General features: G+C 54.2%; 36 protein-coding genes across 36 annotated transcripts; 14 read left to right on the plus strand and 22 right to left on the minus strand.

The window, feature by feature from the left end:
- Positions 1-2,706: 2,706 nt before the first annotated feature.
- On the plus strand, positions 2,707-8,566 carry MIMI_R883 (Uncharacterized protein; the record flags this gene model as incomplete). The annotated part of the gene is made up of 9 exons (XM_037326033.1): positions 2,707-3,384; positions 3,435-3,467; positions 3,551-4,020; positions 4,071-4,117; positions 4,172-4,365; positions 4,450-6,293; positions 6,344-7,120; positions 7,170-7,417; positions 7,473-8,566. 9 exons carry the CDS (start codon positions 2,707-2,709, stop codon positions 8,564-8,566), a joined length of 5,385 nt encoding a protein of 1,794 aa, XP_037174861.1.
- A 583-nt stretch (positions 8,567-9,149) lies between these two features.
- Positions 9,150-10,596, minus strand: ESC2 (the record flags this gene model as incomplete). The annotated part of the gene is made up of 2 exons (XM_037326034.1): positions 9,150-10,227; positions 10,289-10,596. The coding sequence occupies 2 exons, from the start codon at positions 10,594-10,596 to the stop codon at positions 9,150-9,152; spliced, it is 1,386 nt and encodes a 461-aa protein (XP_037174860.1).
- Positions 10,597-11,250: 654 nt separating this feature from the next.
- LSM6 (U6 snRNA-associated Sm-like protein LSm6) lies at positions 11,251-11,641 on the plus strand (the record flags this gene model as incomplete). The annotated part of the gene is made up of 3 exons (XM_037326035.1): positions 11,251-11,362; positions 11,445-11,558; positions 11,616-11,641. 3 exons carry the CDS (start codon positions 11,251-11,253, stop codon positions 11,639-11,641), a joined length of 252 nt encoding a protein of 83 aa, XP_037175088.1.
- Positions 11,642-11,796: 155 nt separating this feature from the next.
- CGCA056_v010789 (putative methyltransferase) lies at positions 11,797-12,870 on the minus strand (the record flags this gene model as incomplete). Its single annotated transcript, XM_037326036.1, has 4 exons — positions 11,797-12,227; positions 12,296-12,381; positions 12,430-12,440; positions 12,523-12,870. 4 exons carry the CDS (start codon positions 12,868-12,870, stop codon positions 11,797-11,799), a joined length of 876 nt encoding a protein of 291 aa, XP_037175082.1.
- Positions 12,871-13,875: 1,005 nt separating this feature from the next.
- On the minus strand, positions 13,876-14,925 carry CGCA056_v010790 (uncharacterized protein; the record flags this gene model as incomplete). Its single annotated transcript, XM_037326037.1, has 2 exons — positions 13,876-14,814; positions 14,875-14,925. The coding sequence occupies 2 exons, from the start codon at positions 14,923-14,925 to the stop codon at positions 13,876-13,878; spliced, it is 990 nt and encodes a 329-aa protein (XP_037175219.1).
- Positions 14,926-18,182: 3,257 nt separating this feature from the next.
- Positions 18,183-19,057, minus strand: CGCA056_v010791 (uncharacterized protein; the record flags this gene model as incomplete). The annotated part of the gene is made up of 4 exons (XM_037326038.1): positions 18,183-18,264; positions 18,317-18,355; positions 18,418-18,464; positions 18,845-19,057. 4 exons carry the CDS (start codon positions 19,055-19,057, stop codon positions 18,183-18,185), a joined length of 381 nt encoding a protein of 126 aa, XP_037175220.1.
- A 1,980-nt stretch (positions 19,058-21,037) lies between these two features.
- CGCA056_v010792 (uncharacterized protein) lies at positions 21,038-21,894 on the plus strand (the record flags this gene model as incomplete). Its single annotated transcript, XM_037326039.1, has 3 exons — positions 21,038-21,262; positions 21,320-21,463; positions 21,523-21,894. The coding sequence occupies 3 exons, from the start codon at positions 21,038-21,040 to the stop codon at positions 21,892-21,894; spliced, it is 741 nt and encodes a 246-aa protein (XP_037175491.1).
- An 873-nt stretch (positions 21,895-22,767) lies between these two features.
- CGCA056_v010793 (putative trans-sulfuration enzyme) lies at positions 22,768-24,050 on the plus strand (the record flags this gene model as incomplete). Its single annotated transcript, XM_037326040.1, has 2 exons — positions 22,768-22,965; positions 23,019-24,050. 2 exons carry the CDS (start codon positions 22,768-22,770, stop codon positions 24,048-24,050), a joined length of 1,230 nt encoding a protein of 409 aa, XP_037175492.1.
- Positions 24,051-24,216: 166 nt separating this feature from the next.
- Positions 24,217-26,040, minus strand: BOT2-0 (Presilphiperfolan-8-beta-ol synthase; the record flags this gene model as incomplete). Its single annotated transcript, XM_037326041.1, has 7 exons — positions 24,217-24,286; positions 24,341-24,576; positions 25,025-25,058; positions 25,125-25,371; positions 25,425-25,696; positions 25,757-25,822; positions 25,883-26,040. 7 exons carry the CDS (start codon positions 26,038-26,040, stop codon positions 24,217-24,219), a joined length of 1,083 nt encoding a protein of 360 aa, XP_037175494.1.
- Positions 26,041-30,770: 4,730 nt separating this feature from the next.
- On the plus strand, positions 30,771-31,052 carry CGCA056_v010795 (uncharacterized protein; the record flags this gene model as incomplete). The annotated part of the gene is made up of 2 exons (XM_037326042.1): positions 30,771-30,952; positions 31,001-31,052. The coding sequence occupies 2 exons, from the start codon at positions 30,771-30,773 to the stop codon at positions 31,050-31,052; spliced, it is 234 nt and encodes a 77-aa protein (XP_037175495.1).
- A 2,887-nt stretch (positions 31,053-33,939) lies between these two features.
- CGCA056_v010796 (uncharacterized protein) lies at positions 33,940-34,866 on the minus strand (the record flags this gene model as incomplete). The annotated part of the gene is made up of 1 exon (XM_037326043.1): positions 33,940-34,866. The coding sequence occupies one exon, from the start codon at positions 34,864-34,866 to the stop codon at positions 33,940-33,942; it is 927 nt and encodes a 308-aa protein (XP_037175221.1).
- A 4,067-nt stretch (positions 34,867-38,933) lies between these two features.
- Positions 38,934-40,597, minus strand: CGCA056_v010797 (putative WD repeat-containing protein; the record flags this gene model as incomplete). The annotated part of the gene is made up of 2 exons (XM_037326044.1): positions 38,934-40,326; positions 40,389-40,597. The coding sequence occupies 2 exons, from the start codon at positions 40,595-40,597 to the stop codon at positions 38,934-38,936; spliced, it is 1,602 nt and encodes a 533-aa protein (XP_037175493.1).
- Positions 40,598-41,312: 715 nt separating this feature from the next.
- prp16 (Pre-mRNA-splicing factor ATP-dependent RNA helicase prp16) lies at positions 41,313-44,267 on the plus strand (the record flags this gene model as incomplete). The annotated part of the gene is made up of 1 exon (XM_037326045.1): positions 41,313-44,267. The coding sequence occupies one exon, from the start codon at positions 41,313-41,315 to the stop codon at positions 44,265-44,267; it is 2,955 nt and encodes a 984-aa protein (XP_037175555.1).
- Positions 44,268-44,667: 400 nt separating this feature from the next.
- Positions 44,668-45,332, minus strand: acyP (Acylphosphatase; the record flags this gene model as incomplete). Its single annotated transcript, XM_037326046.1, has 3 exons — positions 44,668-44,817; positions 44,919-44,975; positions 45,321-45,332. The coding sequence occupies 3 exons, from the start codon at positions 45,330-45,332 to the stop codon at positions 44,668-44,670; spliced, it is 219 nt and encodes a 72-aa protein (XP_037175557.1).
- A 366-nt stretch (positions 45,333-45,698) lies between these two features.
- CGCA056_v010800 (uncharacterized protein) lies at positions 45,699-46,930 on the plus strand (the record flags this gene model as incomplete). The annotated part of the gene is made up of 3 exons (XM_037326047.1): positions 45,699-46,144; positions 46,214-46,599; positions 46,659-46,930. 3 exons carry the CDS (start codon positions 45,699-45,701, stop codon positions 46,928-46,930), a joined length of 1,104 nt encoding a protein of 367 aa, XP_037175506.1.
- A 586-nt stretch (positions 46,931-47,516) lies between these two features.
- Positions 47,517-49,189, minus strand: CGCA056_v010801 (uncharacterized protein; the record flags this gene model as incomplete). Its single annotated transcript, XM_037326048.1, has 5 exons — positions 47,517-47,954; positions 48,004-48,089; positions 48,235-48,373; positions 48,533-48,904; positions 49,076-49,189. 5 exons carry the CDS (start codon positions 49,187-49,189, stop codon positions 47,517-47,519), a joined length of 1,149 nt encoding a protein of 382 aa, XP_037175507.1.
- A 10,410-nt stretch (positions 49,190-59,599) lies between these two features.
- CGCA056_v010802 (uncharacterized protein) lies at positions 59,600-60,946 on the plus strand (the record flags this gene model as incomplete). The annotated part of the gene is made up of 1 exon (XM_037326049.1): positions 59,600-60,946. One exon carries the CDS (start codon positions 59,600-59,602, stop codon positions 60,944-60,946), a length of 1,347 nt encoding a protein of 448 aa, XP_037175504.1.
- Positions 60,947-62,601: 1,655 nt separating this feature from the next.
- On the minus strand, positions 62,602-63,712 carry Pdcd6 (Programmed cell death protein 6; the record flags this gene model as incomplete). The annotated part of the gene is made up of 4 exons (XM_037326050.1): positions 62,602-63,065; positions 63,117-63,444; positions 63,572-63,590; positions 63,672-63,712. 4 exons carry the CDS (start codon positions 63,710-63,712, stop codon positions 62,602-62,604), a joined length of 852 nt encoding a protein of 283 aa, XP_037175505.1.
- Positions 63,713-67,238: 3,526 nt separating this feature from the next.
- On the plus strand, positions 67,239-68,470 carry CGCA056_v010804 (Glutathione-specific gamma-glutamylcyclotransferase; the record flags this gene model as incomplete). The annotated part of the gene is made up of 2 exons (XM_037326051.1): positions 67,239-67,297; positions 67,906-68,470. 2 exons carry the CDS (start codon positions 67,239-67,241, stop codon positions 68,468-68,470), a joined length of 624 nt encoding a protein of 207 aa, XP_037175510.1.
- Positions 68,471-69,099: 629 nt separating this feature from the next.
- CIRBP (Cold-inducible RNA-binding protein) lies at positions 69,100-69,999 on the minus strand (the record flags this gene model as incomplete). The annotated part of the gene is made up of 5 exons (XM_037326052.1): positions 69,100-69,179; positions 69,237-69,466; positions 69,565-69,671; positions 69,836-69,908; positions 69,980-69,999. 5 exons carry the CDS (start codon positions 69,997-69,999, stop codon positions 69,100-69,102), a joined length of 510 nt encoding a protein of 169 aa, XP_037175511.1.
- Positions 70,000-78,037: 8,038 nt separating this feature from the next.
- On the plus strand, positions 78,038-78,532 carry CGCA056_v010806 (uncharacterized protein; the record flags this gene model as incomplete). Its single annotated transcript, XM_037326053.1, has 4 exons — positions 78,038-78,082; positions 78,133-78,193; positions 78,241-78,419; positions 78,494-78,532. The coding sequence occupies 4 exons, from the start codon at positions 78,038-78,040 to the stop codon at positions 78,530-78,532; spliced, it is 324 nt and encodes a 107-aa protein (XP_037175508.1).
- Positions 78,533-80,126: 1,594 nt separating this feature from the next.
- citE-1 (Citrate lyase subunit beta) lies at positions 80,127-81,140 on the minus strand (the record flags this gene model as incomplete). Its single annotated transcript, XM_037326054.1, has 2 exons — positions 80,127-81,043; positions 81,095-81,140. The coding sequence occupies 2 exons, from the start codon at positions 81,138-81,140 to the stop codon at positions 80,127-80,129; spliced, it is 963 nt and encodes a 320-aa protein (XP_037175509.1).
- Positions 81,141-81,819: 679 nt separating this feature from the next.
- TVP23 (Golgi apparatus membrane protein TVP23) lies at positions 81,820-82,769 on the plus strand (the record flags this gene model as incomplete). Its single annotated transcript, XM_037326055.1, has 4 exons — positions 81,820-81,925; positions 81,997-82,042; positions 82,225-82,508; positions 82,612-82,769. The coding sequence occupies 4 exons, from the start codon at positions 81,820-81,822 to the stop codon at positions 82,767-82,769; spliced, it is 594 nt and encodes a 197-aa protein (XP_037175502.1).
- A 737-nt stretch (positions 82,770-83,506) lies between these two features.
- CGCA056_v010809 (uncharacterized protein) lies at positions 83,507-84,955 on the minus strand (the record flags this gene model as incomplete). The annotated part of the gene is made up of 2 exons (XM_037326056.1): positions 83,507-84,480; positions 84,556-84,955. The coding sequence occupies 2 exons, from the start codon at positions 84,953-84,955 to the stop codon at positions 83,507-83,509; spliced, it is 1,374 nt and encodes a 457-aa protein (XP_037175503.1).
- A 3,355-nt stretch (positions 84,956-88,310) lies between these two features.
- On the minus strand, positions 88,311-92,144 carry CGCA056_v010810 (uncharacterized protein; the record flags this gene model as incomplete). Its single annotated transcript, XM_037326057.1, has 2 exons — positions 88,311-89,663; positions 89,718-92,144. 2 exons carry the CDS (start codon positions 92,142-92,144, stop codon positions 88,311-88,313), a joined length of 3,780 nt encoding a protein of 1,259 aa, XP_037174873.1.
- Positions 92,145-93,465: 1,321 nt separating this feature from the next.
- Positions 93,466-94,416, minus strand: utp23 (rRNA-processing protein utp23; the record flags this gene model as incomplete). The annotated part of the gene is made up of 2 exons (XM_037326058.1): positions 93,466-94,181; positions 94,239-94,416. 2 exons carry the CDS (start codon positions 94,414-94,416, stop codon positions 93,466-93,468), a joined length of 894 nt encoding a protein of 297 aa, XP_037174872.1.
- Positions 94,417-94,902: 486 nt separating this feature from the next.
- On the minus strand, positions 94,903-96,196 carry CGCA056_v010812 (putative protein phosphatase 2C 80; the record flags this gene model as incomplete). The annotated part of the gene is made up of 3 exons (XM_037326059.1): positions 94,903-94,958; positions 95,014-95,693; positions 95,742-96,196. 3 exons carry the CDS (start codon positions 96,194-96,196, stop codon positions 94,903-94,905), a joined length of 1,191 nt encoding a protein of 396 aa, XP_037174875.1.
- Positions 96,197-105,536: 9,340 nt separating this feature from the next.
- Positions 105,537-109,786, plus strand: SKG3 (the record flags this gene model as incomplete). Its single annotated transcript, XM_037326060.1, has 3 exons — positions 105,537-105,654; positions 105,825-105,982; positions 106,103-109,786. 3 exons carry the CDS (start codon positions 105,537-105,539, stop codon positions 109,784-109,786), a joined length of 3,960 nt encoding a protein of 1,319 aa, XP_037174874.1.
- A 1,742-nt stretch (positions 109,787-111,528) lies between these two features.
- On the plus strand, positions 111,529-115,329 carry RAD53 (Serine/threonine-protein kinase RAD53; the record flags this gene model as incomplete). The annotated part of the gene is made up of 3 exons (XM_037326061.1): positions 111,529-111,559; positions 111,642-112,639; positions 112,696-115,329. The coding sequence occupies 3 exons, from the start codon at positions 111,529-111,531 to the stop codon at positions 115,327-115,329; spliced, it is 3,663 nt and encodes a 1,220-aa protein (XP_037174870.1).
- Positions 115,330-116,574: 1,245 nt separating this feature from the next.
- CGCA056_v010815 (uncharacterized protein) lies at positions 116,575-118,445 on the minus strand (the record flags this gene model as incomplete). Its single annotated transcript, XM_037326062.1, has 2 exons — positions 116,575-118,344; positions 118,392-118,445. 2 exons carry the CDS (start codon positions 118,443-118,445, stop codon positions 116,575-116,577), a joined length of 1,824 nt encoding a protein of 607 aa, XP_037174869.1.
- A 1,874-nt stretch (positions 118,446-120,319) lies between these two features.
- Positions 120,320-122,842, minus strand: stt3 (Dolichyl-diphosphooligosaccharide--protein glycosyltransferase subunit stt3; the record flags this gene model as incomplete). The annotated part of the gene is made up of 5 exons (XM_037326063.1): positions 120,320-120,590; positions 120,642-121,791; positions 121,845-122,519; positions 122,575-122,598; positions 122,716-122,842. 5 exons carry the CDS (start codon positions 122,840-122,842, stop codon positions 120,320-120,322), a joined length of 2,247 nt encoding a protein of 748 aa, XP_037175165.1.
- A 1,035-nt stretch (positions 122,843-123,877) lies between these two features.
- Positions 123,878-124,447, minus strand: CGCA056_v010817 (ATP synthase subunit e; the record flags this gene model as incomplete). Its single annotated transcript, XM_037326064.1, has 3 exons — positions 123,878-123,951; positions 124,060-124,243; positions 124,427-124,447. 3 exons carry the CDS (start codon positions 124,445-124,447, stop codon positions 123,878-123,880), a joined length of 279 nt encoding a protein of 92 aa, XP_037174871.1.
- Positions 124,448-125,254: 807 nt separating this feature from the next.
- DYNC1I2 (Cytoplasmic dynein 1 intermediate chain 2) lies at positions 125,255-127,389 on the plus strand (the record flags this gene model as incomplete). The annotated part of the gene is made up of 2 exons (XM_037326065.1): positions 125,255-125,377; positions 125,428-127,389. 2 exons carry the CDS (start codon positions 125,255-125,257, stop codon positions 127,387-127,389), a joined length of 2,085 nt encoding a protein of 694 aa, XP_037175164.1.
- A 609-nt stretch (positions 127,390-127,998) lies between these two features.
- Positions 127,999-128,994, minus strand: plr1-0 (Pyridoxal reductase; the record flags this gene model as incomplete). The annotated part of the gene is made up of 1 exon (XM_037326066.1): positions 127,999-128,994. The coding sequence occupies one exon, from the start codon at positions 128,992-128,994 to the stop codon at positions 127,999-128,001; it is 996 nt and encodes a 331-aa protein (XP_037174868.1).
- An 855-nt stretch (positions 128,995-129,849) lies between these two features.
- CGCA056_v010820 (uncharacterized protein) lies at positions 129,850-131,218 on the minus strand (the record flags this gene model as incomplete). The annotated part of the gene is made up of 2 exons (XM_037326067.1): positions 129,850-130,801; positions 130,857-131,218. The coding sequence occupies 2 exons, from the start codon at positions 131,216-131,218 to the stop codon at positions 129,850-129,852; spliced, it is 1,314 nt and encodes a 437-aa protein (XP_037175465.1).
- A 342-nt stretch (positions 131,219-131,560) lies between these two features.
- Positions 131,561-133,401, minus strand: TBCE (Tubulin-specific chaperone E; the record flags this gene model as incomplete). The annotated part of the gene is made up of 3 exons (XM_037326068.1): positions 131,561-132,728; positions 132,780-133,173; positions 133,230-133,401. 3 exons carry the CDS (start codon positions 133,399-133,401, stop codon positions 131,561-131,563), a joined length of 1,734 nt encoding a protein of 577 aa, XP_037175017.1.
- Positions 133,402-133,452: the final 51 nt, after the last annotated feature.

Consider the following 133,452-nt stretch of genomic DNA (forward strand, 5'->3'; position numbering starts at 1 on the left):
CCTGGGACGGACCTGACCCGAGCGTGTCCGTGGAGTTCACGGGGGCAGAGGTGCTGCGGCGCTGACGCTGGAGATGATGGCAATCGCCGTTTGAGATGTGCAATATTCTTCTTGCTGGGGTGCTCTCTTGTCGCAAGTTTAGGCTCAGACTTACGGAGGTGGCAGCGGACCCCGATGTTGGCCCGTTTGTCGTTTGGGGGCCAAACGACGATAACAAAATGGGCAGAACAGAATCCATGATCGCCGTATCTTTCCCTCGCTCCCTTTGCCTCCCTTGCACCGGTCTACAATCTACAGTCTACACCGTCTAGCTTGGCTGGCGCTGCGAGTACTGCCAGGCGAACCGGACATTCAACCCACCTCAGTCCGGCATCCTTGTTGGGGGGCTCGCAGCAAATCCAATCCAGTCCAACGCCGTTCAGCTGACCATGCAGTTGAGCCGTGTAAGAACCGGGTCCGAGTCTCCCTCTTGCATCCCAGCGGCTCTCATTCGTGCAAGCATCCGAGTCTAATCCACGCATCCATCCGTCTCGATACGCCTTTTACGAATGCCATACTTTGGGGGGCTCAACAGTTGCTGATGCGTGGTAGGCAGCATCCTCCCGTCTGTTACATTACAATTGGCTGGTCATCGACAACGTGCTGGCGTTCCACCCATCGTCACCCGTCTCTGTGCCAAGTTTGCCGGTACTCGTCGGCGCCCTCTTTCGCCAATTTCTTTCTGGCTGGCGTCTTGGAGATGGGATGACGAGTGGCCAGAGCTCCCGCCAGCTTGCTTTTGGCAAACACACCGTTCCATGCTTGCAGGCGGTTCCCGGGCAGCGCACCACTCGGAGACCGCACAATGTAACCCTGCTACTGCGTAGTTTACGCAGTACATCGTACGAAGCCACGAAAGGCTCCTGCAAGGTAAAGCAGACAACAGAGCATTTTGTCACTCCAGAGCTGAAAAGGCGAGACTGTGGCCCTTCAACCATAGTCACGGGAGGCCTGCGGAGGTACGGGAACAACAGTTCAAATGCCTTGAAGCCCGCAGCTGCCGCGGCAAGCTGCTGATTGCTTGAATGGGCATCCGTAAATTGTCGATACGCGCTGCGAGGCCTGCCCGATGTGGCCTGGTCGGGGGTGAAATTGGTCAACTACGTCAGGACTTGTGGCTCTTGGAAATGAAACAGGAATGCCCCCACAAGGCCAAGGCTTAAGGTGCCTTAAATGACCCGCCGAGGATCCACCCTTGTTGTCCATCACCCTGGTCACCCGCTGTGACTGTTGAGCTGTCGCCCCCCGGCCCCGGCCCTGCCACATCCCGTATGTGAAATCGTATCGCGGCTGCCGGCGGGTCACTTGGCGTCCCGGTCCTCTTCTCCGGGCGCATCCACTCAGTGCCGGGTCCATCCCGCTTGCCGCCGATTTTGTCGTGTCAAGCCATTTCTTCGATTCGGAGCACCGTGCCTGAGCCGAACGGTATCCCTCGGAAAAATCGCCGGTACCTGGCAATTGCATTCGGCCGACAATCGTGGGCTTGGATTGACAGGACGGAAGATCGCCATACGGGCGTCAACGATAGCACGCGTCCTAGTTGTGTTTAAATAAGTTACCTTATCATCGAATCCTCGGAGGGAAAAGTCACCACTGGGTTCACATCAAGGGACTACAATCTCGACCCTCATTCTGCCTAAAGTAGGGCAAGAAGAGGACCGTACTTGAGTCGGGCGATCACCATAGCTCGAAACATCTACAAAGGCCTGGAGCAGGCGTGACCGCATCTGCTGCAAAGCCCGTGAATTTGCAGCATTTCCCATCAGATTCCAGGCTGCAGCGGCCTCTGGGTGCGCTTCGTGAGGCTCGAGCTGGCGAGAATTCTGGGGTTGATTCAACCAGGACCGTGCTGGGCAGGCAACAGCGGGCTTTAGCGGCTCTCGGCAGCGGCACATCAGCGGGGTCCCCTGCAGGTCACTGGACTTCGTGTCAAAAGCTCCCCGCGATCCAGGCAGCATACCCCCCTGTCTCGCGTCTTCCTTTCTCTTTTCCCTGACCGCCGCGTCTCGTGCCTGGCGTGGCAAGCATGTTGGCCAGTGTACTGGCGACAGCTTCAGGGAAAATGTGAATGCAGCCCGGCAAACAGACCTGTCACGGGCTAGCGTTGTGGCGCCAAAGCCATTGGAGGAGCTGAGGTGCTTCCTATGCTGCGGCGTTTGCAATAAGGTACCTCCGAGGAGGGCATCCGTCAGCTTATTGATGGTGTTTTACCCCAAAGAGCTGACATACCAACGAGTAGACCTCCGTTTTCCAATACGTACCTGCCCAAATCGTGTCGTTGAGCTAGACTCTGCCTAGACGATCCTTTATTCATGTCCCCTCTTTTTGACAACCAACGGTGAAGTCTCGATGTGAATAAGCGAGGTGTAAACCAGTATAAAACAACTTCATTGTTTCCTTCATCTCTGATCAAATACCTTCCCATTCACCTCAGCTGCATTCCGTCTATCCTCCAGCCCGCTTGTCAACTGTTTCAAACCATTTTGTCACTTCGAGGCTCGATTGCTCTTTCTTCTCCACCCCGTCCACTAGCAGTCAGTCACCTTCTTCTCTACACTACCTTAGTTATTTAGGTAGGCTTCTCAATTCACTTGCCAAGTTCAATCTCTGCTCGCGGGCTCCTCCGTCAAACCTACGCGGGAAGTCAAACCCATTGCCCCTGTCACCATGTCTCTCCCTCACCTTCAGGAGTTGCCAGCTACTCATGTGGAGCTGGTCAATTATATCCACGACCACCCGGAAAAGACGATGATTGATATCATTGAACCCTATCGCAAGTATGAGAGCCAGCTTCGTTCTGTCTTCGCCCAGGACCGCAAGAACCCGGCTCTTGACGACCCTCACATCAATCTTGTGCCATTGTTCAACGAAAACACCAAGAACATCAAGGTTCGAGCGCGTTCTCTGGACTCTGAAACTCAAGAGGAGAAGGACCGCTACATAATGGCCCTTCCAGATGACAAGCGACGACCCAATGGCTCTCCTGCCGTGGTCTCGTCCCTCAAGGAATTCCAGAAGAACTTCAACGTCTTCTCCGAATCCTCCCTCGTTGATATGAACTGGGATAACGTCGTTGCCGCTGGATCCTCCGTCATCAATACCCTTCTGCCAGTCCCCGCTGAGTTCAACACTTCCAAGCGCAAACTTCGGGAATACTACCACGAGAAGTTCTGTCCGGCATCTGACGTTGATCTCTTCCTCTACGGACTGACCCACGACGAGGCCATTGAGAAAATCAAGGAGATTGAGACTGCGGTTCGAGACGCCATTTTGACTGAGGTCACTGTCGTTCGCACCAAATATGCCATCACGATTGCCTCTCAATACCCCACTCGACACATCCAGGTAGGCATCAAGCGAGTATGATAAGCAAACTTGACTAACAAACCACTCAGATTGTCTTGCGCGTGTATAAATCCATTGGAGAGGTATGTGGCATAATTTCACTTTTCTATCACAAACTAGCCAATGCAGGCCAGACGACGGCAAACAAACAGCTAACGGCGTCAAGATTCTCACTGGTTTCGATATCGACGCGGCTGGTGGAGCCTACAACGGAAAGCAAGTTTGGGTGACTCCGCGAGCTTTGGGCAGTTTCATCACTCAGATCAACCATATCGACCTCACTCGTCGAAGCCCTTCCTATGAGAACCGTCTGTCCAAGTACAGTCATCGCAACTTCGAAGTCTACTGGCCTGATCTCGATCGCAGCCGCATCGATCCAACCATTTTCGAGCGCAGTTTTCAGAGAACCCTCGGCCTGGCTCGACTGTTGATCCTGGAACGACTCCCCACATCATCCGTTCGTGACGAATACCTCAACAAACGGAGGCAGGAGAGAGGTCGTCCAGCAGCAAATCGCTACAACCCCCACCAGCTATTTGGCAACATCAAAGACAGCCACGAGGATGAAGTTGCAGACTGGGTTGATGAGACCGACGTGTCCAACTACCATACATTCACAGTTCCCTACGGCCAGCAGTATGTTGAAAAACAAACGCAGATGCAGTGACTCCTGCTGACTAGTGCAGTTTCCATGCGAAGAAGATTGAGAAGCTTTGTTACACTCGAGATTTGCGTAAGCTTTTCCAGCCTTATGCAGACATCATTCCCCGACTGACTCAATTCCTAGTCCTCAACGCCGAGTGGAACCAACCCAAGGAGAGGGAAGTCCACCTTCACCGACATCCTGCCTTCTTTGGTCGCGTCGAGGACGTCATCGAAGATTGCTGTGGCTCCTGTCCCAAACCATCAACCCCGGAGGAGGTAGAGGCGGCCGAGAAGGAGGCTGAAATTTACATCTCTGGCAAGGTCTCATTCCTGATCGTAAGTGCTGAGCCATTTCCTCGGTCAATCGACTTACGGGGTTTATCATTATGCATAACAAATTGACTAACATGTCGGCAATAGGACGATCCCGGACGACAGCAAATCGGTTCCTTCAACCCTCTCAACGAGGATGACTGGACAGACATGGCCTACGTCGGAAACACAGCGCGTCTCTCCCAGAGTATTGTGGACGGCGATATCAACGAAGTTTTGGACTGGTTATCCCAGGAAGGGGCCGACCCAAACAAGAGGTCACACACTGGGTTTTCAGCATTGCATCTGGCTGTGATGGGCTCGACGCCTGAGATTGTTCGTTGTCTTGTCGAGCACGGAGCTAGGTTGACTGCTCGTCTCGCTGATGGCCGGACCGCTCTTCATCTTGCTGCCGAGCGAGGCAATGTAGACATGATCAAGATTCTCATGGAGAAGAGCATTGCGAACGAGGAAGAAGAGGATGAGAAGCAGGATCGCCGCCGCAAAGACATGCGTACCAAGTTGCAAGACGGTTCCTCCCGGAGCGTCCCCAAAGATGACGCGTCAATGAACGGGAGCACCAACAACGAGGGCGACGACGAGGACTCTGACATTGACATGGTCGATGCCGGCAACACCGAAGCTGATTCTATGGCTACAGGATCCTTCGTCAAGGTCAAAGATGGAGATAAGAGCAAGGAGGATCTCGTGCTGGAGGAATCCACCGACGAGCCCGACTTCTACAAGATTGACGTCTTGGCTTGGGATATCCCCTGCTCCCCCCTTCACCTAGCAATCTCGGAAGGACACGAAGAGGCCGTCAAGGCCCTCTGTGAGTTCGGAAGCGACGCTCTTCTCCCAGTCAAATTCCTCGACTCTGAGAAGCAACCCACAGCCGCAATTCTTACCCTTGCGCTTGCCCTATCGCTACCTGTCGAGAAGGCTAAGTCTATGGCTTTGTTGTTATTGAAGCTGGGCGCTACTTCATCTCAAGCGGATCTCAACGGGTGCACCGCCTTCCACCGCTACGTTGAGAACGGTAGCCAGGAGATGATTGATGCGCTGTGGGAGCATGATAAGGCCGGTCTGAAGACTGCTCTAAACCACATGGTGTTTGGCAGCCGCTACTGGGACCCCCAGGCAATTGCTCCTCTTCATACAGCCATCGAGAATGGAGACTCAATCTTGGTGCTCAAGCTACTCGAAGCTGGCGCTAATCCTCAGATCGACTTCAACACCTGGCTGAAGGCAGTCAAATTCTCCAAGGCATCCAACCGACTCAGTACCTATGAGGAAAATAAGAAGCTATTCCAGCGGTCAGTGACACAGCCCCTGATCGTTGCCATCGGGGGATGTTCCGACCCGGAAATAGCCCTCAAACTCCTCGAGAACGGCGCAGACCCCAACACTTTGACCAACGAATCACACCAGGTCATCTCGGACGAATGGCAACGACGATACAATAAGGGCCAGTCTATTCTGGATCTCGTCCGAAACCAGCTGAAGCACCTGCACGAGTACAAGGGCGAGAAGACATCTCTCAAGAAGCCTTCTTTACCCGGCGGCATCGACGGCTTCCTCCGAACGTACGAAGAGGGGACTTATCAGCATTGGATGTTCTCTCAGAACATTGAATACCGCAAGGCAAGCTATGAAAGAAAACTCGAACGGTACGAAGAAGAGAAGAAGAAGCACGCAGAGACCAAGGGTGCGTCTGAGAAGATGGAAGCCATTAAGGATGTCATCGCAACGCTCGAGAAGGTGGAGAAGACCATCATTGACAAGGGCGGCAAGACGTTCGAGGAGCTGTACCCCGATATCAAAGCTCCCGAAGGCAACTCGAGCAATCGTGCTTCTTCGCCTGAGGAGAGACTCAACCTATACGACTACAACATTTCTTTCAGCGGTGTGACTGACGTCACTGAAACGAGGAGGGCTGCCTACCTGGAGATGTAAGTCACCGAATCAAGAGCGTCACGTAATGAAGCTAACAAAGTCACAGGTTTGAGGCTGCATGGGCCGGAAATGTGGACAAGATCAAGAGTCTTACTTTGCAAGCTTGGGGCAAGGATCAAGATGAGCCACCACTGAAAATCTCTGTCAACGACGATAGACAGAACACGCCTTTTTCATTGGCATTTCTTCGCGGTCATCACGACGTAGCATCGGCAATTTTGGAGATTGTCATGGCTCAGTATGCCCCAGAAGAAGAGGAGGCAACCCGGTACAAGCTGGACAACGGCAATTCCGACGACGAGGACGAGGAGTCCTACGAAAGCGACGCAGATTCCAAGGACGAACCCAAGATCATTTCAGAGATCGTCGATAAGAAGTTCACAATTGAGAACATTGGTCAGGTGTCAATGCAAGTCAAGTCGACTGTCAAGCCCATCGAGTCCTTGACTGAAAGCGTGGAAACCTTTGCGATGGCGAACGGCAAGCCGTGGAACACTTGTAGACAATCCCTGTTCATGTTTGTCGTGCAACAAGACGACCAAGCCGGATTGAAGGTACTTCTCGACATGGCCACCCACTTCGCTGGTCAGAAGCTCATCGACGGCCGACGCGGCGAGGAAGAAGAGGATGTCGGAGGGCGCTTCTCATTCCCGGAAGATGCCTTCCTTCGGGCTGTCCAAGAAGGCAGAACCACAGTTTTGGCCGAGATCATCAGCCGAACCGGCGCGGGCATTCCGCTGGACGACCTTGTCAAGAAGAGTGGCATCGAGATGAAGAGGAAGCCGAGATATTACCAGGGATTGACGGTCTACGGAAAGAAGAGGTAAGTAGCTATCATTGTGATGATCGCGGCTGTACTGACAACATTACAGGAAGGATTGGGCAACAGCAGGGCGCAACATGGTTGTCAGGTCGACCGGGATGAAGACGCCGCCCCTCCTCCATGCTGCCCTCAATGGCAACATTGCCAGTGTGGAATGGTTCCTCAGCGATGCCCCGCATCGCCATTACACCGACTTTGGAAAGTCCAAGACAGCCCGGGAAGATCCCAGACTGAAGCACCTCAGCCAGTCGCCTGGAGGTTTCGACCGCGCCATTTCCAAGTGGCTAGGAATTCAGAGTAAGTACGCCGCAATTCGTTCCATGGTACACTCCTTGCTGATATGGCCATCCAGATGAGCTCGTCTTGCACTGCGCCGTGATGGGACCGTCGAACGAGGCCACCGATAGGACGGTCAAGTACCTCATCCAGGCGTGTCCCAACTCCTTGGAATACAAGTCGACCTCTGGCGAAACGCCCCTCTGGCTCGCCTTCTTCTTTGGCAAACTCGAGATCGCCAAGATGCTCATCAAGGCCGGCGCGAACCAGATGGTCCGTAACAACGCGGGTGACAACATCATCCATGCTGCCTTGGACTGCTCTCCCAAGGCCTGCAGGCTCCGTCCCATGCTGGAAGTCGTCGACTCGAGCATCGTCACCCATTTGTTCCAGCAGCGCAACAACCTTCACGAAAGCGGCACAACCCCTCTGCACTCGTGGATCAGCAGTGTCTGTCGAGGATACCATTACACCTACAGGAAGTCGTACGACAATGACGACCAGATCCTCGAGGTTCTCGGCTTGATTCTGGAGTACTCCAAGGGCTCCGAGCTGGAGGTGCTCTCAGGTTCCGGCGACACTCCTCTGCACACGGCCGTCATGTCCCGGGACAAGCTCCTCACCAAAGCTCTGATCGAATACAAGCCCAAGCTGTTGTACCGCGAGAACGCCGTCGGCCGCACCCCCGCAGAAATCGCCCGCGAGGAAGTGACCGGCGAGAAACTCACCGCGCCGGACACCATCTCCTTCCACTTCAAGAGCTACAACAACGACAAGGAACCGCGGGCGCTGGTCAACCGCAATGCCGACACCTTTGTCGATTACAAGAACCGCAGTGCCAGGACAACCACGTCCTTGACGGACAAGCAACGGGTCTGGGAGATTGTCCGCTCTGTCCTCGAGCAGTACCCCGGCAAGCGCCGTCTCGTCTCCCTCAACGAAGCAAACGACGTCGCCAAGCGTCTGGGGGAGAAGTACAACAGCACTCGCTACTTCAACATCCGGGCGCGCAACGACGAGTACGCCGACGCCGAAGAGAACGAAGCCAAGGAGGAGAACAAGGAGGATTTCGCGGCTCACTCTCGGCGGGCAAGAAGTACTCAGGCTTGGTGCTTCCCCGAAGACGATGCACAGCCCAAGTGTGCGGGCTGCGGGGAGAAACACGCCTGACGCCAGGACGTTTGTCAATGTCGAGTGCCGCCGAGGAAGAAGCTGAGACAAAAACTGAGACAAAGACAGACGGCTCGATGATTTGTATGATTGAATTGTTTGTTCATTTGTACGCCCTATGTGGAAGGATGGACGTTAATTATCACGGGTCTTCGTGGCCTTTGCTCCAGATAGCTACCAGATTGAAAATCTCGTTACCCTCATCTCCCCCGCTCTCATCGTTCCAGTGCGAATTCTATTGGCTATACCGGCTTAAGGAGAGAATTACGAAAACGGTGGCCTTGGTCTAAACCTCTTCTGCGATGCTAACTCAAGAGATCGTAGAAATTCATGATTGAAGTCACCCGCAGTAGATATCATTGGATCAGTTGCTATTAGATTCACGCAGAGATGGATATGGAAATGACTTTTCCCAACGCCTCTCCAGCTCTGCCAAGCACGTCCACAGAGCCATCCTGTGACACTCGCTCAAACTCCCTGGGTATCTCGAACAAAATCCACTGCTCGTCACCGGCAACCGTGGCCCTAGTCTCACCATCTGCACGTTTCACGTTAGTGGTAGACGGGCATTAGAGGGAGGCCCTCATCTTATGTAGACCTCGATCGTCTCCATGTCGCCTATGTCAGCATCCGCGACGGTAACATCCTCTTCAAGCTCATCACCGTCGAACATGAGCGTGATGGGAGCGTCAGGCGCCAAACCACGCATCTTGCGAAACAGCTCCATAATGGTTCCAATCTTTGTGGATGGTCGCACCGATGTCTTGAGGGGCTCGTCCGTCTTGGTCTTGAGGAGAACCTTGATCTTCTGCTCCTCGGGCTCGGCCTCTACGACCTCGTCACCCCCGTCTCCGCCGCCTTCGTCCTCGGAGTACTCCCCGCGGTCATGCCTGCGTTGCCTCGCCACTTGCCTCTCATGTTCCTCCCACAGCGCCGGTGTCCACATCTCCATGTGCACCTTTGTCCAGTCGTCCTTGAAACCGTCTTGCCCACCAGCTGTCTTGCGGTACTCCCCCTGTAGATCGAGACTATAGAGAGTTGTTAAATCGTAGAGCCTGTGCCCGCGCCAGGTGAGGAAAACCTCATTTATCTCTGACTGAGGAAGGTCCAGTCGTCCGCTGTGCACGTCTATCCATGCGTTGCGGAGAACCTTGATCGGTTTGGACAGGGTGAACTTGAACTGCTTGCTGACGACGCCGGGTATGTCAGAGGTGACGAAGATGACCACTACCTGTTTCGCGTCCTCGCTCTGTTCCCTCGCCAGCCTCTCCTGAGCTTCTTTCCGCTCCTTTGCCGCTCGAATATACTCCGCCATCTCATCGTCGTCGTCTTCCGTGGCAGCGGGATTCTTTTCTTCGAATGGATCATCGTCGTCGTCGTCTATCACCAAAGGAGAGGGATCACGGTCCTCAGGAACGGTTTTGCGGATGGGAGACGCATCGTAAATGTCATCCTCGTCGTCGTCGCTATCGTCGATCGAAATAACAGGCTTCGATGGCAAAGGTTCCTGTTTGCGCGGCGTTCGGGAAGCAGCGGCGCGTGTCATTCGCTTGGATGGTGTCTCGGTGCCAGCTCGTTTGGAAGGCGACGGCTTTATTCTCGACTCTGGGGACTCGTCGCTTGTACGGGAACGTTTTGACGGCGGTGTGTCTGGGCCTCTGCTACGGTGGACAGATCAGCATCATGGAGGGGTGGTGCGAGGCTTGAGAGGGATGGTGGTACCTGAGATCCTCATGCTGGTGGTTGGTTTCGTGGAACGGATCTTCGCTTGCTCGTCTTGGTGAGGAGCCCCTTTTCGCGGGAGAAGGGGCTTGCGAGCTCTTTTCCCGCTCAGCCTGTTTGCGCTTGCGCTGTCGTTCCTGCTCCAGTCGCTCTTGCTCGAAGACGCTGGCGCCACGGTTGAAGAGGCTAATCCCGTCATCGTTGTCCTCATCGTCGCTATTATTGACTACTGGTTTCGGTGCAGCTTTCTGGCGCAACGCAGTCGGCTTGAAAGGCAAGCGCTTTTTCGGCTTCGCTGCGTCTGCCATCGTGGCGCGGCTGGTTTTCGATTTTGTTGGAGGAAAAAAAAATGGTGATGCGATGCGATCAAAGTTGCGTTGCAGGGGCCAGCAGGAGGGTCGATGGAAAGCCGACGGGCGAAAAGATACAGTAGCCAACGGCTGGGTTTTTTTTGGAAGGGCAGTTTTCGACAACGTAGAAAGAAACGGAAAGCTCGGGGGCTATGCCGGAAGAAAAGAGGCGGCAGGAGAGAGCATCACGGCCATGCGCCCCGAGAATGAATTGGAAGGCGCGCGCATTATGTTGGGGGGCGGCGGTCGCTGCAGTGTGGTGTGGTGTGTTTCCGTGGTGAGAGCGCAAGAATTGATTGCTGGACCCCACCTGCAGTTGCCTGCTGCACACTTCAGACCGTGGGGTGTGCGCTGCCCAGGTAGCCTTACAGTGCGAACCATCCTGGGACCTGGTATCTTTTGGTGCGACCAGTGCAGTGTGCCTTCCGCCAGCCCCGCTTTGGCCGTCAACCGCATCGGCGCCAGCTGTTTCCCAGCCAGCAATCTTCGAAACATCGTCAACGCATCCAGTGCCAGCCTCACTCACTCACTCACTCATCACTGCCGACTGCACCTTATACCCACCGATCGCCTCCATCAAGATTACCTTATTCAGGAGCAAAGAGCTTCACAATGGAGAACGGAAACATCAGCCAGGGCGAGGGTAAGGACCCCTCCAGCTTCCTCAGCGACATCATCGGCAACCCCGTCACTGTGAAGCTCAACTCGGGCGTCGTCTACAAGGGTGAGTGATTGGTCATGTTGAGGCTGAAAATACTCGGCATCTGCGTGTATGACTTGGTTTGGGGAACTAACACGCTCGACAGGTGAGCTGCAGTCTGTTGACGGCTACATGAACATCGCGCTGGAAAAGACTGAGGAGTACGTCAACGGCGTCAAGAGGCGGGCGTACGGCGATGCGTTTGTGAGAGGAAACAACGGTGAGTCAAAAGTGTCCCAGCAGCTTTGGAATTATCATGCTGATGAATGTTGTACAGTCATGTACATCTCCGCGGACTCGTGAGGGAAAGGAGGATGAGAATTTGATGATGGCTACGCGGGGGGCTGAAGCTGGGCACTGCGTCTGCAGATGATACTCGTCGAAGACGCTCATAACACAAAAACAAAAATCTACAAAGTATGAAATATACCCTCAGTTCCCAGCTCATCGGTCACCAATCACAACCTCGAAGTCCACGCGAAATATGTGACGCCATGCAGCGCAACCTCCCCCTTCTCATTCTTCTCGACCGTCTCTCCCGCCAGAATCTCATCAAACCTGTCCTTGAAACCCTTGGCTGCCGCGCCCTCCAGCACAGCGATCTGGCTCAGCGTACGGATACGGTTCCACACCGCCTCGGGCGTAAGCCAGACGGTGAAGGGCACCTTTTCCTCGCCAACAGGAACGCTGAAGAGGGGCATCTTCCGCCCACCCTCGAGCACAACGTCCTTGACGGCCTTGAGCGGGTTCGAGTCGAGCTGCCGGTCAAAGACGTCTTTCCAGACGAAATCGCGGAAGCGGGGCTGGCCGTCGGTGCCAAGGCTAAAGACCAGCTCGTTTAGTGACTGCTCCCATGGCGTGCTGGCTTGCCAATGCTTTGGCTTGTTGTCTATCGCCATTGTCAGCTGGGAAAATCCTTTAATTCGTGAGCGGATATCGTAATGGAGAAGGTCTTACAGTCTTCAATATTCCAGATCAAACCCAGCACAGCTGTAGGTCTCAAGACGCGGTGGATCTCCTTGAGAGCATCCTCGTTTGCGAACCTGTCGGTGTCAGTATCTTGCCAACGGCAACTCCTCAAGCTCCCTTACCAGTGAAAAGCCTGTTCATAAGGTCATGTCAGCGGTGAATCATTTGAAGCCAAAGTGTCTCAAGTCGAGCCTGAGAGGGAACGGGAGACTGACCTGTCCAACAACACACGCATCGCCCCACTCCTCCTCCAATGGCACCTTGGCCGCAAACCCATCCCTCACCACCGTGCCCTTCAACGCCTTCCTCTCCAGCTCTGCGCGCATCTCCGCATGAGGCTCCACAGCCACGACATTGAAGCTCTCGTGCCTAGCGGCCAGAACCTCTGTCAATTTGCCCGTGCCCGCCGCCAGGTCGAGAACATTGGCATGTGCAAATTCGGCAATCTTCAGATGCGACAGGAACCGCTGCGTCGCCTCGGGCGGGTACGAGGGCCGGTACGCGTCATATGAGGCCGCGTCCGAGAAACCCTTGGTACCGGGGTGAAGTTCCGTGGGAGACATGTCGGTTTGTTCGCCTTTCTATATCTCCAAGTAAAAGGCTAGATCCGAATGTTTAACGCTAGACAGTCGACAGTCTAGGCGATGGCCAGCATGTAATGACTCCAAAAGCCGAGATTCTATGTGCACAGACGGAATAGATAGATACTCTCGGAAGGGAAAAGTAGTCGCGGGAAAGCTCAGATGTCCACGTTGATATCCCTCAAGGCCAAGGATCCTTCATCGGCGGCGCACGTCATGTCCGTTGAGCCACTCATGCCAGCGTGGGGTGGGTAGGGAGGGAGGGGCCAAGCGAAGGAGGGGACCCATGGGAGGCGTGGAGTTGGGCATATCCGGCGGCTGGTGCCGAAATCGCGGAGGTTGCGCCGAAGAACGGAGCAAAGAGAAAGGCACCTCATGCAATGGTGGGAGCCGAAGATGCGCTTGCCAGGTGCAAGGATACATACCTACATGACGTTACAGGCTTACTATTGGGCTTACTTTATGCTGCTTGAACCCCCCCAGCCTTGACACCACGCTTTCTTCTCACAAGTCCCAGCAGTCAGCGCATCCGAGAGCGAAAATAGACTGATCAAAGAATCACTGAACCTGCAAGGCAATTGTTCTTGACTCTTCTGTTTATTCTTTCTATGTGATTGATGTTGTTAAGGATAGTCGGTGCCCCTTTCATTTCAGAGGCCTGACGATGGATTCCATCGCATTTCCGATCGTCTGCTGTTCCCCTCCTTCCCCCGCTGCCTCTCCTGCTTGTAACCCCGCCCGTAGATATTTTTACAATCCTCAAACGCCTTTGGGGAGCCTCCTTTTTTGTTAGGCGCCAAGATTCCTTGTCCTTTTCCATCTACCCTGCCCAGCATTGGCAGTTCTACTAATGATACATTGTTATTAGAATTCCAAGTTGAAGAAAAGAAAATGCCTCAAGACATTGAAAAAGTAACTCGCTGTGCCAACCAATGCTGTTCATCATGTACTGTCCTCAGCCTGAATCTTCCTGAACAGCGTGGTGCTTTAGCTCCGGCTGCTGCTGCTGCTTCCACTGCTGCCGTCGCTGGGGTGGCGGTGATGGTCGTGATGGGCGGTAATGTACTCATCGGGCGCGAACGTAACGTGGTGCCCCTGGTGAGAAGGCAAAAGGGCGTGGTCGGCACCGGGAGTGGTGACCGGCGAGCGGCTTGGGCTCGCAAAGGGGTCGGAAAACTCGCCACCAGGGGAACCCTGGGGGACAGTAGAGTAACCCTTCTTGCCGTTGTTGGGGATTTGAAGGCTTCCGGAAAATGAACGAACGCCAGTGACCTTGGGCTGAGGAGGGCTGCCACCTCCGCGAGCGTTGTTCAGGTGGCGGTTGACAGGAGGTGGGCGAATAGGGACTCTGACATCGACGCCATAGTCCCCGGAAATACGATCGGTTGGGCCATACTCGTCGTCGTGCATGGCCGCGGCTCCGGCTCCGCGAGGCTGGTATGTCTGGTATGTCACATTGGCACTGGGCTCACCCTCCAGACGTCTCAAAGCATCGGCTTGACTTGTGACGCGACCCTGAGAAGACATGGACTTGGGGCGATAGGTCTGGGGGCCATAGTTATTGCCGCCACGAGAAGACGATGCCGGAGAGTTGAAAGGATCGGAGTTCGTGGGAGAGGAAGGCGAGACGGGAGCTTGAGCGACGTACTTGCCCTTGCCTTTGGCCGAGTTCGGGGGAGAGTCGGTAGCGGGGGTGCCAGGACGAGAAATCCAGATGCCATCGACCTCGATACCAGACTGGATAGCTCGGACGCCGAAGGGGATGTCGGACTGCTTTCGCGGGGGAGGAAGACCGGTTGATTCCATCTCAGAGGCGTGAGCTCGCTTTTCGGCATCGATAATCTCAAGTTTCGCCATGTAACGATTCGTCCACCATAGCTTGACAAAGCCAATGGCGAAGACGACCGCGATGGCACATGCAAGGACCTAGAAGCAACCGTTAGATATGTTGCAGATCATGAAGGACAACTCAGCTGGGAAACATACGAAGGTCATCTGCTGCCACAGCTCCCAATCCACGAAAAATCTTCCGCCCATCTTGATGGTGTTTTCTTATGACTGAAATCGGGATAGAACGGTGAGGGTGGTGATGATCGATGAGATACGCTCAGTGGCCGAGCAGGGGGCAGGGGGTGGTGATTGAGATCAGATGAAAAGTGGTGATGGTGAATGATCGGAGCGCTGCGCCGATCTACTTGAGGCGATGAAAGAAGTGAAGAAAAAAAGTCTTTTCGGACTGAGGTTGGTTGTTGTGACGTCCGCCTCTTCTGCTTTCGGCCAGACCTTTTTTCGAATGCGGCAGGTAGCACTTCGGATGAACGGTGTAAGTGGCACGCAATTAGCCCAACCGGTGTTGCTGGTAGTGAATACAGCCGGGACAGGCACCGTGTCTTTCAAAGGAAGGACAGAAAATCAACCCCAACACCTTAAACAATATTATGGCGGATTGTCGTGTTCGGCGGCTCGAGGCGATGATGTCGGAACAAGGTGACGAAGGGTTGGTATTCAAACCAGACCAAAACGACTGCAACTCCGTTGAGTATTAGTCAAGACGAGCAGCACACAAAAGCAACCTCGTATTCAGAAGGCAACGGCAGATATTAAACCCTCGGCGGTGAAGAGGAAACAAAACCCATGTGGGAAGCAGTGTCCAGGGTGTGAATGGTCGGAAGGGTGGCAGCAGGTTTTGTATGAAACAGGGTACACGGCTAGCAGCAGCAAACACAACTCATCACATCGCTTGCACCGTCTACGATGGGGAGAACATACGCAAGGCCCAGACCTGAACCTCGAAAGCGCTGGACTGGGACTAGACTGACGGCAACCGTGGACCATCGTCCGTCTCGGGCAGAGTGTGTCGACAGTGGCTGGGCGACGTCTGTTGCCCAAGTGGAGATGGGAGGATGACTGAGGGTACGGAGGAAGAGACCACCGGCCGAGGACGTGCGAGGTTGAGCATGTACAACCATAAACGTCCACGTCCTCCTCCATCACGGGGCACTGAAGGTCTGGTGTGGTGGTATCGAGGCCGCGGGCGATTCCTGAGCGCTGTTCTCGTACTCATGGTCCGCTGCAGAGAGGAAGTCTGGATCATCCCTGCTCCTCCATCTAGATCCCATGTCGTGGATCGCGACAAGACACTATGCCCGTTTGCGTTGGGCCGATGGCGTCTTGAAGAGGCTCACACTCGGCCAACAGCACTGAGCCGGGTCGCCGCCATGTCGGAATGCTCTGATCTGGGTTGACAAGTTGGGCACGGCGAACGCTCGCTGAGTTGAGGTGCGAATGCGTAATTGGCGCCACTGAAAGCTGCGGGGGGATTCGCCAGACTCTGCGAGAGAAGCATTCGCAGTGTGCCACGACAGAAAGAGGTCTCAAATGGCCGTTTGCGGAATGTAAGGTACGGGACGGGTAGCCTTAGCTGCTGATTTAGCGCCGAAGGAAGCGCGGCAGGCAAGCCACACCTGATTTCCAGACCGGGACCCACGAGAAGCTGCTCGCTCCCACTCAGTATCTTGGCTTAGGGTGGGTGCTGTGTGTTTGTCATGCATGTTTGCGGCGAGAGTGAAGCCACCCTCTGCCACGTTCTCGTGATATTGAGTATTGTTCGCTGGCTGCCACGGCTCTGTGCGCTTTTGTCTTGACGTGAACGTGCTTGATTCTAGAGTTTCCGTGTCACTTTGCATTCCCAGGCCGCTGGAATTTTGGGGCCTGACATGCGACTCAACTGGCCACGCTTTCCGGCCGGCTGCTGGCGTACCTCATCTGGTGTGCTGCCTTCTCGCAATGCTGCAAAGGAACCTTAGACTTGAATGCGGCCCACGCCAGTTGAGAAGCGGGCGGTTTTACGCAGGAACCGGCAGCAACGCGATGCACAGCCTCGGGGGCCGCTTCGGTCGCGGTACCCCTGGAGATCTCACTTTCGGGTTGATCTCCAGTCTGACTCCCGCATGTTGCAGTATGCGGCAGTGTGTGTGCTCTACATAGCATCGCATTGCGTGTGGAGCACAGAGGGCTTCGACCTGAAAACAACGATTGGCCTTGGCGAGCGACGTGCAGGGTACGATCGAGTGCGACTCTAGCGGCGAGGAGGAGTGTTTGAGCATCTCTGCTTGTGACGACCGTTAGCAGTCCATCGCAAGTCGTCTGCTCTGCTCGGACACTCGACGGTCGATCAAATCATATGCTTCTTTTCTTAGCTGCTTGGATACCATGGCGCCGGCCTAGCGCGCCACCATGTGGCTCCATAGTGAAGACTGAGGAGAACAGACGTCGTCCCGTTACCACAGTGAGATGGCACGATGCCCAAGTTGAAGGCCTCCCGGGCCAGGTGGGTTGCTTGAGTTGATTTGACTCGGCGCTTGATGTCAATGCGGTTCGTAGGCGCCACTGGCTCGTCCTTCCCACGGACGCTTGGAAATTACCTGCGTCTCAGCGCCATGCAATCCGAGTAGGCCATCGGAGCACGTCGACGGCAACCAAGTGGTCCAAACCAAGTTTGAAATTGACAAATTGATATGCCATGAGGCGTGTTGTTTGTCAAGCTCCCAGAACCACGGCCACGGGGTTATCACAAACTGTGGAGGCAGCCATCGTAAGGTCCTGACATGACATGCCAGGACATTTCCACGAGAATCACCGGGAACCAAAACGATGCACTATATTTCATGATCTGCTTCGGCTCCAGATTTTTAGTCGAGGCGTCTGTGATGCCAGGTCGACATTCGGGGCAGTTCAAGGTTCTCGGGAGAATGGCAGGCCCATTTCTTTGTCTGCGTAGATATTCGGTGAATTTTCCAAATTTTCCACGCAGGTCCGTCCAAGCTGCAGCCTGGGTAAACGACGGAAACACGGGTTGACTATGCCAGTAAAACGCAGGCGACCGTCAGATTGTGAGCCGCTGACGGCAACACCGATGATCACGGCAGCCAGGTGGTTACGATCAGAGGGTAACAAAGACGACGATTAGTCGCGTCGCCGATGGCAGGCCTTGTCGCGCTTGAGACTCGACGTTGAGAAGCGACTGCCAACCAACCAACGTAGCCTCGCCGAAAGTTTTTGTGATCGTCTCACGACAAAGAAGTGTTCCACAGCAAGCCCAGTAGATCAGTCCCAATGCGGCTTTTGCTGAGCGGTACCACTCTTGGTTGGCAAGGACAGGAACAAGAAGGTCATGAACAGATTGTTCGCCAGAGTTTTCTAACTGTCCGTTCCAGCGTCGCGTCAATCCGACTCGTTACTTGCAATATATGGCACCATCCGCCTATTGAGCCGACATCCTGGCACCGTATCTTTCAAGCCAAGGGAGCTGCCGCCGTCGGCTGTCGAAACGCAAGTATGTAGCTACGCCATGTCTGCAACGATGGGTTGGGGCGCCTGCGCACTCGATCAGCCGGACAGGAACCATAACGCGGGGCTGCCTTCTCACGATAACTCAATCCGGAGGGTACTAGCAAGCCATTTTTTGCTGCCGCTGCTAAGAAACTGCCATGCGTCGGCGAAAATAGGGTGTGGTCTTCGGCAGCTTACTCAAGCTTTTTCGAAGATTGAAGCGCCGCCGCTACGACAAACACAGCCTTGAGGTCAAGTGAGTGAGGCCATCGTCGGCGTCAACGAGAATAGTCGCGCGGCGGCGGAGGGGGAAGTAGATATGATCTCGAGTCAATTCGGTACGGTGTTGGAAGGTGTTACTTCCGCTTGCGTCCGATGTTGCATGGAATCGTCGATGACGGTAAAGTTCTCATTTCGCTGTTTTTTCAGGTCCGGCTTTCTGGTTAAGAAGGCGTGAGACTCCCCTCAATTGGCGGAAAGTCGGTCCTTCCGACCAGACCTTCGTCGGTGCAATTCGTTCATAAGCTGGCCTTCCTCCGGTGTAGTATATGACGACTCCTTCCCGTTCAATTTTCGGATTGGACGATACTCTCTCTGTATGCCAGGGGTGTTCCGACCGGCTGACTTGGTGTGCGACACCGGCATCCCCGTTGACCGGCGTGCTGATCACGTGCTGGACAGCATTCCAGGATTCCAAAATTTCGTCGATACCGTCGAGCTGGCGCCGGAAAGCGAGAATATGGCTCCCGGCGACTGACCGAAGAGGTTCCCCGTCCGGGAAAGTGGTGAGCGGGCGAGTTGGGTGAAGGAAGTGGATGCCGATGAAAGCGTCATCCATCTGATAGGCGCGGGATGCGCATCAGACTCCGACGCGGTCAATCAGGAACGGCTGGACGGACATGATGCAGGTCCGCGGTGGCATTGGGTGCAGAATGGAAAACCGGCGTGCCGATCGCGCAGACTTCCTTCAAACCCGGTGCCGAGGCATCCGGGGGCGCACCGTTTGTACGATGTGGAACGCGGGACCTCGTACTGTAGGGCACTGCGATGCTTGTGAGTGACTGCTCCGTGCAGATAGGACTGAAGAAAGGCAGCGATGGCGGCCTTGGAAAAAGCGAGTCTGGACCCGTGACTTGGTCTCGGCCTCTCAGCAACTCCACGATGGATGGTCGTTCTTGGGTGGGACCATTTTAACCACTGGAGCCAGGATAATCAGGGCAGTGAGGGCAGAGAGGGCATGCCGTAGCGGGGATAGCGCTGGACGGACGTGGTGGATGACGGCAAGCGTCACCCCATCTTTGCGGACGGGAGGGCAGGGTCTCTGCAAGGCAAGGCGGGCTGGGCTTACATAGTATACCTACCCAAGGGCGAGGTACCTTGCGTCTGATGCAATCAGCGTGGTCTCCAACGTACCGCTGCGTAGCGATCCGACGAACCTTGGGCCTTTTAGGATGGGTTGGCGGCTGACGGCCAGGGAAAACATGGGACAAACACATGTCATTGTGCCTTGCCGACCCAGGTGCCCTTGCCATCCACAAGTATCCGTACCCTATTCGTACCTACCCAGCTACCTACCTTACCTTACAAAAAGCTTTTGCAGCAGGCTCGGTGCGTCCGAGTGCCCGGGCCGTCCATAATAGTAGAGATCGATGTCTTCTCGCCGGTGCAGTTGCGCTACCTTCCAAGTTTCCCGTCTCCCCGCGGCAGGAATACATCATTCCCGTCCGTCGCTCTACGTGAGATATTCGACGACGGGTCGACAGCATGAAGACAGGAGGGTGCTCAGGCCAAACCAGGTCCCCTAAAGATTGGAACCTTTTACTTACTGCGTAGTACCTTACTAAGTAAGGACCCCGTTAAGGCGAGGTCCGGAGTGGTGCCGTTACCTCATGATCCAATAGATGCAGCTGCAAGAAGGTCATTCGTCACCTTCAAGTCTGCAAAAACTGCCCCTTCCCTAGTCCCTGAGGGGCAGTAGTGCGTACCGCTTCCTGCAAGTGAATGGGGTGCAGTCCCATTGCCGTAACAGGCGGGGAGAGAGGAACAGACGGGAAGGGCAAAAAAAGAAGCAAGACCGGAGACATGCCAAAGACAAGGGATGAGGGAAGCCACTGCCCAAAACCTGCAGGTTCCCGCCCGATGATATGGTTCCTGCCTTCCGGGTCTCTTCACTTTTCCAACTTCCGTGCCTCCTACCTACCGTACTACCTTGTCGTCTAATCATCTCGTCATCGTCTGAGGTCCTCATCAACTACACCCTCTGCACCCTCTGCTTACAGCCACCCTCGGAACCCGCACCTCCTGCTTCTGCTTCGCCTTGCGCCTCAACTCTCCTCCACAAACCAAATCCATCTCCCCGCTCCAGACCAATCCAAGTTCGAGTCGTGCAACCAAGCCACCGCCTTACTGTACACCAAGACGAGAGACCCTTGGAACGGGCAACTTGCAATACACTACTAGACACCAAAACCAAGACACACCCGTCAACCTCGACCAACCATACACAAGGCCTAGCAGCCCGGACGGTTAAGACTTCCCATATAGTTCATCACCGTCCCGTCTATCCACGTCCTTGCTACCACCCCGCCCTTCCGGCTCCACTGCTTTATTCCTTTGCAAAACACAAAGCTGCCAGCATCACCCTCGAATGTCGGACACAGCTTAAACATCCGCTCTGACTTTTCTCGCACAACGCTCTCCGACTTATAACCCGCCCCGGCACGATTACCCGTCTTCGAATCACCATCTCATCGCCTTATAACGAGCATTACCCATTCGAAAAGCACTTTCCGACGTTCCCGCCACCCCTCCATCCACCATGCCTACTATCCGCAACCCATTCGCCCGTCGCCCGGGTCCAGCAACCTTTACTCCAGACGACACCGCTCGCACAGATGGCGAGAACCCGTCGCATCCCGGCTTCGAGAAGCAGGACACCGTGGGCTCCAAGGCCTCGTCTTCGTTGAGCGTGAGAACATCCAAGAGCCAGGACAACGGCGAATACAAAATGAGCGTTGTCAACGATAGCGGTGTCTACCTCCCTGTTTGTTTGCACTTAATCTTCAGGCGTGCTTGAGACATCGCTAATGCACCTATGCAGCCATCTCCAACTGAGGAAAAGGGACTCTGGCCGCGCAAGTACCTCGGCTCGGGTCGCAACTCTACAGACACTCGCACCGACAGCGGCGAGATTGAGCACTTCTCCATCTCGAGAGAGTCTTTCGATTCCTACAGACGGTCTTTCGTGCGTTGCATCTATGCGAGGTTATCGTGACACTACCGCTGACCGCAACTTACCTGCAGGACATCTCAGCACGCTCCCCAATCCCCCAGACCGATCTCCCCCAACGCCAGAGCCTCGACTCCGCACGATTCCCGCGCCTGCCTCGATCCGCGATTGACAGAAGGTCCGACAGGGACCTTCCCACTGCCGACGAGGGCTTTGAGGATGTCGGCCTGGACGACCACAAGCAACAGCCCAGCCGTAAGCGCGGCCTGTTCTCGCGCTTCGGTGACTCTGATCACAAGGAGCAGAGCGCTAATTCCCCAAACGCAAGTGTGACCCGCTTCCTGACCGGACGAAAGCGCGGACAGAGCGGAGGTCAGGAACTTGGCACAATCGACATTGAGCGACCAAAGTCAGCGGCCTCTGTCAGAACCACCGAAGTACGCTAATCCTGTGCGGCATTGTTTATTCGATTTGTACATACGATATCCTGTGCGAGATTTTGAACGGCGCAGGATCTTGGCGTTACTGGCTGGGTTGGGCCCTGGAAATGGGACGCATTCGCTATGACATGATTAGAGTTGGGCCAGCCTACGATCCGGTCGGGCTGGGCCGCATTATGCATATACGAGCGGCAAGAATCAGGCCCGGCAAAATGAGCTCGCCGTCTTCGAGGCTGGTTGTCTCGTGAATGAGCTCTTGATGATAATGATAACAGATACAACTTCACAGACTTGCGCGGACTTGCAACATGTGCGTGAAAGAGAATGAGGATGAGATCGAGTGACGATAGGTGTGCGGCCGGGATAACCCCCTACGAATCACAGCATCAGAAACTTTACGCCACGGAAGCTCAAGGGCGCAGATTGACAAACGATCCGAATACCGGAGGCCCAGCGGAGTCGGACCGGCCAACGTTTCCCAATCGCTGCTTCGTTGTTTGACGTGATATCGCAAAGATTGCATCCCACCATGCACTTGTCGCACCAGGACCCATTTTCTCGGGATTTGTTCACCTTCGTGAGACCCCACCTTCTGATACGTAATGGAGGGGCAGAGGAAATGCGCGCGAGGGAGAGAGAGAACCCCTCTGTCGCCGGTGACTGTTGTCATTGCATCCTTGTCAAACTTTCAGCTGTTCTTCTATGGGGAATAAAAGTACTGCGGCTCCCAACACCTGTTCATCGTCGTAGATCATTGCCACCCCATGATCGAGTGAAACCTCACGCCCGGTCAACCGCCCATTCACCCCGCGACAATTTCCTCCAAGCCAGTGACAAAACTTGCCCCGCCATCCCATCCCATCCCGGACCAACATTACAATGGCTGGTGACATTCCCGCCAACGGCACAGGCTTCGGCCCGGAGGACGGCATCCGCAACCTGTCACTCGCTACCCGCACCGTCCACGCCGACGATGGCATCAGCTCCCATCGTGCGGTTGCCCCGGCCATTCACGTATCGACGACCTTCAAGTACAGCGCCAACCCCGATGACCTCCGTCCAGGGGACAATACCGACGTGAGAGCCCTTCACTTTCTCATTTGAGTCTGTCCAGACTAACAAGTAGCCAGCCCAATGCGCCCGCCGACTCTCACGTCTACTCCCGCTACTCCACCCCGAACACAACCCGCTTCGAGGCCGTTCTCTCCTCCGTCCTCGGCGGGCCCTCTCTGACCTACTCCTCCGGCCTTTCCGCCTTCCACGCCATGCTCGTCTACCTCAACCCGAAGCGCGTAGCCATCGGCGGCGGTTACCACGGCTGCCACGGTGTCATTCGCATTCTCACCAAACTCAACGGCCTGAAGCAGCTCGAGCTCGACGAGGCGTCCCTTGACCAGCTCGAAGCCGGTGATGTGTTGCACGTCGAGACCCCGTTGAACCCCACCGGCGAGGCGCGTAATTTGGCGTACTATGCCGAAAGGGCGCACAAGGTTGGGGCTTATATGACTGTCGATGCGACGTTTGCGCCGCCGCCACTGCAAAACCCCTTTGACTTTGGTGCGGATATCGTGATGCACTCTGGAACCAAATACTTTGGTGGGCACTCGGATATGTTGTGCGGCGTGCTGGCTGTTAACCCGTCCCGCGCGGACAAGTGGCTTCGCGGCATGATTGAGGAGCGTTGCTACATCGGAAGCGTCATGGGAGGCTTGGAGGGCTGGCTCGGTGTCCGGTCAATTCGGACGCTTGAGCTGCGTGTGGAGAGGCAGAGCAAGTCTGCCACCAGCCTCGTTCGCTGGATTGACGACGAGATCAGGAACAACCCCACCGGTGTCGTCGGCAGTGTCGTTGACAAGGTTGTCCATGCTAGTTTGCAGAAGGACGAATGGTTGAAGAAGCAGATGCCTGGCGGCTTTGGTCCCGTTTTTGCCATCTGGTTAAAGGATGCCGAGGACGCGAAGAGGCTTCCGAGCAAGATGGAGCTTTTCCACCACGCTACTTCGCTAGGAGGTGTTGAGAGCTTGATTGAGTGGCGGGCAATGAGCGATCCTGGCTGTGACAAGCAACTTCTCCGTGTTAGCATCGGCGTGGAGGCGTGGGAGGACTTGCGGGACGATTTGGTCCAGGGCTTTAAGAAGTTGGCCGAGGAGAAGAAGGTTTAGAGTAGATGGCCAGACACAGAACAGAATAGAGCTTTATACGAGGGGAAGGGGCACAGCAATCGTACTCTTACTCCAATAGTATTCCTACACCTTGTACTCAACCCTTCTGCTTGTCGTCTTCTTCGCTATCGTTCCCCGTCGTCGTCCGTCGTTGTCTCCGCACTCTTTACAGCGGGATGTCCAACGATCCGTCCGCGTTCATGCATCCCGTCAGCTTGTACCTCGTGGACTCAAAGCTATAAGTATGTCAGCCATGTCTTAAAGAAAAGTAAAGTGGAGGGGGGACTAACGTAAACTGGATGCTTCCGGTGACCATGCACCGGCAAGCATCGCAGTACCTGAGCACCGCCTGCCGTCCCTCTCCCGCCGCCTCCGCAAGAGTGTTTGCGGCGCCTTCGAAGGTGGCGACGGAGACGGCGAGATCGGCTAGGAGGGCGTCAACCGCTTGCTGCGGCGACTTTCCCTCCTCCACCATGAGGATGGGGACGGCATTGACGATGCTCTCGTCAGCTCTGTCGTCCTTAGGCTATTGTATTTGTTAGCGAGGTATTCACATAGACAGTGATCGCTTCGGCAAGTAGGTGGTGAGATGCGGGAGAGGGTATAGGGGTCGAGGGTAGATAGGCACGTAGGTAGTGAAGGCGCACACACAAGCCAGAAGGATAGGCAATATCGCACAAGGTCTTCGAACTTGATGCCTTAGTTCGTTTGATCGTATGGTCCGATGCTTCTGGCAGTTGTAGGAAGATGAATAGGAGGACGGGTAGTGCATGGCGTCAGAGGCTTCGAGGCGGCAAGTGGCCGTTGGTTGTGTAGAAGGGTGGACAATTCGATGGACGGGAAGAAAGGGGACGGCGAAAGCTGATGAAAACGAGTCCCAGGAAGATGTGATCAGGGAAATTCCCAACTAGGGGAAGGGTTTGCAAATAGTGGAGCGGAGGGATAGCCTACGAATTGGCAGGAGCGAAACTTACAATCTCCTTCTTGAGGGAGAGGATGTCGTTGGTTCTGTACTGATGTCAACGCTTTGCTCCCCTGTCCTTCTTCTCTGCATGGGTATTAGGACCTACTTACATCCAAATACCTCTGCTCGTCTCTGCCCAGAGGGTCTGCAGTTCATTCATGCAGCGAATGTTCTCTGGGAAGCTCTCTCCCAGGCCGTACTCAATGAGGGCGCAGAGGGTCCAGACTGCCGCCGTTCCATGGCGCAACTCTTTGTAGGCCTCCATGCCGGGGAGAGTACCGCGCAGACGAAGACTTTGCTCTTCGTCGCAGTTCTCGATGTAGCGGCGCATCTGGTGCATGAAAGTCTGCCTTTGTTCTGTGTCTCGTTCAGCATAGAGTGTCCCCTACAAAGAGGATGAATTCTCCCACCAAAGTTGTAGGCCTTGCACAGCTCTGCTCCAATAGTAATCAACTCAGCATTCACATGATCGCACATGGTATTGTGAGTATTAGTGCTGGTGGTGCTGAGACCCAAGGCTTCGTTGAGTACACGGATGGTGTCGTTGCGATGTGTCTTTGCTCTCGCCAGATTGGCACTCAGGTCGCCACCCTGCTGATCAATGGCATCATCCCAACAGAAGAGCCAGACGATGTAGAGCGCAAGAGTTTGAATTTGGTTCTGGTCTGGATGTGGGTAATATCTTTGAAAGTAAGCCTCAGTCAGCAGCTGCAGAGGCTTTGAGAGGGATGGTGATACTCACAGGCTCACAAATCTGGCGTAATTGGCCTTTCGGTATTTCTCTCGAAGTCCTGGGTTCCGGACCAAGCTATTTAAACAATGTTTTAGTTTTTTTGTTTTTTGTTCTCTTCGTAGACAGGCAACCAACCGATCGAATGCGCTTTCGACAACAGGTATGATTTCCTTGTAGTTGGTGTTTGCGTCCACTGGCCAATCCTTGAAAATTTCCCGCAGGTCAGGGACGTGAAGAATCTCTCCGCGAAGTGCTTCGAGGATTTCCTGGGCTTCTGAAATCAGTGGCCCCATCCTCTCCTTGCTGGAAAGGTAAGATCTTTGCAAGTCCAAAAAAAAAAAAAAAAAAAAAAAAGATGGAAAAGGGGTGAAGCCCAGGTGCGGTGACTAGACTGGAATCCGCTCTTTTTTGGATGTTTGCTTCCCACTGTTGAATGGGATAATTACCGAGACACCCTTGTGAGAAAGCCCAAACAAATCTCAAGGCCTGTTTTCTTCGGCTGTCGAAATGGGAACTGGGCTGATGTTTGCTTGTCAAGAAGCCTGGTGCATTGGGGGGGAGAGCTATTTGACCTCGCCTTGGTCTCGAGGTGGTGGGCTAGGTGAAGTGTCTGGGGAAGATCATTACTTGGGTATCGGGAAGGTGAAAGACTTGGACGGAACGCGAAAAGTAACAATTCACCATAGTCACTGTCTTCTCCTGCAGGACTGCGATGGGCCTATATACCCAACTCTAATCCCGTTGCCGTCACCCAAGCCCGGTGAAGGACCAAGTGGTCTAGAGGTATAACGCTCTGTATCGTTAGTTTGAACTTGGGATGAAATCTGAATATCAGGTTTCGTAGGGTCGCTGTTCAATTCCGCTCCCGAGCTTTTTGCTCATCGACTTTTTCGAGCTTCTAGCCACTCCCCTGCCAGGAGGAGGAGCAAGGAGGAAACATTTTGCGGTCAGCTGAGAGCTCGCTCTCTCCAGAAAACCAAATACAAGGAGTTGACTGTCAGGAGGATTTCCGTACGCGAGATGGAAAGGGGCTATGTCTCCTTGACTGATGTTGATGCGCGCCACCTGCCTTTGGTGCCCGTCATTCCCGATGTCCTGGGTTCTGGTTTTCGTACCCCCTGTCTACTTCGGGCGTACTGAGAAGGAAGCGAGACAATGACATATACAGCACTTGTATACGGTATGGAAAGTACATGAATGCTGTGATAGACCTGTCAACTCGTGTTGGCAGAGGTTCACTTGCATCTCCGGATTTCATCCTTAGAGGTGGGAGTCGGTCGACCTTGGAATGTTACAGGCGACAAGGCATCCATCGCTTGAAGCTGGCTTCGACTAACAAAGGACTGGCTCGCTGCATGTCCGACACGGTAGGAGCATGTGGCTCGACATTCTGCAGAATCTGCGGAGGCAGATACCCGAGGAATCGCCACGACCTCTAAGTTCTAGAGGCCAGCAGAGCGAACTTTTAACATGACAGCCGCCGGCACTTTGTCTTCCAAGGATTTGCGGCTACTTACATCGTCTCACTGACATGGGTCTGCAAAAGCCAAGGTCCGAGACCATCATTGCATCCGCAAACCGGGTCTGCTCCCGGTATATTCATGTCTTGCATCTTACAAATTTACTAGTCCTTTCGTGGCATACTATCGTACAAGATCTACCTTGCCCCCGTCGTGACCTTGTAAACTATCGTTGACCTGCATGAGGCACCATGAACCACCCATTTCGAGCTTGCTCGGGGTTTCACCAAGCGACGTTGTATTCGGGCGCGCAATTTTATGGTTGGCACCTCTGAAACAACGATATCTGAACCATGCCTCATCAATCCTTGGGAGGCGGTATGTAACCATCGATCATGCCGCAACCCGCGACCTAATGCGGACTCAATGGGCCTTGTACTGCTCGTCCGCGTGTTTCTACACGCAACGTGGCTTTGCATTGTATTGTCAAGAATAACGGTGAAGGCACTCACATGGGCCGCACATCGGCGGCTCGGCGTGCTGCCGTCGAGACCAGCTCAGACATCAGACTCATCGGCCCTTTGAAGCCAGCGTCTAGACCGACGGAGACCCGGGGACGCACCAACTCCGTCAATGCTTGGGCGCCTGTGAGCTTGCGGGCTGAAGATGGACCCCGCGCATCTATGTCGTGATATTTGTATCTTCGCTGATGGTCTCATCTGTCGGTGTCAACCTCCTTCAACAACTCTGTCAAATTCATGATACGGTAGCCTCGTCGTTTCAACTCCGGCAGCACCTTCCGCAGCATTGGAATTGTCCAACTTCTCCTGTCGTGGCAGATTATGATGGCGCCTGGCCGTGCCATGCTTAAGATGTGTTTGGCGTTGAGCTTCCAATTGCTGATCTGAGCGTCATGGGGGTAAACGCTGCCTAGAACCATCCTGTAACCCAGCTTGTCGATCAGCTTCCGCATCCTGTCACTGAAGAAGCCAGAGCCTGGTCTGAAGTAGTTGGCCGGCATGGGTACATCCTCGTAGTCGTAAAGGTTCTTGATCTTCCGGCGTACTTCGAGTATCTCGGCCTCGAGCTGGCCAACCGGTAGCGACCGCGAGGCCTCGTCGTGCATGGCGTGGTTCCCTAGCTCGCTGCCAGCCTTGATTATGTCTCCCATATCATCCTCGTGACCGTTCATCTGCGAGCCGATGAGGAAGAAGGTCGCGTGTGCATCGTTCTCATTCAAGATCTTGAGGATCTCGGGTGTGTGCTGTGAGGGCGCGTCATCGATGGTGAGGCCGATGATCTTATCCTTGGTCTGGACCTGCCACAGCACGTCAGGCCATTTCCGTGCGAAATGGTTGATGACGAAAGCCGGGGGCTTGTAGACGATGTAGGCGGGGAGGACGAGAAGGAGGGCGAGGGCGAGGAGGAAGAGAAGGGTGGCCATTCGGTTGCGGCGCGCACGCCTCCGGAACTTGTTGGGAAATCTCAAGAGCGATATTCGTGCCATTGGCCTATGCGTTCACCTTCCAAGATGTTGTTGGAAGGAGACGAGGTTGGCATTGTCGGGGACAGGTCGATATATCGAGGGGGTGAAACGAAACGAAACGAAGCAGAGGCCGGCCGCACAGCTAGCTCTCTTAACCTCGACTTGGAGAAGGTGCAGGGGGTCGCGTTCCAGAGCTGCGCTGTGCGTGGTCATCTGTGGCTGACGTACGCAGAACCTACCTCAGTGTCCTCACCGCGGTACATGGCGCAGTAGGGTGTCGTGGCTGGAGCCAACCATTGCACATGGCTTTGGCATGCTTAGACCCACCTCGGCCTCAACTAAGGTTCAACTCAATTAAGCACTTCCCAACTTTCGACCGTTTATTCCAACCTCGAAGCTGCTATTCAACCAAAGTCCTTTTTCTGCTCTGCCGCGCCACGTCTTTGCCTGCACGAAATCAAGTTCGGTCAGTCACTAGCTGACCTTAACGGCTAGCTTCACTCCTGTGCCTCACCTTTTTTTGGCCGCCACAACCCCTCACTGCCTCCCCTCCCGCTCTAGGCTGCGACTGATACCACCAGCACGAGCAACTTCAACCCAGGATGTGAGAACCAGGGACGGAACAGGAAGCAGCATACAGAAACAGTTTAGGCCATACCAGAATTGCTGAGGCCTGTCGATGGGGCCGCTCTGAATACTCTCCTCCAGAACACGCGGCAAACGACAGCCACTGTCTTCCATGCACGCACAGCCTGCGGCAAAGCCGATCGGCACTAATCAGCCGTTGAGAGCATCGATGTGGAAGAATCCTGCCAAGTGGCAAGTATAAGCATCTTATTGGCAGCTTCGAGCTTTCCTAGGCCTCCAATTTTCTCGAAAATGGGTCGAAGCCGACCCATCGGAAAATATACGATCGAGGTTATCATGGACTGTCCGGTAGACCGGCAAATGTGGTTGCCTAGACATGTTTGCTACATCGCAAGACATCCAATGAGGGACACGGCACATTTTAGGGCACATGTATGCTCTGCTAGGTACTCGTCGTCACCGGTTTCTGATGGAATGTGATCCCAGTCTTGCTCATTGAAAACCAAAAAGCTGGCACGCTGATCGGCCACACGGTACACCCGTCAACCCACAAAGTCTCCATTGTGAGCTATTCTCGGTGCGCTAATCGCGCTTACCTTTCCCTTCTTATTCGACCTACGCAACTCAACTGTCCGCGCCACAGACAGCGGCAGACCTGCATAGACTGCTTTAGCCCTCAGAGTACGGCTTGCCCGGCGTGCGTAACACTTGCCTCTTTCCTCGCAATCTTCGTTTGGTGATCGCCAATCTTCTCATCGAGAGAGTCATAGCCAGACGAAAGGTCTAACGGAATAGCCGGGAGGGCTGACGACCGTGGTGAGGGCCATCCTCGTGGATCCTTCCCACACTCTCAACCATGTATCCGGAGACAGGTTAAGGTTGTGGCAACCGAGCCACTCGCGCAGTTCAGCCTCGCTCAGGCCTTGCTCTAACTCATCTGAGATGAAGCAGCTCTTGTGGGTCTCGACCAGGCTTCCAATCACCACTGCGCATGAGATCTGGTTTTAATGACCGCCCATGATGTAACTCCTGAGCTGCTTTAAAGATTAAGCCGTGGCCCTTGTTGTGGAACTCTTAAATGAGTCTTCCATTGTCAATGAATCCATTCTTCGAAGTCAAAGCTCGCGTTTTTATCAATGTGACGATTATCATTAGGAGCAATCAGGATTTCTCTATGGGCGGCTGTGCGGCTGCTGCATTAAGCAATCGGCAGAAAAGAAACAGAGACAATACCAACAATATCCCACCCTACGAACTTGGAGAAAAGAGGCCAAAGTTACTTGGCATCACGATCAATACCAGCGATGACGAATTGGACCTACTTTCCTATGACAAGAAGTCACCCGAGGACCGTATTTTGGACGACGCGGATATTGCGTGTTGGCTGGAACAGCAGAGTCGCAAATCAGCTACAGCAGGCGTCCTTAGAGCTATTAATGAATTGGCCAAAGGACTTGAAGCTACGCCTGGGTCGAAGACAACGTTGCCCATGCGAACCGAAACTCCTATGGCCACCAGCGAGACTTTATCGGGTAAAGCGACACTACAGCCTGATTCGGCGCAAGCATCCAACCTGCCATGTATTCTCCGAGGAGTTGGGGCCTTTGCAGACGATGCCTCTGTTATACCCGCGGATTCAACTACAACGGGCAGGAAGACGCGGAGGCCATGGTGGGTTTGAATTCGCTTGCTGCCTCATGCTCAACTAACAAACGTCAGGATGAGGAAGAACCGCAGACCAATCGTAGGCTGGGACCAGTTATGGCTGTGACGACTGCGCAGGCGTACTCGGATCGGTGGTCACTCAAATGAATGATCTATGACAAAAGGCGCAAGTAAAGGCGATTGTGAAGATACCCTTGGGTTCTGGTCTCAAGTACATTCGACACGGAAAAATGGTGCATAGGGCGTTCGTATTCAGCATCCGAGTTTATTAGATTTTCTTTCACATTAGACGTTTTTCCTACTTTTGCTGTGTATTGATCGCCCCTACTAGGTAGCACGTAGGTCCAATTGAGCCGGCCCCGAGGTTTCCGAGTCCTAGTGGCCGGCGCGCCGTTGTGTGCCCCGAAACGCCGGGTCTGAACTCTGATCGCCCCGGGACGCCGGGTCTCCCGTGCGTGGAACTGCCATCCAGAATAACTGGGGGGTTGCCGACAGAGTTTGCCACGGAAGGGAGACCCCCGTGGCAGGAGCTTCACTTGGCTGACATCCCAAGTGCGCACACACAAGTTGTGGAAGATGCGACGAACAGGGCCTGGACATCAAACCTCTGTTGGGTGTATCATCGAGCTGTCTCCCTTGTGGCGGATCCCACCACTGCCTCATGCCAATGTGATCATTGAAAACCAGGTGCTGTCAGCTCCACTTCGGAGCGTCCTGGCTCTCCGACAGCCTCGATGTCAACGAAGACTTCACCAGTAACCCGTACCACCTTTGGTCTAGACCACGAAGTCACGAGAGCTACGACGGAAGACGTCCGGGAGCGTCCTACGGGATGCTAACTTCTGCAGCATAATGATTCCCCCTTTATCCATCTGTCAAGCTCAAAAAAAAAAGACGACATCCCAACCTCTGATCAAACACCCGCTTCGGGGATCGACAGTTCTCCCTCTCGCTTGTCGCCTGCATCGTCATGCGGACTGTGGAGAGGGGTGGTGGAGGGGTCACCCTGGCCGAAGATCAAACAAACACTGTGGACACCACCACCGCTTGTTTGCTTGGGATGTCGGCCCTCCCTTGCGTCTCCCCCATTCAGCCAGCCAGCCCTCTCTTTCATGAACAACGATGGGGGCAGGGGTTCTATTTCATGTCTGTGCTGGCGGAGAAGAGAGGAAAAAAGGCGAGATCCGATTGAACGTCACCTCTGAATCAACCACGATATCCACTTTCTCATGTTAATGAACCAAATGACGTCCCCTATTCAACGAAGTTACTCAAGACTCTTCACTCGTTGCTTTTTTTGTGCAGTCGTCATGGCTACCTAATATGCCATCTTTCCAACCGGTCCGTATTCCGACACAACCTCCAGCAGCTTGTCTTGCAAATGTGAGCCCTGACCAGATTGTCTGATACCCAGCCTCTCTCTACGATGTGTTTGCGTCTTGGTGGTGAGATTCATGGGATGAATGTCCGAGAAGCCAATGAATGGCTGGCGCTCCTTCGTCGTAGTCTGCTTTGAACCCAAAGGTCTGTCACATGGCACTATTTCGATGTTGCAATCGACAATCGCGGGACCAAGGGCCCCGGCAGATGCATTCAGCCAGAAAACCCCCAAAAGCTCCGGTGATCAGCCCTTTGCCGTCCACGCAAACGGGACTTATGCCCCCGCGCGCCCCCCGGACCCCTCTTCTTCCCTTTCGACGGCTCCAATCGTTGCAAACCACCAAAAGGCGGCCTTCACAAGTCTGATGACATGTGGCGCGTCATGCTGTCGATGGCGTCTGCATTGAATCGGCTCACTCAATAGGCACAAAATAGGCGAAAAAGTGAAATGCATGAGAGAAAGAGAGACAATCAACCCCCAACCTGCCGATCCTGCCGCCTTTGAGACGGAACCCGGCACCACTTGACACAAGTCATCTTCAACCTCCCCCGCCGCCGACAATCACCACCAATTACACTACGGATACATTGGCTGTCGTTCGCATCGGCCCCGGCAACCACTTTCACTTTATTCTTTCGCCTCCAACTGCCGTAGCATCGTCATCCCCCACGCATGGAATATTATGCGTCGCAGTCTAGAACAAGGGAGCAAAAAAAAAAACACAGGCGGAAGGAAGCCGAGGCGAACGTGCGTGGTCGTAGTAGCTAGCAGGGCAAGGGGAAAAAAATCAACAGAGAAGGAGAGCAAGAGTGCTAAAGTTGGCCCGTCACCGGATGGCGCGTCGGCACTAACGCAGAGCCTCGGCGGCGCTGTCTCCGATAGCTTGGCCCAGGTCGTGAAGCTACCGCTCAATAAGCTTAGTAGGCCGAGCAAGGTCCCTCGTCAGTGTCCGTCCTCACAGTAACGTCTTTGCGTCTCCTCGTTCTCCCCTGGGCCTACTGGCTGTGCGTCAATACACACCGTTCTCGCCAGTCTGTGTTGGGCTCTGCATATTGTGATACTAGAGATGGCTTCATGTCTGCCCTGCTTTGGCGTCAGTGCTTGTTTATCGGATGAACCGTGTTCAATCAGAAGATAGGATGGCTGCTGCAACGCACGGATGAGCTGTGAGCTTGACACACAACAGAGACAAACTCTGAAAATCAAAACACAACATCACCGAGATGGCTGAAGAATCACAACATGTGCGTTGGGGAGACAAATGAGATTTTGCTAGTTATCAATAAGCAATAATGTTTGAGCCGCCGTTCAAGGCGCTCGGGGGAATATCCGCACGTCATTCAAAGGTATATACACAGAAACGCCAATTAGCCCAATATGTAGTGGGCGTTAGGTTACCAAACAGAGCATTTCCCTCCATCCCGATATTCGTCCGCTCCAAGTGAAGGTTTCCTCTCTCTGCTACAAAAGAAAAGTCCGTTTTTGTCTTTCATCATCGCCCTTAGGGTGTCCCGTAGTGTGTAAGAAAATAACCGAGGTCGTGGTCCGGTTTGCTTATTTCAATCATGTACAATGAACAAAGCAGGTCAAATCGCTTCGATTTGCGAGTGAATCAGATCCACGCGGCAGCCATTGCTCGTTGGGGCGCGTGGCTGTGGCTGGCGGGCTTGTCGTGGAAAAAGCTGTTGAAAAGGCTCTGGACTTCGGAAAGGTAGTCCTCGGCGGCGAACTTGCAGAGACCTTGAGCCTTGAGGACGCGCTCCTCCTCATCCATGACGCGGTCCTTGATGCCAAACTCCTCCGCAATCTCCGTAACCTGGGCCAGCTCACGGCCAAAGGGATGCGACTCGACCGGCTTTTCTTGTCTGGGCTGCTGCTGCTGCTGGTGGAATGCGGGGCTCGGCATGGGCGGTACGGGAGTCTTGGGAGTCTTGGGAGCGGCGACGACCGAGTTGTGAGACATGGTAGATGCTGCGCTTGAGCCTGATGACGCGCGAGATGAGAACGTCATGCTCGCCTTTGTCGAGACAGTCTTGTCAGAGGCCTTGGACAGGCTGGACATGGAGCGCTGGCGTGCCATGGCGTCGAAAGAGGCCTGTTTCGTGTGCGAAGGCGCACGCCTGGGGATCTTGGGGACCTCAGGAATCGTGGCGGGAATGACGGCATGGTTCGGGGCGACAAAGTAGCAGGACAAGTGGTTCGGCTCGGGAGACGAGGAGCGTTCGTGAGGCGCAACGTCGGGGCTGGTCGGGGGCGACGAGGCAGCAGTGTGAGCACCCTCAGAGTCCTCCTCTGACGACTTGGTTGACGAGTTGCTTGACGAAGTGGTTCGGGGACGGATATCAGGAGCGTTGTAGGAAAGCATGTTGGTAGTGTGGACAAGCTCCATGGGAGCAGAGATCTTTGCTCTGGAAGGCGCCTTGGTGGTCTTGCTTCGCGAGATGAAGTTGTTGCTGCGCTCCTTCCCGCGAGCGGCGTCAGAGAGATCGATGCTCTGCTTCACCCGGCGGGTCGTGAAAGCTCTTGAGAGTGACGACATTTTGGTCTTGTGTGTAAGATCTCACCCGGCGAGGTGTTGATAAGAGCAGAAGAGTGGGCGGAGTTGGGGGAGAAGTAGGTAAGCTTGAGTTGAATTGTCGCGGGACGCAAGCGCCTGATCCGGTAACAAGGGCCTTGGGGTGCAGTGATGGACTGCGAAAGACGGCAGGTGGGTGGTGACGAAGTGGTGGTGACAGGACTTGTGATTGGGCCTGAGACCTTTATTGGCAGGTGCGGTGGATCTACTGCTGCACGACAGTTGCAGTCAGGCGGGTAGCAGAAGAAGGGTGCCGAATAGAGACGAAGGGCAGGCTGTCAATCGGTGAGAGGGTCTGCCGACTTAAAGAGTGAATGTGAGGGTGTGAGGTTGAGTCTGGTGTGTCGGTGATGCGAGACAGATGATTAGATGACGGCCGGGCCGTGACGGATTATCCTGCGCAGGTTGCGTTGTGTTGTGTTGATATCTGTGCGAGAGACAACAGCACGGGTGAGGAGTCCAGTCCTGGAGGTACTTTTTAGGAAGTACGAGAGTTCGGCGTCGATCCGGTTGAGAGTCGTTTAGGGTTGGGTGTTTGAGTGCAGAAGAGAACGTGTGTCTTGTGACTCGGTCTGTGAGTCGGTGTAATGACTGTGAGTGGTACAGGTACTGATCGACCTGTGTGATGAAATGATGAGGTCTCTCTCTCTCTCTCTCTTTTTTTCTCGTGTGGGTGCAATGTAAGGACGGTCGGTTTAGTTGTATATCCAGCCGAAAAAGAACGTTCAACGTGTCGAGCAACAAGCGGTGGGTGGTGGAGATATTTCCTGGTGATTTTCGGCGTTTGTTTGTTTGGGGAAAATGTTCGAGCCCGCGACAAGTCGTTTTAATATCTCGAGTATCTGTGCTCCGGGGGTTGGAGGTGCAGACGATAAAACGCACAAGAATAGAAAGACACACCGCAAAGGGAGCGATGGGGTGTGGGTGTGGGCGTATGTGTTAGAAGAGAACGACGAAAGGGAGAGATGGTGAATCTTCTTCCTCGAACCAGAACCAGAACCAAGAGGGTGGGAGAGGTTGAAGAAGGGAAGAGAGACGAGCGGAGCGGGCGTGTAGAGGGAACACCCAGAGTAATAATCGAATATTGCGGGTGCACCACGAGGCAAAGGGCAATCAATATCGGGGACGAGGACTGGCCCTGCAGACCACGCACTGGTCGGTGGTCTTTCTCCTCCTTCTCCTCTCGCCTGGTCTGGTCCAAATGGAGCTGTGTTCCCAGTTCCTAGTTCCCGACCTAGCCTACCTAGCACCGCGACCCAGGTCGAGTGGTCCTGGCCATGGATGAATGAGTGTGGTCCACGCCTCCCACCTGGGGGATGTCGCTCTTTGATTGCCCTACGACCCATTTTGGTTGGCCATCGTCGAGGTCCCTCGCAGGCGGGGGGAGGGGAGCCCACTGGGGCCAACCACTGAAGACGTGCGCTTCCAGGTTGCGAACTGGCGCCATCCTTGCCGTCCACCCGTCCTTCCTTTTCTCGCGCACCCCCTGTCCTAGGTAAGGTAGCCTGGTAGGTAGAGTCACGGTGCAGAGCAGGGGTACAGTGGGACTTGGCAATCAAAACGGGTAAAGGTTCCTGATGATTCACAGTGTGAACGCTGGCCGCCCCACTGACGCCTCGCCTCTTTTATAACGCCAGGACCCCTTTCGAGCCGTCGCTGCACCAATGACAGCTCGCGTTTGGACCGACCCCTGGCTCCTTCCCTTTTTCTCTCCTGCAAGCCCTTTTGGGTGTGGCCGGGCATCGTCGGTCTCGCTCCTCTTCGTCCCGTCCACGGTCGTGGGATGTGACATCGACACCCGACGGCGACAGCGAGCGGCAGCGGCAGCGGCAGCGGTAGAGACGACAGCAGAACCTTCACCACTCCACTCCGCCAAGAAACATTTTTCAACGCGGCACGACTCACAAGAACTTGGTGGTGGGATGGATCGACCAAACGACACCCACCACCCTATCCGTACGAATACCCCAAACTCCCCAAACCGCCGTCGACCAGTCGAACCGCCACCAAGGGGCATGCCGTGATCGCCTTCTGGAAGAATGCCCGGCACCGTCAGACCAGCCCAGCCGAGACCAGTCCGGCGCATCACCCGCTCCCTTTTGACAAGTCATCGCGCTTTTCCAACTTGAACCGTGTCTGCCTCCTCCATTGGATCCTCCATCCGCGACATCATCGTCAGGCCGACGTGTCCGGATACACCACATCAGAGATACAGCACAATCGCCCTCTGCAGATGCTCGTGTACTTCGACGGACGCACGTACTTGCTACGTCGTCGGGCTGCGACCGCCATGTGTTTCCAGCCGTGACATGTCGTTTGCAGTACAACGAAACACGCGCTGAGCTCCTGCTTTTCGCACAATAGAATCTCGCAGAGAAACGGCGCTCAATGAGCACATGTTGTCGACGCTTCCCTGGGGAAACCTTGCCTCTTCGTCAGACTATCGCAAATTCATGTCCGAATTGCCCACCGATCCCACCATCAAGGCAACATTCGAAGAGGGACCGGTACTCCTCCGGCCTCACACCGTCGACCGTCCACCGGCATCTTGGCCAACAGTTCATGACCCATGGGCCCCGACGGTCCCGACCCGTCTAGCGACTCGTGCGATTCAAGATGGGCGAGCCGCGGGCCCGCGGCGAATCGTCAGCTTGCCAGGTTTCTCCGGGAGGGCCCATCCATGCACAGTGTGATATGATCCGCCAGGACGGACCTTTGGGCTCTGGGTTGTGTGGGCTTCTTGCCTGTTGGACCAGTGATTGGGGTCGACGCCTCCAAGTCAGAAGGGCGTCAAGCAAAAACGCCAAAAAGCCGAAAAAGAGATCGTGGCCGGCCGTTCCCAATAACTCGCCGACCGGACGAAGACTGAGGCGTCATTGGCTGAGTGTTCCATCCGCCATCCTCGCCCGTTGGCAGGCCCCCCTGAAGTTTCAGCGTTTCACACTGCGCCATCCCACCCCGGTGGCGCTGTGCCTTGCGTGCCTGCGCAAGCGGCGCAGGGATCCTTGTCGACGAACCCAGCCAGCACCCGAGGTTCCAGCGACGAGACTGGCTCACCAACCCCATAATGCTCCGTTTCCCTTGCGCATCTCCCAGGGGGTTTCGCCGGTGGTGGTGTGGAAACCAGGCGATCAGGAATCGATTTTTCACCTTGTTTCTTGGAGGAGGCAATGGCCCAGATGCCGCTAGAAATCCCTCAACGACGATATCGTCGGTTGTGGGCTGGCAGTCGAGTCTTGACATTGGGTTATCACAACTCCAACTCATAAGTGTGTGGTCTGGTTCGAGACTCGAGCGAATGAACACATCGCGAACAGACCACTGCGAACGCGAGCAAAGGGCAATGTCCGGCCCTGGCTCATATGCCAGATCGATTAATGGCCCACAGTCTCCTCCTTCATCAAGAGCGCATGAATATGTCAGGTTGCTGCCGCTCCCCCCTCCAGAGCTTTTCAATGCTTAATTAGGCCCGTCCTTCGTTCACGATTCACGAACGATGCATCTCACATCAAACCGGCCGCATCACCTTCAATGCTAGTGAGGGCCGCGCAGTCGCGGTTTCATCCAACAGCTTACCAGCGCACATGTATCATCCTCTGACGAGCCGTTCCTCACCAACTGTTTCCCCGGTTTGAGCCCATCGTTTGGCAGCCTTGGCTTTCTCTCTTGACGAAACTCATGTGGTCTATGCTTACTACTGTTCAGACGACGGCATTAAACTTCAGACGATTTCAGATCAACTCCCGCACTTGAAATGGTCTTCTCCACCGCAAAAACGTCTTGGCTGCCAAACTCCTCCACTATCCTAAACGACGCCGTTCTGAAGTCGTCATCATCGGAATACTGTTTTCGGCTACCACTGATTAAAGTGGCGCCGGGGAGATGCTCGGCGTGCCATTTTGACCCATCCAGCCGAGCCGCCAGAAAATTCTCCTGGCGATCTTCCGCTGTACTTGCATATGGAAACTGCTAACGAAGCAACATGTGAAGGTTAGGCTCAGTCATTATTTGTTTTTTTTTTTGTTTTGGCCCTAATCCTCATCCTCATCCATTGAATCGCCATCCTTCTCACCCTCCTCATCATCTCCCTCGTCCTCGCTGTCACTGCTGTCGTCTTCTGCGACACCCACCAGCCTGTCCTCTTCGGCGCCCTCTGGCTTCTGGGGAACACGCTCGGCGAAGGCATGGCGCACGCCAGCGTTGGTGCTGGTGTCCCAGACATGCATGGTACCGCGGCTGCCAGCAACGGCAAGTCTGAACGCCACCTCGGGATCCGGAGCAAACTGTGTCGAGAACACCTTGCCAACATCCAGATTGCGGGATACCACCATGGACGGTCCCGAGGGCTGAATGTTCCACAGCTTCACGGTCTTGTCGGTTGATCCGGTGGCCATGAAACCAGGCACCACAGGGTTGATGTCGAAGGAAGAGACCGACTCATCGTGTGCCTGCAGGGTCCAGATGGCCTTAGTTGCCTCGGGGGTTGCTGGCGCATTACGGACGTCGTGGTAGTGAATGATACCGTTCTCCGTAGAGACGTAGAAGTAGTTTGCGTCATGGGGGTCCCACTTGATGTTCTCGACATCGCTTTCGACACCCCATCTGGGCACCTTGGCGTCAGGAGCTCTCATATCGGCGGCGACGACCGTTCTGTCGTAGCTACCGCTCAGCAGAACGGTAGACTCGACGGAGTGCCATGCCAGAGAGCAGACCTTGTCAGTGTGGTAGGCGTACGACTTGGCGCACTTAGCCGTGTGCAAATCCCAAAGCTTGACCGTCTTGTCGGCCGAGGCGGACGCCAGGAGGTTTCTGTGCTTCCTGTTGGCAGCGAGGGCCAGGACGGCATCCACGTGGTACTCATCGTTGGCCTTGGCCTTCTTCTTCTTTTTCTTCTTCTTCTCCTCGGAACCCTCTCCGGCCTGTCCCAGGATGGCGTTGGGGTACATGCAGTCCACCGTATCAAGATCCCAGACCTCAATGTCGGGGTCCATGGTTCCGACGGCGACAAAGTTGGCGGTCGAGTCCTTGTCGACGCCAGCTTTTTGCACGGGAATATCGAGCCACTCGACGCAGAGGGGTATCGCGGGGAGCATGATGTCGTGGTGAACGTAGAGGTTGTCGGCGGCGTCCTCGTAGACGTAGACCTCGAGGTGCGCCATCTCGTCCTCGACCTTGGCCGCGAGCAGCAGGTTGTCGGTCGCGAGGATCTGGAGGTCCTCACGGTCCTCGTCATCGTCGTCGCCGCCATCGTTCAGGGTGATGTACGGGTCCTCCTTGTTGGATTCGTAGTAGGCAAGCGACTTGACGTTGCCGAACATGGCCATGCCCTCACCCTGGCCGACCTTCTCCTCGTCGTCATCCTCGTCGGTGTCGTCGTAGTTTTCAAGATTGTACTCCTTCAGGTCCTCGTCGTTGATGTCGATCCTACAACTCGAAGTCAGCGGCACAGCCCCTCATGCAGAGACCTGGAGCGCGAGGGAACCAACGTTTCCTTGTCTGCCGGAGCAGCGTCCTTCGCAGATGCTGCAGCGTTCTCCTCCTCTTGTGCTTCCTTAAGGTCCTCCTCGGCATCGTCCAGCTGCAACTTGGCGAGTTCTGCTATGCGCTCGAACTCTGCCTCGTCGAATGTGTATTTGGCGGGGAAGGGTGCCGCGAAGCCACGGGGCACCCAGGTAGACGTTGTGATCATGGACATCTTGGAGGAATGTCCGACAATCGGGTATCTAGTGCGCGATTAGAATGCGCAACGGAGACTGTACAAATGCAAGTCGGTGGTATACCTAATTGTGGAAGAAAGAAAAAAACTGTCGAGACTGGTCTGCAAGTTAATGCCTGCGACCCAACTGCGAGCGCAGGAAAAAAAAAATTCGGTCGTTGGTGGGGTTTATCTTATCGTGTTATCGATAAATGACATCGCATCTGAACCTCACATAACGGTATGCCTGATACCAAGACAAATCCCAACTACGCAGTCTGTCCGCATTCCAATGGCAATCATGCTAATCCCCCAAGGCACTATCTTGTGTATTGCTTATTCTGAGTTTGACTTGCCGCTGAAGATGGAATGACAAAACACTCTGCAAGAACTCTGTTGAAAGATGCAACCATTGCTGGACGAATCTGCACAAGACAGGCCTGTTCATAGCTTGCTAGCTTCGCGACATCTGTAGCGTCTTGAAACCATTACTTTCCTTATTTATTTTCTCTTTTGTAGTACGGGGTAATATGTTCAAGCTTCAAGTACATCCGGAAGACAGACCGATGGCAGCCGCTTAGGAGGGTATGTACCGGATAGTTGCATATTTGAGACCCACCTCTGAGCTTTGTTTACTTCGTGACATGGTTACCAACCTTGCTGTCTTCGTCTTCGCATCATCCATCCTTCCCGCGACGACACCGACAACGACGAGATGTACGATAATAGAGATGGATCGGCGGCGCCAAGCTTCAAGCGCCGAAGGCTTGATGGAGGCAGGTTCCAGGATTCAGGACGTTCAACACCTCGCGACTCGCGCTCGGCCGCTGCGTCGACTCCTTCCAGGGACGTGAACGACGTACCACCGCCGACCGACGAAGACTCCAAGGCGCTGGATCGCGACTGGTACATGGGCGATGAATTTGGCGGTCATGTGTTCGGCGACGACACACACAATCCGTTCGCGGACTATTCGGCATGGGAGGCGCAGAAGCAAGAGGAGATCAAGGCAGAGAAGATGACGAGCAGATTCGACGCTCGGAGGGAGCAGAGGAATAGGGAGAATGACGCTTGGGAGACGAACCGGATGCTGGTGTCAGGAGTTGCCCAGCGAAGAGACATGGGAGCCGACTTCGATGATGAGGAAACCACGCGAGTTCATCTTCTGGTCCACGACCTTAGGCCGCCGTTCCTCGATGGCAGGACAATCTTCACAAAGCAGCTGGAGCCTGTGCCCGCAGTGCGCGATTATCAGAGCGACATGGCGGTATTTAGTCGCAAGGGAAGCAAGGTGGTCAAGGAGGCTCGGCAACAGCGCGAACGACAGCGGCAAGCGCAAGAGGCGACAAGCATGGCTGGCACGGCGTTGGGGAACTTGATGGGTGTCAAGGAAGACGACGGCGACAGTGCTCTCCCAGTTGCGTCAGAGGAAGATGCCAAGAAGGGCGGCGACGGCAAGGGTGATGACGGCGGCAACAGCAGCAGCAACAAGTTCAGCGACCACATGAAAAAGGACGAGAACGGCGGAAGCAGCGACTTCAGCCGAAGCAAAACGTTGCGCGAGCAGAGGCAATATCTTCCCGCATTCGCTGTTCGAGAAGACTTGATGCGCGTCATTCGAGAAAACCAAGTCATTATCGTGGTTGGCGAAACGGGTTCTGGCAAGACGACGCAGTTGACGCAATTCCTGCATGAAGACGGCTTCGGCAAGTCGGGCATGATCGGCTGCACGCAGCCAAGACGTGTCGCTGCGATGAGTGTTGCAAAACGTGTCTCCGAAGAGATGGAGGTCAAACTAGGCAGCACCGTGGGCTATGCGATTCGTTTCGAAGATTGCACTAGCAAAGACACCGTCATCAAGTACATGACTGACGGAGTTCTGCTTCGAGAGTCACTCAACGAGCCTGATCTTGACAGATACTCCTGCGTCATCATGGACGAAGCCCACGAACGCGCTCTGAATACGGACATCCTGATGGGTCTGTTCAAGAAAATTCTCCAGAGACGGAGAGATCTGAAACTCATCGTCACCTCTGCAACGATGAATGCCAAACGCTTCTCGGACTTTTACGGCGGAGCTCCAGAGTTCATTATCCCTGGAAGAACATTCCCAGTCGATGTCATGTTCCACAGATCACCGGTTGAAGATTACGTCGACCAGGCAGTTCAGCAGGTTCTTGCGATTCATGTATCGATGGATCAAGGAGATATTCTCGTTTTCATGACAGGTCAAGAAGATATCGAGGTCACCTGCGAGCTTATTCAACGACGACTGGACGCACTCAACGATCCTCCCAAGCTCAGTATTTTGCCGATTTACAGTCAAATGCCTGCAGATCTGCAAGCCAAGATCTTTGACAGAGCAGCGCCTGGGGTGCGCAAGTGTATCGTGGCTACCAATATTGCCGAGACGAGTTTGACTGTCGATGGTATCAAGTATGTGGTTGATGCAGGTTACAGCAAGATGAAGGTGTACAACCCGAAGATGGGCATGGACACCCTTCAAATCACCCCGATCTCGCAGGCAAACGCATCGCAAAGATCAGGTCGTGCAGGCAGAACAGGCCCCGGCAAAGCGTTTCGTCTCTTCACAGAGAAGGCATTCAAGGAAGAGCTTTACCTGCAAACTATTCCTGAGATCCAGCGTACGAATCTGAGCAATACCGTGCTCATGCTAAAGTCGCTTGGTGTCAAGGATCTCCTAGACTTTGACTTCATGGATCCGCCGCCTCAGGACACTATCACGACGTCAATGTTCGACCTCTGGGCCCTTGGCGCGTTGGACAACCTGGGCGAGCTCACTCCACTGGGCCGCAAGATGAGCGCGTTTCCAATGGATCCTTCTCTTTCAAAGCTTCTCATCACGGCTGAGGAATACGGTTGCAGCGAGGAGATGATCACCATCGTATCCATGCTGTCTGTTCCCAATGTCTTCTACCGCCCGAAGGAACGTCAAGAAGAAGCAGACACACAGCGAGAAAAATTCTGGGTTCACGAGTCTGATCACTTGACATACTTGCAGGTGTACTCGGCGTGGAAGTCGAACGGATGCTCAGACGGATGGTGTATCAAGCACTTCCTTCACCCCAAATCGCTCCGTCGCGCCAAGGAGATTCGGGACCAGCTCCTCGACATTATGAAGATGCAAAAGATGGAAATGATCAGCTGCGGTATGGATTGGGACATCATCCGCAAGTGCATCTGCAGCGGCTACTATCATCAGGCGGCCAAGTACAAGGGCTCTGGCGAGTACATCAACCTCCGCACCAACCTCGGCGTTCAGTTGCATCCAACCTCGGCGCTGTACGCCGGTCATCCACCAGACTACATCATCTACCACGAGCTCATCCTGACGTCGAAGGTGTATGTGTCGACCGTCACCGCGGTCGACCCCCACTGGTTGGCTGATTTGGGCGGTGTGTTCTACTCAGTCAAGGAAAAGGGGTACTCGGTGCGGGACAAGCGGATAACGGAGACTGAATTCAATCGCAAGATGGAAATCGAGGCAAAGATGGCCGAGGACAAGAAGAGGGAGGAGCAGAGGTTGGAAGCTGAAGCAGAGAGGTCAACGAAGAAGAAGGTAACGAGTACGTCGACCAACGGGAAGAAGATTGTCACACATGGGGCCGTGAGAAAGCCCGTTATCAAGCGTAGAGGCAGAGGCGTTTAGAGCGTTAGTTGGATAAGGCATCTATACTTTTGGGCGAAAATACCAGCAATAGAAATGGAGTTTGACGACCAATATTTTGCGGAGCTCTTCTGAACTTTCCTTGCTTTGATTGATAGGTATCAGTGAATATCCAGTTGGTCGTTGGATTTGCTTTTTCATGCTGAATGTAGGGAACATATCCAAACTGTCAAACTGAGTTATGACTGACGATTCTTTGCACAATTGAGTCACTATCTCGAGCGAATCGCATAGCCGGGCTTAGTGGCTTTTTGATTCAAGATTGTATGCTTAACTATATTCGTTACTTCTGTTTTTTCCTAGGAATGTTATGAGAATCCCGTGCTGCAGGTTTCGTCCAGCCTGTTTTCTGAGGGGCTACCGGCTCTCAGGGATGAGTACCTCACCGCCGAACCAGAAAGCCCTCTTCTCCGTCGACCAAGTCACGGTCCTCGTGGTCAAGCTTGACGACCCTGGCCGACCTTGGACCGTCGTCAATGTCCTTCAACAGCTTCTTCAGCGCGTCTTCTTCGCCTTGCGCCTCGCCCTCGACCTGCGGGCAGCATGGTTAGTCTCTTCAAACTTGAACATCATGTTCCCGTTTACAAGGGAAGATTGGTGCTCGTCGGCATATTGATGCAAATTTCGACTTACCTTATTGTTATCCGTGTTGCGACACCATCCCGTCAATCCATACTCGCTTGCACGCTTCTGCGTAAAATACCTGGTTTCATGTATGCACAGTCAGTCTCGCCATTCAAGCATTCTTTGTCATCGGTGTCGATTTCGCCAAAATTGGGAATACGTTAAATATTGGGGGGTTTTTCATCACGAACCGAAACCCGACACCTGCGTGTGACGTCAGTGACGATAGAGCTTCGACGATGCTCGCTTCCTCCTTATCCAGGAACCGCGATAATAGCTCGGAGCTCATGTGGAGGAAGGGGGAGGGGTCAAGACGTACCTTGTACCACGCCGCCGTGTGCACGAAAATATATCTGAAGAGAAGGAGAAATGTCAAAATAAGATTGAGCCTGACACCGACGGTTGACTCACTCTTTTAGCCATGATGCTCTTCTATTCAAATATTGGAGTGTTTCTTGACATAGAAAATTTCGAATGAAATGGTTGTAGGCAGGTAGGTCAAAAGTAGCTCGGAGCTCTCTCAAGCTCGACATTCCTGTGGGGTCTGTATCACGTACCGATGACATGCATTCCTGCCTGAGCCTGCCCATTCCCCATGTGTTATCGATAGTGGGCGGCTAAAGTCCGGAGCCAATCACCCCCGGCGAATTTGTGAACCCTCTTGCGCCTCGTTTCTCTCCGCCAATGTCTCTTTGCCTCGTCCACGCATCAACAATCACAACAAAGCTCGCCTCATTCTCAGATTTCACATCCAAAGACCTCATCCGGCTCCCTCGAATCGCTCGGAAAATGGCCTCCCCCATGGAGTCCTCAGCAGCCGACCCTCCAACAGTCCTCTTCCGCGCAGGCAAGAAGCGCAAAGCCGGCTTGCGCCAACGCGCCGCATCCCCCGAAGAAACAGGAAACACCGCCGCCGCTCAATCGAAGCCGACGACAACCGACCCGACTCTGCAGCCGACAGATACGGCATCCTCAAGGACGGAACTCGATGCCTCGGATAAGGAAGCGACCGAAGCCCTCCCGTCAACATTGCGTCACCGCGCGCGCAAACGTCTCAACGGCGTCGGGTTCTCGGCCCGCGCGACGTCCGGCCCTTCAGAAGACTCGCCCGCAGCAGACCTCTCATCATCCCGCGCTCTTGTGCCCGCAACATCACAACCTGACGATGATCCCCTGATCGCAAAACGCTTTGCCCCGCAGACGGGTCTGGCGACCACCATTGTAAACAAACACATGTATGTATTCCCACCAAGCAACCCGCTGCAATTCATTCAGGCCCTTTGCCCAGAGACTGATCAAGCAAGGATGGAATACATAGAATCCCACCTCTCTAACCGCAACCCCTCCCCCTCCGTGGAGACAACAACACATACCTCATCGTCGCTTTCCTCCACCGCCCCGGCACCCGTCGCGGGGAACGACAAAAAGGCACATCCCATCATGCAAGGGAAGCTAATGGAGGTCGATCTAGGCGACGAGGTCCGCGCCCGCAACCAGGCCATGACCGAAAAGGCCGCCCGACGTCTGTTGGGCGAGTCTGTACCTGACGAGGAGCCCGAAGGCGGACCGCGCAAGGCAAAGAAGCCGAGGCTTGGCCGAGACGGCAAGCCCTGGCGACCCAGGAACCGTCGCGGGAGCGACGACGTCAAGCGTGATCAGCTCGTGGAAGAGATCCTGCGCGAGAACAAACGTGAGTAGTTCCTTGTCCAGTCTTTTCCAGGTATGCAGCAGCAAAAGCTAACAATCCAGTCGATGTCTATGATGTGCCTGCTACGCAACAACCTCAGTATGAGGGTGATGGCGACGCAGACGATCGCATCGCCGAGGAATTCCGGCGCGAGTTCATGGATGCCATGGTGCAGCGACAGCAGAAAAAGAAGGCGGCCGCGCCGCCAGCTCGGGCAGGTGCTCGGAAGGCGGATGAGGATGTGCTCAAAGGCCCCAAGCTGGGCGGCAGTCGTAATTCCAGAGCTGCTATGCGTGACTTACTACTCAAAAAAGAGAAGGAGGGCAAGCGATGATGCACAGCTAAATTGTACCAACATACTACACTATACGATACCCACACGACAATGAAACATGATTAGCTGGAATGATTGTATTTTGTGATTGGCATCTATAAACCAAATCAGAGTACTTGGAAGTCAGATTTCCCGTACCAACTAAGAAAACAACAAACCCTATAACAAAAAGAAGAAAAAAAAAGAAAAGATCATGACGACGTGCAAGCCAACCCAAGAACCTATAAGGCAGCCATTTTGATATCCCTGACAAGACCCAGAAGGAAAAGCAAGTTGTGATAAATCATGCCAGATCATAAACAGACGCCTTCGACCCACACACACCCACATGACTGTCGTAAGTAGCTAGGCCCTATAAGAATGTAAAGAATGTTTGAAGCCGGCTCGTCAAAAGCTCTCTGGTCTTTCTAAGCTCTCGCGACTTTGCAACGCCGGGGTATTAATGCGGTTCATCCTCATGCCTCAATGCCGTGTATGCATGCCACTTATTTCCCATGACGCCGTTGTGATATCAGATGCAGAACGTAGATCCCCAAGTGCAAATTCATGTGATGGTGTGGACTTGGCCACCGACGGGGCCACGATATCACCGGATGTCAAGCTGGAACGGCTTGAACCGTCCGCCGATTGTTGCGCAGCGAGGGCACTTGCGCCGAGCTCCTTGCTCTGCCATCAGGACATCGACGCAAGCCTGACACAGGCCGCAAATGCATTCTGTGCAGGCATACGAGTCCTTCAGCAGTGAGACGCTCTGACAGGCTGCGCAGTAGATCTGAGTGTTTTGCGAGGAATAACTCGGGGATGAGTCTGATAGGCCTCTCGACTCAATGTGGAAGTTCTCCCCGCTTTCACCGCTTTCAACCGACGGGAATGGGTCAATCGTGTCCTGGTTGTAGGATGGTGGGGTTAAGGCCTGTTGGAGCGGCGAAGCTTGGTAGCTTTGTGCTGCGTGTGCCGCCTGGAAATTATGGTGCTGGAAGGGGGGGAGTGAAGCTCTGTGGATAGAGACTGGTGATTGGGGTACCTGAGGGATGGTCAGCTAGCGTCGAATGAATAAACATCAGACATCTTACAGGAGTTCGATCCTCATCGATGTCACCAGCAGCAGAAGCAGCTTGGTCGGCAGCATCGATGAGATCTTCCCATCTTTTTCCATAGTCTGCAGAAGGTTCAGCCGATAACGCCTTACGGTCATTATTACCTGGTCTAAGCCGTTCGTCGTTTTGGATGCGTCGTAACCAGTCCGCTGCGGATCCGCGAGATTTTTGTTTCTTGTGGTGTGCTTCTCTACCTCTCTTGGTGACTGACTGTTTCCTGGGTCGAGTAGGTCCAGGAGGGCGCTGAATTGGCGGTAGGGTTGACGAGCGTCCAGGGGGCGAATTTGCAAGAATCGATGGCAATATGTCCCTTGGCCTGCTCGAGTTCATGGCTGGAAATGGTTCGCTGGTGATGTCGCTATTAGATAGATGGATTGGTGGCAGTTCAATTGATGTCCTGGGTATCCGCCGCCCCTCGGTGTCGGAATGCCAATCCTGATGAGAGAATGTCGTTTAGCGCTCTGTTGGCGCTTGTAAGTGGCAGTGGGTAGATTTCTCGACTTACTACTTCGGACTCCCACTCAGGTTCGACCTTGTGACCGTGCAATTGCGCCAGTGCCGCCGCGGCACTAGCAGCAGGGAGCAGCGAGCCCACGGCATGATCATCCAGCGTTCGGGGCGTGCCCGGGTTGCTGTTGTCGTACATGTGCCGGTCATGGTTGAAGCCTTGAAGATGGTCAATCTTTGGGGGGAAGCCCTGGATTGAGAGGGACGAACCCTGAGGCACTGAGGTCGCATTTGGCTGGATGGGAGGGCGTTCGGACGGCGGGGTGTTGATCATGAGCAGGAAGCTCTCCTCGGTCGCTGGAAGCTTCGAGATGTAGTGTTCGGGATGTGCTCTTCGAATGTGCTCTTGCATGGATCGGTATCGTTTTTCCTGTGGTGCGCCGACTGTGTCAGAAGAGCTCCCTCTTTTCTCTCGGTCGGGTGGGTTTTGGGGGGCGTAATCAAAGCTCTGCACTGTCGTCGCAGTTGGGGATGGAATCCAGGGCGCAACGGTCGACGGCGCCGTTGGAGGAGGGATTCATTCCTATGGGGCCAGACTTACACCGATGCAGCGCTTTCTGCAGCTGGAGCCATCTTGGTTTCTCAGAGGACACACGACTTCATTGTTGGAGTCGGTGATTGAGAAAGAAGACGTTAGAGAAGATCTGGGCGGCATCTTGACCCCACCATGCGCGCGAGGGCTGGTATCGATACTGAGCGGGGTGAGGTGCGATAAGTGCGTGCGTAGTGTGTCGCGAAGCGAGGCCAATTGACTGGAACTGGATCTGGTGAGGCTCTAGCATTTGGCGATGCAAAAGAAGCTGCGAAGTTCAAGTTAACAAGTGTTGGAGCTTTGGAAGCTCTCCTCTCCGTCTCTGTCTGGTGTGTTACAAAGAGTGTTTCGAAGGATAAGGTGTAATGGAGGGGAGGGAAAGGACGGGGAGGTCGAGGATGGAAGAGAGGAAGAGAACCTGCTTTTGGGGGATAGAAGGGAAGTTGACCGAAAGCAGTAAGTAGCGGTAATGGGGGGGAGGGGAGGGGGGAGGATACCTAAAGAGAGGTACGCAGTACGGGACAGGCTAGGGGCGTGGCTCGGTCTGGTGGGTATGAGCACGCAGTATCCGTCAGGTACCTTACCTGAGGTGCTGTAGAGTAACCAGGCCCAGGGCCAATTACCTTACCTTTTACCTTGCTCTGCGCCCTTCTCCGTAGCCCAGCCCAGCAGTATGGATGGATACCCAGCACAGAGGTACGGATATGGGAGTCCAGTGTGGGAAGCAAGGTGTGAGAGCAAGGAGGGAGCTTGGATCCAGCAAGCCCTTGCCTTGCCGGTCGGTCGCTTGGTTGGTTGCCTTGGACCTTAAAACAGCAGGGCGACGAGCCGATCAACAGAAGAGGAGCAACAGCCGGCGCAGCTGTGGCATACGCGGTAGGTTGGTAGGTAAGGTATTCGAGGTTGGATTGTGCAAAGAACGAGCTCTTTGGCTGCTCAACCATTGGGCCTGTTCCCAATCTTCTTTGCCTGTGCTGCTCCTGCAGCTGCGGGCTGCGGTTGCGGCTACGGCTGCTTGTTATTGCACTTGGCTTCGGGGAGATGGGGTGGGTAAGGAAAAAGGCCAATATCGGCTGGGACTAAGCAGACGGGGACGAGGGGTGCCGGGAACAGGTACAACGAGGGAAGCAAGGACGCGCTTGGTTGTGGGAGCGATTTGAACAGCTGACAAGCTGATGAGGTAACTAGGTAGTTTCTGTCGTCGCAAGGTTCGGTGTGTGAGGTCAGTCAGGCAGACCACGAATAGGAGGGTGGTTTTGAGTCGGCCTGTGGAAGGCGGCGTCAATGTCACTGGCAAGTGGAAGAGCACAAGTGGATAGCACCAGAAGGGAGGCTTCCCTGAGGTTAGGTAGGCATGTAAGTGAAAGCAACGGTGACGCAGCGGTGTAAGTGGCGGGCCAAGCAGCGTGCTACTCTGAAGCTTGACTATCTATTGCATCGCTATCGTCAATAAAGAGCCTTCCTTCGCTTGCCACTTTCTCGCACAACACCGCGATGCGATACAATGCTCGGCCAGTCGCCGAGTGGTTGGCCAGACTGTTTCCTCCAGGAGACCAGGCGAAAGGCGAGACTGATTGACCGAGAGACGGGTTGCAACTTGTTTCCATCGAGTCAGTCGTGCCGCCTCCCTTCTTTGTTTGGAAAATTATGACACGACGAGGTGCCTGACTTGGCCAAGAATGGCGGCAACCGAGTGACGGGGCCATGGGAACAGTTGGTTATCCTGCTAGCATGGAAAAGCAAAGCATTGCAGCCATCAATCGTCGCAGTGGTGCTTCGATGCTTCGGTGCCCGTACCTCCACCAGCTACCTACCTAGAATGAGAGCTTCCCTGCCCGGTTGCTTGGTGCTTACCTTCCATGTAATTGCCTACCTAGGTACCTCGCGGGGGTACGAACACACAAGGGCCGCATCGTTAAGTCCCCCAATAGCTCTGCCAATGGCAATTAAGCAATCCGCAAGCTCTGGAGGTTGGTACTCTTGCGGTGCTATTCGTACGGTCGGTACCTCTTGGAGGAGAGTGCGGTAGCTGGAGGAGGAGCTGCCAGCAGGAGGAGAAGAAAAAGCTGGTCGGCAAATTGACCCGCCAAGGAGACAAAATGCTGGTCATTGGTCCAAGACGATTGGCAACGTGAATGACTCGATCGAGGCCGGAGCACGTCTGGTGGGTTGGGTTGGTTGATTCAAGGGTTGAAGGCAGCAGAAGACAGTGGGAGAGGATGATGAAGAGCCCAGGTACCTCATGAGAAAGGGGGGCGTGGCTGCAAAAGCAAGATTCAAGTCAAGACGAGTGGGGAGAGGCAGTTGAAGTGAGGAGGATCGGAAGGAGCACGACAGGGAAGCACGAGGGCGGAGGAGGGGGAAGGAGGGGAGGGGTGTGGTAGTAAAGTGGGCCTTTTTCCTTTTTCCTTTTCCTTTTTTTTTTTTTTTTTTTTTTCTCTCTCTCTCTCTCTCTCTCGCTCTTCTTTTCGGAGCTTGCGAGTGGTTGAGAGAGAGACCGCACCAAAGAGTGAGCTGGTGCATGGGAGCTCTTGACTTGGGTCTTCGACGGATACTTACCTAAGTCCTGCAGCCTTCTCGACCTGTCCGTGTTCAATCTGCAACACATTCAATCCATCTGAATGAGTCGGTATGTGCAAGTATCTTTCTAGAAGCTTGATTCAAGACTCAAAGCCTTTGCTTCTCATGCCATGCTGCTGCTGTTGACTTGCTGTGTTGCTTCCAAGCTCTGTGCAAGTGTAAAAGTACGTACGGCGTAGCATACCTAGCTCGCCTTCTGCGGAACTGGAACCGCGTCAATGTGACAAGGCCTGTTAGCGATGGCCCTGGCCTCAGCCAGATGGGTCTGCTACTGGATCCCCGCTATTCGTCACGTTGACATCCCAGCTGACGGGTAAGGTATGTACATGCGTAGCAGATTCGCAGTGGAAGCAGGTCGGGTCGTGTCGCGGTACCGCTGTAGATACGGGCGGTTGCTTGAGAGGTTTGCTTGTCAAGCTTAGGTTACCTGGGCAAGCTATTCTTGGCTGGCAGACGTAAGTCGCACCTCCTGATGACAGCATTGACGCAGTCCAAATGAAGCGGTCCAGACCAAATCTCCGGTGTAAAAGCGATGAACATGCTCCGGCAAGGAACAGCATGGCTGCGAAAGGCGTTGGGCACTGAGGACGAGACGAAGGACGAGGAGGAGGTTGGCAACGTCGGGTCGGCATCGGGCACAGAGAGTCACCAAGACCACGACATGCAGGGCCCAGGGAAGCTTCTTCAACAAGGTGTGAACCTGGGAGCTGTTGCCTCTACTGCTGCTGCTGCACTGCGCTGCTGCACGTCGGTCTGCGGTGTGTGGTATGTCTCTAGCTGCAGCGCCTGCAGCGCCTCTGAGGCGTGTTGCTGCAGTGGGGAATGGGTCCCCCCCCCCCCCCCCCGACGTTGGCGCCGAATCGTCTGTTCCACAGCGGGGAGGAAGACGGTGCGGCGTGGGCGGGGGCTTGATGGGGTGGGGAGAGGGTGTGAGTGTGCTTTGCCTGGATTGAGTGGGCTACCACAGACAGCTGCTTCAAGGGTTTTTTTTTTTTTGGTCGTCCCTTTTTTTTCTGTGTCTCTCTTGCTCGAAGGCATGCAGGGCTCCATGTCCAACAAGGCTCTTCAGCACGTCAACCTGCCTTCTTCTGGCCCCGGTCTGTCCAGCTAAGATGCCCACAATCACTTTTTTTTTCTTCCTGCCCCCTGTGGAAGACCTAGACCGGGGAGAGGAGGTATGTACCTGCCTATCAAGTACAGCTGCATCACCTTCCTCCTCCTTCCTTGCCCTGTCGCAACCTCAGGTAAGGTAAGGTACCCGGGGGTCCTAGCGGCACAGGCTAACGTTAAAGACCCCTACTCACATAAGGGGGGGGGGGGGGGGGGGGGGGAAGCCCCTTGCCACCTAAAATACTAAAAGTGGTTAATTTAATGCCTCACTCTTATAATCACTAACTATATATATTGATTAACTACTTATAACTACGTTATATAATTATAAAAGTATAATAGTTATAATTATCTTAATATATATAATCTAATAGTATATTTAAAATAACTATATAGCTATTTATAACTTTATAATTATTATATTTTCGTTTATAAGCTTATTTTAAATATAATTACTCTAAGTTTGACTTTAAGGTGCTATAGGCGTTATTTCTGCTTATAACTATACTTCTTGAGCCTTCTAAATGTTAACCCTCTCTATAATAATATGATACTTTAACTTATATCTTGTTGCTAGTATAGGCAAAGTTAGCGCTAGTAGTAGAGGTAGATCAGGTAGTTTAAGCTTATTAATAACGTTATTATTAACCTTATTATTAATATTAAAATTAACTTTTAATTCTGATGCTGCATTATTAATAGTGTTTTTAATAGGATTATTAGCTTTAATAAAAACGTGTAAGTTAAATATAAGGTTAGCAGATGCTTCTGCTATATCTAGTAGTAGTTAGTTAATATCTAATTAACTTAAAAGTTTTATTGTATACTTTATATAATTAAGTATATTTTTTAGTAGTAGCTTAAAGTTAAAGTTAATTATATTAACTATAAATATAAGCTGAAGCTTATTAAACTAATAAGGGTTTTTTATATTAAACATAACAAAATTAGTATCTCTTTTAGTATAGTAGAGCTACTGCTTAAATATTAATATCTTTACTCTATTATTAATAAACTCCTTCTTAGTCTTTAAGTACTTTATGCGCACCTCTAGGTACTACCTCTTAGCCTCTCTTTTTATATAGATATATTAATATTTAATCTCTGTTTATATAGCCTTAATAAACTGCCTCTCTTACTATTTAATAATATCTAAGAAGGTTATATTAGTAATAAATTAATAGTTTAGCTTTACTACCTACGTCGCTTAAGTTTTCATATATAGTGTTAAAAAGTATATATTCCTATTCTATATAAACTCCTTATTTTAGTTAACTATAACTTAGCTTTCTTTAAGATATTTAGTTATATAGTGATATTATTAATAAGTTAGTAAACTTAAAAGTAGTATATACTTCTTAGCAATATAATTAGTTAGAAGGTTTATTTTAGTAAAGTAGTCTATATATAGTAAGAAGGTGAGAAGATACATTAATATAATAATATTAGCCTCTTATATCTTTCTTATAAAGCGTTTTAATATAACTTTAGGTTATATAAGCTAAGTATTTAACTTTTTAAAGCTTTTTATAATATTTACTAGTATAAATATAATATCTATTTTGCTACTAAAGGCTCTAATAAAGTCACCCCTTATAAATATAAAGGCACCTTTATAAAGTTAATATTATATAGCTTCTTATTAATGCTTTTTAAACAGCTAGAAGACTCTTATATCTATTAGCCATAGTAGATATATAATATAAAGTGGGGAAAAGCTGACAATAATATTATAGTTTTAATAATATTTTATAAGAGGGATATTAATATAGCTAGAGAAGCTATCTAAAAGCAGTAATTAATATAGTCTCTTAGTATAAGTATATTAAGCTATCTCTATATACTTAACGTAGTGACTTAGCTTTATGCTAAAGATAAATAATTTATTAAAATAGTAGCTATAAGTGTTAACTTTAAAGGACTTCTCTATAGTAAAACTAAGGTGTTAATATTTAGCTAAGCTTTTATATAACTAGTTATTAAAGTGCTTAATGAAATCTAATATGATCTCTTAGTTAGAGAAAGTAGTAGGTAACTAAGCGAAATATACCCCCTCTTAAATATTATAGTTAGCTTAAGCTGTAATAAGCTACATTTTAAATATAATATAAGCTAATATAATGCTACTAATAGTATTACTATATCTTATAAAAATATATAACTTATAATTCACTAAATCAATAACCTCTAAAGCTATATTTTACTTCTATTTACCTTATAGTATAATAATATACTTTTAGCTAGTAAAGCAGCTAATATAGTAGCTAGATTTATTAGCATTCTAAATCTCTAAAAGCTTAAGTTTATATTAGCTAAAAGTAAACTTATAGTAGTTAAACTAAGCTTTAATTAGCGCTAAGTTATACTTAATACCTTTCTAATAGAGCTCTACTAGCTTAATTAACCTAGAGATTTAAAGCATAAAGTAGTTAGCCCCTTAGCTAGCAAATTACTGCTTAAATATTAGAAGCTAGCCTCTATTAGCCTCAAAAGCGTTTACTATTTCTTAGATTATAGCTAGAGAGGCTAGAAACCTTACCTTATATAGCTATATAGTAAAAGCAGTAAGGGTAGTATTCTTACCTAAAGTAATGGCTCTTAGCTAGCCTTTTAGCCTAGGGAAGCTCCTAGAGCTCTTAAGATACTTTAGAGCGTTACTAATAGCAGTATAGCTAACTTTATAAGCTTTAGCTACTTACTAAATAGAGAGAGGACGTAAAGTAGGCTAATAGTTACGTTAAAAGCTTTAGTTAGCGTATATATAGTGCATATAAATAACTTAGGCTACTTTTTAAGCTAAACTAAAGCTGAGTTTATATTAGTGAGGTATCCTAGTTACTTATACGAAAGTATAAGGTGAAAAAAGTAGTATAATTAGTCTATATCTAGTCGAAAAAACAGGTAATTTTAGTGAGAAAATAATAATTTTAGTGACAGGGGGTCGACTTAGGTGGCAAGGGGTTTTTTCAGTGGCAAGAGGTTTTTTCCCCTCCTACGTGAGTAGGGGGCGTTTTGCGCTAACGCAGGCTGACTAACGCCCCCGGGTAAAAAGTGCTTTCCTCGTGCTCCACGATCCACCCTCCACGCCCCGAGGTGCACCGGCCCAGGATAGCATGGTGAAGGTAAGGGAGGTACGTCTCTTTTCTGTCAGGGAAGGTCCCCACTTTCGGCGCGAGGACCCTCCAGTTCCTCGCCTCCAACCTTCACCTCGGCCTATCAGCAGTCGGCAGATTGTATTCCTACGCGGCCGAAGGAGACAAGATGGAAAAAAAACTTGTCTGCACCCTTCAAAGGCGCCGGACTCCAGAGCATGGACGGGTACCAGATCGAAGGGGAAAAAAATAGGCACGCCTTCGCCCGCTCCACTTTCCTCCTTCTCCTTCAAGCCAACCTCTTTTGAAATTAACCCAGAGGCTAACTTGTCAACGACAATCCGAAACCACGGCTATTCACCGAGGCGACTGTTGAAAGAACGAAAAACACAAAAAGTGTGCTCCCGTAAGCTCAGTCCACTGTCCGAGCCACGCAGCCTTGTTCAGATGTCGGTACCTTGTCTCTATCATTGACTTCGAGTCAACAAGCCTTGTCTCAGCGTCTCAGCTCACTCCTGAGCCGCTCGCATGTCGGTCACCTCGAGCAACAAAAACACAGAAGCTGCTCCGAGGACCTTTTCCAGCCAATTGCATGTTGCGATTTTCGCCTTCCTCGCCACCAATGCCCCTGGACCCCTGGCTGACTGGCAAAGGGCACACAACACTCTCAGATAAAGCGGGTATCTATTGCCTCTCGGAGCACCAGGTACAAGAAGAACTGACATCACCCTATCTGGGTATGCATTACATGCTACTACCTCTATGTTTTTCCTTATTGTTTTTATTCACGTCTTATTTGTCTACAGGAAGACCGGAGACGGTGTGGTGTGTCTTTGAGCGCAGTCGGACCCGACTTGACGACTCGTCCAGGAGACTTGGATCATGGATTAATGCATAAACACCGGTATAATGCAGACGTCCTCGTCCACTCTCAGCTTCGGGCCAAATCGGGGGATCCATCTCGTGACGGCCCACGGAACGTTACACCAACGCCTCCCCCACCGGAGCTGGCAGCTGGCAACGAAGCTTAGTACCTGGATCGAGCGCCTCGCCGTCGGTCTCTCACATACCGAAGGGGTCCAGGGAACCTCAAGGTCTCTTTGCAGGAAAAGTGTCGACACAGTGACCGCACCTCGATCGGGGCGAGGCAAGACGAGGCGGTGACGGCTACCAATTTCCTGGCGTCTGTCAGCTTCCTTTTCACCGTCCGCCCTGAGCTTCCGGCGCTATCCTCATGAGCACATCGCGATACGGCTATGTGTTCCAGCTGCCCGCTGAACGGGAGGGTGTGGGGGATAAGCTCCCAGGACATGAGCTCCAATGCTGATAAGCAGGCCACCAACCAGAAGCCAGGGCAGCTTTGACGATAAAGCTCCCCCAAGGGTTCTAGCGCATCTTTACCACGAACAACCGAGCCTACCTTAGCTCCAATGGGGAGGTACCTTCACAAAGCTTTTCGGTACTTGAAGAACTCCCACGCCTGGTGCCTTTCCTCCATCTCAACTGCACGCTGATCCCGCAAGTGAGGGCGAATGAGGAAACTGCTCCGGTCAGAAGGGGGAACGGCACTTCGTTTGGGAATGGAGGCAGTCAGAAACACCTTGCAGCAGCAATCTAATGAAAGGAAAATCGAGGCTTCATAACACGGCTTGGCCCCCTTCATTGAACGAGTCTTCAACGCACTAATACTCGCACTTCGATTCAATCACCCGCGCTACGCTTCTAACCCGGAAAAAAACCGAGCCTGTGCCAATTCTTTCTTGACATCGGCACACTCGGCGGCAGCCCACTCAGCAACCGGCCGCAGGTCTGTGCCTCTCTGCAGTGCCGTTCCTCCATCCATCTGCTTTATTACCAAGAGCACACGAGAAAAAACACACTGAGCAACGCAGGATAAGCTGAGGCCGGGGGACGCTCCGTACCCAAAGCTCTGTCACATGCACGCGTCGTTTTCTGAATACACCCAGTACTTTCGTACGACTGGGCCTATCGAAGCGGCAAACGCCCGAAGGCCGCTTGAACTCGCTCCTGGCTCCCTGCCTTCCGAGACATGGCGGCCAACCAGTTCTGTCTCGTCGGTGACTCCGACTGCCACTGCCACTGTTGTCAGAGCCTCTCCATCTCCATCCCCATCCCGTCACCGTCCACTCGGCGAAGCTCCAGGGATATCAGCGCTGAGATCCCAAGTCGGAGCGTCCACCTTCAAGCCATTAGCGATCACGGCCCTCTATCTCCGCGCAACTCACAGCGCCGGTGCGCTGACGGCTTGCACGTACGCGTAGCCTCCTGAGCCCCTTTCCCCCCTATCTCTGTGCAAGTTGAGGCATGACAGGATATCCTCGACTTGACTGGAATGAATCCCAGTGGCTCTACCTTAGTCTGTTCTCACTGAAGCACCAGTGCTCCGTCATGTTGACGACAGTCGATCACTCGCTGTCAGCAAACAATCTCTTGACCTAGTGAATTAAGATTCAATTGCACGAAAGCGGATCAAGCTCTGCTTTCGGAGATTTCCTCAGCCTCAGCATCACCAACCTTCTTTGCCGCAGACACGCAGCAAAAACCACTTGTTTTTACTGATTTGGCTTCTCGAAGGAGTGGGCAGTCTTTTCCATCCGCTGTCAGAGACAGTCTTTGCCTTCAGTTCAGATGGTTCGCTGGATATATGCTACAATGGGTCATCCCTTCCAGCGTCAGGGGGGAACTCCGGAACCGTCTTGAGCCGCTGCAGCCGGCTGTCAATCTTGCATGAGGTGCACAACGACAGCATCACTCCGAAGAGCTGTGTCGTCAGCCTTCAGTTTGACTTCATGGGCCTTACTGGAGAACAGCTGCCATCCTGATGTCTGGCAAGTCGAATCGATGGGAGGGCGACCTCGGATCTTATGTGGCCAGCGGTATCCGAAGCTCCTTCTCCAATCAAGGCGACGCATCCGCAGGATTCCAAACAAACTTGTCACAGCTCCTCGTTGATCAACCCCCTCGAGGTACGCCGCACAGACGTCCGAGATGGACCTGCGCCGCCAAGATCACGAAGGAAAGGTCGTCTTCTTCTATGGCATTCAGAGCACGGCAATCCCGCTCAGCATAAGATGCAGAAGGTAAAAGCAACCAGGGCGAGCCCCGCCTGACTGGTCCGGAGTCATCAGATTGTCTTTTCAGAATCTGCAAGGGACGGCACTCCATGTTTCCAGACCCAAAAGGACTGGACGTATTGCGCAGTTGAGGCTCAGCCACCAAGGTTTCAGCCTCCGACCAATACCGAACTTGGCACCCTCCTTGTGCATATTTTGCCGGTCGATTTCACTGATCCGTCGTCATATTCTCCAACCGGCGGACTCTCGGAAGTCTGAGCACCTCGCGTTTACTTGCCGCGGCGCTGATGATCTGGTGAAGTCCAACCACAATGCTCTGACCTCGTCGTCAGTTCGCCAACTTCCACCGTAAATTGGCGTTACAGGGTTGCCGTTTCTAATGTGGCCAAGGAAAAGTTTCCTAAACTCGCCTCACGTTTCCCTGCAATGTTTCCCCACGTCCGATCATTCACGGCAAGACATCCCAAAAGTTGCGTCCCGACGCGCTCCTTGCCCAGATTACATCCCGTCATCATGGCACATATCTAAGTGCCTTGTCGGCATTTCTCTGCTCCTGTGGCTCTTTTCATGAGCAAACGGTTGCTCTGCAGCCTTCTACGGATCCCTTACGCATATCTCCTGCCGTCGTTTCTTACACTCATTAATCTATATACAACATGGCGTTAACAGTCAAGCAGCTGAATGCTGACGCCTCATTTCTTCTCACCTTCGAACCCATCGTGCCCGAGTCGACACCGGGCATTTCTCCCCGGCCGTTCAGGATATTAATGGATCCATGGATCACAGGACCGTCCACCATCTTTCACTCTATTCTTTCAACAACAACTCACAAGGAGTCTCCATGCGTGTGCTCGCTGGAACATCTCCCGGAACCCGATCTCGTCATTATCAGCCAACACAAAAGCGACCATTGCAACGAGGCCACGCTTCGGCAACTACCACCCAGCGGGACGAGAACCCTAATCCTGGCGGAACCGGCCGCGGCCAAGGTGATTCGGAGCTGGAAGTACTTTGACAAGAACAAGGTCCATACGATTCCACGGTGGGAGGATCCTCAAACCACGGGGAAGCAGGCCGTCATCCGCGTCAAGGTGCCGCCATTCACACCAGGTGGGGAGTCCGGCGAGGTATCAGTCGCGTTCATTCCTCAACGGAGGGATTTCAAGGGCCTTCATGCCGCCATCGGCATCACGTACCGACCACCTCCAACATGGCCAAGGTTCACACATCTTCTTACACCACCGAGGACCCCCGTATCTCAGCCACAAGGCACACAACTCTCTCAGTCTCCCATTGCCGGGGCAGCCCGCTCCAAAGCTGAGCCGGCATACATCAGCCTGCCGACTCCCCCGGAGACTCCCAGCAGCACCCAATCCCTCCACTCCATCAACTCCGCTACGTCGACCCCGCCGCCAACGGACGCCCGAGACCGAGCAGTATCAGTTATCTTCTCTCCCCACGGCATCTCATACCGCTGCCTACACCAGTACGCCGCCTCCCACCTGGCCGCCGAGGCGGCTCTGCCTCTCACTGCTCTCCTGCACTGCTTCGACACTGTTTCGAATCCGTGGTGGCTCGGCGGTAACATCTCCGCGGGCATGCCGGCCGGACAGGAGACGGCATCAGCCCTAGGCGCAAAGGCCTGGGTTAGCACGCACGACGGCGACAAAGACGTCAGGGGCTTGGTCACGAGGATGCTGAAGACGAGAAAGTACGCCCGGAAGGAGATCGCCGACGTTGTCAGCCCCTTTTCGAACACCAGCCACCGCGACAAGAGGTTCGATCGGGAGGGGTCAGGCAATGAGGGTAGCGGCGGTGGGGGTAAGAGTACTGAAGTGCTTGTTCTTGGTGTTGGCGAGGAAGTTGCGATGACCCGAGAGGGTGTCTGGAACGTTGAGCCGCGCGCTCGAGTATTTCCGCCTCGCAAACTCCCCGTGGCGGAGAAGACACTGCAAGGTCGGGCGCGAGGACGAAATCTGTCGCCGATTGTCACGCGTGTATGAACGGGGACTATGCGATGATACCCAGTGGTAATTTGGTTTTGCGTGCTTGTCTTTTTCATCAGAATTTTGGATACCCTCCTGTACAGATGGAGCACGTTCAAAGGGCACCGAGGGCAGAATATACCCCCCTACGGAGACTTCGGAACCACACGAAAATGCGACACGGAACACGGACCACGGAAGACGGGTGACTGGGCACTGGGAGCATTGAGTTTCTTACTTTATTTTCGTTACGGGAATGGCATTGCCTGCCCAGGATGGCGGCGTGTCTTGGGGAAGGGGTTGATACCACAGAAGGAAGGATTAACAACTTGAAAACGAGGATGGTACAAGACTTGACCTTCTCCTCGCGTAGCTTATGAGCTCTTAATATACAAGCATAATCAATCACAATTATCAGGGCACACGATTGTAGCGTCAAACCACGTGATATCCTTGAAAACATATCCCGGCTTCGGAGACTCGAAGCAAAGCAGTATTCGAAGGCACAGTCTGTTGACAGATCAGCCAGATGCTCTATTAAGACGGGGGGGAAGCATCTGCTCCTCCCTAATCACCAATGTTCGTCCGGATCCTTCTTTTGTTCTGTCGTGTTCCTGGCAGAACCCAGGGAAAATTCACTGCCCATGTCAAAAGCGTGTCCTTTTCACCTGATCATGATAAAGAAGCTATCCATATAGTGACTGCTTGTCAATGGATGGCAGGTGTTCCCGGAGTAGACAAATATTAAAGTCAAAGTCCTTACTTGTCAAGTGCTTTAACGGCCAACTCGCCTCAAGGTCGGAAAGAAATGACCGCGGACCCTTGCAATCAGTTGACGCGGGTTAGACCCTGTCTCTTTCTCCTCTCCGATGCGGTTTTTCGGAAACATAGGTGCTTTGGATAATCTCGTTGAGTAACAAGCAGTCTTCGTAGGCGTGGTTGCAAGGACCGTCAGCTTGTGATGTAACCCATTTCTCTACACGTAGATTGTGTCAACCCTGTTTGCTGGTTGTATTTATCTCTGAGTTTCTAGAGGCCGCCAGTCTGCCAGGTCTGGACCTAGAAACCCCGTGAACAGGGCAAGTATCCATGACAAAGTGGTTCGAACGGTAGTATGTCGTCTTAAGACATACGACTTAGAAGGGCGCCTACTGAGACCCGTAAGTGGTGGTATATCTGATCGTCTGCGTCTTTGTATGACCTCGAAAACGACGAGTTTCAAAGTAAGCAAAGTATGAATTAGCTAAATGTGAGTTTCCAACTACAAAGCTACCGTTCACAATCATACCGGCTTCATATAAAATGTCTCGAATGCCAGCGTTTGATGCTCCCTTAAAATGCGATTTGAATACTATGAGACCGCCGGTTACGGGTGGTCGTCACCACATGGAACCCACCCTCCCTCCATTACCTGCACTCACCCAGCCAGGGTATCTAGTTTTCTCATGCAACGAGAAATCATCTCTCTTCTTCGAGATGCACGCTTCCACATATCCATCCTCTCCTCAATCCTTCTCAACACACAGCCGCCCGTGAGCTATGCAGATCCTGCCTCCCAGTGCATGCACGAAACTAGGTCCCAGCCAAACACGCTGACGTGAAAATGAAAAACAAAGAAAGCTGGTGGGGAAAACGAATCCTATCTTCCCCTCTCAGGACCACACCAGACCCGCTTACTTGAGCTGCTTCAGAATCTCCGTCAAAAAGTCCTCAAAGCTGAGGGTGATGTAGCCGTCGCGGTCGTCGTCGTACTTCTTGAACACGTCCGTCATGCGCTTGAGAGAGATGCAGGCCTGAACGAAGAGGTCGAAAGACATGGAGTTTTCGTTGCGCTTATCGTAGGTGCGGAAGAGAAGCTCGACAAAGCCGGGGCTCAGGCGGTATCGGAAGGCGACGAGGGCGTTGCTGAACTCCTGGAGCGAGATGTTGCCCGAGCGGTCGGCGTCGAAGCGGTCGAAGAGAGTGCGCCAGGAGGCGAGGAAGGACCACAGTCCGCAGAACTCGGCGAAGCCAATGGTGCCGCTGCGGTCGGAGTCGAACATGCGGATCATCATGCGCACAGTCTGGGGGTCGAATGCTGTCCAGTCACCATTGACGAGGGCGGTGGAGAGCTCGCGTTCGGAAAGCTGGCCAGTACCTGCGTCTTGTTAGATTTTGAATTCTCGAGGTCTCTCACGAAGTCGCGTACCATCCTTATCGACAGCGCGAAACAGAGGCAGCAGGGTCGGGTCGGCACCGTCAGCCATTTCGGCGGGCGCGGGAGACGGGGGCGGTCTTGAGCTGGGAGGAGGGCGATTGTGCATCTGAGTCGGGCGCGGGCCGCCGGTGGGAGGAGGAGAGGTGGCGCCGTAGATGTTGGGGCTCGGGCTAGGACGACGGTCGTCGCGAGGGTCGCGGTGGTCGACGGGACGGCGCTGGTAGCTATCGTGGGGGACGGGCGGAGGCGGCTTGCTCTCGTAGCGCGGTTGAGGAGAAGGTCTTTGGGCCGGGGCCGGGGCTGGGGCAGCGCCGCCCTTCTGGAACGGGACAGTCAGTCTTTCTCCGGTTGAGCGATCCATGAGCTGACGATGGTGAGGGCATTCGCGATGGTGAATCGCAAAGGAAAGGCCAGATTGCGTGGAAAGGACGACGAGTCGAACGTACCTGCTCGGGCTCTGCGAACCTGGTAGGGTGTTAGCATGGCGGGGTAAAATAGATTGCGATGAGGGGCTGTTGCGAGTCGTTGATGGCTCTAGTTACGCACCTGGGGAGTTCGTCGGGGTTGTAGGGTCTGTTGTAGGCCATTGCGACTGTGAAGATGGGTGAACTGGCGATGGAGGGCCGGGAGAGAGAGCAAAGGAAACGGTCCTTTGGGAGTCGAGTCGAGTTCGTCGGCTCCTGGGATTATATGAAGTTGCAGAGGTGGGGGGCGTCTATTGGTTTGCGGTGGACAACCAACCCAAAGGAAGGGCCAAGAGCAAGGAGGGGAGGAGCCGCAGCAACTATGTACCTCAGGTTCTGTAGGTGACTTGGGTCCAACAAATGGAACTTGGGGTAGGGGTCTCAACGTCAGGCGGCAGTCGGCACGCCTACCTAGGTAGGACGGGACAGGGCAGGAAAGGACAGGTAGGGCTGCTTCGTTAGGCTGCGCTGCAGGCATGGAGAGGCTGTGAACGTGCCAATCGGGCCCTGAGCTTTGCGCAATCGTCAGATTGGTTTCAGCCGCACCATGTAATATGAAAGAGTGAGGCTTGGGCTGAGGCCTTGTTTAGAGACTACGTGCTGCTGTAATTTCGGTCGCGCATGGTCGCGTTATTAGGCTTTCTCTCTCTGTCCCTCTTCTGTTATCTCCCAGGCAGTATGTACGGACTGGCAGACCCTCGAGGGAATGTACGACGAATAGAGCAAGGGAACACGAAGCCGTAGGGCTTATCTGTCCTCCAGCAGGGGACCTACGCCGGGGACCGGGCAATTTGGGGAGCAGCGGCGCCCGCGCGCAGGTTGGGGATGGCACGGGCACGGGCGGTGGACTGGGATGCAGGGCAATCAGTGCTGAGGAAGCTTTGGTGTATGATTCGGTCGTCTGTGTCGAGACGATGAATAATACCACGAAGGGGACTGGACATGGTGCATGGTGGTGCTCGGTGTGCGACGGCGATTTGCTTGCTCGGCTCGGCTGTAGCTGCGCTGTGCTGCGCTGCGCTGCGGATGGGCTTTGCGACGGGAACGACACGGCACGACTGCCACAAGACACGACACGACACGGACGGTTGACGCAAATCAGACGGGATGAACAGGCGATGGATCACGGTTTGCAGTCTGCCCGTCGAGTGGGTTCTGCGAAATTGTTTCTGGGAGGGGGCAACAACTAAAAACAGAAAATGCTCCAGCCAAGGCAGACGTAGGGTAGATCAGGACAGAAAAGAGGACATTAATTCCATCCCACGCGGCCTTGGGTTGGCTTGGATCCTGAATTCTTGCTTCTGCAGCGAAATCATCATGTCACACACAGACACGGACACGTCTTTCCGATTGCTGGTGCCTGGCCCCAAGCCCACCTCACCTCACACTCAAGCGTAACTTAATTGCAGGCTTTGTTCTTTCTGTCTTCTGGAAGATCACCAGGACGGGAAGTGGAAGGGTCATGCCGACGGGATGGGGGCATTTCTGTGCCGTCAATGGCCTTTCGCTTTCGCAACCCCGCCACGCCGTCCCGCTGTGGACTGAATTGCGGTGGGTTGCGGATGCTCTCCAGGCGATGGAACGCGACGCCGAACAACCGTGGATTGTCATAGGGCAGGCCCGTAACAAGTGGCAAACAGGGAGGATACCTGCTGCGACGGCGAGTCCGGCTTAGAGGATGCGATGCGGCGACCGGATGCCATGCCATGCCATGCCGATCCCTTGCCTTGCGCTGCGCTGCGGATTACTCGCGATTGCGTATTCGGCCGCCAGTGTCCCGGTCCGGCCCATTGCGTTGTGGCCGTCCGTCGTTATACGCGGCAATGAAATTCGTATCTGGACGCGGGAATCCCCATTGACTTCGCGTTACGGGCCTCAAGAAATGTGCCTTATCCACAAACAGGACACGGCGACCCCTGGGTAGGGGGACGGAACTCCAGCTCCAGCGTCTCTGGACTCTTTCCGTCTCGGGACCGGGTATTGATACGATGGAGATACAGATCGCGAGGTGGAAAGGGGTCCCGAGCACTTTATTTCAGCCTGGAGCCCAGCGGTCCGGCGGAGCTTCCTTTTTTTTTTTTTTTTTTTTTTTTCCCCCCGGCCTCCCTCCTCCAGTGTCTTTCCTCATCAGGTCCTCCCTCCTCCACCAGCACCACCACCGCCATCATAGCCATCACCACTTACCACTCATCACCCATCGTCAGACGCCGATGAGGGACGATACGGGGTAACCTGTGTTAGAGCGATACGTAATGCAGACACATTCGGTTTCCAACAACTCCCTCACATACAATCACTTCACACACGCACATAAGAAAACATGCAGCGGCCATTGGTTCCCTGGGCCGGACGGAGGACGTGGCAACGACATTTGAGGTGGTCGTCGTATCCCCGTTTAAGCTTAATTTAGTCAGGCAATCGTCAACACCTGAGACGATCTGTCCAGTTGAATGTTGCCGTGTCTCAATCTCGTCCAAAACTCAACTTGGATGGGGACAGACCACTTGTGCCGACGTCTTCGCATCGTGACAAGTGTAGTTTGACCCAGCGAGCACCGTGACTATGCATTGGTCAACGCCGCAGCATGAAGAGGAAAAAAAAAAAAAAAAAAAAAAAAAAAAAAAAAAACCTCGACGGGCCATCGTGTAAGCGTGGCCACCAACCAGTGGCCCCAGAGCATCATCGTCCGTACCACCCTAACAGCAAGTGATCCATCCATTCCTTCTTTTGCTTCCCTTCCACCTTCCATTCCACCCCAACCCGCCCCACCATGGCCCCGGCCCACGCCCCTCCCCAGAGCGCCGAGCCTCTCGCACGGGACGCCGGCAAGCGGGATTGCGTATGCTTTCCCAGCTTTGCAGCTTCCATTCGCACCACTCAACTCGCCTTACCCAACTTTCTAGAACACATCGAACCTTTTTTCCCCCTTCCTTCTTCCCTTAATTTCAGGCCCCCTCCTCTTTCCGCCCCGTCTGCCACGTACGTACCCTGATTCCTTCTCGTCGTTCTTGCTTTCCACGCTGTTCCGGGAACTCTTAGTCTAGCCCTTGCCCTTTTGCCTTTTGCCTTTTCCCGCTCCGCTCCGTCCTAAACATGCTTCATCCCCCTCCTCCCCCCGCCCTCATTCTTCACACTCAATCTCCCCCTCTTCTTCTCCTTTTTCTTCTGCCTCTTCTTTTGATACCCGTGTGTGCGTGTTTGTGTTTGTGTGTGTATTTGTGTGTCGTATATGTGTGTACGCGCGGCTTCCCCGCGGGGCTCGCACCATTCCGCCCGCTCCGCCGTTGCGGCTTGCCGCTTTCGGGTGCCACCAACGGCTCATACAGTTTGGTGGCTAGGAAAGCGCCAAAAAGAGATCCAAGATGGACTACCGAGTGGCTTTTACCTGTCCAGATGTTCGTGTGTGTTGTGCAGAACGTCGCAAACGACACCGGCACGGGACTGATTTGCTTGGAATTACTTCAGATACCGTGGAATTACCGGGCCATAGTGCCGTCTCCTTCGCCTCTCTACCCTCCAGGAACGGTAGGTAGATAGGAAGCCCTCGCTTACTTGGGGCTGTCACATTTCATAATTTTTCCATCTCGTCCCGCTCGCAGAGACAAATCTACCACTTGCACGGATACCGTGGGACACAGCAACATTCGAGATGGCCGCCGACAACGACCTTTCCACCAACGGCTCCGAGTTTTGGCTTTACGGGTACGGGTACGTCGAGTCCAGAGATAGATCTCTCCCCCCTTCCGCCCCCTACCCTACCCCGGTGACCTTTCGGAGGTTCTTGTCTTTCAGCTCCTCCCGCCCTCCCGCATATATATCCCTGCCGACCAAGCTCTCCGTACTCTGTACCTCACGTCCCTAACGTCGCAAACCCGCTTCTCCAGGAGTCTGATATGGAAACCTCCGCCGCACTTCGGTTAGCCTCCCTCTCCCTCCCCCCTCCTCACCCGGGCTACTCTAGCCGCCTATCCGAGCCTCCGGCTGATCTGTGTCGTTCAACCCCACAGACAGAAGGATCCCTGGTTGGGTGACGGGATATGTCCGACGCTTCTGGCAAGTAAGTCTCCTCCCTTTCTTTCCTCTTTTCCCCTAACGCAGCCGTCTCACCCGGCCCCACGGCACACAAGGCCACCTCGCGTCAAGGCTGCCCGCTCACACCAATGCTTATTTACACTACACGTCTTGATTTCCCCCTGCCCGTGCTCAAAGTCACTTATACTAACCTCTCACACAGGCAAGGTAATCACCCACACTACCTGAGGCCCTCCTTGGGAATGACCCTTCGTGTTGTGAGATGTCGTCCTGACCGTCACTAGCCAGGACCACAGGGGTACACCGGAAGCCCCGGGTCGCGTCGCGACACTGATCGAGCGTTCCTACTGGGAAAAGCTGACTGACCATCACGACTCGGCCCCGGATCGTGTATGGGGCGTCGCCTACCGCATCAAGGCTGACAAGGTCGCCGAAGTCAAGGACTACCTTGACATCCGGGAGATCAACGGCTACAGCATTCACTATGCCCCCTTCTACCCGGCCGACGGCACCGAACCCATCCGCACCCTCGTCTACATCGGCACGCCGGACAACGACCAATTCGTCGGACCCCAGGATCCCCAGAAGCTGGCCGAGCATATCTACAAGAGCCGCGGCCCGAGTGGTCTCAACATTGACTACCTCCTCGGCCTCGAGAAGGCGCTCGACGAGCTGAGTCCGGAAAGCGGCGACGTCCACATCACCGACCTCTCCAACAGAGTCCGCGCCATTCAGGCCACCGCAACTCTGCCCCCGGGTACCGGCCCGGACCCAGTAGATGCCGCCGACGGCGAGTTCAAGCAAGGAAGCAGTGTCAAGGAGCAGGAGGAGACCGAGAAGACATGCTGAGGAGATGACCGCACAAAAACTTTTCTTTTGCATACTTGCCCCGCCCCTCGGGAAGCCAACCGCCCTACACCCCCGTTGCGCAAATCCTTCGTACCATGTCGACTCAAACCCTCCTCCTTTTTTATTCTAAAGCAGATCATAGACAACCATGCAGGCCAGGTAGAGTTAGACCACACAAATCCGCTGGGTGCCATCCCAACGACGATTCCGATAACCACCTTTCCTCCTCCCCAATATTGCCAACCCCTCCCAGGTCACCAAAATGAAAGATCATCACCACGTGCGAAAAGACCGAAAGTTGGGACCGCTCTTGGAGACAGAGGTAAAGTGTGGAAGAAAGAAAGAAGCAGAAAACCATTCCATTTGAGAGAGAAGACTAGGCCGTTACCAACCCTTGACCGACCCGGGTTGGGGTTTTGTTTTCCAGAGATCCATTGCAACAGAAGAACCGGGTATTGTGTTGCAGCGAAGGATATCATCACCAATGCTCGATCGAACCAACGGGCGCGCGCACGAACGTCTGTCAGACTCGGAGGAGGTAATCGTCGGCAACAACTCTTGGCCGCGTGCTCCCGAGTTGCGCAAAGTCGACAACCAGCAGGCAACGAATCTCCGAACTCTAACGTGCATTAGTAGCCTCGGCCGCCCTGGGACTGCTGGGACGGGTCCGGGTAGCCATAGCCCGCGGGAGGAGCCGCGTAACCGCCGTCTACGGAGCTTTTAGCACGGAGGTCGGGGATGATGGGGTTTGACGAGCATTACTGACCCTGAGGGGGAGCGCCGTATTGCTGCTGGGGGGGATATCCGCGTCCGTACGCCGGTTGCTGATACATGTTGGGAACGCCGACGGGGTATCCGCCGGGAGCGCCGCCGTAGGGCATGGGGGGCGCGCCGTAACCGCCACGGCCACCACCACCGCCGAAACCGCCGCGGAAGCCACCGCCGCGGGGGCCGTTGTCAGAAGCCTTGTCAACACGGATAGTGCGTCCGTCAAACCTAAAATTTACCCTGTCAGATACGGTCGGCTCCTCCGAGACTCATTGCGCCGGGACAAGCAAGCAATGGAAAAATGCAAATTCGCAAAGGCAGCGTACTCGACGTTGTTCATGGCGGCAATGGCCTTCTGAGCATCTCCCTCCTGAGTGTATCGCACGAAGCCGAACCCACGGCTGCGGCCAGTGTCGCGGTCCTTGACAACCACCTTCAAAATGGCAAAAAAAACTCGTGTCAGATTCTCTCTCTCTCTCTTTCTTTCCTCTTTGCTAATGGACGAGTGTGGATAGACACAAGGTGTCTGTTCCGCGGTCCATGGCGGCGCCACTCCAAGAAAGTTTCTTTGCGGCGGACAGGACTGTTAGTACTTACAGCTTCTTCGACAGCACCGAACTCCTCGAATTTCTGTCTGAGGGTGTTTTCCTCAGTGTGCCATGCAAGGCCGCTGTGAGACGCCAGATCAGCAGGGGTAGTTCTTGAATGGTTCTGGTGGGCAACCACGTGGGGATAACATACCCGATGAAGAGCTTAGACATGATGATGGATGTTGTATCTTTGCGTGAGCTTGATGGTCTGTTGATTGCAGATTAGAATGAGTCCGGAAGGGATATTGCGGTGCATAAATGGAAGTGGTCGTGGTGGCGCCAAGGCGGGGGTCAGGATACAGGGGAAAGCAATAGAAGCAAGCGCTCTCTCAGAGACTTCCCAAACAAGAGTCAAGCAGGCTCCAGAAAGCTGGCAGTGCTCAGCAAGTCGCCAAAGAGATGTGGCAGTGTTGTCGGCAGAGCTTTGTCACTTTTGACGACGGCGCGCGGGCAAAACGATGGAGTTGGTTAGGGACGACAAAGCGAACGGTACAAGTCAGGCCAAGAGGAGCGATGTTGCGGGAAAGGGGGACTTGGGAAACGGGCAAGATGCAGGCTGTGTCAGGCCCTGGGACAAAGAGAATTTTACCTGCAGGTGTGTCGCCACTAGATGGATGACGACGATGTGGATGTGTGTTGTGGTAGAGAGACAGAGGTTGGAATAAGGTGGGCTGTTGTTGGCGGGAAGGAGATGGTTGACGGAGGTCAGGTCTGAATTCCGGGCTTGATGGATTTTCCTCAGAAAAAGGAAAGAGGGGTGGGAGAAGGAGAAAGTGAAAGGCCACCTTGGAGAAGAGGAGAAAGGAAAAGCTGCTAGCGGGAATTTTTTTTTGTGAATGGCTCGGAGGGAAAGGGCGTTGAGGCAGTGAGGCAGTGCAAAAAAATAGGCCCCCTCCAAAGGTACCGTAAGGTTTGGTGTGTGAGTGGGAGTGGGAGTGGGAGTGGGAGGAGCGACTGGCCGGGACGCGGTCAGGAAGGCGGGGTGGATTGAGCGAGAGTGTGCGGTGCGGGAAGCAGCGAGAGAGGGAGACGGGAGCGACACACGGAGAGGAGGACATGGAAGGCGAGGTGTGGAAAGCATGGAAAGGTGCAAGGTAGGAGCGGAACGGAAGCACTTGCCGCAACAGCAACAGAAAGCAAAAGCAGCAGTAGCAGCTCCCCAGTACCGGCAGCAAGGAAACAACAGCAACATTTGCTTGCACTTGCATTCGCATTTGCATTTGCTTTCTCAATTGCACTTGCATTCGCGTGTTGTTGCTGCAAAGCAAAGCAGTGCAAAGCATGGCTGGCTATTGCTGCTGCTTGCTTGCCTCCCGATGCCAGCGGTAGCTGACTGACTGCCGCTACCGGGTCGCCGCCGTGCGATGGAAGCTTGAGAGCTGGAGCCGGCGAGACCTCGTGGCGGAGGGGCAGGTGGAGGGGTTCGATTGAGGTACGGAGACCGGCCATGTCCATGAGTGTGGAAGGTACCTTTTACCTCATCTCACTGACGGCTCAGAGGCGACACACGGCCGCGGCCGTAACGACGACGGACTGTCTGCCTGGTCTGCGCTGGACCGCGAATTGAAAGTTGACGCCTTGCAGTCAAGCGAAAAGCAAGCAAAATTCAAGGTACGAGTACGACGGAGGGTAAAGAAAATGTACACCGAGAAGTGCAGTGTAAGGCACCTCGAGGTACCTTACCTCGCAGCATTGCGGGAAAGCGGCGATAGTGTGATAGGTAGACAGCGCGTAGGAAACTGGGGGCGGGTCTGGGTGCACCAACCTCGGGCTTCTGTTCTTTGTCTCCGTCGAATTTTCCTGCCTTTGTTGCTTGACTGGGGAAAGTCGCGGCCGGATGGGAAATTTCCAGAGATGTGGAAAAGGCGAGGGGGGAAAGGTACGATGCGCGAGAAAAGTCGATTTGCTTCTGACAGGGTACAGAGACGACCAAGTACCGATCCCGGACGATAACCAAGGTGAGGTAAGGTAGTTAGGTAGGTAAAGTAGTGCGTAGGTAGGTGGGCGGGCAGAGAAAAAAAAAAAAGACGACGTTTTCTTCAGCCGACAAGGACAGACGCAGGTGAACGAGATTGAATAATAATCACGCGTCTGCTGTCCGTTGGTCTTATCCTCTTTTTATGTATCATTCCCACTCTCCTTTCCCTCTTACCCCGTCCCTGTCCCTCATCTTATATGTGATGGACACAGGGTCCGCAGCGGCGGCGAAAAAGCGCAAAAGGAATAGAAGCAGGGCGAACAACTTGCTGCAGCGGCAGTCTGATACCTGCAATACCAGATGAAAATAGGTAGGGTATGAGGAAAAAAGAAATTGACTTGTTGCGGTAAGGCATCTGAAGTACCCATCTCACCTGTTCTTCACCTGCAGAGTACACGGGACTGCTTGTCGCTCCTTGCCGTGTCCCGCCTCTTTGCGATGTCTCCATACGGCGTGCCAAGGTACCTACCTACCTTACCTCGCCTCAACCTCACTGCTGCTGGTCTTGTTGCCGCCGCCGCTGCTCCGCTGCCACCGCAATTGCTGCGACTAACCACCGCGTCCTGCTGCTGGTCAGGCACACGAGGCAAGGGCCAAGGCATCTGGGAGATCTGCCCGGGAAGAGGGACCCATGGAAAACCCATCCATCCGTGGTTTGTAGACATGGGACATGGACGTGGACATCCAGTTGTCATGGGTGCCAGCGTAAAGAGGGGACCGCCCACATCCCAAATTCGGCTTTTCTGTGCAAGGGGATGGGGGGCGCCAGGAGGGAAAAGACCCAGCGCCCATCAATGTTTCGACCAAAGCATGAGTGTGGCAGCAGGGTTAGCTTCCCCTCCCAAACAAGCATCAAACAGACGAAGAAGCTCAGATGTACCCATGATACTTCTCTCTGGATTGGCTTACCCGTTCTCCGCGACCATCTTCGACTGCAGGGTACAGTCCAGACATGGAAGACGGCGCATGCGAAAGACCAATGTCGTCGAGTCGATTCACTCCTCCGTTTGCTGTATCAATGCCCGATCAGAGTTGCTGGCGACTTCGATATTGATGCGATCTACTCGTTCAGGCCGCGGCCGCGGGGTATCATTGCTGCGTGCTGCGTGCCGCTGATGTCGCGGCCGTCGTCGTCGACAATGTCGTGTACTTAGTGGCACTTCAAGTCAAGACAACGCACGACGCGACGCACGCACTTACGCATATTGCCTTCAGGCAATTATCTCTCCGAAGCGTTCTCTCGCTACCACACAATCCAGTCCGGTCCAAAGTCGTCATCAACATCATCAACCTCAGCCGCAGAAGCAAGACACAGCTCGCTTGTATGCTCTCGCGTACATAATATCTGACCCAGCAGCCTAGTGAGAGCTCGTCAATCCGTACGGATCCTGGTGCGCAGTGTGCTCACACTCGCAGTCAGACTGACTAACCGGAGGCATGCAAGTGTGGTGGGATAAAATGCAGAGACCAGGACCACGGAAAGCTTCTTGTAAACCATGAACCTGGCCGTTGCAGGGTTGGTGGCAGGCGAAACGGCTCAACGGGCGGCTGTTAAAGAGAAAATGAAAAAAATTGCGCGGTGAAATACATTGGTATGCAGACTCAATTCTGCCAGTACCTACCTAAGTGTAGTTGCAATCAGGTCGAGACTTCACTTGCAAACGCAAAGCACTACCGCCGGCCAGGCTCCTGAGGGGAGCCAAGCCCATGGCCCTGATCATTGCCAGTAGCAGAGGTGATAATATGAGCTTCTGGTGGGAGTAGACGAGAGCCGTGGTAGTGAGGGGGAGAGATAGAGAGTGAGAGAAGGCGGGAAAGACAGGAAGAAGATAAGACAGAAGGGTGGGATCCCTACACCAGAAACAGATTGGAATCAGTGTAATCCGCTGTGGCTTCAGGAAACACTGCGCGGGACAGCAGGCTTGGCCTGGTCATCCGCGGACGGACTGGATCATGAGTGACATTCCCATTCGACCCCACACTTTGCACAGCCTCCTTCCACCATGCCCTGTTTGAAGCAAGATGAACATCTTGGAGCTGCGACATGATTCTCCAACGCCCACCTTCTCCTGAAAGTGGAGTATGCTAACGTAGTGTAGTGTAGGTGCAGAGCCTGCAGAACCGGTTCTCGACTCGGCTTGCCTCCCAGAGTCGCGATGCGTGCGAGCTGTGCCTGTCTGTGCCTGCTTGACATGACATGTAGTTGATTGCGCGAAGGCACTTTAGGCCCTCTGGCCAGCGGCAAATGGCGACATTGGAGGCAGGCACCCTTGCCTCGCCCCCGTTCGGTTGTATTCATTCTAGCGCAGCCGTCCATTCGTTTTGTCGAGATGCCATGGTCACCGCGGGCTTCATCCCACGCAGGCGTCATACGGCAAGGTCAGCTCCATGCTGCTCATTCGCCTTGTGGCCGCAGTCCCGGTATACAGTCCGTCTCTAGACTTCTTCGTCCAATTCGCTTCCTAGGATCAGTCTGTTTGGGCTGTGACACGTCTTTGGGCGACCTCGGCTTAGCTATCCGCAACCCTGGGCTGTCTCCCTCATGCGCGCAAAAGATGCGACCATGAAAGAAGAATCTTGGGATGAGACCACTTTGCCGGCATTGATTTCTCATGCGAGGCGACGCGCGAGGCACTCCGAGTTGGGAGGAAGAGCTCCAGAGCCAAGCAGAAGCATTATCGAGGAGGTCGGTAAGCAGTCTTCTTTGGCGCGCAAAACGCTCAATGCCGTCGGCAGGAAGCTCCACTCCCATCTTGGCACTGACCAGCAAGAGGTCCAGGAGCCGGGTGAGGTCCTGCGATGTGGGTGAAGTCGAGTGGAAGAGATGTGGGTGTGGACGTGGTGTCCTTGTCGTCTGGCAGTGGATATTGGTCGATCCAGTGGAGTCGAGAAAGGCCACAACCCAACCCCTCTGTCGTATCGTAAATTCGGTTTTGGCCCCTCCCCCAAGTGCACGGCGCACAAACCACACACGACCCCTCATGGCGAGAAAATCGGTATGTTGGTCGTGTCTTTCCCCCGACGATTGCCCGCGGCCTTGTGCAACCTGACATCGTCCAGCCAATCCCACGAGACGCAGTCGCAGTTGGCACAGGGGGCGAGTCCCAAAATACCTCGACTACTGACAGTTTCTGCTCGCTTTCGTTGCGCTCTGGTCACCGGCCATGGCCTCGCCTCGGCCAGAAACGACGAGCGCGTCGAATCGTCGAAATCGAAGTAAACTGTGAAATGTGACGCAACACATTGTTGTGGACAGCTGGGGCAGCCATCGTCAGGCCCAGGGACTAAGGTAGTGGAACCTTTAAACTCCGTACCCTAGGCATGAGTGGTGTATAGCCGCCGTCATATTGTGGCATGGACCAACAGCCTATGGAATTCCAATCGAGCCATGGATACGGAGGGGGAGGGCAGCCTGGATGTGGAGGGGCGGTTTGGGTCTCTGGAATGCCACCAGCAGGAACCCTAATGCACTTGGCCGCGATCCAGCCGGGAAATACCAAGGTTTGGAAATGGCTCCATGTTCCCGGCTTCGTCTTCACATCACACCGCTTGGTCATTTCACCTCTCGCCATTTCTTGGCTCTCTCGCCTCGGTGGTCATCAAATGCATGGATGGATGGATGCAGCTCTTGCGCCTGTTCGCTGCAGGGCTGGCGGTAGGCAGGAGCACGGAGTCGTTGCCTTCAAGATCCCAGTGGCATTCGAAACTGCCAGGGACCATCTATAATTAATTAGTCGTGACCGGACGAAGGTGAAACCTGCTGCGCCTTCTTCACGGGCCCGCTGCCTTATCCACAGCCAAGGTTTTGTCTGCAAAAGCAAAGAGCTTGGGCAACGTCGTTGGGTTTGGCGACACATGTCCTAATGTGCTTCGATATCACTGCCCGTGCAAATGGTCTGCCTGGGGTAGCTCCTGCAGCCACGTGCGTCGTCACGGACGATGCGACCCTGCAAAAGGTACGCTGGGCTGATCTCGAGTGCCAATGGCCCTTAGCCGTCGCTTGAACCGAATGTTTGGAATCTCGAGATCACGACCGGAGCTGAGCTGAGCTGAGCCATACCGCAGGCCCAGATGTTGCAACTGAAATTCTCGTACGCGTACTTGGCAGACGTTCTTCATAAGATGATATCAGAACAAGTACTCGCGCCCGCATTCTCCCCAAGTCATGCGATTGCCATGTAGTTCTTGTCAACCAAGCTGCCATCATGAAGTGAAGTTGGTGACAGAGACAGATGGCCAGATTTGCCAGCCAATGTCGACTAGCTGTCGCGCACGGCTTTGAAACAGTTCGCGGCCAACGGCAAGCAACCCGCATTCGGGTGCGAGGTCAGCTGTCAAGCATCTGTCACGGCGGGACAAATCCGGTGTTCACTATATCGAAGCCAAGTCGATGCTATCAATAGAAATCGGCCGGGTATTCGACGCAAGACGTGTTCCGTCCCTACCGGGGCTTGTCTTGGCATTCTGAGACAGCCGCAACTTGGGTGTGTTCGACGACATATCAAGTGAACCTCCCGATGGATGCCCTCTCGAATCAGGGCCTTAGGTAACGCGTCATATCGGCTAGGACCGCTGTGAGTCTTGTGGTTCTGCGCGGCAATTTCGGCGATACGTCCTCAGAAGCCGCGTCTTCGAGGTTGCGTCGACGAAACGCTCGGCAGCCTGGAGGCGCCCTATGTTCCTGGAGGGAGCGACGAATTTGCGGAGCCAGGAATGAGCATTATGTCGTGCAAAGAATTGACGCAATCGAGACAGGCTTCTGGAGCGCAACGCTTTGCTTTGGTCGTAAGGGACAATGGTAAGAGTAGATTGACCAACAGTCTTGAGAACTTCGCTAGTATTAAAAATGATTGCTATCGAGCTCGTTTAGACTTGCCTTCCGAGTTGGAGGCTCTTGCTCAGAAGAATCTTAGCGCTGCACAGCAGTTTTAGCGCCATGTTCAAATGTCTGGACCCCGTCGGCGGTGGGAACTGGCGGAAACTACTTACTATGCATTATTCGTGCCCGCTCTCTCTCAAAAGTTTTGGCGCCAGCGGCACATCAGTGTTAGGGGTCCTCACTCACTCACTCACTCTCTGGTGCCGTCCGTGTATCTCAGCAACTCCCCTGCGCAGTGTCCACCTGCCAATCATTTCTGTGTTGCTATTCAAGGAAGGTAATAGCACCCGCACTGAAAGGTCGCGATGCAAATGCTTTGTGTACGTTCGCAGCTGCGTCGATAGCGAGACGGGCCAGAGCTTGAGCACAAGAAGATAAAAATTGCAGAAGGTACGATTTCTGTTCAGCATCTTGCCGATGCCAAAACACAGTCACGCGTCTCGCTGGCTGCGTAGCACCTACTCGCGATGGGGAATGATCAAAGGCGATGGGATTCCTCAGCTGTACATTTCGGCGAGCGACTGTGCTCGGCTGGCTGGCTGATTCGCCAGCTACTCAATCTAGTCTGTTTCCCGTTTTCTTCATCTACTTTTGTCGCTCCAGCTATCTTGGTGCATGCATGCATGTTCGATACCATGAAACACCATTCCGAGAGAAACCACCGCAGCCATCGTAGGCATCGCGGAGACGAGGAACACCTTCGCCACGACCGATTTGAACCTCGGGCACACGACCATACCGAACAGACGCATCAACGTAGTCAAGTACGACACAGGCGCTCTTTGTACTCCAACTCCAGTTGGAACGGGGACGGTTGGGACTCGAAAAACGACACAGGCAATGACGCAAACCAGGGCTCTGGCATGATCGAGAATTGGCTTTCCAACATCAGTCGCAGAGGCGTAATTTCACCCAGAGCCGTCGATACGCAAAATCAACAACAGAAGCCAATAGTGGCACATTCTCCAGGTTGGCGACCACACAACATTGATCTCGACAACTTGAGGCAAGGTCACAAACGGTCTCGGTCTCGAGACAGCTCGTTCATCGCGGATGCATCAAGAAATCATACCCGAGCGTCCCCGCTGCGTGGTAGACAACATGAGACAAGTTTGCCATCTCAAGAACAATATCAGCACCAACACGTTGATCAGGTTCCCAACAAGGCATATCTGTCGTCCTTTGGCAGTCCTTTGCCCGATTTCAAGAAGCGAGCGAGGCATAAAACTAGGGGTGACCGGTACGAATCGAACACAAATTCGCGGCAGCGGCAGCAAAAGTCACGCAAGGAAAGATGTGAGCAGTCGGAAGTCCCCCCGAAAAAGAAGGTTCTGTCATCGGGCAAAGACGTCATGGACAATTTCCGTTCTGAAGCGATACTCCAGGAAAGGCTGACGGTACGAATTATCACCTTATAATGGACGAGCTTTGCTAACCGGGTGTCTAGCTACAACCTGATGTATCGCATGGTCTTTTTCAGAACGGCCGTATATCTACCCCCAATCCAGGTGCGTTCCTGGACATAGCTTTTTTGACCCATCGTGACCAGTCGTAGTGGGAGAGCTGGCGTACAACTCGATGACTGCCGTCGAAAATCCGATATCTCTTATATCCTCACGAGCACAGCACAACAAATCCCGGGCTAAGGAAAAGCAACGCCGAGGGCGGGAGGTAGACGAGATGGTGGCGTATTTTGGACACAAAGAAACACCACCGAATGAAGTCCTGCCAGCCGTAACTATCGAAGCCCCTGTCAGCCCTGCACGCAGAGGATTCGGCATGCACCCAAAGAGTGATCATTTGGACAGGCGACGTACGGCGGATCGAACATCTACGGAATCGTTTGAAAGAGGTCTAGCACTCCGAGCAGGCGAAGCCCGACTGCGGCCGCAAAGTAGTGGATTCTTGTCAGCCTTGATACCACGAGCCAGTAGCATGGCGACCAGCTATGTGTCATGGTCTACGAGCGAGCAAACACAGCCATCGATGTCCCAAGCTCGTAATGGCAGGGACGCCAGTAGCACTCCAGAAACTATCAGGAACGGCCTGCAGGAGACAGGAGTATTCAATGGCACTGGAAAATCGATGATCGGGAGAGAGACGAATGCGGTGCCAGCCGAGAAATCGAAAAGCCAAAAGCAACACTGCGTGGGCACAGGTGTGTCTGCCCGTCCGGGGCGCGATTCACACCAAGCGAGCCCTGTGCAATCACGGGGTATCATTCGATACCAAGACAAGGGCGTTATGACAGCGGCCGATCTTCCACCCGTGCCCAACGACCAGCTCGAGGTCAAGCCTGCAGAGTTGCCCTCTAAAGGCCATAACAACGCTTTTGATGGTGGAGTCGGTTCAGTGAAAGGCAGCGTCAATACTCAAGAATTGCCTGCACCAATCGCGGCAGCCGACAATGCTGACCAGAACGGACAGGGAGTACCAAATAGGCTCCCCCCAGATCAACGAAACGAACAGGGTCTGACAGCTGATCATGCTTCGGAACGAATGCCGGTCAACATCGTGCCAACAATAGTGTCTACTCAGACATCATCGGCTGCAAAGCAGCCCCGGTTACATGTTTCTGTTCCGGACGACGACATTTGCTGGAATAGCAACGGCATGGAGGCCGTTGCTCCAGCCCCCGAAAGAGCAGGCGAGGCTCTGTGCAAACCATCTTCGACCATCGATGGACCTGCACGGAACTTAGAGTCAAGAGAAACGGCACTTAGATCTCAACAGGCTCAACACTCTACGCCGCTCTCTGTCATAAGTGGTGCGCCAAGTCTATCCAAGACGGCATGGAGATCGAGCACTCTATGCGACGAAGTATTGAATCGGGACCTTATCCCAGGCCCTTCAACCGCCTTGTACGACGAATATACTGAGTTCATGGGTGCTCAGCCGCGTATTCAATTTGGTAGCGGTGAAGAGGATGCTTTCCGTCCACCACTGCCTCTACTGCAAGAACCGCGTTTTCGAGGCCATCGCCATGACCAAATAATGGGCTACAAGGACCACTCACGACGTATCGATACGCCACTATCTCAGCCTCATGAGAGCTTGGCTGATTTCATTGCACGCGCCGAGCAGGATGCATTCGGAAACCGGTCTGAAGAAGGCGTGACGAATTCGTCCCACGGAACTGCATTGAATGGTAGACGTCTTGATACAAGGTACTCGAAGACACCTTACACCGAAAGCCCTCTTCCCGACGAATTTGCGGTCTCCGAACGGCAGCCGGAACACTCGAGCTGGCACATTACAGACTCTGCAAACAACAACCACAAGAGAACACAACGATTGCCAGTGGCCGGCTACAACAGAAGCTTCGAAATTGACTTTCTCTCAAGCAGAACACAGCTAAACGAAGCGGGCCAAGACGATGAGCTAGCAGAAGGGCGCGAGCTGTGGCCGCCAAACTTATTCTAGACCTCGAGCTAGCTCGGCCTACTCAGGCTGTTGATCCGTCCATTTGGATCGCAGACGAGCCACATCAAGGTCGCACTTTTCTGCTTTTGCAATGATAGCCTTTGCCTTCCCCGCCACCGGCGCATCGATCATCATACCGTCTAGAGTCCAAGCCCCGCGACCTGCGGTATTGGCTTTCTCGTCGGCGATGGCAATACGAACTGCCCATTCTACCTCCTTTTCGCTGGGAGCAAACATCTTTTGCACCAGCTCAACCTGATTAGGGTGTATACATTGCTTTCCGTTGAATCCCATTGACTTTCCACCCAGAGACTCTTCTTCTAGCCTCTTCAGACCTTCGTCTCCCTTGTATGAAGTACAGACGAGATCAATGGCACTGGGTAGATCAGCGGCCTTGGCAGCAGTTACGATAGCAGATCTTGCGTAAAGAAACTCGGTAAGCGATGGTGTTCTGGTAAGCGAAAGGTCCAGAGCAAAGTCTTCGGCGGCAAATACCAATCCGCTGAGGTACGGAGATGCCTTGCAGATTTCGGCGAGGTTCATGACAGAGCGCGCAGATTCGATCAATGCGATAATTTTGACAGGGTTTTCCGAGCTTGCAGTGTGTCTCTCGGGGGCGACATGACGCAGCACATCGGTTACATACGTTAGGTCGGCGGCGGAGTTGACCTTGGGGACGACGATGGCATCGACATTGGGAAGAGATCCGAGAGTAGTAAGGTCGTCCAGTGCAAACTTGGTCTCCACAGCATTGATTCGAACGGCCAATTCGGATATGGAGGGCGGTCGACTTGTCTGGTTGGAGAGAAACGATCGGAGTTGGCCCCTGGCCTGAGCTTTCAATGAGGGAGTCACGGAGTCCTCCAGGTCATATGTTACGTTGTCCGATTTGAGACCCAACGACTTGGTAAGCATCTTTTCCGACGAGGAAGGCACTGGAAAAACATCAGTTTATCAGATGATGTGAGTGTTGCGAGTATATTAACCGTAGAGAAGCGCTCGCCGGATGATTGAAGAGGACCTGGCAGCCATGATGGATACCGTGGATGTAGTATTGGACTTAAGTGGACAAGAGCTTGGAACTTGATAGTAAATTCAAAACAAAGGCTGACTTCTCAAATTAAGTAAAGTGTAGCTGGCGATGAGAATCTTCAACACACAGTGAAGATACCTATGTAACCATTTGCTACCCCTCTGAGCCGGCACTTCGTGGTTGCTTTAAAGACAGCTCTCGGTAACTCGAACGCCGAGTGGTCCAGCCAAGTCGGCTATTTGGTCGCGAGTTGAGCTTCTGTCTGTCTGATGATGTAACCCAGTCGGCACGGTTTCTGCCGCAGTCGACCGCCCTTAGACCCTTGCAGCTGATGCCAATTCATTGGCCCGTGCAGCTCAACGTCACCCCTTGCGGAACAACTCAGCCTCCACGCACCGAACAGCTTACCGTAGCTTCAACGTGGTTTTGGGGGTGGACACGCAGTGGTGTAGCTGTCCACGCATGCGCCCGCGACAGCTGTGTGTACCGTGTTAGTTTCCAGAGGAGCAGGCATCCCTCTCTTCCCGATCCCTTACGTCCGAACCAAGAACAACAAAATCTCACGAAGCCACGACATGCGCACGACGATAACGAAACCGAGAGTTTGATCGCATTCAATTCAGTCCACCAGCCTAACGTGTCATCGGAGTTCGTACTCGCGAAACAAAGTCGCCCGCGATGGAGTCGAACCAGCAGCAGCCGCAACAAGAGGCCCCCGGCTCCCTCAGCTGGCGGTTGAGCTCGCACCCCATCACCCTATTGACCTTTCTTGCATTTCGCATATGTACGTCTCGTCCAGATTCAACGTGTTCTTCTGTTAGGGAAGATCGGCCAGCTGACAATGGCTCGTAACAGCAAGCGTCCTCGTGTACTTCCTCGGACTATGGATCATCAAGAGCATGTACGTTGTCGCATGGCCTCTCTCTCCCTGTAACGAACACACGAAGCGAATGTCCGAACCTGTATCCGGTCATGACCGAATGGTTATGCTGTTGGAGAATCGACCCGTTTACTTTCTCACGCATCGATCCTGCCTGACGTCGCATACGGCACTTTGAACAATTGCTGACAGTCTCACCATAGGATCATGATCTTCATCATCACTATCCTCCTCCTCGCCGCCGACTTCTATTATCTCAAGAACATTGCTGGTCGTAGACTCGTAGGACTGCGCTGGTGGAACGAGGTGGATCCCCAGACGGGCGACTCGCAATGGGTGTTCGAGAGCAGCGAGCCAGGAACGAAGACCGTCAACCCCACCGACAGCCGCTTCTTCTGGCTCGCTCTCTACGTCCAGCCGCTACTCTGGGTTCTTCTCGCCATATTTGCGCTGGTCAGACTGCAGTTCTTGTGGCTGCCGCTGGTTGGTAAGTTCTACCTGCAGACCCCTTGACCTCTGCTCCTCTCCCAGATTTTGAGTCCGAGGAGAGGCTTCGCAGACCCTGATTTGCTTACTTCTCTGCATTACAGTCATCGCTCTCGTCCTGACCATCATGAACGCCATGGCCTTCTCTCGTTGCGACAAGTTCAGCCACGCTTCTAACATTGCTGGAAGCGCCCTGTACTCTGGTGGTCTGGCAGGGAGCATTGCATCCAATATGGTGGGCCGGCTGTTCAGCCGAAGTTAAGTGGACGTGCCCTTGAGACGACTGCGTTGGGCTTTGGAGCACGCCAGGAGAGAGCGTACCACCCACGCCAAGAAGGATCCAATCAACGGAAGGACGTTGCTGGTCATTGAAGGCCGCAAAAGGGAGAGAAGGGCTCAGTCGCCTTCGGCGTGAGGCTGGTGGGAGCAGACAACTTTCGATATGCTATACCCAACTGTACACTAGACATGTAAGCATGACCCGGGTTTTTGAACGACTTATTTTCTTGGCAAGTGGCAGATATTCTTGTGCTGGGGACATTAGGGGTCTGTCTCAGTGAACAAAGTGAAGCCACGTGGTGAAAAACTCAATTGCAGGCTCATCTACAAACAATACTGCAATCACACAACGGTAAACGGCCAGGCAAACACTTCAAGCATCTTTAATCTGCGGTGGGAATCCTTTTTATCTACTTCTCCCCCACTCCACACACCTCAGATCATCCTCTCATACGCGACCACGACGACGACAGGTCAACTTCCGACCGCGGCCTGGGTATCGGCACCCTCTTGGGCAAATGTTTAGCCCGCATGCCCTTAGACGAAAACGAATGGTGTAATGTAAATTAACAGTGGCTGAATCGCAAAAACGCCCATCAAGAAGGAAAAGATCAACAGGTAAATAGCCACACTACAAGATATTCGTGTCAAATACTATGCAACAAGAAAAACCGCACTTTTGGGTGTCTGCGATCTAGATTGAGGAGGGCCCTACTACGACTACCGGCGCTGACCCTGACCGCCGCCCTGGCCAGCTTGCTCAATCGCCGCGTCCAGCGCTCGCTCTTCCTCTTCCAACCGCCTGATCTCATCTTCTGTCATGCCGTCTTCGATGAGATGTGAGACGTTGGAGTTGACGTTGGGAGTGGACGATCTAGCTCCGTCGCGGTTGAAGTTTTCGAGTGAGCATGAGGCGATTGGCGGGTGCTCCTCCTCGCTGTACGGCGGCGCAAACGAACGGCGTTCTGCCGGGCTTGTGCCGGAGGCAGGGGGAACTGCTGCTGCGGCGGCTGCTGGTACTGCCGCGTCATGCTCGGGCTCGGTGAGGTGGCGCTGCGATTGCTGCATTTCTTGTTGCTGATGACCGTCGTCTGAGTACGGGGAATGAGGGGATTCGGTGACGCGGGCGTGATTCTCCTTGTCGGCGAGGAACTCGTGGGGGCCGGAGTCGTATCCTCCATTGTGAACATTGTTTGCGCGGCGGCGGCGGCGGAGGAGGAACCAGAGCAGGAACGCAATCAGAGCGACGCCGAGAATTGAGCCGATTACGATGCCGGCTATGGCACCGGCGGAGAGACCACCACCGCCTCCGGAACTGGAGCTTGAGTTTGATGAGCCTGCGCTTGGAGGAGTCGTCGATGAGGGAGCGGATGTTGCGGTGGAAGTCGACGTGATCGAAGAGCTCACTCCGGTGGTTGTTCTCGGAGCCCATTCAGAACCGCTGTCAATATCCTGGCCGGCAGATTCTGCGTCGCTGGTAATCTTGGACAAGATGTTTTCCTTAGTCTCCGCATACCCCTGATCAATCTTTGAGCCATTGTACACTGTGAAAACACCGCTCTGGGTATATCCAGTGCCGGTGCCATCGCTTTTGGACCACCCGAGAACGAGATACATCTCTTTCTTCAGGTAGGCAGAGACTGCCGTGTCATTCACCGGCAGTGTAAGTCCTCCTCCGGCTGTCAAAAACTCGACTACAACGCGCCAGGGTTAGCACAGCTCAGATCAGTCAAAACAACATACAATCTCGACATTTGAATGTTGCTTACATTCTGGGGATTCGCGCTTGGTGTGGACGTCACGCGATGAGGCAAACAAGCCTACGCGTGGCATACCGGACGATACATTTGGGTTTTGGACAAATTTGATCGTTCCGACAGGACCTTTATCGTCACCCTGGCGGCCCTGCCATGTTGCGTTGACGACCGTGACGTAGTTGCTGTCAATATTCCACTTCACGTCGTGGGGGTTGTCCCAAGCCATGATCACCCTGTCGACCGATCCCAGTGTACCTGCATCAACCGCGATGGTTGGGCTCTTGACACCGGTGCCCTCGTCCCGTTCAGGCCTCGTTGTCGTTTCGTAGAACGGTGTATTCCCCTTCTCCCCTAGAGACAGGGTGTTGCTGTCTTCGTCTTCATTATCGAATAAGCCCGACGGGAGGGACATGATTGTATTCCTCGCAGACTCCCAGCCCAGAAATTCCGAATGACGGGTTTTTTACGTAGTCGTCTCTCGAGTCGAGTTTTCGGTTAACATTCGATATCGGTGATGCTCATGTAAGTCGGTGGTTCCACACCCGTATGCCAGTCCACTACCCAAAACCGTCTGTCGAAATCCAAATTCGGGTTGTCGTACCAAAAAGCCTTCGAACAGTGAGAGTAGAAGCAAAATAATCGAGAGGGAAGAAATTTGGGAGGAAGGAAGCAGGCTACGGGGGGTGGAGGATGTGATTAGGTAGGAAAGCAGAATAGCAAACCCCGGTTGGTGTAAGACGGCAGTGAGCAGGATGGAATTGGGCAGACAGGGGATGGAGGGGGAACGACAGGCACTAAGAAAAAGCCGACCAGGGTAAGGCACGTTGGGACCTTCGAGCTCAAGGAGCAGTCGGTCTCACGGGGCGGCTTCGCTTTTGTTGGTTAGGTCGGAAAATGGGTTCAGGTTTCTCTGTGTGGTGCTGCTGACGGCGCGGCGCTCTGCGAGACGTCCAGCTGGAGACGCCCCGTTGGGTGTTTGTGTTTGGTGACCAGGGTCTCTTTCTCTTCCGACTGGGATCTACCACGCCAGCTGCAGCAAGCCACGCGCCAAGGCTGCGCCGCGCAAAGAAATGTCGAAGGATCCGCGGGTCTGTCTCTCTGGTAATTTCTTGCCTAGGGCCCTGCTCCAACGGCTTTTCCCCGCGGGCGATTGGCTCCCGGAAACCGCACCTTTCTTGCGTGCGTCCTTGATCAAGTGAGGCGCTGTCGATTCCCTCGGGACCTAGTCTTCAAGCAGCTTTGCCAAGTATGCCCGGCGAGCTGACGTTTCTGTCGTTTCTCGAGATGGTTGTTCAGATTCACAAAGAAGGCAGGACTCGGACTCTAGGAATGATGATTATGGTGACGGTGAGATAGACAAGCAGCTTTCGCACTCGGACGTGGACGGGAGGGCTATTGATAGATACCTTGGTGCAAACCCGAGGAATCAATGTCGGTGGAAACTCTGATCAAAGAGTGCCTAGTTAGCTCTTCAGAAAGATAGCAAACAAAAATGGTGCCTGCTCTTTTGTTGAAGTTTCCCACCGTGTCATCCATCCTCTCCCAGGGTTACGAATCCCCGGCCCCTCGTTAAGCTCCCCTTTCACCATTCCCGCGCATCTGACCCCCTCACTTCCTCCCTTGGCTTACCTGACAGGTCTCTGAATCAGAGACGCAGAGCTTGTGATCCCGGGATCGGCAGATGGCTCCGTTACACTGCGTCAGCGACAGGTCGGAATCTGCTTCTCCACGAAAGGCGGTTTTCGTACAAACGATTTGACGGGACAACAAGCCCATCACGCTTAAACCCCCAGCAGCAGAAGGGAACGGACACTGTCGGACTCGAGATGTACACCGGAAGGAATGGAGCAACAAGCATCGCGTCCAATGAGTTCCAAAGTCCATAAAAGAGTGGAAGAGCAAGCGTGTAAGGCTGGAGAAAAGCGGGACCCGCTAACCACCACCAAGCTCTTAGCGCGGTCATGGTCCCCAATCCCCAGCCCCACCGTCAGCAACGAGCTGGCCAATGGAATGTGGCTCAGGTGCTGCTATTAATGAATCTCTCGACAAAGCCAACTCGTCGACCGTCCCTCCCTTCGCCTCTCCCCTGCAGCGACAAGCACTTTCGGTGTAGCAGCAAAAGCAAAAGTAGCAGCAGAAGCCGGCAATGGCCAATCGACAGCAACCAAGAAAGCATCACTTGGAGCGAGAGAGTAAGAAGAATGAGAAGAGAGCGTGACATAACCCCTGACACAACCGTCAACGGCCTAGCGTAGCAGCGCTAGTGCCGCTGCGGCTGATGTTGGAGGCTTGCATTAGCACGGGGGCATCGCCCACCTCACAACCTTTTTCTCTCTCCCTTGTTGTTGTTACCTGTGGTTAGCCTGGAGGCGCTGTTTGCTGCTAATCTGCTCCTGGGCAATGTTTGCTGCTGATTTGTTCTGCTCCGCCCGAACCCGAAACCCAAGTCGCCAATTTTCCGGCTCTCTGACTGGTTCGGCTGGGGTTTGAGAAGAAGGATTGGCAGCCGATCATGCTCCAGCGCACGAAGCTTCCAGCGAAAACCAATTGGCAAGGGGGTACGTAGGCTGGAAATAAGCTAAATGCGAGGGAATGGGAAGTGGTTTGGCAAGCTTCTCTGAGCAGTCAAGCTTCAAGCCCTCGGGGCCGATATGTTCGTCCCTGCTTTTAGATTGAAGTTGAGATGATGTATGAACAAACTGCCGGAAACCACTCGTACAGATGAACTTTGATTTCTGACATCAGTCCAGGCGCCAAAAAAAAAAAAAAGGTCATCTAGACTTGGAATGAACCGACTCTTCATTGCTGTCCTCCTGAAGTATGTAATCTACTGGCAGTGCCGTCCGTCCGTTCCTTCTCTGCTGCCTGCCGATCAACGACCCCACCACCCCCGGCCGGCGTCGAGGTCTGCCTGATCCAATGCGACCCGACCATGTCATCAACCGGGGCCGCAGCGGTAACCCCCAACACCCAAAAACCTTCCAACGTCGACACCAACAGAGAGAACCCCCCACATATCCGGGCGACTCGCTCATCTCATTCTCGCTATCGCCAACTGGTCCTCCCCTTCCTTCGGCGCGCATCTAATGTCGGTTTGCAGTGCCCACTTCATGCTGCAGGTTAGCGGACCTCTCCTGCCGGAATAGGGCCTCAAACTCCGCTCTTTTGAAGGAGCAACAAGTTCCAAAACTCGGAGTTCCCAAACTGACCAATCATGGATTTCTGCTGTCTCCGGTCCCCTGCAGACCGCAAATCAAAGTGATAAACTTCTCTTCTTCGATGAGAATCTAGTTAATGGGAGGGCACTGACAAAGGACAACTCAACAACAGACCAGTGTTTGTTCTTTCTCAGACAATGATGTACTTGTATCGTCTCAGTCTTTCAGGCCAAGTCTTCACAACCTGGCACAGCATGCGTGACATCCCTTGGTGACCGACCTTACGTGCACATTCGCTTCATCATCACAGATACATAAGGAGGCTAAGTTGGCGACTCTCACAATTGGTTCAGCGGGAATCATCTCCCATCTTGTGCGATTACTCTGCTTCATTGCAGGCGAATTATGTACGCGAATGTTCTACAGTTTGTAGTTTAACCCAACGCTTGACCCAAAAAAAAAACACACTCCAGTCGTACAATAGCAACAACCCCCGTAGGTCAGCTGGCTGCATTATCGTTTGTGTTGTTGTCGGTCTACCAAAGCCATACGCCTTGTCGAGGTAACACGCCGTGGCACTTTAAAAGCCAACTTGCGCTCGTCTCCTCGCTATGCAAAAGTCATGGAAATGTCCTTCTCCTTGCCAAAATCATCATCATCAATGTCAGCCCACGGGTTGCTGGCGATGGTCGGCACCGACTGCGTAGTCTTCATCTCTGGCCGAGTTGGCGGAGGGTCATCTTTCGGTGGAGGTCGTGGCGCTGGCGGAGGATCATGGAACGAGTCGTCAAATGTCATCTGAATATCCTCTTGTGGCGAGAGAGCCGCGTGATATGGGGACGGGGCGCGCTGCGTTGCTGGGAAGGTTTGACTCGAGTGGAAGGTCGGCGTCCGCTCTGGCGTATAGCCATAGGAGCCGGAAGTTTCGTACGACGCTCGGCCTGGCACGGCATATGCGCTCTTCGTCTCCCGCAAGCTGTCTCGTGGGTTCAGGGACGAATTTGAAGAGTTAAGGTCCAGCTTCATCGGTGGTAGAGTCGATTTGAGCTCCTTCACTTGAAACTCTTCTGGATTTTCGGCCGGCTTATTCTTCTCCTTGGCCACCTCGGCTCGGATTGCGTCGATGTCAAAGAGCACACCATGATTATTGCCCTCCTTGTCTTCTGTTCTCGAGGGTGTTTGCTTACCCTCCTTCGCCATGTCCTCATAAATCTCCCACTTTTCCTTGTCGGCCTTCTTTCCTCGTCCAAATAGCGAGAATCTGCTCTTCTTCTTTTGGCCCTCCTTTTCAAGTTCCTTGCGCGCTTCTTCGATCTCATTAATAAGCTCACGTTGGCGTTCCTGGTGGTTCTCCGGGTCCGGATCCTCGATTTCGGTAAACTCGTCGCTCTCCACCAGCCAACCACACTCTCGAAGGAGACGAGGCATAGCCTGTCGGTACTCCATGTGGCCCTTGACGATTTCCGTGACGTCAAAGTTCTCGATAAACGGAACTTCCTCAATCTTGGCCAAGCCGGCAACCTTTCTAGGGCCGCCGCTGGTCAGTCTGAACAAGTACGCAAGGATCCAGTCGTTGGTGCTGTATCCATTCACAAATCTGCCTGGTACGACCGTCCGCGCTCGCAGCCATTCGTCCTTCTTGATAATCAGAGGCGAACCAAAGAGGTAGACATCCTGAACGAGGCCGTACGCGCCCTTTCTGGCCAACTCCAAGAGGCAGGAGAAAATCACACGTGCGCCAAGTGAGTACCCGACAAGCGTAATCGGGCGGGTTCCCAGGTTTCTGTCAATCAGTGAGTCTGCAAGGATCAGGCCGGCGGCCCAAGCCCTGTCCTGAGAGACACTCCACGGGTTGTCAATCAGATAGGAAAGCTTGGTCAAGACGACTGGCAAAGACAAGGCAGCCATTAGACTCGTGAGAATAGTGCTGGCCAGAACTTGCTGAAGACCTTGGGTGAGAGCCTGGATTGTGTGAGTATTCGTTCATCTTCACGGATACAAAGCGACCAATCTTACCTCTGTGGCAAGAATGTTGATGGTGTCACCCATACTTCTCAACATCTCTGGTTCCCAGAAGACGGAGTAGATGTCGCCCATGATGGGGTCAACAGTGCTGAAGGGCAGGCGAACGTCATCGACCTTGCCCGTCATCCATCCAGCCACAGTGACAATCAGGTTGACACGCTTGTTGTTGTGCAAAGGCCGGTACTCAAAAGTCTTAACCGCGCCAGTTCTCCGATTCGCTGCGCGGCCTCCAATAACGCTTCCTGAAGCGGCCGCACTGGACGTGATGATAGCAGCGCCACCGACGCCGCCGAGGAAAGTGCCAGTTCCCGTCACTCCCAATGTCGTGAAACCGGCTGCTAGACCGGCTCCGATGACGGGCGCAAGCAGACCTGCGGACAGACCGATGACCAAGCCGCCTCCGACTGTGGCCAAGCCCATCATGACGTATCGTTTCTTGAGAGCCTGCTTTCTCCTGTGCTCCATATGCTCGTCCTCGTTCCAGTTTTCCTTCTCGGCTGCCTGCTGCATTTCCAAAGCATCCGTCACTTTCTTCTCGAACTTCCTAACATCCAACCAGTCAATCTGCAGGCTTGTTCCAACACGCTCCAATAGGATTCTGGAACGACAGTCATAAACCGAATCCGCAATCAAAAGAAGGAACAAATCACACAACACCGTCCAGCGAAGATCGATGTCGATGTTGGCTGATGTTGACAGCTGCGCCGGAGTTTTCACAGCGGGGAGCTCTTCTCCCTCATGGGTCTCATATGGCGGAGGCGCCTCAGCAGGCTTCTCATCCTCGGGCAGGGCCGGCGAGCTGGGTGGTAGTGGTGTCCGCGGGGACGCTGTGCGTGGTGATGACATGGACAGCGAAGAGCGTGACTCTTCCGCCATCGGGTTCTTCACCCTGGCGTTGGCCATCAGCAATGGCGTCAAGTCAGAGGGGACGACACCGTGGTCGCTTAGCTGCTCGACCATAATTTGCTCCTGGGAGCTGATGTCCATATGGGTATAGAGACGGATCATCATCTTCTGTCCCCACATCTTGGTGGCTTCAGCTGACATGTTGACTTCCTTCTTCGTTCCCCTGGTATGCTCGATGCTCTCGGCTTCCTTGACCATGTGATGAATTTCCAGTCTGGTAAGTCCAACATATGCTATCCTCTGCCCTTCGGTCAAGAGGTCCTTGGTCGCCTGCATCTGAGAAACAGCGTCTCGCGCTTCCTCGTCGTCCTCTGTCATTGCCGTGCTCTTCACGTCTTTGAAAAGATACTGCGTGTTGTCGTCCATGCTCGTTGCCGATTCCGCATCGTCGTCCATAATTACTCGAGTATATCCCTTGCCAGCTCCTCCGAGCCCGCCGTAGCCGTATTTCTCGTTGTCCACGTCTTCCGTGTACTCCTTGGCAACAAGCCTATTGTCTTCGTCGTAAACATCGTAGGGTGCAAATGCCGGCATCTCCTGCCATTCGCCATCGTCATCGTCTTTCTCTTCCTCTTTGTCTGCCGTCAGCTGCTGATGAGAGAATTCAGACATGACAACGTTGCTAGCGGTGCTCGTATCTCTAGTATGGGTGCCTCCTGCTGCCTTTGGTTGGGGCTGGTCTGCCTTGTCGACGAGCTTCACGGGTGAATCAGGCCGCTCGTCCTTTGCCTTGGTCTCCTTTGTCGCCTGCATTTCCTTTGCATCCTCCTTCTTGGCATCGGCAACGCCGTTCGTCGGCACACTGTTGTCTTTGATTTCAATATTGGAAACGGCCGCTGGGGCAGTTGCCTCATCAGCGGCCGGCTGTGTTGGACTTGATGATTTTGTTTCGCTGGGCGTAGTTGTAGTGCCTTTCTCCTTTTCCTCCACCTTCTCTTCCGCGCTCTCGTCGCCATTGATTATCGCAACGCCTTCTTTGACATCTCTGTCTGCATCTGCAGCAATTTTGTCTTTGATTTCGTCCTTGTCCAGGTTCGAGGTTACCGGGGTCGACGGAGTGTTCGAGTTGTTGCCAGACGCAGCGGCAGTGGCCGGCTGCTCGGATTGCGCGTCTCTGAAGTCGTCCTCACTGTCTGATTCTGCGCCATTGCTGTTTGGTTTCTTGTCGCCATTGACTTTCGTGTCAGAGTGAGCATCGTTGGCGTCTAGCTCCTTTTCGATCTTTGAAGGTTCGGGATCAGGGTGTTTCGGTTCAGACTGAGCATCGGTCGTCTCATCGTCGTCTTCCGGGGGTGGAGGTACATATCGTCTGATGGGTAGACCAAAATCATCGAATTCAGGCTTGTCGGCCATTGTTGTCGCAGCGGGAATTGGCTTTTGTGCGGGTACATCTGATGCAGGAGAGCCATTTGGTTTCTGGGCTGACTCCTCCATGTCGGCAGCAGCGGTGGTGGTGGTGGCGATCGTCGGTGAGGGGTTATTAGTGGTGGCAGACTCGCCTGAGCCCGCCATGATGAAAGGATATTTCGTCCCTTAGGCAAGCACGCGAGCCGTGTCGAAGCCAGACTGATAGCAAATCCAGGGGTGGCAGCTATTGTGTGTTTTTTTCCCTTTGTGTTTCGGGAAGCTGGGAAACGAATGGGTCGAGGTTGGGGGGAGGGGGCGTTTGGCGTTTGACCGGGCAGGGTTCCGTCAGGAGACGCGCAATGAGCCACTGGTGTAGAGCTGACTATTCGTTCCTTAGCGGTTCGCGATTACGATTAATACCTTGGGTGGGTGCTAGTGCTAGGATGGAGGTGGTGGTGCTGCTGCAGATATGTCGACGCGCACAATGCGGGCGCCCACGGTTGTTTGCTGCAAGTTGACGTGCTGGCTGAAGACTTTCCGGCTCTCTACGTGTGGTTGGCCTCAGGGGAAAAAAGACACTTGAGGAACAATCCACGTGTGAGTGGTTTTTCCTTTTGTTTGGCTGGCCGGGTGGTTCTTCGAGGGGAGGGGCCTGCCGGACTTGAAAGGGATGGAGGATGGTTGAATGAAAGATTCCCGGGCTGCAACTGCGAGCAAAACTGACCCTGGAGAGGGAGATCAAATTCCCCATGACGATCCGCTACAGTGGCATTCCAGTGGGGCCGGCCAACGAAGCCATGCGCGCGACCTCATGCTTGTGACGGGAAACGGGAGGCTTTGGAGGGGGCAGGCGGGGGTGCAATCTCCAATGGGTCGCCTGCACCGCCCTGCAATTCTCTGTCATCGGGGGACTGTGCTCGCTGCTGTCAGCCCGATGAGGCACACCGCCAACACACCAACACAGTGATCGTTTCAGTGGTCCAGAGCTCTGACCGCTGCCCAGTCCTGCCGTCCCTCCCGGGGCCTTTGCGATGCTGGCCAACTGACGACATTGGCTGCATGTCATCATGGGCACTCCTGGCTGCTGAGAGGCATCGGGGAAATGCCTTTAGATTTGACTCTTCGGATTCGACTTTGCGGGATGACACTGCCGACTAGCTGCTCCTGGTGGATTATCCAGTTGGCTTAGGGTTGCATAGTGACAACTCACGAGGATGATACGAGAGAAGAGCGAAGCATCCCGTCTCCCAAAGATTGATCGACAGGATGGAAGTCAAGAATGCCACCTAACGGCTCGACTCACTCAACGGGGAGTCAGTGTCAGTTCGAGAAAAGATAAGGGGGCTCAGCAAGGCACGTGGCCCCTGACAAGTCGTACACGAAGCTTTGTCGTAGGAATCTCCCATTGATTGGTATCTAATAACTTTTATTGTTGCAACATTCCAATGCAGTGTCCCCAAACGCCCTTGTAATGCTTCTTGGATCTTTACGGGCTTCCAACAGCTTGCTCTGCCGACCCTTCGCCTTGAGGCGCCGACTCACCCGCCCCATCAGCGGCCCTGTGTCTCCTCTTGCGCTTCTTCTTCGAAGGCCCGTCTCCCTCACCTCCTTCTCCTGCTGCCGCGGACTTGACGTCGCCCTTTGGTTTGTTCTCGCCCTCCTCCTGGGCCTTCTTCGACTTTTTGACAGCCAACGGGTTGGGTCCCTTGGGTCCCCTCTTCTTGGCCTTCTTCTTCTCCGCCTTCCCGTCAGCCGACGCGACATCATCTTCCTGGCCTTCGTTCTCGCTCTCGGCGTCGTTGTCGTCGTGTTCGCGCTTTCTCTTTTTCTCGGGCCTGACCAGTCCGTCGCGGAACTTGCTCCTCTCCTCTTTGGTCCTGATTTCCTGGCTCTCCGTCGCCATGGGCTCAAGGATCATGACTGAGCGCTTGATGTAGATCTGAGGGACGCCGGGAATCTCGCGGAGCATGCGGCGGACATCCGCCGACTGGCTGGCGACACAGTATCGATGCTTGTTGACGAGGTTGTCCTTGGGGTCGACGACAGCCTTAAGACACTCCATCGTACCGAGCGGTTCGGGGTAGTCTTCCGGAAGGTGGCCGCATCGTCTGCGCTCGAGGGTCTTCGCGAAATCGATAATCTTGTTCATCTCGGGCTCGCTCTTGCGAAGGTACAGCTTGCGGATCTCGCATTGCGTAATCACTGCAATGTCATTGTCAGCATAGAAAACAGAACAAGATCGTAGAGATGGCCACTCACTTGGCTTGACTTTGCCATGCAGCGTCCGTTCGAGTCCAGCGAGCAGATCGTACTTGAAGTTGTGGCAGTCGACCACCATCTCAGCGTCAACGAGACATTGGTAAGGTTCACGGAATCCCCAGGTCAGCGCATACTGGTTCATAAGCTTGCGATACTGCTTGCTCCGTTTTCCGCGCATTTTGTCGTCGTTGATGCCTCGTCGTAATTGGGTAAGTTGACTGAAGACCGACCGACGTCCTGGTTCTTTTGCCCGAGGTGCTGAAAGGGGAAAAAAAAAGTTGCGCCGGGATAAGATAAGATAAACGATAAGATAGGACCCAGCTCGAACCCAAGCATGCCCGCCGACTAAGGTTTACCCCACCGACTCCCAGCATCCGGTGTATTGCGCGCGAACCAAGCACAGCAACGGACGTCCACATCGGCAAACATCGTAGATTGGGTCTTTGGTTTTTGACATGTGTGAACTTTATTCCATTTGGTGATGGTAATTATCCGATGCAACTAAACTCAGAAAGCCGAAAAACGCCGAATTTCCCCAAGAAGCCCGCTGTCATCCAACCCCCAGACAGGGCATATGCCAAACTATTGAGAATTTGCCCTTGCGAAGCATTCCCCATGCAGCTCTATTCCCAGATGCGCTCGTTTCGTAGTACCGTCCTTGCTCTCATGCTTCGTGTCTCCTGACCAGCGCGGCGACGACGCTGATGTCGTCTAGTTTGCCTATGGTTGTCAATTAGGCGCTGGGAGCATGGAACAATGCTCGGGGGTAACTCACCTCCTTCGGTTGGCAGGCCCTCCTCGATCGCGTGCTCCATGAAGGGGCTTTCGGCGAATGGGTCGGTCGCAATCTTCTTTGCAGCAGCCACCAACTCCTCAGCAGCAAGCTTCATGCCTCCGTTCGCGCCGCCTGTGCGGTCGCCCTCCACTCTGTCCGCTCCGGCCTCTCCATTTTCCCAGCGTTGTATGCTGTTCTGAATGCTGTCGATGATCTCGTGCTCCCAGAGGTTGTCGATGACACCGTCGGACATGGCAAGAACCACGTCGCCCTCTTGGATCTCCACCACATCCATGACAGCATTATTCTCCGGTGTATCGGGGCTGTTCGTCCCAAGTTGCCGAGGGCAATCGAACCAGTGCCACTGCTCCTTTGTCTTGTAGACAACCTTCTCATGCCGCGGCCGCAGAATCATGACTTGACAGTCACCCAGGTTGGTCACATACACCTGGGGGACTGGCTTGCTGCCATCCAGTGTCTTATAATGCAGTAGCGCCCCGCTCGCAGTTGTTGTTCCTTGCCAGTCATTCGGGTCCGATGTCGCTCTCAGCGTCTGCTCGTATGCCGTCTGGAGATATGCCACCGGGTTAGGGGTGAAAGCTCCTCCTTCGGAACCGTGATGTGCAGCATCTTGCTGTACGGCGGTTGCCCAGTAGTGAAGAATCAAGCGCGACCACAGCCTGAGCTAGGGTCAGCTGTTGTATCGGCAAAGAGGCACCATAACCTACCCTGCGTGACCCCTCGGGCGGGTCGACCAAGCGCCTACGCCATCGTTCGCACATATGAAGTTGTCGCTCGCGAAGACAGCATCGTCACCGTTTGTCTGTCCAAGAATGATCTGTCCGTCGACTCTCGCGCGCCGATCACGGCTTCGGTGGTGGGTGCTGAGGGGGTCGGAGAAGGAGCCGGACGGAGGAGACAGGAAGGGCGGCGGAAAGGGCCTCGGAGCTCTCTTCGCGAAGAGCGACACACCGGTCTCGAAGCGGAAGGGTTGCGGTGGTTGATTCTGGTGATGGGCATCGTTCGCAAGCGGCGTCGAGGTCGACAGAGGGCGGAGCGAAGTGTTAACGAGAGTCGGGTGCGGCCATGGTGCGCTTCGAGGGCTTGGAGAAGTTCGAGGCACCCTCGGCGGCCGCGCTGTGAAGGGTTTCGTCGCCGACAAGGGCCCAGGTAGCCTCCTCATTCCCACTATGAGGCAGATCAGGCGCCTTTTGCGATGTTGGATCGCAACTCTCCTGGATAGTTGGGCCTGGAGCCGTTATCTTTGGCGCTGGAGAGGTGCCGCTGGGTGGTGGGCATGGCCGGGGGTCGTTGCGTTGGTTGGGGGCTCTCCGAACCGGGGGTTAAATTGGGTGTACACGTGCATGCGTGTCTGGTTGGCGCATTTCAGCGATGCAACTCCAGCTCCAGCGGTCCGGGTACGTACAACTTAGCTAATGGGCAGCGATGTTTGGCCGCTCTGGCTGTTCTTGGGCTTCCATCCATCCAATGAGTCGACCGAGCCTACATTTCCTAGCTACCTTAGCGACCTAACGCCGACGAGTAAAGAGCTGGCCAACAGACACCTCACAGCTCTCCAGCGAGTCGATGGGGAGCCACATCTTTTCTCCAAACAATGCCCATACTCTGGGACTTCCTTGTCTTCCAGACCGCATAATCGCAAACACGTTTCTCTCGCCAACAATATCCTCCACCGACTAACAGCGCGAAATTTTCTGTTGACGCAAAAACTCTGACTGAAAATTCTGCAACCAAGCAAGCTAGCATTGCGAATATGTGGCAACCAATGCAACCACCTGCAAAAATCGCCATCCCTTCATTAAGACCGAACATGCCGATCCGGCGATTTTTTACAATCCCTGGTTGTTCTGCTCCTCTGGACCCCATCGATATCTCGGTGTTTCCGCTCTGAAGTATTACCTCCCTGGCGTGCCTGGATCGATAAAAACTTTTGCATCTGCCAAACCTCCTCCATCGAAAACAAGCCGTCTGTTGTCATTGCTCCGTCTAAACGTAGAACTTTGGTTCAGCCCAACAAAACGTCTACCGGGCGATCGTCGGTCGAGATCGACAAAGGCTGGCCGGTTGTGGCCGCCGCCGCTTTTCTGCAGCCTCTGCGGCTGCAACATAGCTAAAATAAACAACCCGACTGCCGGCCACCAGACCTCAGCCTGCGTCACACTCTCAAGTCGTTCAACCAAAACGAGCTGGAGGGCTGAGATGACCTAAGCCAGCAGCCAGCCGGCTGACCTGACCGTTGACTCCGGCCGTGTTGATCGCCAGGAGAAAGCCTGGCCACAACATGAAGCGGGAGGAACTGGATGAGGCTGACATGACATGGAAGCCCGGAACCAGACCTGGGCTCGTCAACAGGCGCCGATCTTTTTCTAACAATAAACCCTTGCAGCACAGACATCAGGGAACGCAGCGCACTCGTTACCTGCTTTCCGACGAACCATGCGGCTTTGGTCTGCTTCTGATCTTCGGTCTTGTCCACTTTGCAAGCACACAATCAAGCAGCGAGGCCATTGTGACTCACGAAACCAGACAGCCAGCGCAGATGCCGCGGATCATGATGGCGGCCAGCCAATTTGAGTTGTTAGTCCTTCCATCTCGGATATTTCACGCCAGGCGTACCACCACGTTGGTTCGCGCCTCCACACATGGGTTGTGAACGACTTGACGCCAGCTCAGCAGGGGTGCTCAGGACCCCGTCCACGGACATGACGTAACACGCTCGAGCGACAGGTGGCTCAGCGTCCATCGCTGGACTCGCACCTTCACCGTCTCTGCAATGACAACAAGCTCAGTTTTACTGTCCCGGCATTGCTGTTGGAGGACGGAGAACGCGCGTCAAGATAGAAGTGCCATGAACCACCAGCCAGCCGTCCCTCCCGTCAGCCAGGCCATGTCCAATTGACATTCCTCAAGGCCGTCGCCAATCATTCATTCACCTTACGTCAGCGGCAGAGACCGAGTCCCGAACCTCTCTTCCATTCTTCGCGAGTGGAACGGATGCTTTAAACCCAAGGGGCGAATGACAGCGCCATGGGGCGGACTGGTGTCGTGACGAACTCACAACAGGAGGTAATCAACCAGGTCCGCCTGAGCCGCTGTCGGGAAGCGTGGTTGGGGGCGGGAGCCATGCGCCAACAACACACAATCGCATTGTTCTTGTCACCGGATGCCCAGTTTTAACCGCGCAATTTGGCCAGAGGCTATCCGTCCTTCGGCAATAGGCAAGTCGCTGATGCAGACGAACCGGACCCTTGGAGTGGAAAGCGCCCGACAGCACCGCGACCCCGGGCGTTACAACGCTCCAATCCATCCAGGTCCGGAGCGGCACAACATAATTTGAGGCTAGGGATTTCGTATTCCACTGTCGCCCTGTTCGGTTTCCGACTTGATTGGATTAATCGTACTTCGGTTCGTACTGATTACGGGCCCGGCCTTCTCGGCGAGCGGAGGGCGGAGGGCGGGCGGGAACCGCTTTCCTGAAGGGTCCAGAAAGACGCTGAGATATTCTGGGCCTTTGCAATTTGGTCGTAATGGCCGATTGACAGCCGCCCACCAGTTTCTCACTGGAACACATGGCAATGAGAAGCCATTCATGCCTAGGATCAAGCCATGCCAACGATGCTTCTGGCTCCACGCTTCTTACTAACAACAGCGGACCCAGCCACCTCCAACGCCGCGGCAGACGTGTCGTGAAAAGTGACTGTCCCCGGCGGGACAACCCCTGCTCGTACTGCATGGGAATGGAGCCGGCCAGAGAGGGGGGTAGGAGGTATTGACGCATGCAGGATACAGGCCCGTCATATGGACCCTTTAAGTCAATTTCTTTTTTCCACGTCCGCGTTTTTCGGAGCGACGGCATCCCTGAGCTCTGGAGGCTGGCCTTTGCTGCAGCGGTGACAGACTGGCGGTGGTTCACAGTCCGAGAGCGGTGACGGCGACGGCACTGACATGAAGTTCGTCAAAAACCTCCCCCGTCTGATGTCGTCGACCTGCGGTGTGTGATGCACTGGGCAGTAAAACAACGCAGCGCTTCATTCTGAAGGGCTTGCAAGTGACGGGCAGAGAAAACCCGGCCAGGTGGGTTTCAAATCGGACACAATGCTGACGGCAGATGTCCTCAGAATGCATTGGGCTCTGCAAAAACCCGCGAGGCAGTGTTCTAACGGCGGCAGCGGTCCCTCCCAGCAAATGGAGGGCACTCTGCGGAGAAGGCACAAGACGACGACCAGGGGACCGGCGCCAGCGGCCCCTCCTCTTGTCTTGGGTCACCCTCTACCGCCCCAGCCCCAACCCGAAGCCGCCTGGGAGACCTTGTCAGCCGTCTGGCGCCAACATCTGAATGAGGCAGGCGAGCATTGGATGTGAGTGAACTTGCAAAGTCAGAAATCATGCCATCATGTTCATAGAGATACGTGTATACAAGGGTTTGGCAGCGACTTCGCTGTTTGGCACCAACAAAGTACGCCCATTGCGCAGTACAGCATCTTGGACTATTCGTACAGGACCGGGGTTCTCAGCACCCTGAACGGGAGGGCTGACAGATCGCCCAAGAGCCAAGTCGGCACTGAGTTTCCTTCATGGACCCAGCTTCCAATGAACAGCAACGTTGTTCACTGGGTCGCTGGGCGTTTCGAGGAGACGATGTTGAACGGGTACGTGCAGCTCTTGCATAAGGCAGAACGCATGGAATAGACGAAGTTCCGTGAGCACGACCTTCTCGTTATTGCACCGATTTAGAGCGCGTGGGGTGAGTGGCAGGGAGGAGTGTGAAGGTGAGTGAGTGCAGTTCCAAGTGAGAGGGTGTCGAGGTGTCTTGGAACGGGGAAGGGGGACAAAGAACTTCCATGGTCATGCACATCAAAGTACGTAGTTGAGTTGATGACCGCCGCCTGTGACCAAGCGTGCGTCGGTGATGGGATGGATGCTGGCTGCACCAAATCGGACGGAACGGAGGCAAGTCAGACTTTGGGGTGGCTGCCACCGCATGTGGTTCGTCAAACAGGCGGAAAGCACTGCGACGCTGCGGCGTGTTTGATTCGTACCATCCAGCTTGTAACTTGGGGAAACGGCTTAAAGCTCCAAGGCAGACGAGAAGTAATGTATCGAAACGCGAGGTTTAGTCAACAACGCGCAAACGAAGCCGGGGCGTTCTTTAGAGTACATAGAGCCTCCCTTTGGGAGTTCGAACACACTTTTTAGTGTTTGCTTTTGTTTCCAGGTTGCATGGAAGAGCTTGTAAGACAGCAGACGGGCGGCCAGAGCCCAGCTTCCATCCCTTCCCTTCCCCTTTTGACTTGGGACAATTTTATTCGAGTGTCGATTGTTCGAGTCTCCCTTCCTTGCAGTGATCACTTGCGGACTTTGCGGCTGAACCCTTCCGTCTTTTGGTTTAATGAGCCGGACGGTGAGACTGGCGGAGGCTGATATGCGACAGACATCCACCGCAAGGGATTAACGGGGTGAGGCAATACCGAGACCGAACATTGAACTAAAGGAAGGTAGGCGGAGGTCGGGAATCGACAAAAGTAAACCCCGAGGCCCCCGATCGTAAATCACGGCATCCGATACGGGCAGACATCGCACACCACATGCGGAAAGGTGAGGAGGAGGCACACTTCGTCGTCACCTTTTACTGCACAGCCACTCTGAGGGTCACTGGCCAAGTGCGGTTAATAGTAGTAGCCCGGACCCCGTTTATTGGACGAGGTCGAGCTCACTCCCCAAACACCCATGAGATGATGTTGTTGTTTTTTTCTTTGCGGCGGGATGCACGGAGTTTCTGCTGGTCAATAGATATTACTTGGCAGACCTGGGGGACGGGCGTTTTCATCATTGTGGAAAGCCAAAACTGACGAGGCGCTGGCTGCGGCGCTGCGAGAGTAGGAGAGGAGAGAATGTGTGACACGGGGGAACCAGCATGAGTGCGGACGAAGAAAAAGAACGAAGACATGGAAGTCTGAAATGCCCATTTCTTTCTTCGACCGCCTCCCTAATCAGATTGCATCTCCCGTGTTCTTCGGTTCCCCAGCCTCTAGCCTTCCTCTGCAGAATGGCCTGGAACATAGGGCGTCAGGCGTACCTTAATCCGTCCCAAGTTCGTCCACCGGCCACGGGGTGTGGCCCAGGGGCACCCGACCCGGCTGGCACTGAGGCGTGGCAAGAGGCGCATCCATCTTTCAGACCCTTTCCAACTTTGTGCGATGAGATGCCTGTTTCTCGTAAGAAGAATACTGGGGGATGCCAAAGCTGAGAAGACGAGTCAAAGAGTTCGTCTTTGAGGTTGCAAACAGCAAACTTGGAGAACCGCGAAATCGAGATACTCTAGCAGGGCCAAGCCGAGATATCTGTATCCGTCCGGCGCTTTCCCTCTGTTACGAATTACGAATTACGCCGGCATCTGCGCTGTCAGATTCTCTAGCCTGCGACTAAGTACCCAAGTCTCACTCACACGTACCCGGCGGAAACTGGAGCGACTGGGTACGGCGCGAGGACGATCCAGCCACAGCCGACACCGACCTCGCGTTTTTTTCGTCTTGTCATTCTGTAGTCCTCCGGTCGGCCTACATACCTGCTCAGCTAGCGATCGCCTCATCCACCCGATCTCTTGAGTCTTGTTAAGTTGTTGGGAGGGGCGGCCAGCGTTGCGCGTCCATCCACCAGCACCCCTGTCCAACCTTTGCCTACGAGGGGCAGAAGAGGTACATTGTCCGCACAGCTCTGGAGCTCAACTGCAACTGCGGGCCAGTCCTTCCCGTGCGAGGTAGCGCCAGAGAAACAGACTCAGTTGGTCTGCGCCGTTCGTTTCTGCAAGCTGGCGCTTTTAGCATATCCGCCACACTTCATATTCACGCCGCCGCATTATTTCGCAACAACTCGCTCATCAGAGCAACTCCCTGACCCCTGAGGTAGATCTTGGGCGAGGCGATACAGGGATCCGTAGAAACAAGAGGAGTCAAGCAAGAAAACAGAGAGGCTGCGGCGGATTCAATGATCGGTCAGGAGGGAGGGGGGATAAACGATTCCAGGCCGTATGTACAGCAGTCCCGCAGAGCCCGTAGACTGGCTCGTCTTGGCAGCCAAGGGCTTGGGTCCTCCCAACGCAGCGAGAACCAAAGGCGGAAAGCAAGGTGGTAGGAACCTTGACGTGCTGCATGCGCATCGTCCGGCTCATCCGTAAGGTGAACCATTGGCATCCGGCCATATCGACGCATCTCGTCGGGGCGGGCTTTTTCTGGCTCCTGCTTGTGTCCCCCTCCCCGCCTCTTTTCTCAATGGAGGATAAAACCGGCGCATAAGAGGTCTCCATCCCCTTGCAGTTGGAAAAGGTACGGTGTGAAAGGAAAGGAAAGGGCCCGGTGGTTAGCAAAGCCGGCTTACAGGGGTTGTTTGTGTCGATTCATATGCGTCAAGACACAATGAACAGAAGGACGAGACTCGCGAGGGACACAACGCAGTCAGATAGAACACCTTACTTGGGTCGATGGACAAACACGAGAAGGTCCAAGGCAAAAGCAAATATCGATCGATAACAAACGCGGAAAACGAGGTGGTTGAAAAAAACACGTCAAAAAAGAAGTGTTGGTTTAGTGCGGCGCTTGTCGGGAAACTAGCAGCCGCCAACAGCGAGTCGGCAGAATCATCAACATCATCGTCATGGCACGGCGTGTGGAAGGTGTTGAAGGCACCTGCTACTATGCAGTAAGTAGCTCCGCATAACGAACGCCATTACGTCGTCGGCTCTAGTTCCGGGGGCTGCCTGGCCATCTTTAGCCAAGGGTACCTCAGCATCCACGCCCCGGCCGGCGTCTGTGCCCCTAGTCGCATAGCAGCAACGATTGGGTCTTGGGACCACGGATAACCTGCCAGCCGCTGTCCGCAACCCGCCGCCGCACCGACGTCTTCCTTGGTGAATAGGTACTTGTGTGGTGAGGTGGGTGGTGGTGTCGGTGTCGACGGGAGGTGGTGACCTAGGCCGGGTGCTGCTACTGCTGCGACCTTCCTGCCGCAGCTGGAGTCGAGCAAGGCCCGGTAACGCGAGGCAAGACGGGATGGGACTGGACTGGACTGGCCGCAAGCAAGGCCAGTCAGTCCGTCAGTCAGTCAATCAGGCACAGACAGGCAAGGAAAGAGGCAAGGAGAGGCAAGGTCTGGAAGCAAGTCACCGCAGTCAGAGGAAGGCGGTGTTTCCCATGGAAAGGTAAGGTAATTAATTCTTGTTGCATAATACTCCGCGGTACGCCTCGTCTTTTTGACACGTCCTCACGCGGGTTTCCAGCCAGGTTCATACATCATCTTTGCTCTTCGTCTTCCTTTTCCTTTTCACTCTTCCCTTATTTTCCCTTGCCTTGCTCGTGGATCACGTCTGCTCTGCTCTGCTCCTGTCTCTCTGCTTTGGGGAACCCTACCTTACACCCCCCGTCGACCTACGTACTCTTGCCTCACCATTTGCACCGCCGCATCCGCTATCAGAGGTGCACTTAATTACTGACCCTACTTGATACCCCTACCGGCCACTGCCCTGCGACAACATTGAAGACGAAGACGACGACGACAACACCCATCGACGACGTCCATGTACGAAGTCTAGGCCTAATATCTCCTCACGTTTCGCCTTTGCTCCGAAGCTGGAACAGCCTCGATTCGTTCCCACAACGTTATTAAACCCACCTTGCACACACGCGCGCCGACCCTGCCCGCCTCGCATCAGACTCACTCACCACATCTACCTTATCCCCCTCAGGTAATTACTACCCGTCTGTTCGTACCTCGACGCCGAGTCGGAACACACGGGCAGCATCGCATATCGCCCCGACCGGGTTCTGCTACGAATACGTACGACCGACGACAGTCTCCCCCCCCGGTCGCCGCCGCATATTGGAGTCTCCATACTCATTCCTCGCCGTGCGCTCGCTCGACTCGACTCACCCACGATTGGCGTTTTTGCGTCTCGTCCAAGACCCGAGGAACAACCCAAGACAGGTTGCTGTCTCTCAGTAATTTAGTTGCATGGTTGCTGGCTTGGCGGGAGAGCGCCAGCTGCATTGCGTAGGCCACCGCAAAGATGGGCCGTAATCGAGGTTCGTGCTCCCTCATCGCATTCCCAGTTGTCCCCAAGCCGTTCGTTCCCCTTCCCTTTCCATGTCTTGCCATCGCCAGGTCTGGCTGCCGCTTGTCTCACTCGTCGCGCAACATGCGCGCCGGGCTTGTCGTAGGAGGCTGTTCCAACTTCCCGGCTGGCTCCTGGCATGCGTGCCTCGACGTGCATCCCAATCCTAATATCCCGTCCCGTCCTCTGCGCATCATTGGCATCACCACCACAGACGCTCGCATACACACAGTCACGCACGCGCTATTACCTTTTCACACACTTGCGTCCAACTAATATCAATAACACCCTGGCCCGGCCTTCTTACACCTGCCTCATTACCCTCACAAGTGTTCCTTCATCGGCAGAGCAGAGCAGGCAGCGTGGTTCAGTTCAGCTGGTCCTGGATCACCGTCATCCCCGTCGCAATCTGCAATCACTATCCCCATCCCACCTTATCCCTTCCCGTGCTACCCATTCATCTCCATCAGCCATCCCTACCCGTCGCTGTCACTGCCCCCCCCGGTCCCCCGTCACCACCATCCTTTAGCCCCCATCTTTGGTGTCTCCATTGTTGATTGCTTTGGTGGCCCTTCTCGTCCGTCCGCACTCTATTCGTACTCTCACCTCACAGCGCAGCGCCGCCGCGCCGCCCAGAGCGCACCAAGCAGCGCCCACTCCTACCCGCAGTGCGCAATCGCACTGCAAACGCATAGTGCCTGGCCTACCTCGCCTGCCTTAGCTACCCTAGTACGCGCTGCGTCTGCGTATGCGTCGTACTCCGTACCCCCCTTCCCGCCCATCGTCGTCCCTTCCCCTTTGCTTTGCTGCCCAGTGGGTGGCCCCTTCCCCCTCCCGCATCGTCCACGGGCCCGGTCCACGTCCACGCTCCTGCTCCTCTCCCTCGCGAGACCCCCCTCACATCGGCACCCCGTTCGCCGGTCCTGGCCAATTACTTGGGCGTCAGGCGATAATATTACTTTTTTATCCAGCGGTGTTGCTGTTAGGAGTTCGTAGTTAGGCGCGCATTATGCTGACCAAGTCTGCTTCGGGCACAGTCCTGTCCTTCATGTCCCAATTTTCCGTTGGTGGCACACCGAGGGACGCCAGTAAGAATCAACCAACTCCAAACTCGTCGCCTCCCCACGACTCGACGCCCTTTCCTCCGTACAACAAGCACCACTCAACACCACCACAATCAAAAACAGAGCCCTTCCCCGAACCCCCCGCCAGCTTCACCAACCGTCCCGCAACACCTCCTTCGCCTTCGCGACCACCACCTGCCGGCGCGCACGAATATGCCTCGTCTCCTGCACATACAAATACTTCTGTAAACGACTCTCCCATCAACAGCCCACGAGGCCGTCAACGCAGCTCCTCCCGCCCACTTTCGATGGTAATGCCATACCAGCCGCCCCTCATGGACATCAACGAAGACACCATACCGGAGCTGCAGCCTATCTTCACTTTCCTGAACAGCCACGCGAACAAGCTGTATCAGGAGGGCTACTTTCTGAAATTGGACGATCAAAACACTCGTGCGTATTTTTTACATTTGTTTTCATCTTTTTGGCCTTGCTCACTCACTCTCTCGCCCCTTCTCACATGAGAGTTTTGGTTTATTTATTTTTCCCTGCATAACCCTGCAGCTGTCAAAGCAAAGATGCGAGGCACATCGGACGAATTTATTTCTGACACAGATTCACAGAGGGCAAGCCCAATGCGGACCGCACCTGGACGGAGTGCTTCGCGCAGCTCGTCGGCACCGTCCTGTCGCTATGGGACGCTGCAGAGCTGGACGCCGCCGGAGAGGATGGTGAGATCCTGCCAAAATTCATCAACCTGACGGATGCGTCAATTAAGATGGTGAGTCGCCAGTGACGATTGTTAACTTTTTGGGGATCGCGCCCAGACCCTCGGGAGGGCAGTCGGGAGATGTGACGGCGGGGGACCGAGTGCTAATTTAATCTTTCCCTTGGCGAACAGATTGAATCCCTACCAACACGATCGAATGACGAACAGCCGCTGCAGAACATTCTCAGCATCTCAACTGCCGGCAGAAACCGCTATTTGCTGCACTTCAACTCCCACCACTCACTAATTCAATGGACCGCCGGAATCAGACTCGCCATTTTCGAGCACTCCACCTTGCAGGAGGCTTACACCGGCGCCCTTATTGCCGGCAAGGGCAAGTCGCTCAACAACATCAATCTCATTATGGACAGATCCAGGTTCAAGACTGAAGAGTGGGTTCGCGTGCGATTCGGTGCAGGAGTCCCCTGGAGACGCTGCTGGTGTGTCATTTCTCCACCCGACGAGAAGGAGTACCAGAAGGCACAGAAGGAGATGCGCAAGAAGTCGCCTTACGACCGTTCTACTCCGGTTCTCAAGGGAAGTATCAAGTTCTACGACACCAAGAAGGATGGTAAGAAGCAGAAGAAGGCTCGACCGATAGCGACGATTACCGATGCCTATTCATCATACGCCATCTACCCGCAGGCCAAGTCGCTGATTGACGCATCCACCCTGCTCAAGATCGAGGGCAATATCACCATCCACTCCGAGCCGCCTTCCTCGACCGAGGGCTTCGTGTTTATTATGCCCGAAACCCACCCTGCAGTCAGCGGCTTCGAGATGCTGCTGCGTTTCCTCTTCCCCACCTGGGACACTTTCGCCCTCTACGGCCGCCCCGGCAGACTGGTTGCCAGTGTTCTGGACCCCAGATCACTCATGTTCGCCATGCCCAAGCACCGAAGATACGGCTATCTCGAAATTCTGGATGTTTCTGGACTGATTCTGACGGAGGGAAGCTCGTCTTGGTCTGAGCGTGAATGGAGAAAGCAACTCAAGGAGCTGACTGGTAAGCGAATGAATGCTGTGGATGAGGCTGGAGGCACCAGACAAAGGAGCGGCAGCAAGAGAAGCAACCGCCTCAGCTTTGGCAATGGAACGTCAAGCCCTGTTCCAGCCAAACCCCGAGTTGGCTTTGCTGATGACGCCATCTCAAACCGTTCATCCCGATCCATGTCTTTGGGTGCTCCCAACCGTTCAGAGACTGCACCTGTCACCACTTCCCGCCCACCTCCTGCATTGGCTGGTCTGGGTCTGAACAAGGCGAACCACGCACGCAACTCCTCAGACCCCCATCTGCTGGTTCATGCACCCCCTCGCAACGAGGACAGAGGCTACGACAGCTCCTACAGCAATTCCTACAACAACTCACCTGCCCGTGGCCCGACCCCAGTTAAGGGTATCCTCCGCTCAGGCACCCAGAGTTCCGATGATGACACAGCTCGCAGCACCCCTGTGAGGGACTTGGAGAACAATGTCCGCTCCATGGAGTCTCCCGAGCCTGTTGCAGCTCCTCCTGCTTTCAACTACGGACCTCAGTCCAAGCCTGCAGGCAAGCCGTACCACTCACCTGATCTTCGCAGAGCTACCAGTCGCTTGTCCAACACGACCTTGTCCCAGCTGGCCAAGGCTGGAGGATTCGCTATTCCCCCTGATGATCGTTCGGAGAGTTCTTCTGAGCGCAGAAGTGGAGAGGACGCTGCAGGACCCAACCCATTGGTACAAACTCATGCCGCCAATAGTGTGGGAGGATCTGCTGACAACATCTTCACTGGTGAAGCTCTAACCCACAACACTCCCCCTCCTGCGGACTCGCTGCCGCCCCCTATCCCACCCATGAACCAGAAGCGTTCTCGATCTCCCCTTGCTCAGCACTCGTTCGGCCCCCCTAGCCCTCACCCTCGCGGTCCTCTGCCCCCCAACCCTCAATCCCGTGGCGCCCCTGATGCGAGACCCCCTCCCGACATGCGTCCTCCCCAAGACATGAGAGGCCCCCAGCAATTGAGAAGTACGGAGCAGCTTCGAAGCCCCGTCGAGGGTCAGCAGTCCCCATTCCCCCCTTACGATGCGAGGCCTCCCCCTGGCCCCGGTATGAGAGGCCCTCAACAGATGAGAAGCATCGAGCAGATGAGAAGCCCAGTTGAAGGTCGACCTCAGCCAAACTTCTCTCGCCCCGAGGGAACGAGAACCCCTCCGATCGGTGGTGACGGTCGGGTTCCGACGCCTGAGATGAGGAACCGGGGCATGACGGGACCTCCCCCGCCCCAGCATCGCACCCTGCCCCCGCTCAACACGGCAAATGCATTCCAGCGAAAGCCACTTCCAGCTCGCTCAGACAGCCTGAGAAGCCCACAAGAGACCCCGGTCTCGGCGTCCAGCGGTGGCAGCTGGGGAAACAACATCATCGATCAAGCTGCCTTCTCCCAAATCCGATACAACGATAGCCCTCGCCACACCCCCGTACCCGAGCAACAGATTCGCAGAAAGCCGACGACGCAAAGTGACAGCAGCTACTACGACGACAACGCATCCAATGTCAGCCCGGACTACGCCAGCCGCAAGTCGAGTGAAACCCAGCATTCCCAAAAGTCTTTCGAGAGACCCCGTGTTGGTGTTTTGAAGACAGTGGGCGGTGCCGATTCTGACTCTGGAAGCGAAAGGTTCAACATCCCCGAGGTCAACTTTGGCCCTACTCTCAACTACGGCGCCAACCAGCCAGCCAGAAACAAGACCCCTACCCCGATGAACCCGCAAGGAATTCCTGGACCTCAGAGACCCTTCTCACCCGCTCTGAAGTCACCTCCGCCTGAGGGCGGACACAACCGCCAGGAGTCCGAGGACACCATGAGAAAGGTCGCTTGGCAACCTGGTGCTGCTACCGTCGGAACTGGTCACGCTGGTCAGGGCATCAGTGCCGAGCAGTTTGTCCAGCAGCGCGCTGCTCAGGCGACTACTCCTATGTACGGCCACGGCCGCACTCCCTCTGGCAATGTTCTTACTATGCGATCGATGACGCCAACGCCCTCGATGACCCAGAACACTTCTGCCGAGAGACTGGCTCGCCACTCGCGCAGCAGTTCCGCGGATCTTCTTCAGCGACCTGGCTCTCGTGGTGCCAACGCCGTTCTCGACATGACGAACTCTGCCGAGGGCCCCTCTCACCTCTCTGCGCGCGAGCAAGAGCACGTGGCCCGCATGACTGGATCGCCCCTTATCAGCATGGCCGGAAACAGAAACGCCAACCAGGGACAAGGAGCCGGATTGGTAGGAGCAATCCAGGCTCGTGAGCGCGAGAGAATGCAGGCGAAGCAAGGCATGAACACGCAGGCGGTGCAGCAGGCTATCAACCAGCGGCAGCAGCAGCAGGCAATGGCCTACCAGCATCAGCTCCAGAGACAGCAGCAGCAACAGGTGCAACAGCAGCAGCAGCAACAGCAGGCTTATCAACAGCAGATGTACGCCCAGCAGCAGCAAATCATGTCTCCCATGTCACCGCAGCAGGGCATGTACGCTCAAAGCAACATGTCTCGCGGACAGATGGGACCCCCTCGTGGACAGCCGAACGTCTACGGTGCTCCTGCTCAAAACTTTGGCTATGGACAGCAGGGTGGCTACGCGCAAAGCAATGGCTTTAGTCAAGGAGCCAGCTATCCCCAGGGAGCTACCTACGCCAACCCAATGGCTATGCGCCAGGGACGCCAATCGCCTGGACCCCAGATGATGGACCCGAGATTCATGCCTCAGGGAGCCTACTCTCCCGGACCTCAGCAGGGCGGCAGACAACCCTACCAGGCACAGTACCAGGGCCAGGCTTTTTAACTGGTCTCACATATATGGAACGATGATGGAGGAGGTTAATGAAACACCCCAGTTGATACCAGGGACAAGGCACTACCACACAAGCCTTGACCACGGAAAAAAAAAAAAAAAGTGTATTATCATAGCGGGAGGAGAGTCCCACGGAAGGCGTTCGGGGGGAATGACAGCCACAGGCAAGTTGGCTGATGCATTGGTTTCTAGAGAGACTGGATAAGCATCTGGGTTTTTCTTTTGTCAAACGAGTAGAGTCAGAGTACAATAGCATGGCTGGCAAGTAGCATAACGATCAGTAGAGACGGCCGAAGACATATGACAAGAATGCATTGATTAACTTGATTGCCTGCCTGGTGCGTGATTGCTACTTTATTTGCTCTACCGACGGTTCTAGGGAGGGAGATATGATTCTTGCACGGACGCACTGCTGCCTTCTTCTCGGTCGATCATTTGCAGTGTTTATCCCTCGCCTAGGCAGTCGACGATGGACCGTTGTCGTTCACACGTCACGACCAAGACCAGCAGGATAGTCTCGAAACAGCTTGGACTGGTCTGCAATTATGGGACGGTCCAGCGGGGGGTATCAACCTAGGAGGTCTGCCGCCGCCAGCTTAATTAAGTTTAGGCATCGGGCAGGGAGTCATGACGAGGACCCTGTTGTGTCTGTGTGCTCGTCAAGCTCTTCTGCCGAGAAGAAAGTCTAGGACCCTGGCTTCCGGTTCTCAGGGGGTTGCGAGTCGCCACCGAGTGGCTGGCAAGCCATGGCTGGGCACCTCAGAGCTGGGCACCTCAGAGCTGGGCATCTATTGGTGCACGGTGCTTGTCTAGTCCTGCCAGCTACCTGAGATACGGGGGGCTAGTGCCTCTCTGTGGCATTCTGGTTCAGCGGAGTTTGGGTTCTGAGCAGGCTGCCTCGTGGACACTGGACGACCCGCCGAGTCTCAGACGGCTGACAGCCAGTGGCTCGTCGCACCCGCGCAAAAAGAGAGACATGTCGCTCTCGAGGCCAACCTTGAGTGCACGCACGCCCACCACGCCCACGCCTTCGCGTCCAGACGCCGTCATCTGACTTGTCGTTGACCATTTCTGCCACGGTCACGTCAACCGCGAGGCAATCGCGTCGATTGATGCATCTTGTTCCCGCGTGTGCGTGTTTGGTCTGTCCCCTGCCTGATACCTGCTATCCATCATTCGAGGTCTTCTCGTGTCTTGCTGTTTGCTGGCATGACGTCCTTGCAGCAGTCTTGATTTATAAAGGACGTTGCTGGGTGACGGCGGAAACAACCCCTCCACCACCAACCATCCACAGTATCCTGCGCAAAGTAACGTTCGCTCGTCCGCTCGCTCGCTACATCCTTGGCCTCCAATTTCAAGAATCTCTGGCGAACGACGCAAACACGACACAGAACCATACCCCGCCGATCGAGAGCCAAGGCGACCGGCCACCGAGTCCGACTTCGAGTCCACGTCCTCCCACCGAAGCCTGTAGCGCCTAAGGAAAAGCCCCCGACGAAAAAGCAAACATCACTAGACCTGTATGCGCATCTAGGGCTCTCGAAAGCATCACCACTTCTTTCCTTAGCCAACACTAATAAATGCATTATCCGCCACTTCAGTCCAGCCGCGCCTTTTCCTCGCACTGGACTTTTCCGATTGACCCCTTACGCCAGGCCGCCTGTCCCCGGTCTGCGGTCGCGACGGCAGCCTAGACGAGCCTCAGGAGCCTTTTCGTTCGCAAGCTGGTCCCAATGGAGGGTGATGGGTCGCAGCCGACCCAAGGTACGCATTCATGAGCGTCGGCTACTTGATGCTTCCTCTTGTCTTGTGCTTGCGACCAGACGCTAACCATTTGCTTTTCCAGCAACCCAGAATGTCCTCGATCCCAGGCGCATAGGCAAGCAGAACTCGGGCTTCTCAGATGAGGATATCTCCGACATCATCTGCTTGCTCTACCCACACTCCGATTTCGCCCGCCGAGAGATCCATCGTATCGCCAGGGAACATTCGCCTCATATCATAGTGCGAGCAGAGGCAGATGCTGTGGAGCCTGACTACGAGCAGGAAGACAGGGCCGACCAGTTCCAGCTGACACCTCCGAATTCCGAATATGCCGTGATCCTGAGGTTGTCGGCTCAAACGAAGGATCCCCTCAATGGGTTTCTGTTTGGCCGCAACGTCACTCGCTGCGACATATGTTTTGCCAACGACCCGATGAAGCGTTTGAGCAATGTCCACTTTCGCATCTACGTCAACTCGTACGGAGTCGTCATGCTCGAGGACCAGTCCACGAACGGCACCTTCGTCGACGGCACCCTGCTGCGCGCCAAGTCCAAGGCCCCAAACGAGAAATGCGACACGAGGAGGGTCCTTAGTCACGGCTCCAAGGTCAAGATTCTAATGCATCATGAGGCTCACGACCTCGAGTTTTTGGTTAGGTTACCCAAGAGGCAGGGCGAATATGATCGGGCGTACATCTCAAAATTGGAGGAATACTTTGACAATATGGAGCGCTTGCGTCAAAAGCAGAATGAGACCATCACCCCTGGTCCAGGCGGTCACGTCGACCTCTTCAATGCACCTAGAAGACAGCAAAATGCCGTGCCGCGGAGGATAGCGTTGCCATCCGGACCGACCCAGAGCAATACAGAGAGGTTCTCGAGGGAATGGGATGGATCCGGCAAGTACAACCGCATCAATACGATTGGTAAGGGAGCATTTGCCGTAGTATACAAGGTCACCTCCAAATTTGACGGCAACCCCTATGCTGCCAAAGAGCTCGACAAGCGTAGATTCATCAAGAACGGGGTTATGGACCAGAAGGTGGAAAATGAGATGAAAATCATGCAGAGGCTTGAACATGTAGGCTGCGCTTCCCTCCATCTTGCCCGTACCTGCAGATCACTGACCGTGAACAGCCAAACATTGTTCGATACATCGAGCACTTCGACTGGGAAAACCGTCTATTTATCATCATTATGGAGTTCGTTGGCGGCGGCGACTTGGGGAAGCTCATCAGCACCAGGGGGCCCTTACAAGAGAAATCTGTGAAGCAGATGGCATCTCAACTGCTGAGCGCTTTGGCACACTTGCACGAGAATCACATCACCCACAGAGATGTCAAGCCCGACAACATTCTGATTCACTCACTGTCTCCATTCGATGTGAAGCTGACCGACTTTGGGCTCTCGAAAATGGTGGACAACGAGCAAACTTTTTTGCGGACCTTCTGCGGCACACTGCTCTACTGCGCACCAGAAGTATACTCGGAGTACGCTGAATACGATGATCAAGGGCGTCGGCACCCGCGCAACAGGGTCAAGCGCGCTGCTGTAGGGCAAAGATATGACCATGTCGTCGACGTCTGGTCGCTTGGTGGAGTTTTGTTCTACGCCCTCACTGGCTATCCGCCGTACCCCGTTAAGAACGGTGTGAGCCACTCGGAGTTGCTTCACACCATCATGACGCAGCAACTTAACACGACGCCGCTAGTGAGGGCCAACATTTCTCAGGAGGGCATCGAGTTTCTTCGTCTGATGCTGGAGAAGCGACCGGAATGCCGTGCGACGGTCAAGGACTTGCAGTCCCATCCATGGCTGGGGGCTTTCCGAGTCAAGTCGCAGCCAAGCATCGACCAGTCATTTGATGAAATTACGGATGAGGAAGAGGAGCTCCAGATCAACGCCTCACAGCTCAGCTTGCAAGACGGACAATCCCGCACGCTGGCTGACGAGGAACCGCAATTCGAGGATGTAGTCGACGACGACATTGTAGACGACTTCATAGAGGAGGATTCCGAAAAGGAGAACGGCACGTTCGGGCCTCCTGGGCAAGGAGCTCAGCCGAAATTGTTCGGGGAAGTCAATGTGTCGGCTGTTGGAAGTTCCGGGGTAATACCAGAGGACCGCCTCAACCTGGGCGAGTCGAGTATTATTAGCGGTGAAAGCCTGGAGACGGAGATTCGGGACAGCTATGACTCGGGAGACGTCTCGACCATTATCGGACAGAAGCATCCCAGTAGTGGGGCAAGACTATCCGTCTCTGCTGCCGAAGGTCAGTCCGTGGATCAACTGCAAAGCTTGGTCAGGAATGTCGCTTCGCAGAGCCTCGGTGCTACGGAGGCTGATTTCCAGATGATATCTGCAGCAACTTCGCAGGTAAACGGCACATTCTACACCGCCAGCAAAAGGAAGCCGTCATCTGTCGACACAAGCGATGAGTTCGAACCAAGACCTCGGGAGAAGCCAGCCTTCAAACGCCTAAAGTCTGAAGGGAATCTTGATGCCCTGGTGGACCAAGAGATGGAGGAGTACAAGCTTCTTGCTTCAGTGCCACAAATCAAGAGACTCGAATCCGGGCGTCAAATCGACAAGCCTTACAACAAGATTGGCTTCTGGGGAAGCAACCTCGCCAGCTGGCATCTGAGATATCCCGAGATGACCCAGCTCCAATATGACATGTTCGACCGAGCAGCTCAATCACGGGGCGAAAAGTTCGAGCCTGGCCAGTCGCCCCTGTGGGAATTGGCTTTCAAGTACTTCCCTCCAAGCAACGGCCTGCCAGCGCTGCACGTCAACGAAGCGTCAACCATCAACGACACAAAGACAATGCTGAAGCGGGACGATAGAAAGGTTTTGGACGGAGCTGAGTGGGACATTCCTGCCACGGCACCCCCGGCGGAAGAGGATTCGCTTCCAGATACCTTGCCTCCAGAAACCCAAAACATCATCGTTCCGATACAGGAGAGGACGAGGACGAAGCGAGCCGTTGCTGTTCTCGAGTCATCGCCTGGATCGGTCGTTTCTGGAATCTCTGTCCCAGTTAATGAAATCGTCATGTCTTGGGGCAGAGGACCGGAGAACATGATTATATATGATCCAAAGACGGAGATAAGAGTTCCAAAATACGCAGCCAAGATCGTCTTGTGGAAGGATGGCTTTGACCCCAACAGGTGGCGACGGGAACAGCCTTGGGACAAGAACGACACCGGGGCTGGCTATACATTTTATCTCTCGACAAAAGCCACCAACGGCGTTCTCCTCAACGGCTACGGTCTTCCGTCGCACGACTGCAAGAACCCCACCGGTGCAGCTCGCAACTGGATACCCATCTACGATGGCGACGAGATTGTTGTTTGGGGAACGCCTGCCGATACAAGTCAGACCAAAGTCACCTTCCGGTGCTTCTGGGGCGACTCGTCCCGGCCTCGCCCGGAAGACGTACCCCTCCAACGTGTTTCCTCATCGACGGCGCGTAAGCTGGACGAGGCCAGCGCCAAGGCTGAACGGCGAATCCGGACAGACGCGGAGAAGAGTCGGCTTCTGAGCGAGGCGGCCGAGGAGCATGGCGAGAGACGAGCTAACATTGAGAGGGAGCGCGAGCGCAGTCGCTTCTTTGAGGAGAAGCGCCTCGAGGCTGTAAGGTACGTGGCGCTCAGGACGGCATCCAGACGCGGATCGCCGGCCAGCGCGCCCCCGACGGCCATGAGGGGGCAGACACCAGGTTTGGGAGTTCCGTCGCCACTACAGGATTCCCAGAGCCCACCCAAATAGGATGCCGGTAGGGCAAGGTCAGACGTTCGTAGCCCATCATCACGCCACCAAGGATCCAGAAAGCCTGGTCGTGGCAGGCCACCTCGTTGATCCGTAGGTTGGGGGCGCCTTTAAAGGAGCTGAATGGTCGGCGGTAGAAGTTAATGTATAAGGTGCTCAAGCGTTGCGAGAAGAAAGAGAGAGCGAGAGAGAGCACGAATGCAATATCAGTACAGGGCATCATTAGAGTACACGTTTTGGAATAGCCTGCTATGGGCATTCCAGGTTAAGGGCTGGTCAGGATTGGGGAAGAGACGGGAAAAGGTCTGTTCGGGGCAGGCAAGAGTAGGATAGATGACTACGAAAATCATGAATGCAAAAAGACATTGATACCTTGACATTCGCAGTCCGTGCTACGGAAACGCAAGCGAGAAGATGCAGAATCCATCGTTCGAGCTCAGGAGAACGGTCTTCAGTGTCTAATCTAGTCGTCAATTGCTTTTGTCAGAGTATAGCTAGCTAAGTACGATTGACAGTCTGCTGTCTTTTTCCTCAATTCTCTGTGCAGAAAGGTAGAAGGCAGCCTCCACCCAGTGAAGTTCCCAAAAGGAAGCAGTCCAACGGCCATGTAAAAGTACCTCCAATCAAACCCAATATTGATTCCTTGCGGTTGATGCCCAATCCTGTGCTCGAGTACCAAAAGAAGCGTACCCTGAGTTGCTTTGCAGTGGCAATGTGCCCAAAGAGTCTCGAGGTTTCGTTCCCATCCATACCCATACCGCCCAAGAACACTCCTTGCAAAGCCCATACTGCCAGTTTTGCAGCGCACCTCGACGTCGTTGAAGTGACCGAGCTCTGCAATCGCCGCTCTAAGAAACCCGGTAATGCATGAGGTGAAAGTCAAAAGAAGGGGTCTGCTGTCGTTGAATTAAAGCTGCGTGTCGAGCAAGGGTGTCGGTCCGCGGCGAAAGTGTTGATGTTTCAAGAAGCGGGGATAATCAATGAAAAAGGACTAAAAATGACAAACAGAGGGAAAAAAAAAAAAAAAAAAAAAAAGTCGAACAGGCGTACAAGACTGATAATTCCGTAGCAACTTCTGCAAATCGTGTGCGGCAGAAAGTAAAGTCGACAATATGTGTTCGCTGGTGCCTTTGTAGCGCCGGATGGCAATGTGATTGGTTCCGAGCGAGAAAGATTCAGACATCGCGAACTAACTTGTGTGTCTGTTTGATATCTTTGAAAGACATGGTCTGAGGGTGCAGCGTCTTAGACTGAGCTGGTGCTACACCAGGGGACGTAGTCGTCATAGCCGGGGATGAACATGGTCTGGACTTCGCTCTTAGACATGTCGTCAGGGATCTCCATGGCAAAGCCGACAGGGGGGAGCTTCGACTCGTACAACGAAGACTGCGTGTGGCCGGTAGCGGTGGAATCAGAAGGATTGTCGGCGTCGCAGGGAGTCTCGTGCACGTAGTTAGGTGCTTGACGAGTATTGTAGCTGCTTGAACCAGAAGAGAAACGGTTCGATCTGCCAGGAGCTTGGCCTTCGTACGATTGGCGGTGTTGATCCCAATTATTGTTCGCAGAATGCGGATGGTGATCGTGTTGTCTGTTGCGGGAATCGGTGTGATGATGGCTCGAATCCTGACCGTTCCAGGACGATGGCTGGTATGACACGTTGAATGGAGCGCTTTCACTACTTTGATCAGAAGTTTGAGGCAGATCTTGGAAGCCGCGCTGGGGCTCTTCAGTGCTGCTGTTGAAAGAGGCTGGCTGGCGGTTACCAGAACGAGCTGATTGAAAGTCCCAGGCACCACAAGGTTCTGAGAAGCGAGAGCTGTCCGCATGGTTGGTGTAGGAGGCTCCATCGTAGTCGTCAGACCAGCTGGTGTCACGATGCTCTCTGAAGCCATCAGTGGCGTCGACGTGTTCATACAGCGTGGAGGCATCATCGCAGCCCGAGTAGTTCATGGAGCAAGGCTGATTCTCCTTTCCAAGGCTGCGCTGAGAGCTGTTCTCGCCTCTTCGTTGCGACCATCTGTCTCTAGGGTCTGAAGTCCGGTCGTTGAAGGTTGAACCTGAGCCTTGGGATCTTGAAAAGTTGCCGCAGCTGCCGGTCGATCGATCGGTCGAGTGGCAGTCTTTGGCAGTGTATAAAGTACTGGGATGCGATTGCATTGAACTAGCATTGCCAGCCAACGGACTGCAGTTGAAAGTGTTGGGTGCCGCAAAGCCGTCATATCCGACAGTCGGGACGCTCCAAGAGTTGAAGCTTTCCTCATCGACGCTATAATGCTGAAGATGATCGCGTCGGGCACTGAAGCCGTCCGGGTCTCGCAAGGGAGCTTCGAGTGGGATAGCTTTCTTGCCGTCCCCAAGAGCCTCGTGGTACTGCTCAGATCGGAAGTTTGCGTAGCTGTCATCGTTCTCGGAGTGTTCATGTTGCCAATACGTAGGGGACGTGCGAACCTCCACGCGCTCGTTAAAGGTGGCTCTCTTGGACGGGGAAATTTGGTCTGAACAATACGACGATCCGACGCCAATAGCACTGTCTTTCGTATCGTCCACGCGTGGCAGAGGGTTGGCCTGCGGGCTGGGAGTGCGAGGGATATCAGCAGAGGTCTGCTTTACATGCGAAGTCTGGCCGTCTGAAAGTGCCTCTCTGTGATCTGGCTGGCAAGTCGTTGCACTGGAGGTGTCCTCAACGGTCGGAGACTTGTAGCTGCTGTTGGCAACGGATTCGATATTGTCGTGAATGATCCCATCGTGAAGCCCGGCAGTAGACTCTCGAGTAATAGGTGCGTATCGGTCAGAGCGGCGCTTGCGCAGCCGATCCTGGACGGATCTTGAAGGCGAGATATCAACAGAATCATTGCTGAAATTCTGCGAGCCTCCCGCGCTATTTGCAGTACCGTACTCAAGCCTGCTCTGATCATCCGTGTTCGCGTCATGTTGTCGGACAAAGCGGTCAGGAGATTGCGGGCGAAGAGTGTCGTCAGAGTCTTCCTCCAAATTATCGTCGCTCTCATCGGACGACTAGAGCTGTTAGCAAGACTCTACAATGGCATGAAGTGCAGACTCACGAAGCCGAGGACAGTCTCGGCAGGAGTGACTGCCTTTTTGAACTTCCGCTTCATGCAGTGGGCGCAGAAGTTCTTGGCGGGCTGATGGCCGCGTTTGACGGGATGCTGCTTGTTGAAATGGGATGAGCGAGCAAAGCCACAACCGAAGCAAAAATTACCGTACTGCTTCAGCTTCCTGTAGTCACTACTGGCAAGATGCTTTTCGTGGCATGAGTGACAAAAGTTGCGCCAGACTGGTTCTCCAACCCGAAATTTGCGGATCTTGTGATGCTCATCAGAACGGCGGATACCACATCCGCAACAGTAGTAGCCATCATTTTTGTCGTCGAGGTGAACAGGAATCTCGGTCTCCTAGTCGCGGGATTTCTCTTTTCTGACGCTCATCCTGTCGCCCTGTACATCGCTTGGATGGTCACCTTGAACCTGCGTTGTTGAAGAAGTGTACGACGCAGGAGATGCAATCAAGCTCGTATCAGCGTGAGAATAAGTCATGCGGATATCTTGAGGGTAAGCTGACGCGTAGCGTCCATCATTTTCACCGGCTGTAATTCTCGTGGCAGTCTGCGAGGACGCCTTAGAGCCGCTGGTCGCGCGGCTTGATCTAATACGTCTCCGGCGAGGCTCCTCTTCGCGATGCTTGCAATCGTGGTGGTTTTCTGCCCGTTGAGCGTGTCTCCGGTGAGGTGAACTGTCCCTTGCGGCTATTTTCTCTTGTCAGTCTGACCATCGAGAGCGAGGGCAAATATCCAAAAGATCTCACAATGAGAGCGGGAATGCTCCGTTCCGCCTGCTTTGAGAGCTCGCGCGGGCTCTCTCGGCGCCATGATTGCTCTTGATGCCGTCACTTCTTGCAAAGCTTGCGCGGTCCTGCTACAAGAGTCAGTGAGCAATTCGGATGGTATTTTCGTCGTAGGTAGGTTGTGCTGGTAACCAAAGGTTGGAGGTGCGCCGAAGGGTGAGGTGTGGAAGGGACGACTCCGGGGTAAAGTGGGCCAATCAAGCTCCTTCCTCCTGGCAAGACCCCAGAGCTCCGCTCCCACCACACTTGCGCAGGCCATCGACAGCAAGCTAGAAGAACTCGAAGATCCAGGGTAGGTACGTACCGATCGATATTGCCATCTCTCATGGGTGCAAGCCTCTGGGAGGTGCTGCGTTTGCCCCCCCTTTTGAGGGCATTCCAGAGTTTAGCCATGAGCAACTCGGTGGCGGCGATGCATCCGTGCCAGTGAAGAGCAGTGGAAAATGAGGACCGCAATTGAATGCCGATGCCGTACCCGGCTCATCAAATGAGGGAATGAGGCAAAGATACTAGGGGGTAAATGTCGACGCTGGTGGTTGACCACACAAAAGTTGGTGATGAGTAAGTAGAGAGGTCGAGGTCTAGGAGAAGACAATCAGGAAGAGAACAAGCCAGGAGTCTAGCTAGGTCTGATATTAGGGCTACTACCGCTCTGGGGTTACGGCCTGATAATCTAGGACAGGAAACATGAGGTTCACGATGCCTACCCTATTAACAAGACAGTGACTTGGTCTGAGACTTATTGAAGAAGCAGGAGCCCCTCTTGAGTAGATAAGTGCATGAGATCCTAGATGTTCTAGCACATGTACACGTTAGATGCCAGGCCATGGTGTCATTCAAGACAGATGAAAACAGATCGCCTTTCATCTCATAATGTTGCTATAATTTCAAAGTACCATCAATACACATCAGTGGTGAAGCTATCTTCACTTCCACTTGATGGCACACCACTTTAGATCAAAGGGAAAAGCAGAGAGAATGGTCACAAAGAACAAATCATGATCGGATATTGTACATTTACCAGAGTGTGCTTTTTTGTCTACAAGTGGAATCTAATGCCACCTTATCCCAGTCCTGATACAAAGAAATTGAGAAATGCTCTCGGGTAGTCATGGTCAGATCTACCACTTTAGTCCACTCTGAGGACTCTGGGGCCGCGTTTCTTCTTCAGCGCCTTCTTCTTCTGGCCTCTTTCAAAGGCAGCAGCAGCCGCGTGGTCACGGCCGACATTGTCAAGGTCCTTGACCTTGTAGATACGGATGATCCAGTTCTCACTGGTGAAGGCCTCATCCAAGGTATTGAGGGTAGGGCCAACGTCGGGAAGGCGGACACCACGGACACGGTCCTGGGCCTGACCCTGAGGGAAGAGCGAGTTGTAGTTGTAGTACGACATCTTGTACCTAAACGGTTGTCAGTAAGTGTTGCTTAGCAGTGAAGAAGGAGATACTCACATCAAGCTGTTCTTCATGGTCTCAGTAGCTCCGTCGTCGACTCTGTATTCGCCGCGGGGGGTGAAGAACTTGCGCTCCTGAACCTCCTCAGGCCAGATACCCTCAGCGATACGAACCATCCACAAGAACTTGTTGATATCATCTCCGGAGTAGCCCAGAAGACCGCCAAAGACGACAAGCACGTAGTCAACCTCGTGCTGGCGCATGATAGGGTAGCTGACCTCCTCGCGAGAGCTCATCGCCTTACCAACAGTCGCGATGTGAGTGTTGTTCCAGGTGTTGTTGTCAACCAAGGTAGGGCGGTCCGCCATACCACCAATCTGGTAGCCGTAGTCCCACCAAGACATGATCTTGGCGTCCTCCTTGGTGTTCTGGCGGAGCCATTGGTAGGCCTCACGGTAGTCGTCAATGATGTGCTGGCTGCCGTCGGGCATTCTGCTCGCAAGAACGACGGAAGGCGACGAGTAGGCGTTGGAGGTAACCCAGGTGCAGTGGAGAACGAAGAGCAGCAGGAAGATGGACATGCCACCAACAACGAGACCCTTGGACAGGAAGGTGTAGATACCGACAAGGGGCTTGCTGGTCGACTTGAGGCCGCTGTGCTTGGCCTTCTTGGGAGCCGCCTCGGTGGCCTCGTCACCCTTGTAATCCTCAGGGTTAGGAGACTTGGCGACCATGTAGGTGTCCAGGATCGATGAAGCAGCAATGGCAGCTGCAACGCAGACAATAGGGGTCAGAGTGAGCATCAAGCGCACCATGACACCGGCGAAGTAACTGCCGAACAGGGCGTAAACAATGACGAAGACGTGCTCGTCCTTGAGGTCCTGGAAAAGCAAGTAAACACCGGCGGGGAACAGCCAGATAAGCAGGTTGAGGTCGAAGAAGAACGCAGGCCAAGCGGTAGGCTGGTGCTCAGAGACGGATGCGATAATGGGAATGTGAATCTTGGCGTATCCGGTATCCCACAAGGAGTAGAAACGGCCGCCCCAAGGAGCAATGTAGCCGAGAGAGGTCAAGGCGACCAGACCAGCCAGCGCAAGACCGAAAGTAGCAGCCAGGAAGGTGAAGACAAAGGTCTGGAACTGACGGCTGGGAATGGCGCTGCGGACATAGTCGATGAAGGCGATCAGCTGCAGGAAACCGAACATGCCTGTATCGTGCGTGTTAGCTAAGGCGTCATAAAAAAGTGACAATTCGGCATACCCAAAGCAGGCATGTGCTCGCTGGTCTTGACAGGCAGGAAACCGACGAAGGGAATCTGCATGCTGGCCAGAGTGCCCAGAGCGTACCAAGTGGTGTAGCTGACGTAGAGACGGGTGCTGTAGCGGCCCATGCAGACCAAGGTCAAGGCATGTAGAGGAAGCATGCAGGTGATGAAGGCATAACCACCCCAAGAGGCGACCATGTAGCCGTAGGCGAGGGCGCAAAGAGCTCCCCAAAGCATGGAGCCCAGCTTCAATGCCTTGATCCACAGGTAGAAGGTGAAGACGAGAAGGAAAATGGCGATAGCTTCGTTGTCGTAACTGCCAGCAACGGATCGAGAGATGTAACCGGGAGAGATACCCATGAAGGCCGCAGCAAGGAGACCGGCCGAAGGGGATGTGGTCATCTCATTCGTAAGAAGGTAGGCAGCGTAGGCCGTGAGGCCGGAGAAAGCGGGCGCGAGAAGAACGCAAATGTTGCGAATATCGACGGGGACGGTAAGAGCTCGAAGCGCGTGGTAGATGGCGCCGCTGGTCACCATCAGACCAGGGTAGAGGGTTCCTCCAGTAACCCGACCAAGAGGATGCCATGTGCGGTCATCAAACCAATCCCAGAACTTGTAAAATCCATTGGCTACAAGGTATCTGGTGGCTCTGAAGTTGAACCAGGGGTCGACTGCGGATAGTCAGTACGTGGCTGCAGGAAGGAGGTCGCGACGAGGGAAACCGACATTCGTGAATAATACTCTCGAAGCCTGTTCAATCGAGATTAGCATAATTTCTTGAATTGAGAAATGCAATGCATGAAGCAGCCACCAGTCGGCCAATTGGCGCTGGAGGCGATCGGGAGCAACGTGTCGAGGGGCACTTACGAATGACGGAAAAGAGACGGCTTGCAATGGCGGCAGCTGCGATCAAGCCCAAGATGATGACTCTGAGAAGAGTTCTTGTGTTCTGCGCGCTGCCTCCGGAGAGGGTTTCCAGAGGTTGGGCCGTCATCGTGGCCACGGGTGGTGAAGAAAGGCAGTGGCCGTGAAGTTGGTGAAGATTGCGTAAGGTACGGGATTGTAGCTGGCGACGACCACCTGTCTCACAGAGACCTGAGAAGGACAGCTTGGAGCTTATACACCTGAATCGGTTGTGCAGGGGAGGTGCGCACGGTCCATGGGGAGCCGCCGTCCAATCCGTCCCACTGGCAGTTGCGACAGTCGCGGCTTCCGTCAGCCATTCAGGAAGGAAGGGGTCACGTGCTTCGGACTAAGGATTTCCCAGCGACGTGGGAGCCGAGCCCAGCTGTGGGTTCAGGTTCCCGTCCTGTCCAGGTCCGGGGTGGCCGGTGCTCCGGCTCTCGGCCGTGACAGTGAGATGGCAGAGAAGATGCGCTTGACAAATTGAAGTAGTGTCGATGTCAAGTCCTGGGTAATCGTTATGTGGCTTTTGCTAAAAGTCTTTCTGATCCCACAGATTTGCGTTGTGGAAGACCTAAATTATTCCCAACGTGTCTAGAATCAGTATCCCTAGATACAGTTCAACGTGGTAATCAATGGGCAGCTTGCATGCGACAGCTTTCCAAAGATAACACCAAAAATACCAGACGTCAGCTCCAGCATATCTGGCGAGTTTATTGAGGGGTTGCAAGGCAACTGCATCCTCTACAATTCGTGGGGCTCGCCCTCAAGGCTAATACCATGCCTTAACGTATCTAGGTGCTTTGTATACGATGATTCCTATCAAGACCGTGTTGTATTGTACAGAAGAAATTTTGATTGATGGAATCCAATGGCTCGTTCCTTGGAATTGTCATCTAGTAAAGCGTATTGTACACATGTACATCGGGTAAACAGAGGCGTAAGGAAAATGTCTATGCAGTAACGTCGGGCGTGGTGCCAACCATGCACCTACTGCAGCCGAAAGACCAGATTATGCGTCCCTCGGTGGACTCTTTGTGTTCTTTTCGCGCAGGCGTATTCCCAATCCTGACCCCGTCTATCCGTTGTGCAAGCCGTCCTCTCCCCTCTCATACAATCCCCCACCTCACGGGTTCTGCTTCACCAAGTTGTTGAAGTAGGCCTCAAGATCAAACTTGGGGTCCATGGGGTCAACGTTGACTGCGCGGGCAGTTAGTTTCCAGACTCAACAGCTAGCTGACATCCAGTGTGTCGCGTGCGAATTGCGCAAATGTGCCACTGCAAAGCCCTCGGCTAAGGAATACGCACCTCCGGCATCCGCAGCCTTAACGGGCGAGTTCTTCTTTGCGAACTCGGCCTTGGCCTGCTCTATCAACTTCTCCTTGCGCTCATACTCCTTCTGGGCGGCCGCAGCCTTCTGGCTTGAGGTGATGGATCTTTGGTGTGTGAAGCCGTAGAAAATGCCCAGGCCGAGGGCCGTGTAGCGGAGCACCTATAAAGTCCATCAATCAGCCAATGATTCCTGAATACTATAACAATTATCGGTTTCGTGGTCGGGTCGGGTGACGATGGAGGCTTGTCGGCTCAGGGAGGAGGTGGTAGCTGAAGGGGGGGTCTCGCATCAAAGGATGCAGGCCGAGGGCGAGAAATAGAACGATAGGCGGGCGGCACGTACGTTAACTCCTGAGGAAGACATTGAGGGCAATTGCGTGGATTGCGCGACTGCTTTCAGGAGGGAGCGAGCGATGGAAAGGACAGTGCGCGGGTTGACAATGGCTGCCAATTGACCCTATTCGGAGCTCTGTCGAGAGGGAATTACGTTAGAGACGCAAGGTGTGAAGTTTTGAAAATATGCTCGGGAAAACTCGCAGATTTTCCACTGCTAGGCCGTAAGGTCACTCCGGGCCTTGGAGCTCGGACGGGGGATTCCAGCCCAGCAGCATCCATCGCTAGTGGCCAGCGGCTCAGCACCAGGTCGACATGCTGAGCGGGAGCTTACAGCGGCTGCTAAGGAACTTTCCATCGCTGCGTGGCAGGGGCCCTTGGGGGAGGTTTTGCCGGTCCTTTGCCGAAACGGCCCAATCACGTGCACTAATCTGCTTCGAAGGTTAGCTCCAGCGCTGTGGAAATATCCCCAGGCCGCTGTCTTTAAAGGGACCAGTGCAACTTTAATGCAGGGGCAGCTAAAGTACCTCTCACCAGTTAATTAGCAGACAAGGTACCTCTTCAACAGGGCCCGGGGTTCCTGCTGGAATCGCGACAGGAAGGACAACGCGCATTGAAAGGAATCCCCATCAAACCAAACGACGCTACCGCCTCCATTACAAACATTCGTCACCCGCAGATCTTCAACAGGAGTCAAGCCCTCTCGTCCACGCAGCCTGTTGACCTTCTCAACCCATCTGCGAAGTTCATCCACTTTCGCAACAGTCGGACCCTTCACCCGCGATTCCTCGTCACACTTAGCAAGCGAGTCCCGCCATGGGAATAAGGAGACAATAAGATGCAACAGAGACGAGATGAAATCTTGGCGAAGAAGGCGAAGCTCGCGGAGCTGAAGCGGCAGAGAGAACTCCGCGCAACTCAGGCCACAGCAAGCCGGGGAAGCTCAGGGAGTCCAGGCGATGTTGGTTGAAGCTGAACTCCTGCCCGCGCAGCTTGCTAATGTGTACGCAGCTAGTGTCGCCTATCCCAGGACGAGCCGAGAACCGCCGCGATATCGAAACTTTGATCAACAGCTTGGTCGGAGAAAGTAGGCCTGGATCCACGACAGGAGGGGCTGCGTCGCCGGCTCGTAGGGGCAGTCGGCCGAACAGTGTCCTGAGCGCTGGCGAGCTGAGCATCGATGCGGCTTCGGAGTTCACGACAACTACCAGTGGCGTACCACCTCCATCCTCGGTTCCAGCTGCACCACATGTTCAATTGAGCCTCACTACCGCGCCTCTAACCACGATATACGAATGCCCGCCCTCTCCCGTGAAGGAGGTACATTCTTACAGCAAAGGAGTGCAGACGGCCGAGGATTGGACCCCGCCTACACGAGACAGAGGTCAATCGTTTTCCGATGATGAGGAGCCACCCGTCACGTCGACACCCAACAAGCGGCTGAGTCGCCGACAACGCGATAGGGAAGAGGAACTGAGACAGGATATCAGAAGGGAGGTCGAAGAAGAGCTGAAGGCGTCACTGGATCTGCTCAAAGATGGGGTCCTTCCTCACGATGCGCCCGCCAAGGTCAACTATCCTATGCGCAAACTTACTGGCGAAGAGCTGGAGGCTGTCACCGGTGCTCCCGACTTTGCAGACTTCCTTGAAAAGTCAACCAAGGTCATTGAGAGAGCATTGGACCAAGAGTACGATATTCTCACGGACTACGCACTCCAAGGCCATGACGTGGACGACGAAGATGACGAGAGCGGTAATGTCGGAGGCAAGGGCCGGCGGAGAGTCAAAGAGGTGGCTCAGTTCTACGATGAGAGGTGGTCTAAAAAGCGAATGATCAGCAGCATCGACTTCTCACACCACCATTCTGAGCTGATGCTGGCGTCATACACAAAGAACCCTACTGCCCCGCATGAGCCGGACGGCCTGGTCCAGGTATGGAGTCTGGCTCTGCGAGACAGACCGGAATATGTCTTCCACGCTCAGTCTGATGTTCTCACCGCCAAGTTTTCGCCGTATCACCAGAATCTCATTGTTGGTGGCACATACAGCGGCCAAGTCCTCCTATGGGATATGAGAGCGAAATCAGCGCCCGTTCAGAAAACGCCTCTCACAGGATACGGCCATACGCATCCCATTTACTCCGTAGACATCGTTGGTACGCAAAACGCAAACAACATCATCTCGACTTCTACGGACGGTGCGGTTTGCGGTTGGAGTATGGACGTGTTCGCCCAACCACAGGAGTTGCTGGAGCTCAAAGCGCCCCCTGGATACAAGTTGGACGATGTGAGCCCTACATGTTTGGCGTTCCCGCAGACCGATCCTACCTTCTTCCTTGTCGGCAGTGAGGAAGGCACAATCTTTCCTTGCCACAGATACGACCGCGCCGGTGCGAAGGCTGGTGTAGATGCTAGAGTCAGCTACAAGGGCCATACCGCGCCGGTCATGTCCGTCGACTTCCATCCCGCCCGAGGTCCCGTGGACCTGGGTGATCTGGTACTCTCTTCCTCCCTGGACTGGAGCGTTCGTTTGTGGAAGGTTCGCGCGCCGGCTGCAACATCGACAGCTGGAGGTGAGCCATCGGTCTCGCCCCTCATCGACTTCGTGCGGGAAGACGTCGTCTACGACGCGCAATGGTCTCCGATCAAGCCTAGCGTTTTCGCGTTGGTTGATGGAGCAGGATGGCTGGAGCTGTGGGACATCACCGTGGAGACCGAGGAGCCTGTCGCGAGAATTTCGCCAAGCTCTCGCAAGGATGGTAGGACCATGCTTGCGAAGAGCTTGAATAAGCTTGCCTGGGAGCCGTCCGAGGGCAAGCGTCTGGCCACGGGAGGTATTGATGGAGTTTTGACCGTCTTCGAGGTGGCCTCGGGTCTCGGTGGCAGGGACGATCTGAAGGCAGAAGAGTGGACAAACGTGAAGAAGCTGGTCAACAGAGTTGAGGCACACGGCCTGAATGGAGCGATGGTGTAGAGAACTACTGTGGACTTTGCGTGTACTCATTCAGGGTGGGAGTCACAACTATTCGATTTGTTGGTAAAAGGCGTCTTCCTGTATACCCTGATACCGTGAGCAGCAGCATTCAGCATGCCAATTTACTAGATGAAATCTTCAGCTTCTCAGTCTGTCAACCGCTAAACATATGCTTTTGTTCATTAACATGAGTACGTAGTCGGTTTCCACCATACCCTCTCCACACGTCGCCAAGAGAGCAAGCATTACCGGGATCGTCTGCTTAGTCATCACTTGAATAAATGAGCTTAGCCGAAGCTGACTTTTTTCGCCCATTTTCTCATCAACATCTTCGTACATTTTGCTGCAAACGTAGCTTGTCTGCAGGTCACGCAGGCATTCCACAGTCATGGTAAGTTTATTGCTGACATCTCTTACTTCACTGGCACTATGATGAGCGAACAAGAATTCTGCAATGCTGAAGGCCTTCCGGCCGTCCTGTGGATAAAATCTTTGCCTCACATGCAACTCTGAGCCAAATCTTATTATGCCCCTGTTCAATTATCTTACTTGACGTACAGAGAGCCGGGCTAATATTTCAAAGCATTCAAAACAGATGATATAGGTCTCTCATGTGTTGATGGGAGCTCCGGCAGGGTAACGACCACCGGCAACCTCAAACTTGGCCAGTGTCGCGTCAATCTCTGCCAGCTCCCCGTCTGTAAACTCCACTGCTGCTGCCTTCGCGTTCTCGTTGACTCTATCCGCCGTTGTTGCGCCGGGGATGGGAATTACCATGGGCATGCCGGGCTTCTTGGAGATGGCCAGGGTCCAGCCGATGGCGAGCTGAGCGGGAGTGACACCCTTCTTGGCCGCCAGCTCCTCGACCTGCTTGACGAGCTTGAGGTTGATGTTGAAGTTTTCCGGCTGGAAGCGCGGCATGTTGCGGCGGAAGTCACCCTCGGGAAGGTCCTCGAACTTCTTGATCTCGCCGGTCAGCAGGCCACGGCCGATGGGTGAGTAGGCGATGAGCGGGATGTTGTGCTCCGCGCAGGCAGCGGCAATGCCGTTAGAGAGGACGTCGGTCGAAAAGAGGCTGAGCTCGACCTCGACGCCGACAATCTTGGCGTGCTTGACGGCCTCCTGGATCGTCGCGGCAGAGACCTCGGAGAGGCAGAGGCCGCCGACCTTGCCGGTATCAATGTACTCCTTCTGGATGACGCCGAACGTGACTTCGAGGGGCGTGTTGGCGTCGCGGCGCGCGCACTCGAAGATGTCGATCTTCTTACGGCCCTTGAGCTGGGTGATGATGTTATCCAAAGAGCGGCAGATGCCTTCCGGCGAGCCGTCTGGGTGCAGGTTCTGAACATTGACCCCGCCCTTCCAGCTGACGACGACCTTGTCAGCATCTTCGGGGTACTTTGCAAAGTAGCGCTCGAGGAGCGTCATGCTATTGTAGTCTGGCTTTCCGTAGAATTCGCCCGCATTCCAGAAGTTGTTGCCATTCTGAAGGGCGGCACGCATGGCCTCGAAGGCTTGTTCCCCAGGAGCAGGCTTTGCGCGCCAGGTGAGGCCCATGAGACCATAGCCGATGGGGCCAATTTCTTGTCCGTTAATTTGAACCATTGTGGTGGTGCTATGCGAGTGCTCGTTTCAAGTTACTTTGAGTGACTTATCGTGGCTGCGGGGTTATGGTTCAGTGTAAATGATGAGTTGTGCAGGTTGCTGTTGATTGAGAGGATTGAATCGGCGGGGGGCTTGAAGACGTTATATAGACGCCTATGGAACGTCTCAGTGTGATATCACCAACTTGGGTTCTCACGGGAGCAAACTGGGCCGCTGTGGACAAGTACCGAAGAGCAGCCTCAAATCATGACGATGGCGCGAGGTACATTCGTGCCGCCAGCGCCGTAGCTCCGCCGGCCGTGGGGGCGCCTGAGCAGTGCTGTCGTTCATTGGAGACGTTGGGGTGAACGCCCATCGGCTTTAGCTACAAAGCAAATCCTCCATTTCCGATCGGTCGGGATTGTCTCCAATTGAAGGCGAGACCTGGACTCAAGCTTCTTATCAGCGTTGATCACCCTGCACACCAGAGCCTAGAGCGTGGCATACACTGCCGGACGTAACCAACTCGTCAGATTCTTATTTCGTGCACCAGGCAAGACGCTCTCGGAAGCCGCTGACTTGCATTTCTCCGAAGTTGCCTACTTGCAGCATCGAGTGCAGCATCAACTGATGCTGACTATGCACGCCGTCGCAGAGCTTTTCTTACGCAACTGCCTAGCAACATTGTACACTACAACCCGCCACGCCGGCTTTCACACATCCTTTGTCACGAGAATTCCGAGGCGGTTCACGCTCTATGAGATGTTGTATTGAATCCGCGGAGAGCTACTGCATCTCCGAACCGAACAGATTTCTATCGCTTCTACCGATGATGTTACATGACTGAAGGACACGCATGCTAATGGCTGAGTGGACTCAGATGTCGACCAACTTTTCAACAGGAAGCTGGTGCTGCACCTGCTGAGCCTTCTTGGCTTGGAAAGCATTGCCGTTCGCCATCTTCCTTTTGCCACTCTCACTGGAAACGGGCACGGGGGACGCGTTCGCTCGAGCCCTCTCAACCCCAAGTCTCACAGAATGGATCTCTTCCGCCGTCTTGCGCTCCTCCTTGTCGTTCTTCATCTTGACCTTCTTTGACTGGCTCACAGTGCCAGTCGCAGAACCGCCGCCCGAAGCCGGCCCGGGACTCTTCTTCCCGCCGTTGCTGATGCTAGTAGCTGCAGCGGCCCCGGCAGCAGAGAAGATACGAACGTCAATGGTCCCCTCGACAGGCAGCCCGGCCGACCTGCGCCACCAGCCCGGCAGCTCGGTGAGTCCCACGTCACTGAGCCCCTCGAGCGTCACGGGCATCTGGTGCGTGTACCGGCAATCCGTCCCGAAGCTGCACTGGCCTGTCTGACACCAGTGGCGGCACAGACTGCCGGCGGGCCGGGCGGGCTTCGACTTGTTGCCCTTATTGCTCTTCTTGCCGTTGTTGCTGCCGCTATTGTTTTTTGCGACCGCTTCGGCAGACAGAGCAACAGCCGGCGCCGAGGTCGAACGGTGAGCGAGGTGAGGAGCGAGTCGATGGGCAGAAGCAGCGGCAGCGACTTCGAGCATGCGTTGGGCAGTCTCAGCTGTCGACTTCTCCTTGGACCTGGTAGATTTGCCCTTGGAGACGCTTCGTCGCTTGTGATCGCTGCTGCTACTGCCGGAAGAGTTCTCTGCGCCAGAGAAGTCGTCCGTGGAGACGGATTCTGTGTCCTCGGCCCAGTCCAGGACGCGCCGGGGCGGCGGCGGCATCACCGGCGGAGGACCCTGGGCCCGGGATGGTTTCGAGGGATCTCCGACACGTGTGTCGGCCGTGGGTTTCGTGGTGACCTTAGATCTATATACACGGATGGTGAGTAATTTGAAATAGTTACGAGATGGTAGGAGCCTACGCCTTGGCCGGAGCTTCAATGCACTCTAGCATTGGCTCGCGAGTTTGCGCAACCGGCGATACAAAGTTCAACTGGAGGTAGCTCGGTGGCTTGGGGAACTCGCCGAGGTTGGACATGCCGACAGTTTCGCTGATTGTGAGCTCCTTTGGCAAGCCGATGATCTCGACATAGTCAGGTAGGAGGTCAATAGGGATGACGGGCACGAGAGAGTTACGGGTGCCGCCCTTGCGAATGATGAAGTGCTGCGGCCACGAAACGAACGGGCGCGCTTTCTCCGAGGAGCTGATCTCATTGTGTGGGTTATGCATAGACTGAGAAAGGCCTCTCTTGTCCTCGGACGGAAGTGCTGCGGCGGACGCCATGTGTTCGTGATACGTTTTCGTGACGAGCCGAGAAACAAGGAAAAGGGGGGCCACGCTCGCGGGTTAAAACATTGCCCTTTCAATACTTTCGAAGAGGAGGGGACGATGGGAAATGCCGACCTCTCATTTCTATCTCTCCGTTTGTCGATGGAGCCGTGGTAGATGCCGGGTATATTGGTGTTGCCGCGGCACCATGCGTCTATTCCATGTTGTTTGCTTAGAGACACCAAACAAATAATACGCAGAGCAAGACGCATCAAGCAAGCCATGTGCAGCTTCCCGCCGCCACCCATATCTATGGGCTCCACCACTTGTATCCAGCCTGACTCTCGACCGTTGTTTTTACCTGTCTTCCACTCGGATCTTGACATCCAACCCGTCTACGCAGAAGCCTAATTGTCTAGGCCCATCCTTGAGCTCAACTTCCCTTTTGACCCATCTTCCGCCCTTGCCCTCTTGCGCCGTGCCTGTTTCCTCCTCACCGCTCCTCGCAATTGCGCCAGCAGCATCCTCCTCGTCGCTGCTGTCATCCGCCTCCTCGTCTTCATCGAACCCAGCCACGGGATCCCACTCGCCCGTCTCCCAAACCAAGCGCAGGCTGAGTGGATCCTTACCAAACAACCTGCCTGCAGTACCCTTGACGGCGTAGATGTCGGACGATTTTGGCAGGTGGGTAGTTTTGGTTTTGTTTGCAGTGGTGTGCGGATAATGAAAGTGAACCGTGATCAGGCGTGCCTCTAGATAAGAAGGGTTGATTTCGTCGCGGCGAATAACATCAGGAGCGCCATAGATGGTGCAAAGCTCGGCGTATCGGGCGTGTTGTGCAAGGACCTCGGGCTCAGCGGCCTCGGGGACGGAGGCGAGCTGCCTTGCGATGCGGGAAAGATAGAACATTTCGGCGTTGGAGCGGTCTGAGGTTGAGATCGTGGTGAAGTTGAGGGCCTTGAGACAGCCCAGTCGGCCGATGGTGAGCATGTAGGCCTCGTCGGTAGACTTTGTCTGGTTGCCTCCGCCTTGGGTTTCGGGATCAGGGCGTTCGTAGATAGGGTTGTGGGCGAAGCGGAGAGCATTTAGACCGGGAAACGATGCCGGTAGGGCGTCAATAAAGGACCAACTTGTTACAGCGTTGTAAGATACATCCAGATACTGCAGGCTATCAGGGAAGACAGGAGCCGGAACGGACGTAGGAGAGACCGTAGATATGTTGTTGCGCTTGAGATGGAGATTACGCAGAGACGTCAGAGACGACAGGGCAGACAGGTCTGCGAGAGAAGTAAACTCGTTGAACTCCAGATCCAAAGTCGTTAAGGTGTCGCTGAGGTGACCGAACGGTACTGTCGAGAGTGTGGAGAGCTGGTTGAGACTGCAGCTCAACGATGACAAAGAGGGGAACTTGCGGGCGAGTCCAGACAGAGACCCCCAGTCTAATAACGTCTCCTCAAGCTCCAGGTCGTTGACCTTCACAAAGGCTTTGGTCTCGTCATCCTCGATGACTCGGAAGCGATTGCCACTGCGCAAAGATTAGCCGCCATCGTGGATGAAGAAAGGTTGGGTAACGCACTTGAGTCTCAAACTCCTCAGATCTTCCAGCTCTCGACAGATACGGACGACTTGTCGGAACTCTTCGAACAAATTTCTGCTCAAATCGAGCTCCGTGACCAGCGGACTCGTTTCTTTGACGCTCTTATCCTTAGATGCCACGTCAATGGCAATCCGCGTCCCGTCGAGAATCACGACAGTGAGGTCCTCAACGCGCGCGAGCTGGCGACGAATCTTGTCGAAGCCGACCTCTTCTGCTGGCTTCTTCCCGAAAAAGACGATCTGGATCTCGGGCTCACGCTCCGCCGCCTGCTCAGAGGCATACTTGCCGTTCAGAGCTGCCACGAAACTCTGCGGCGCGTCAGCGGGGCGGGTCGGGCGCACAAATGACGCGGCGGTGGGAGATTTTGAGAGGCCTGGCACAACGATTAGAGACTCGGAAATGCCAGATACAAGCGTCCAGGGCGGGTACATGTGAAATATCTGACGTCCTTATGCTGGCCGTCATGCTTTCCTCGTCCCGTGTCATCCCATTCTACACCGAGCCAGGTGCCTGACGTGCCGGCGACGGCGCCGACGTAGCGAACTGTGCAAAGCGCACCATCGTAAGACAGCCGTTGACCGATATGGTTTTCAGGTGCCATTTTGTCGAATACGGCGAGCTTTTGTCACCGTAGGTAGTGATTACTGTCGAG

This window comes from Colletotrichum aenigma, assembly GCF_013390185.1.
Source record: "Colletotrichum aenigma strain Cg56 chromosome Unknown KSG_Cg56_contig07, whole genome shotgun sequence".
Classification (NCBI taxonomy): domain Eukaryota; kingdom Fungi; phylum Ascomycota; class Sordariomycetes; order Glomerellales; family Glomerellaceae; genus Colletotrichum; species Colletotrichum aenigma.